Source organism: Mya arenaria, chromosome 17 (genome assembly GCF_026914265.1).
Source record: "Mya arenaria isolate MELC-2E11 chromosome 17, ASM2691426v1".
Classification (NCBI taxonomy): Eukaryota; Metazoa; Mollusca; class Bivalvia; order Myida; family Myidae; genus Mya; species Mya arenaria.
Genome location: NC_069138.1, coordinates 10,529,103 through 10,673,281, shown reverse-complemented (window position 1 = coordinate 10,673,281; position 144,179 = coordinate 10,529,103). Strand labels below are relative to the sequence as shown.

Here is a 144,179-nt window from a genome sequence, read left to right as displayed (position 1 = left end):
CAGTTACTAGAAGGTACAGTAGGTGTTACTAGAAGGCACAGTGGGTGTTACTAGAAGGCTCTGTGAGTGTAACTAGAAAGCACAGTGAGTGTTACTAGAAGGCACAGTGAGTGTTACTAGATGGCACAGTGGGTGTTACTAGAAGGCACAGTGGGAGTTACTAGAAGAAACAGTGGGTGTTACAGTTACTAGAAGGTACAGTAGGTGTTACTAGAAGGCACAGTGGGTGTTACTAGAAGGCACAGTGGGTGTTACTAGAAGGCACAGTGGGTGTTACTAGAAGGCACAGTGAGTGTTACTAGAAGGCACAGTGAGTGTTACTAGAAGGCACAGTTGGTGTTACTAGAAGGCACAGTGGGTGTTACAGTTACTAGAAGGCACAGTGAGTGTTACTAGATGGCACAGTGGGTGTTACTTGAAGGCACAGTGGGTGTTACAAGAAAGCTGAATAAGTTGTTCCAATGTGTGTGATAAGTATCACAGTCTCTGAAGTTTATATGAAACTTTCAGAGTTTTAAAGATTTAAACAATGATCCAGTTTAAAGTGATGTTTACTTGACAATGTTGTGAACAATCGGCTGATTACGAACTTACGGAGACACATGAGTGAGGCATCCTCTGAATGATCACAGTCATTCACGCCAAATGGTTTTCTGTCACACTGTCCAATATTCGTCTCGTTTCCGACACAATCTAGGTCGTCTAGAAGAATGGATCCATTTCCTTTGCCATAGTACGCATTTGGTATCGGCACGGCAATGGCACTGTGAAATTAAAATTATGTAAGAATTTAGAAGTGAAATTTTGTGAACAAAAATTATTTCGTCTTATTCTCTATCATAAAACCTTCTTCACTTATCATATCTAAAAGTCTGTCGACTATTTAAACATATCTTTACTGATGACAATGCCTTGTTTTATATTTGTAAAGGGTCATGCAATGAAGCTACCTGTAAAGTTTTATTTAATTTGGCCTGGTTGTTTCAGAGATTTTTTTAAAGCAAAACAGTAAGTCTGCCATTTTGTTGCTGTTTATCAATCTCAATGCCTTGTTGTATTTTTGTAGAGGGTCATGCAATGAAGCTTCCTGTAAAGTTTCAGTGAATTTGGCCTGGTTGTTTCAGAGGAGATGTTCTTTAAAGCAAAACAGGAAGTTGGCCAGAAGTTTATTTAAAGAGAAATGCCCACTTACGTTCCATATCCAAGCTGTGTGCACGCCACTTTAGCCTCCGGTACGCCAAATCCATCATCACACACCGTACCCCAGGGTCCTGCCGTGCCATTTTTGCTAACCATTAAACGCCCCTTTCTTGGTGTAGGCCCTCCCATGAGACGGAGCCCGATGTTCAACTGGGCACCTAGAGTAAAACAAGGGAAAGTTACAGCCCGGACCCGACAACCTATACTCTATGTCCTTATATGCAGCATTCCATTTTTAATTAACACTAAGTGTGACCTTGACCTTAGAGGTTGGGACACGGGTCTTGCATGTGACACATCGTCTTGTACGTATGTCAAACACATGTGGCAAGTTATTTTAAAATCTGTCCATACAAGAAAAAGCTACAGCCCGGAAACAAGTTATTGAGCCGGACGCACGAACGGACGGACAGTGCGATTTTAATATGCCCTCCTTTGGGGGGCATAAAAAAATTTAATATCATATATTTTTTAGGTTTTCACACACCTATTTAGGCAGTATTTCACAGGCTGAGGTATGGTAGAATAAGACAACTAAAATATTAAATATTTGAATATCTAAATTAAAGCATTAGTAACACTTTGCGCTATACAACTTTATTTTTTGGATGTAAATTTTAATAACTTTAATCTGATATTATGTCACCAGTATTATATCACTGTTTTCCAGATATTTCACCAAAATTGATTCATTCCAAGAAGAAAAAAAAATTGGCAAAATGGTCAACCTGTGAGAGTGCAGCTTTAAGGTTTTCAACCATTATGCAAATTTCCAGATGTAGTAAAGGTCACTCATAAGGGGGACTGAGATAATTAATTAGGTAGCAGTATTAAGAAAGAAACAATTGGTCACATGTCCCATACTGTATTAGCTACATACTTGATGCACAGACAACACCGACATCTTCAGTATGATCACAGTCATTGACGCCAAAATCGCTGTGTCGGCATTGGGGAAGTGTTGTCTCATTTCCAAAACAGTTAACATCATCAAGCCAAATGGGGCCCGTGCCTGGGCCGTATTTGCCTGGTTGACCTAGCAGAGCTTTTACGCTGGAAAATATAAGACGTGAAATTAGACAATATGTTTAATACAATGAGGTAGATCATCTAAAATGCTACAGAGTAAACCCTTACCCTTGTCTTTTGTTTATTAGTCTAATTAGAAGCATTTTATTTAGTTTGTCATTTTTCAGCCTTAAAAGGGGCATTCCCTGACAAGATGTTAAAGTCAGAGTATGCCATATGCCCCTGCCGGGAAAAAATCCCAAGGAATTCTGACCCATCCCCTGGTCTCCTGCCAGGGGGTCCCCATATCCCCTGAAAAAAACTAGCTTGAGGTTGACAGTGGAAAGCATCCTCAATATTATGAGTGTGAAATTCCATGAAGCACCATGATAACTAAGTCCAAAAATCATTGTAACTAGGATTTGTTTCTGTATTTATTCTTACATCATAAATGTAGATATTGAACTATATTTCGCTGCATAAAAATCCCCTAGTGTAATATCAAAATCCCTTGGAATTCAGACCAAAATCCCTTGGGAAGCCTCTCAGAAATATGGCATGTATGTAGCTGAATATGATTGTGTGTATTGTCTTTGACAACATGTATACAATCTTTCATTCGAATATCTTGAAATGTCTTGAGGTATTGCCAAGCTTAAAGCTTTTGAATACCAAGTAAAAAAACATACTAATACCAACAGTACTACATCCTAGCCCAACCCAATTTTCCTTACTTAACAAAAATTCAGCCGCGACTAGATACATGTTTGGTCAAATCGAAATAGTAGCACTAAAAATTAAATCAACCACATGTTTCTTTTTACAATTTCTTACATAGTTGTTACTATTGTAATAAAAAATGCTTTCAGTGCTTTGATTTTGTTGCATGATTTTTCATAAGAGTTCTTCCCCTTTGTAATAATTTGGACATGGATGATGGTTGAATATTTTGAATGAAGTGTTTCTGTAAAACTGATGCTTTTTTACCAATTACCAATCATACTGATGTGAGAATCTAAACTCTATTCTTACTATGTCACTCCAAGCTGATCACAGACAATTTTAGCTGCCTTGTTACTGAAACTGTCGTCACAGACCGTACCCCAGGCGTTGTTATAAAACACTTCCAGTCGTCCTTCGTTATTTCCTGGGCCACCTCGTAGACGATACTGAAGGTTCGTGCTAGGTGCGCCTGAAATTTCAGTATAAAGTTTACTAAAGCTGCACTCTCACAAATTGAACATTTTGAAAACTTGCTTATTTTTTGTCTTGCAATAAACAATTTTTTGTTTTAATATCTGGAAACCAGTGATATACCATTGGTGACAAAATATCAGATCAAAGTTTTTAACATTAACGTTCAAAAATTGAAGTTTATAGTTAGCATTACTAACGCCTTAATGAAAATTTGTTTTTCAGCATAAAACATCAATTTTTGAACATACATGTAAATATGAGGAAACTGCAATCTGATCTTTTTGTCTTATATCACTGGTCTCCAGACATTCACACAAAAACTGGCTCATTCCAAGATAAAAAATAAAAAATTGTCAGCTCTGCAATATTTAAATTTCGTCCTCGGGTACAAAGGTCATTTTTCTTTAAATTGAGGCTAGTTGTACTAAGTTAGTCTTTTACATTTGGCGCTAAATGTGACAAACAACATTAATATGCTTTGGGCATCTTGTGGAGATCAAACCTTGATCCATCGCTATGCAGGGGGACACTCATCCGCAGGAGCAATAGCAGGACAGTTTAAGTGCTGCTACATATCCAATTACCATGCTAAAACTCTATAACGTGGCTAGAAAAGCCAGCTCAATAGCAGGACAGTTTAAGTGCTGCTACATATCCAATTACCATGCTAACACTCTATAACGTGGCTAGAAAAGCCAGCTCAATAGCAGGACAGTTAAAGTGCTGCTACATATCCAATTACCATGCTAACTCCCTACAACGTGGCTAGAAAAGCCAGCTCAATAGCAGGACAGTTAAAGTGCTGCTACATATCCAATTACCATGCTAACACGCTACAACGTGGCTATAAAAGCCAGCTCAATAGCAGGACAGTTTAAGTGCTGCTACATATCCAATCACCATGCTAACACGCTACAACATGGCTATAAAAGCCAGCTCAATAGCAGGACAGTATAAGTGCCGCTACATATCCAATTACCATGCTAACACTCTACAACGTGGCTATAAAAGCCAGCTCAATAGCAGGACAGTATAAGTGCTGCTACATATCCAATTACCATGCTAACACTCTACAACGTGGCTATAAAAGCCAGCTCAATAGCAAGACAGTTTAAGTGCTGCTACATATCCAATTACCATGCTAACACCCTATAACGTGGCTATAAAAGCCAGCTCAATAGCAGGACAGTTTAAGTGCTGCTACATATCCAATTACCATGCTAAAACTCCACAACGTGGCTATAAAAGCCAGCTCAATAGCAGGACAGTCTAAGTGCCGCTACATATCCAATTACCATGCTAACACTCCACAACATGGCTATAAAAGCCAGCTCAATAGCAGGACAGTTTAAGTGCCGCTACATATCCAATTACCATGCTAAAACTCCACAACGTGGCTATAAAAGCCAGCTCAATAGCAGGACAGTTTAAGTGCTGCTACATATCCAATTACCATGCTAAAACTCCACAACGTGGCTATAAAAGCCAGCTCAATAGCAGGACAGTTTAAGTGCTGCTACATATCCAATTACCATGCTAAAACTCCACAACGTGGCTATAAAAGCCAGCTCAATAGCAGGACAGTTTAAGTGCTGCTACATATCCAGTTACCATGCTTAAACTCCACAACGTGGCTATAAAAGCCAGCTCAATAGCAGGACAGTTAAAGTGCTGCTACATATTCAATTACCATTCTAAAACTCCACAATGTGGCTATAAAAGCCAGCTCAATAGCAGGACAGTTTAAGTGCTGCTACATATCCAATTACCATGCTAAAACTCCACAACGTGGCTATAAAAGCCAGCTCAATAGCAGGACAGTATAAGTGCCCCTTCAGATTCAAATTACACAGTTACATGTCAAAAACAATACTCACTATCCCTACAATAAACGCCAACATCTTCCGAATGATCACAGTCATTGTCACCGAGGGCATTCGTGTCACACCCTAACAGCGAACTCTCATTTCCGAAGCAATTGACGTTGTCCAACCAGATTTTTCCAGATCCAGGTCCGAACGCTCCTGCACCAGCAGATAAAGCTGCTTGGCTGTGTAAATGTAATAAAACAAAGGTTAGTGATGAAAATTGGACCAAAAGTGAAATGGGACTAAGATTGTCTGAAATTAGTGCAAAGAAATATTTTCTTTAATCACTTATGACGAAATCATCTAGAAAAGTAGCCCTGTTTTATAAATTTTCAATTATAATCATTTGTTTGAATGAAACAACTATAGATTAGGTTTTTACAATAAATAACAGAGTCATGATAAATACCCCAAATAGCACTCCCTCCAGGATTGTTTGTTTCAATATTTTTTATTTTAGTTTTTGTCTCAGAATCAGCTAATTTCAGTAGCAATGTCTTGAAATCATCCTTTAAGATCTCAATTAATGTGAAAACTGCCGAATATTTCATTTTATCTTACAGCTTTTAGATATAAAACATAAATTTTTCAACGTAAATATGAAAAACTGCAATCTGATCTTTTGTAAGCAGTCTTTATTTTATTCACTGTTGGGAAGAGTACCGGGTCTATGTTTTAGCATCAAGTATGGGGCAGAACCGTGTCCTCAAATGAGTCGGGGACAAAAAAACACTGAATCATATACGTATTTAACAAATACAAACTCATACTATGGTTTGTTGAGTGCCTTGCAGACGACCTTAGCAGCCTTGGCGTTGAAACTGTCATCACAGACTGTGCCCCAAGTCCCAGCTAAATTCACCTCAACACGTCCACTGTTTGTGTCTGTTCCATTAACCAGTCTATATTGTATGGATACTGTAATGAAATAACAATAACCAGTCTATATTGTATGGATACTTAAACCAAAAAACAATAACCAGTCTAAATTGTATGGATACTTTAACCAAAAGACAATAACCAGTCTATATTGTATGGATACTGTAATGAAATACAATAACCAGTCTATGTTATATGGATATTGTAAGGAAATAACAATAACCAGTCTATATTGTATGGACACTGTAAGGAAATGTAAGTATGTATTTTATGTTAATATTCAATATTCATAAGCCCAGAATCCACACCTGAATTACACATGACCCCAGAATCCACACCTGAATTACACATAACCCCAGAATCCACACCTGAATTACACATAACCCCAGAATCCTCACCTGAATTACACATAACCCCGACATCTTCGTTATGTTGACAGTTGTTTGTGTACCAGCCCTTATTGCTACATTGTTGAATGTTGATTTCCGATCCGGTACAGCTGAGGTCGTCAAGAAGTATGGGTCCTGCACCACTGCCAAAGTGGGCACCGGCAATGGGGACGCTACTGGCTCTGTGAAGAATTACAATAAAGATGAAATAGAGAATGATTAGCTTTCGCAAAAATAATAAATGCAATATTGGTAAAATTGGTCATTTTTTCTGTTGCGAATATCATGTTCATCAATGATTGACTCATTTCACATAAAAAAATACATTAAACTTAGGATGATTCATGATATTTAAAGATTTGCTTACAGTCAGACCCCGTTGGCTTGAACTCCCAGGGACTGGCAAAAATACCTGGAGCCTCAGAAAATTTGAGCAAAGAGAGAATGCTTATATTCAGTATAATTAAATCAGTCCTTCAGATTGTGTTTGAGCCAATGAGGACTTTAAGCCAGGTGAGTTTGAGTGAACGGGGTTCGACTATTTGAGTCCCAAAGTCAGACTCAAGGTGTTAGCAAAAACATAAAATAATAGTTTGATTCTGACCCTTGTGATCCCAAGTATGAAAATAACAGGTAGTTTAATTGAAATTCTTCATTAATCTCACTGAAATGTTCTTAACCCTAGTACCAACTTAAGTGATATCATTTTTCCATGAGTCATAGAGAACGAGATTAAATGATCCCTCAGTCCCTTAAAATAAATCACTACATAAAACTATTTAGGTTGCCAAGTTAGCGCAGTGGTTAGCGCACACACTTCTCACTAAGCCATCCAGGTTTGATTCCCTGCCTCGTCTCATGTGAGTTTGGCTTGTGGTCACCAAGCCAAACAATTTGGTTTCCTGCAAGTACTCTAACTTTTCTGACAACATTGCGTAACATCATGCCAATGAGGTTGTAAAAGTTTGTTTCACAAAATTTGTAAGATATGTAAGTGTGAATTAAATGTCAACATAGATTATGCACAAAATCTGCTGAATTGCATAAAAACATACGTCTGAAATCCAAGCATTCTGCAGACAACTTGCGCATCAAGGTTGTTAAATCCATCATCACAGACTGTGCCCCAGGAACCATTGTAAAACACCTCAAGGCGACCATTTGATGTGGAGGAACCGTTAACCAGTCTGGCGGTAACACGTGGTGCTGAAGAGAATACAATGCATTTGAAAATGTGTAAAAGTTAAAGAAATATTAATGTAGCTAAATAATACAGTCAAACCTCGCTATGTCATTGAGACATGAGATAATACTCTGAACAAACATTAATATATTAACTGAAATACAAAAAGTGTTTTAATAGATAAAAAAAAAATGAAAAAAGTTTGACATAACCAGAACATTGAAATAACAAAGTTTGACATAGCAAGTTTCAACTGTAGTTTGATTACAAATATGTTATTTGGTTCAAGTTTAATTCCAACTGGGGCTAGATAAAATCGCAGTGGCAGCAGTTAGCTATTAATAGATAACAGGGCTTTTTCTGCCCATTTTGGGGAAATGAGCCTAGACATTTTGGGAAAATCTGCGTCACAGAATATGCTGAAATTGTGAAATTTTAAGATTGAAAGAACAAGCTTTTCAGTTTCCTGCGAATGAGGATTTTTTTCATTTATTTTTTACTTTTGATTGGGGGGGTTTTCTGAAGATTGGGAAAAATATCATATATTTTGCTTTGGGAATAGGTCCTATAGTCAGACCTGTGGGTACTATTGAAAAAGGCCTGGAGAGTACCAGATCAGAGCCATCTTAACCTACACAAAAACTTAATCCACAGTCTTACATCACTGATTTCCACACATTTACGCGAAAAATAGCTCATTCAAAGACAAAAATGCACTCTTACTCCCATATAAGATGTACCTTTTTTTTTCTTAATTGACTCATGACCATTTAGGGCCAACTTCAATAACAAAACCTCCAAAATTGCACAGCAGGATACTCAAATCAGAGATCTGATAACACAATTAGATTAAGATGAATACACAGAGGTTGTGTACAATACACGGTTTGCGGTGGAGGGGTGGTGGGGGGAATGTGGGGGTCACTCATAGAAGGGTTAAACAAGGCCTTTCAGCAGCATCAACACACAACAAACATACTACACTACATACCCTGAATGCACAGGACACCAACGTCTTCTGAATGGTCACAATTATTTGTTCCCCATTGATTATGCTGGCAGTTGGCGATATTAGTCTCGTTACCCGAGCATTTCACGTTATCGAGCCAAATCGTGCTGTTTCCCTGTCCGTAGTAAGCATTTCCTCGGGGTTGTGCACCATTTCTAAATGATAAAAATATTGAATAGCTAGAAATCATAGAAGAGAAATGATAACTTTTAGGCCATATCATCAACAAAAATACCGTGTTTTTTTTAAACTTAAATGGGAATGGTGGCGCAGCTATATGATAGGGAAAAGTTAGCATTGTTTAGGCCATTTCATCAACAAAAATGCAGACATTGTTTTTTTTTAACTTTTAAGGGAATGGTGGCTTGGCTCTATGATGGAGTAAAATTAGCATTGTTATGGCAAAAAGGGGAGAAATACTAACATAATTCATATAATAGTCAACAAACCTGTCAACATATTTATGAATGACATTTTATAGATACATTTGATAAAGTGATACTTAATGGTCAATGCTCCTAAAAAAAAAATGGTGAATATTTTATATACATACACATCTATCTGATGCTTATTTTGATGGCTATAAGAATGTCCCCCTGTCAAACCCACAATCAATTGCAAGAAAGCAAGACAACCATAAAACAAGACCACTCCCAACCTCGTTGAAATTAAATTTATCATCAAATTACCTAAATTAGATCAATATCACCAATCTGAACAAAAGACATGAGTCTTTCCACAAAGATATTATGATTGATACAGACATTACTAACAGAAAATAATTGCAAACTCCAAATTCAAAAGTGCCCAAATTTTCAAATTAAGATGTTAAGTTAAGCATGTTGCAGACAACAGTCGCTGCCTTTGTGTCAAAATAATCATCGCCACCAGAAAATAGCTGTAAACACTAAATTTAAAACGGACAAAAATCTCAACTTATGATGTTAAGTTAAGCATGCTGCAGACAACAGTCGCTGCCTTTGTGTCAAAATAATCATCACCACCAGAAAATAGCTGCAAACATTAAATTTAAAAGGGCCAAAAATCTCAACCTACGATGTTAAGTTAAGCATGTTGCAGACAACAGTCGCTGCCTTTGTGTCAAAATAATCATCGCCACCAGAAAAAAGCTGCAAAGACTAAATTTAAAAGGGCCAAAAATCTTAACTTACGATGTCAAGTTAAGCATGTTGCAGACAACAGTCGCAGCCTTTGTGTCGAAATAATCATCACAGACTGAGCCCCAGACCCCACTGTGGAGAACCTCGACGCGACCCTCGTTTGATGACGCTCCTCCGACTAGTCGGACAGCGGTCTTTGTTGACAGTGGCGCTAGAAATAGGAAAAACAATTGTCACAGACAAATACTTCACTTCATAGCGGAAAAAACATCTTTGTTTAACAATGCTCCACCTACAAGAGTGACAGTGGTCTCGCCAAAAAAAAAATGGTTTGGTTAGGGTTACATGTTTTTCAAAAACAGGTAAGGTAGGTAGGCTTTTTTTACTTTTTTATTAGGCTTTTTATAAGAACGTTATCCTCATCATTGGAGAATGGTGTTAAAGTAATCTTCCTTATGAATCTTTAAAGGTTTTTTACTACAAATCAAAACACAAATATATTTTTTATGTTGTTATTTTACCAAACAGGCAAGGCATCTCAGATCATACCTATTTCATAGGTTACAGGGTCGGGTGACCCGAACCAAATGTATTTTATTTTTAGTCCTTTTTATCGACACTGATGAACAAAAAAGTCTCTGCCAGTTCATTAAAACCTTAAAACACCAGCTTTGACTTTTATTTACTTGAAAGCATGTTCACAAAATGTGTTTCATTGAAGTCATTTTAAAGAAATGGTTTATAATGCACGACACACCAAGCAAAACTGATGAGTCATCCCAAAATTTGTCCATCTGACTTAAATATTGATAATTGAACTGAGGCTTTAATGTTTCAAAGAAACTGGTTGAAAGCCCTTCAAGATCAGATGTCATATAAAGGTTAATATTCGTGAGAAAGATTTACATGAGAAAATGTCCATTTACAGTGTGTGTATACCACGTGATAAATTACGTCATATATGCTACGTTGGAAGGCAACATAGGCAACATTTTGCTTAAAATAAAGACTTAAATCCAAGATAACTTTTCTTTTACTACACCATTTTAAATAAAACAAAGGGCAGTCTATGCCACTTAAAAAGCCTCACCTTCGTATTATTACTGAAGTTTGATATGGTAATTAGTTTCATCAAGCACTTCGACAAATCTGTTTATAATTTAATGTTTTGACAGTGCTCCGTGAGACGGCCGTATTGAGAAAAGGTTTGCCGAAGTGTTTTAAGAAACTAAACTCCCAATGAAACTCTGGTAAAAGACAGAAGTGGGGCTCCGTAAGGGGGGTAGACAAGTTTTTTTTAAAATGGCAAAGAAATAGTGAAGTTATTTTTGTTTAAAGTCTTCATTCGATGCAAAATATTGCCTTCCGATGTAGCATTTATGACGCAATTTATCATGCGGTATACACAAACTGATTTTAGACAGCAGATGTTCCAAAATCGGCAAATACACTTTTTCCTCAAACAAGCCTAGAATTGCCAATATGAGCTAAAATGAGGCCGATAATACGTATATCAATACAAGAATATTCACACCTACCATTGCACACGACCCCAGCGTCTTCTGTATGGTCACAATTGGTGTTACCCCACCCACGATGACCACACAGGGCAATATCAGTCTCGTTACCAAGGCAATTCAGGTCGTCCAACCAAATACGCCCCGTTCCTGGTCCAAAGGCCCCGCCAGATCGAGCCACAGCTCCAACTCTGAAATAAAAAATATTAAAATTATTCAATATATATTTAAATTAAGTCAAATTACAGTCAAAACTCAATGGCTATTACACATCAAAACAATCAATAAATCTTTGAGCAAACAAAAAATCAACTCAAATAAAAACTATATTTTGAAGGTGAATACTCAGAGCTCATAAATCAAAATATCTAGAGATTTTCTTAAAGCTCTACCATCAGTGGAGTAATTCCTGGACAGGATCAAATCTTGGACAGTCATGTAAACAGCAGAGGTGATGAGTTCTGGCCAAGGTTAATACAACTGAATAAAAATAACAACGCCAAAACCTACTAAAAAAGAAGGCTATTACACACCTTGACTTTTTTCAAACTGATAAGTTTTAAATAAAATTTAAAAGTAAGACACTTACGAGGGTAATCCAAGCATACTACAGATCACTCCGGCATCTTTACTGTCAAAACTGTCGTCACAAAGCGTTCCCCACGAGCCATTGTACTGGAGTTCTACACGTCCCGAACTTGGTGTCGATCCTCGACCAGCCAAGCGTATGCCTGTTTTCACCGTCGCTATAATGATTTTTTTAATATGTTACTTTAAGTTCTTTCGAGTCCAGTGTTGTTATTCAAATCATTTAAGGAACATCAAATTGTGAATTTACCGGAATATTACACACAAAGTAAACCCCCTTCAAGCTCCTCATCATGAACAATGAACAAATCAGCTTTAGATTGCATTTAAAGATGCACTCTTACTCCAAAATAAGATATACCACAATTTATACTATTGTTATACTTTACAGAAAAGGATGAATAAATATAAAAAAACAATGGTTCTTGTGAACACCAACATGAACCTATGGTTTGTGAACACCAAAAGTGAATATTTCACTCAAGGCTAGGGCATTTGTGAAACATCAATTTTGGTGCTCACTCAGTGAAATATATAACGATCTTACACTGAAACAAAATATTTATCCTCTATGTAAACGAAAGTTTTAACCCTTCCACAATACAGTCGAAACTTGATGGCTCAATATTCTAGGGACTGGCCAAGTACTTCGAGCCTCGAGAATATCGAGCCAAGCGGGATTGCTTACAGAATGTTATTTTTTCATTTGTTACATAAAGTCTTATTTACCTCGTTTGTTATTGGCTACGCTATCTCCGCAAGAGAAGGAAGAGTATTTATTGGGCATAGTTAGGCACCCTAAATTTCGTAATATGACTTATTCGATTATTTTTCAAAAATATCATTTTATTTTTTTTATTTATAATAAAAAAACATTTATGCGAAAACAAGCAATTGTAAACAGTGGGTTACACAAACATAGCTTAAAAGTTATTTCAAAATGCATAGTAATTTAGGGATGGATAACAATTAGAGACAGAACTTAAAGTGATGGCATGTTTATTCAAACTGTTAAACCATTTAAATTCGCAATTTTAATCGATTAGCGCCTTGCACTAAATGAAGCCAATCAAACAAACCAAGGTGTGAGATTCTGAACTGAACCCGCGAAAATAACATCGACCCAAGCAAACAAATCAATGTGTGAAATTCTTGTTTGGGACCGCGAAAACATCTTCGAGCGTGGAGAAATATCGACCCTCAAGATATCGAGCCATCCGATCGAAATTTATATAAACAAAGAGTAAATAAAAATCGGTCCATTTAATTTGGTTCGAGCCAACGAGGATATCGAGCCATGAGATATCGAGCCAACAAGTTTTGACTGTAATTGATTTATTTAACTTGAAAATGTCCTATATTAATACTATAATTTATCGGTTGTTTGTATGAAATGCATTGTAAACAAATACTCACTCAAAGACATAAAACTTGGACCACAATTCACAGGCGCTGTCACAAGAATGTGACAAATGCCCCCAAAGGACCTTGATGGGCAGATAGCCAATAGTATTTTGGATTATAAGGATAGATAGCCTTTAGTATCTAACATGTTTTCAGACAATCTTCCCGTTGAATTTTTAGGGTTCAAATGCTTGTCATGACCAACTTTGTTACCAAGTTTGAGGTCCCTGGGCTCGAGCATTCTTCAGTTATTGATTGGAAACAAATTTTCAGCTCAATGTCACCATGACAATGACCTTTAACCCTCTGATCTCAAAATGCAGGTCATGACCAACTTGCCTATCAAGTTTAAGGTACCTGGGCCTTAAGCGTTTGCAATTTATTAATAAAAAACTGTGAGGTTGGATGAACAGACAATCAAATTGCTATATGCCGCCTTTTGGAGGAAAAAAACCTAATTTGATTGGTCGTATTTGGCAAACATTTTCAGTGGTTGGTAGGATTTTTTGTCTCTATTTTACTTCCGAAGCTCTTAATTTAGCGATATAAAACAAACCAACAAAATATGACCAACGGAGAGTCTAAAAAAACAATTATGGATCGTGGGTACATTAAAGTCAGGTAAGGCTAAACAGATTAATTATTAATAATGGCCTTATAAACTCTACATAAACATGTACTTTAAACCTTTCTTTATGATAATTTTTATTCTTACAGTTCTGGCATATAACGGCGGCATCTTCTGAATGGTCACAGTTACTTTGCCCCCAGCCACCGTTCCGGCACTGTGCAATGGACGTTTCTGTTCCGATACATTCCACGTCGTCCAATAAGATCCTTCCTGTGCCTCGACCGTAAGCAGCCATACTAACAGGTGCAGCTCCAGAGCTTTAAAAAGTTTAATAAGGAAACTTATAACATTTTTAATTAACGATTTTCAAGCAGAGATCACCATGACAACCATATTACCTTTCCTGACATATAGATAACAAAATTATACATAAATCATCAAATTGTATCATTCAAACAAACTTTACATTCATAAATTTTAAATGTGGGGCCAATGACTTAATGTGAATAACCCTAAATTTTTCATCATGTTGCCAAAAACATATGTTCAAATATGTTATATTAGAAGTGAAAAAAGTAATATTGGACAGTTTTCATGATGTCTGTGAGACTGTGATAACAAGAGATGTTTGTCAAACATTATGCCCCCCCTGAGCGCCATGTTGTCAGGATTATATGGACAATTGAACAAAATATGCATGGACCGAAATGACAGCTGATTTGTCGCTAACATTGTATGCCGTTGAGGCAGTTATAAGATTATGACCATTCAAAGTTTGAGGAGAGAGTGTGTTATGACCATGACCTTTGACTCTATGACCTCAAAATCCATAGTAGTCATCAGCTGGTCACCAAAAATCTAAATGTTAAGTTTGAGGGCCATGGGTGCAGGCATTGACAAGTTATCACACAGACAAGCATTTTTCGTTCAAGGTCACTGTAACCTTGACCTTTGATCCAATGACCCCTTAAATCATAAGGTTCATCTACAGGTCAGACACAACTCCAAGTCAAGTTTGAGGGCCATGAGTGCAGGCATTGTCCAATAATCACTTGAAACATTTTCGCATTCAAGGTCACTGTGAACCTGACCTTTGACCCAATGACTCCTAAAATCAATAAGGGTCATCTCCTGGTCAGGCCAACTTACATGTCAAGTTTGATGATCATAGATTCAGGCATTGTTGAGATATCACTGGGAGAAGATTTGTTAACTTTTTTGCGTAAAAGGTTACTGTGACCTTGACCTTGGCCTGATGACCCCCAAAGTCAAGAGGGGTCATCTACTGGTCAGGCCCAACCTTCATGTCAAGTTTGATGACCATAGGTCCAGGAATTGTCGAGTTTGCTTTCAAGGTCACTGTGACCTTGACCTCTGACCCCTTAAATCAATAGGGGTCATCTACTGGTCAGGCCCAACCTCCAAGTCAAGTTTGAGGGCCATGGGCACAGGCATTGTTGAGTTATCACTCGGGCAACCTTTTATCGTTCAAAGTCACTGTTACCTTGACCTTTGGCCCAATGACCCCTAAAATCAATAGGGGCCATCTACTGGTCAGGCCCAACCTCCAATTCAAGTTTGATGGCCATGGGTGCAGGCATTGTCGAGTAATGACACGGACAACCTTTTACCATTCAAGGTCACTGTGACCTTGACCTTTGGCCGATGATCCCCAAAAACAATAGGGGTCATCTACTGGTCAGGCCCAATCTCCAAGTCAAGTTTGAGGACCATGGGTGTAGGCATTGTCGAGTTATCACATGGACAAGCTTTTACCATTCAAGGTCACTGTGACCTTGACCTTTTGCCCGATGACCCCCAAAAACAATAGGGTTCATCTACTGGTCAGGCCCAACCTCCAAGTCAATTATGAGGGCCATGGGTGCAGGCATTGTTGAGTTATCACTCGGACAACCTTTTACCATTCAATGTCACTATGACCTTGATCTTTGACCCGATGAGCCCCAAAAACAATAGGGGTCAGCTACTGGTCAGGCCCAACCTCCAAGTCAAGAATGAGGGCCAAGAGTGCAGGCATTGTTGAGTTATCACTCGGACATCCTTTTACCATTCAAGGTCACTGTGACCTTGACCTTTGGCCCGATGACCCCTAAAAACAATAGGGGTCATCTAATGGTCAGGCCCAACTTCCATATCAAGTTTGATGACCACAGGTCTAGGCATTGTTGAGTTATCACTAGGACAAGCTTTAAAATTATTTTACCATTAAAGGTCACTGTGACCTTGACCTTTGACCGATGAGCCCTAAAATCAATAGGGGTCATCTACTGGTCAGGCCCAACCTTCATGTCAAGTCTGATGACAATACGTCCAGGAATTGTCGAGTTATCACTTGGACAAGCTTTGGTCTACCGACGGACCGACCGACCGACCGACATACCAACATGCCTGTGCAAAGCAATATACCCCTCTTCTTCGAAGGGGGGCATAATAAGATACATCAAGGTTGTCATGCTGTAAACCTTTGTTAATGGTAAACAAATCATTAAAAAGCATTGAATATATTAACAATACAGTATCTACATATTATACATACAAAGGCTGTTGAAGCATACGGCAGACTACAGCAGCATCAGATTGCGACCATCGATCATCGCAGACTGTCCCCCATACACCGTTATACAGGACTTCAACGCGACCTTGGTTGGCCTGGTTACTTCCTGCCAGACGGACTTGAACGGTAGGCATATTGTCTGAAAAAAATTATATATTTCAAATGCGGATAACAGAAAAATCATATTATTTTTGTACCCTGACATATTTTTTAGTAGCACATACATCTGAATAAACTGGACACCATTAATGTGGTCACCTTTGTGTACACCATTGTTCGAGACCAAGAACACTGCAAAGCTAAAGCCAAGATGGTCTGTCCCTGTTTTTACACTCTAACAAGGGGCATAATTATGAAAATATTAAAGCCAAAGTTATGGAACTTGTTATGTATGTACTGTCTCTGGAAACATGAGTTACCAAGTTTCATTGGTATATTTTGAAAGTTTTTTGAGTAATGCCAAAAGTTAATGTTTCACAAATTTTCCCAATAAAAATTAATGCCTCCACAAACAACAAAGATAAAAACAATGACTGAAAAATCCTGTCAGAAAATAGACAAGCTTGATTAAAAATGATACTATTTATAGTAACATATGATCTATTTATAGGAACACCAATGTGTAAGACACTGGACAAGCTTGAATAAAAATGATACTATTTATAGTAACATGTCATTCTATTTATAGTAACATCAACCTGTCAGACACTTGACAACTTGAATAAAAATGATACTATTTATAGTAACATTTCATTCTATTTATAGTAACACCAACCTGTGAGACACTGGACAGCAACGTCTTCATCATGACCGCAGTTGTTTTCGCCCCAGGGCTTGTGAACACATTGTGTAAGGGACGTTTCTGTACCGTTACAATTCAGATCGTCTATCCAAATCGGGCCAGAACCTCTACTGAATCCTGTGCCTTTAATTACGCGTCCGCCTCTGTCATTTGGATAAATAAAAATTGTTGTTTAAAAATTTTGGGATTAAGCTGAAGGGTTATGGAAGGGTTTTGTGCCCTGTCCTTTTTTCAGTAGCACCCTTCTGCCTCCATGGAGACCAAGATGGGCACCCTTCTGTCCTCATGGAGACCAAGATGGGCACCCTTCTGCCTTCATGGAGACCAATATGGGCACCCTTCTGTCCTCATGGAGACCAAGATGGGCACCCTTCTGTCCTCATGGAGACCAAGATGGGCACCCTTCTGCCTCCATGGAGACCAAGATGGGCACCCTTCTGTCCTCATGGAGACCAAGATGGGCACCCTCCTGCCCTCATGGAGACCAAGATGGGCACCCTTCTGTCCTCATGGAGACCAAGATGGGCACCCTTCTGCCCTCATGGAGACCAAGATGGGCACCCTTCTGCCCTCATGGAGACCAAGATGGGCACCCTTCTGCCCTCATGAAAACCAAGATGGGCACCCTTCTGCCCTCATGGGGACCAAGATGGGCACCTTTCTGCCCTCATGGAGACCAAGATGGGCACCCTTCTGCCCTCATGGAGACCAAGATGGGCACCCTTCTGCCCTCATGGAGACCAAGATGGGCACCCTTCTGCCCTCATGGAGAACAAGATGGGCACCCTTCGGCCCTCATGAAGACCAAGATGGGCACCCTTCTGCCCTCATGGAGACCAGCATGGGCACCCTTCTGCCCTCATAGAGACCAGCATGGGCACCCTACTGCCTTCATAGAATTTGATGCTCAGGACTGTCAAATATTTCTTTTGTAATATTAAAATTTCATGATAAGATTAAAAATACATACAGACATTAAATATCTGGGAGTTGAAACCTTATATTACTTCAATTAAACACAACTTCTAACATTTTCTGCCAAATTCATACTGTTCAAATTATTCATAGCTTAACTCAATGTGCCCATCAACCAGTGGGGTAAGACTTCCCCATTTGGATTCAAAACTTTGTTTAAGTCACACTTGGGGATGTGACAGGGTCAAGCCATAATTCAGCCATTATAGGGACCGATATAAACTCATAACAACAACAACAAGAATCCACATATTCTTATTGATAGACACCAAACAGCAACTGACAGCAACAGCAAATAAATATAAGTCTAAAATAAATCAATTTTTAAAAGCGTTACTTCAGCAACATTTTATGGGCAATTTTCAACATCTAATAGCAAAAGGGGTGTCATTTGAATTTGTGATGTTTTTTTTTCATTGTTGCAAAAAAATTGTTGAAATTCATTCAATATTAATTTTGTTCACATCTGGCCATAAAAAATGTGATTGAAGCCTTTAAAAAATAGTTGACTCAAATTTAACACAACATTAAAGGAAAAAATGGGTTGATTGTTCACAACTTTGTTAAGGTTAACAACATTGTTAACATCATCATTGTTAACTTTAAAATCCTGCACTTGAAATTTAACGAATACAATTAAGTGCTATCTGTAAAACTTCTAAAAGAAATTGAGACAACAGTATGCTTTACTTGTTTCATGTGAATATATGAAGCACATTGTAAATTATTTCACCTTTTAAAGTTAACAACTATGCGGTTAACAACAGAGTTAACTTTAACAACATTCTGAACTATCATCCATATACCTAGTATGTCCCAGCATTCTACATACAACCGTCGCTTCGCGATCGTCAAAACCATCGTCACATATAGTACCAGTTTTCCCAAACAAGTTGACCTCTACACGACCTTGGTATACGTTGAGACCCCCTGTCAGCTGAACTGTCAAATTGGCTTGATAACCTAAAAGTAAGAAGCATAATAAGAAGCAATACCTTATGATCCCCTAAAAAGAATGTCTTACAGCTGCGCTCTCACAGATAGACCGTTTTGACAACTTTTTTATTTTTTGTCATGGAATAAGGTAATTTTTGCGGAAATGTCTGGAAACTGGCGATATAGGACTGCTGAAAAAAGATAAGAGCGTAGATTTCAATATTTAAGTTCAAAAAATGATGTTTTATGCATTTTTCTTAAACCATTAGTAACAGTTTAAGCCATAAAACATTAATTTTCAAATAAAAATATGAAAATCTGCGATCTGATCTTTTGTCAGCAATCTTATATCATTGGTTTGTAGGTATCTACGCAAAAATTTGCTCTTTCTAAGACAAAAAAATAAAAAAAAGTTGTAAAAATGGTAATCTGTGAGAGTGCAGCTTTATCTATTTTTTTTATGTTTTCTTATGGAATAAGCCAATTTTTGTCTTGAAACTGGTGATAAAAGACTGCTGACAAAAGATCAGATCCCAATTTTTATTGAAAAGTAATGCTTTATGGCTAAAAAGGTTACTAACGCTTTATGAAAAATAAACATTGGCAAAAAGCATCATTTTTTTTAACGTAAATATGAAAACTGCAATCTGATCTTTTGTCAGTAGTCTTTTATAACCATTGTATAGACATTCACCCAAATATTGGTTTATTCCAAGACAAAAAAAATAAAAAAATTGTACTGAAAATAATCATTAGTTTTGCTTAGGTTTAAATTTTACACATTTTTAAATTTTATACCAGCAGCAATTGTGTAAAACTGGATAAGTTATCTTTTGGCTAGTTTGCTCATAAAAGAAATATGATTGGTCAACAGTAATTATGGATAAATTGACCAATCAATGCTGTTTTTGGTTATCTTTAACCACACCAACAAATTATCCAGTTTTATACATTGGCTGCTGGTCACAAATTAACTGCAACGTAAATGTGCCAGATAAAAGATAAATCCCCCGCGACCAACCAGAAAAAATAAAATAGGGTGGTGGGGTGGGGGGATTCAACCTTCTCTCTTGCTTAAAGTAACACATTCAATAGTTGTTTTTTTTGGTTTTATATTGTTGTATTCATGTACAAATGACCCTAAAATTATCAGGGTATTTACAAAATTCCCCTATGCCAGAATGATCTGGCAATGATCAAATATAACATAATTATTTTCAGGGGAAAAACAAAATTTTACTGCATCGACACTAAGAAAAGACTTTTTTCTTCACAAAATAGATGAACTAGACCCTTGTTAAGTAAAAAAAAAACATGTATAACATCATTTTTTCCATTGTACATGTAACAATATAAATTCAAATCATGTAATAAATAAATACAAATATATACATCTTTTTCATTCTTTTGCCATGCCCTTATTTTAAAGAAGACAGAACATAAGAGATAGAAGTTGTTTTCATTGTAATATTTTCCCTGTAGTTTTAATAATGAGTTATAAAACAACAAGCTACACTCACTTGCAGGTAAGCACATGACACCAGCATCTTCCGAATGGTCGCAGTTAGACTGGCCCCAGGGTTTATGCTGACACGCCCCAAGCCCTATTTCCTGTCCACTACATATGACATCGTCTAACCAGATGGTTCCACTTCCTTGTCCATAGAATGCGTTGGTAAGAGGGACAGCTACAGCGCTGTAATGTTAATAATGCTATCTTTATTTTAAGGTGCATATTATATGCCTGTAATTTAAATAATGCTATCTTTATTTTAAGGTGCATATTATATGCCTGTAATTTAAATAATGCTATCTTTATTTTAAGGTGCATATTATATGCCTTCTGACAATTTATAAAGATTTATCAGTGAAATAAAAATTGATATTTCACTGTTTTAAACAGTAAAATAACATTTTGATATTTTTCACTGCTTCAGAACTTAAGCTCATTCTCAATTCCAAGTCAAACATCAGCGCCACAGAGCTGTTGCACAATTTCAACAACTTCATTTACAGAATCACATCACTTTCATATACTAATTGGAGTGCTTTTCTAAAAAAATAATTACATTTTTATATGCATAAAAAGGATATAAAATTAAATTAAATTGTTGTTTTGCTGAAAAGCGTGCCAAATTGTATGCAAATGTTACATCACTTCGGACATTGTTGAATTTGTGTCCCAGCCACTAACGTTTGATTGGGGAATTGAGAGGTGGCATAATTTTCAAAACAGTAAAAATATCAAAATCTTTCACTGTCTGAAACAATGAAATATCAATTTTATATCACTGATTAATCTTCACTAATAACCAGCAAGCATAAAATAATATAATATAAAGGTTTATGCAAATATATAAAAATAAATCATTTATGTTTGTTTTACTTATTTTAGTTTAATGATCAAAACAAAAAAAAGGATACAGTTTGTCTACAGATGAAAAATATTAGCACTTAAATTTTTATTTTTTTTCCTAATTCTTAGCTATGTGGCCACAAAATCCCAAGTTTAAAAAGGGCAGTCATATTTAAAGCTTGCAGACAGGCAGAAAGTTTTAACAAAGTGACCTCCCTTAACAGGAAGTTCTAATAAAGTAACCTCCCTTAACAGGAAGTTAAAACAAAGTCACTTCCCTTTAGGTGCCAGGAATCAACAAGGAAAAAATATGGGATGGAACTCAAGAAAGGGCGGAAAAAGGGGGACAATTCACTTTTGTTTATCTCAAAAGGGGGACCATTCAAATAAGGGTGGCAACTCACTTTGGTTGATCTCAATTAGGGGAACAATTCACATTAGTTTATCATCAAAAGGGGAACAACTCACTTACGTCAATCTAAATAAGGGGGCTAATTCATTTTGGTTTCTCTAAAAGGAGGACAACTCACTTTTGTCTATCTAAATAAGGGGGCTAATTCATTTTGGTTTCCCTAAAAGGAGGACAACTCACTTTTGTCTTGCTAAATAAGGGGGACTAGTGGCTTTGGTTTACCTCAAAAAAGGGGGAGAGGTCACCTTGGCCTATTGAAATAAGGATGGCAACTCACTTTGGTTTATCAAAAAAAAGGGGGACAACTCACTTTGGTCTATTGAAAAAGGGGTGGAAACTCACTTTGGAATAACTAAGAAAGGGAGCCAACTCCATTTGGTACTTCAAATAACTTTGGTCTGTATCAAATGAGAAGACAACCCATTTTTACTTATCAAAAAGGGGGACAACTCACTTTGGTTTTCCAAACCATGTACAGACAACATGAGCCGACTTTTGATTCCATTCATCGTCGCAAATAGTTCCCCAGGTACCGTTGTGTAACACCTCCACTCGTCCATCAAACTGCGACGTCCCGTTGTTTAATCTCAACGTAACATTAGCGTCAAGATCTGAAATAACAGGGAACCAATCAAAAGATGGTAAAAAATAACATTCGTGTTCTTACTTTGAAAAGTGCAGCGAATTACACACGACAGTTGCAGCTTTTTTGTTCCATTCATCATCGCATATCGTCCCCCAAACGCCGTTATGAAGAACTTCAACTCTCCCAACATTTCCTGCGATTCCGTTCACAAGACGTAGGTCAAGATCAGCATCTAGATCTAGTTGATGAATCATGAAACAAGATACACATGAAAAATACACACATGCATGTAAAGGCCCATAACTCTTGGCTTTTATTATTTTTTATTTACGCCCCTTTGCTTACTATATAAGTAACAGATGATGTTTGCTCTGCAGGGCTCCTGTTTTATTTTTAGCTTATTTGCCAAGACAACTTAGTGTTTTAGCTAAAGCGGAATGGAAGGGCGGCCCGCCCTGCCCTTTTTCGACCCCGCCCCGTTGCCCCTTTTTACACGCCCTGTCATATTTTTCCCGCCCCCTTGTGCCCTTCTGGCCATTCAGATCGTTGTTTATCACAAAGTTACTCCCTAAAAGTATTTCATTGGTCAATGTCGCCGTTTCCTAATCTGTCACAGATTAGTGCGTGCTAAGGCACACGACCGTCATCACCGCGGGTCGGATTAACGGTAATTCACGCTTATAATCAGGATGCTAATTGCTGTTCATTATGACACATTATTCCTTGTCTGAGACATCTAAGTTGTACCTCTAGATGTGGATCTTTGATGCCAATGTTGTTACAAATTTAATTAATTTAGCCATTAATAATCGGTAATCTCCTAATCACATAATTGGGTCGTCTATCATCCAATTATCGAAACGTCCCATGTTAACCAATCAGAGAAGACACTGGTCAAATTATATAAGTTTGTTAAATTGCGATAGAAAAAGCGAAGAATTGATGAAAAATGTTGTCAAGCATTAGTAAACAATTGATACTTGCAGTGTAAAAACAAGGCACACTTTTGAGAACATTGTTTCGTTTGAAGCAGACGGTCATTGAAAAACAGACGGTGGCGCTAAGAAAATCAAATACTCAAAACTTCATGACCAATATTTGATAGTCTTTGTGTTGAATGCTCATAATGAAAATTTGTTTTGTAATCTCAAAACTTTTTTTTTTGCTTTATATCGCGTTTACTTACAGAATTTTTCATTTGTACGATGTTTAATAGTAGAAGATTCGGCGAGTCACCGCCATTTTGTCATAACATCTTTCGGAGTTTATTTCTCGATTTTCTAGTTCTATTATTAAGTGTTAGTGAGTTTTTAATGAAGGATAGAGATCTTAAATGTTATTTTGTTTTAAAATGTCAGCATATTGAAATTTATTTAACCAAAGACAAGTAAACAACAGCAAAGCTGAATGTGACATTGGTAACCTATCCTGATCGTACCAAAACAAGATTCGCCCCCCTGCACTTAAATAACAGCTCATATATAAGGCCATTCTGATTGTTTTAAATGTTTTGTTTTTAAATGTCTGTTTTTATTTTAGACGCTTTTTGGAGGTAAACTATACATTGCAAAAAGGAGACTCTAGACAAGTACACTTTTGATAGGCCAAAAAAGAAAACTTTTTTTAACATTCCATCTAGTAAAAGCAATAATAGTTAATGTGAATTTAAAGTTTTTTTGCATGGCACAATATTTATCTCAGGTTTTACGATAAGTATCTCTTCTCCTAAAAGTCTCCCCACTTCTCCCTAATTTGACTGGTGTGAGAAGTGACTTCTCCCAAAAAATTCAGCCTTGTGAGAGCCCTGGTGACATTACAACCCGAGATGTTAAAGAAAGTGAAAATGAACAAGAAAGAAGAATTAAGAGTATTCTGTAGGGATATTACTACAATGTGTGCATGAACATGCATGTACTTTGATAAGGTACATGGTCGTTTTACAACAATACAAAGCTAATATTGTGCGCTTTGTTTTCCCATTTAAGAAAGAACCATGCCCCTATTTTGGCCCACCCTGCCTTTTTTTTGGCCCACCCTGCCCTTTTTAATTCCTGGCTAAAACACTACAACTACAAGTTGATATTTTAAATCATGCTCAAGTCCAATTCTAGAATTGGACTTGAGCATGATTTAAAATATCAACTTGTAGTTGAACTACAAGTTGATATTTTAAATCATGCTCAAGTCCAATTCTAGGGTTAAAATAGAGGCACAGATAATGTTTACTGAAAGTGTTTTGTACGCCAAAATGTAATTTTGTAGAGATAAGTGTACACCTTGTTTTCATACAATAAAGTGTAACAGTAATCATTAAAGTCTACTGGCACATATTCATAAAGCATTCTAAAAGCTAATGGTCTAAACAATACATGCATATTTAGAAGTCAGCAGTCTTTGCCTTAATTTTTTTTAGCACTTGTCCTTTTGGGCAAGTAATTGAAGAAAACCACTTGCCCAAAAACAGTTTTACTTGCCCAAAATAATTTAAAAAATAAATAAATTAAAACAAACAAAAACATGAACGAGAGTAGTATTTAATTAATAAGCGTCCAAGTGTGGGGCAGATGCTTAGACGCTTATAAATTGAATACTACAAATGCTGAGCACGCAGAATATTGCTGTGACGTCACCAATTCATGCATAAATATGCAAGAGCAAATATTTAGATCATTCATTTACGATTTGTGAATTGTTGCTGAAGAAATTAAGAAAACTGAGGGATTTAAATTTCGGAAAAATGCACTTGCCCATTCGGGCAACAACCTGGAAATTTTGACTTGTCCGAAACAGTATTTACTTGTCGCGGGATTCGGACAACCCAGTTACGATGAAAACTGAATACAACCTACATTTTAAGGCAATGAAATTGCAGATATCCAGGGCAAAATATTTACTTGAGTGATTGTTAATAAATAACTTTTGATGCTTTGTGGTTTAAACTAAGTTGAGACTGAGATTGAGATTTGACTAAGGCCTAAAAAAAAAGGTTTGGTTATAGGGTTACATCCTTTTCAAAAATAGGTATGGTAGGTAGGCTTTTTATTTATTTTTTTTATTGGGCTTTATTTAAGAATATCATTTTAATCATTGGAGAATGGTGTAAAAGTTATATTCTGTATAAAGCATTCAAGGTTTTAAACTACATATTGAAAATAAAAAAACTGACTTAGTGACTATAAAAACAGTAGGGTCTGTACCTATTTTATAGGTAGGGTCGGGTAACCGGAACCAAATGTAATTTTTTCTAGGCCTAAAGTGTTTTTTGATAATGGTGCCAGGATTTTTTCTAGTCATTTTGGGGCCAACTTTCAATAAGATTTTAATATGTCAAAAATAAAAAAAATAGCAGTCATCACCACATTAAAGGTGGGTTTATGATGATAATCATCAGTTTCATCATCAGACCAAAATTTCTCGAAACTTCTTGTCCCTATAACAGAATAAAGTTCAGTGCACTATTTTTAATTTTGTATAGATTGTGTAATATTCTCTTTTAAAAGAGTTTTGAGGCTTGTAACGGAATTAATATTTTAGATGAATAAGCTGTTTTATTAAATCATATTTAAATACATAATTTTGCTAAATGAAATAAGATACTTTAGAGAGAGACGCCAAAGAATTTTGGAGAAATTGGGGCTTTAACCTAGGATTAACCAAAGCTCACTTTTTAAAAAAAAAAAAAAATCAAAAATTATGATAACATTTACTTCTTTAACAGTTATTATTTCTTAGATAGGATTTATCTTTATGATAATCACAATAAACCATTATTCATTTATAAACATTCAATTTAAGAAAGTATTTTCGCTAATTCAATAAGCAGAAAAATTAGTAATCGAAATAAGCTACTTAAGTCTGTTAAGAAATTGAGGCCAGAATTTTATGCATGTTATATGATTACACAAGACTGCTACATAAATTTGAATTCTAGCAAACACTGGGCCTGTTCATAACTCTGTTAATATGTGATTTATGATACCGTTGTTAACTTTTAAACGTGAAATATTTATATATTAAACTCTTAAGAACAAAATAATATTATTTGCCATCGTGGGTTACACTCAACCAATACTCACTTGGGTTACAGTCCACTCCAACATCTTCATCGTGACCACAATTATTCACCCCCCAATTGTTTTCTCGACAACTGAAGAGGCTGGTTTCGTTCCCATTACACTGGACGTCATCGAGCCAGATCTGCCCCGTTCCCTGGCCAAAAAAGCCTTGGCCGCGGGCAACAAAAAGATTCCTGAAAATTAAACAACAAATATTTTTAACAGGTGATCTACAACTGACAGAATGGGTTGTTTTTTCAACTTTGATCATGGATTGATTCTCATTATACTGCAGGGGTGGTTCCAGAATTTGATTTAAGAGGAATTGATGTAACTTGGGGGCGTAACCTTTTGACTTGCAACCCTCCCTTGGAACCAAAATTTATTAATTTGGTTTAAAGTGTTTACAGGAAGATTTGGGGGAACTCCGGGAAGAAAATTTTAACAATTTCTAGTCCAAAATGGTGTATTTTGGGTGTATATCATTAACCTTTACCTCCTTATTTGAAATAAAAATTAACTTGGGCGGTTTTAGAGTTCAAAAACAAACTTTTCTATCTTCTGAAAATGAGGAATTTATTAAAATATAAGTTTCTTTTCCCCTTTTAAAAGTATGAAATGGGTGAAATTAAATATCAATCTGTGTGAGTATAAATATCTATTGCAATTATTAATCAATTAATATTTCATACTGATCTCTGAAGGTGATGAGAAACAATTTCTGACATCAATAATCCATAAAACTTTACATCACACAATTCATTAGGATGTTAAATGAACCATTACATGTAAAAAAAACTTCATACAAAAAAATAATCTTTTTTTACACTTTTGTTTCTGCAGATTGGGAAAAATATATATTTTACTAGGGGAATGGGTCTGATAGTCTGACCCATGGGAACTTTAAAAGGCATGACAGACAAATTCAAGTCTAGAAGTATATTACTCCTTAGAAATGGGTTAAAACTTTCAAAATTGATTCTTTGGAAGTACCAAACTTCCATAATTTTGAAGAAAACTTCCAAAGTAGAAAGCATGGAAGTTCAAAATATCAAAACCTTTTGTCAATCTTACTTTTATAGTCACAATATCAATCATTGTTTAACTATAACTGTTTTTAAGTAAAATGAATTATTATTATATAAGTTAAAGTTGCAATTTCTTTTTTTTTTTAATACACTTGTCGAAAAATAGTTGAAAAAGATATTGTATTCGGAAAATTTTAGCTTTCACATTTTAGGGTAAAACTTCCAAAATTGATTGTAAGGGAGTTCATCTTTCCAGTTTCAAATTCTTAATGAAAGCCCTGAAAAAATCTAAAATATAAATAATCAGGCCTTACCCAGTAAATCCCAGCATTCTGCATACCACCGAGGCGGCATTACTGTCAAAACTGTCATCACAAACAGTGCCCCACGTGTTGTTATGGAAAACTTCTACACGACCCTGACTTGACCGTGACCCATTTACCAACCGTATAGTAGCTGAAAATAAGTAATCAATGGATACGGTGTAGTATTGGGAATCGGTCCCAGTTTGACTATTGATATCCTCATACATGCCATAATTATTTTTCAAAGGCTCCCCAGGGGATTTTGTTCAGAATTCCAGGGGATTTGGGTCACATACAAGGGGAATTTCATCATCGCCATGTAGCGATTTGGCGCGCATGCCAATTCACTTTGTTAACCCATTTTTCCAACACTTTATATATGTTTTTATGAGACACTGTCATATTACATAATAAAATACTTCATAGAAAAATATATTTCAGAGAAAATTAAGGGCTTACCAGTTACTTTTCTCTAAAATTGGAAAAAAAAATCTGCTGTCTATCAGAAATGATGACTTTCAGACTAATAGAGAGAATGATATAAATATAAATATATCCCCGGCTGGGGGATGGATTGAAATTCCAGGGGAGACAATTGGTAGACATTATAACAAGAGGAAAGAAGAAAAAACATTTGCCAGTCGATTATGACCTAATACAATCGAACGTCGCCAATTTCAGACCCAAGCAGTCAATTTTCAATTATAATCATTTATCTGAATATAACTAATCAATGTTAAATGTTGCCGAGTTATGTCAGTGTATATAATGAGTTTTTTGAAAATTTTATACTCCATGAATCTAACATAGAAGTCATAATACAGTCAGCAATAAGCCATTTAGGCAGTGATATCACCACTCCATACAAAAGTAAATAAATATCTGTTCAACGGCTTAATTCGATAAAAGAATTACAAAAAATCAATTTTAGACATTGACATTGTTCTAAAAGTGCTCATTTTCCCCAAAAAATTAAGATATTAATTTTACCAATCAAATAAATACAATCCTCTGAGTAAAAAGGAAATGTTTCTCTTCAAAAAATCTTCATAAAACTAGCTCTTGTACAGCGTAAGAAGGTAAAAACATGTTTATCTGCTATTATATTATATAAGGTACAGTACATTTGGCATGATTTTGATTTTTTTCCAGAAGTGAAAAAAATCCCAATCTGGAAGCCCCAAGCAGTTAAAATAATACATAAAAATCACTGGCTGATATCTGGGACCAAAAACAATTCTGCTCACAGCAATGAGTGGTGAGACAAAATATTTTATTTCAGATAAACTTTATGCACCAGTCAAATGTAACAACGTCCCCCACCCCCCCACCGGGGAATAGCGGGGTCTTTGACTTTCGGTTCAGCAAAGTTCGGGTAAAATCTCGGCCCTGCGCGGATGACCTGCTGGTAAACCACCCCCCAATGCTCCCGCACCACAGGGACCCTACAATTACAATTGACTGGTGCATTACCTGAAGTAAAATATCTTGTAAGCTTACTGTAGGACTTTCCGAACAGAATGGAAAATGGCCACGTTTACTGTCGGACATGTATGTATATTCACAGTAATTCACCTTCAGATATTAATTTATCGCATCTCTTTCATAAAAAGGACAAGCTACAAGATATACAATCATATAAAATTCAACTGATAATATTTTAAAATTGACAGCTCGACATTCGCGCGGGAAATAAAACACTACCCAACTATACAAGGCAGGGCTACATACTACTAAGAATAAATATTGTGAACGTTCACAACTCTTTTTTGAAAGAGAAAAGGGGAGGCAAGACAGTGCAACATGAGCAGACTGTATGTCAGTAATATCTTCATGTATTACAGAACTGGTAAATTTAAAGTGAACAAATAATAAATAGTAGTTCAAAACTTATTTTTCAAATAAGTACAATTCATAATGATAATTTGTCTTATTGACAAACCATACCACACTTTATTAGCAACACTCGATTAAAAAGTATTAATCAGTTTCCAAATCTGCTTCATATTTTAAGAAAATAAAAATGAATTAAAAAAATGATTCGAAAAATGAGTATGATGAAATTTATCATCAAAACTTGATAACGTAATCAACGCTCACAAATTTATCTAACGTTTCGAATAAATTTGAAGGCAAAATCAGTTCATGTAACAATGCTCTACTCATGTACATGTACCTATTTTGATAACAAAATGATACCGTGAATATTTTATCTGTTGGTATGTTACCATCAGACGAACGCGATAAGTTTTCACAATCATTTTAAAGAAGTTTTCACTTGTAAATCGAAAGTCTACACACTTAATTACATAAAATAATACGCATATAATTATGAATCAACATGAATCGATTAAGAATTACATATGTTCCGAAAAGGTTTTGGACTGCAATCGTAAAGATGCACTCTTACTCCCAAATAAGATTTACCAGAATTTATACAAATGTTTTAATATACCCAAAAGAATGAATTAATGTAGGCAACAATGGTTCTTATGTGTTAAATTTAAAATAAAGGTGTAGAAAACACGATTTTTCTACCTTACGAGACGATAGTAGATCACAGTAAATATTTTAGCACTCACCAATCATTTAATATTTTGGGGTTTTCTGTCATTAAATACACGGTTACAATCTTGTTATCAGTAATTAATATTTTCCATAAATGCATTATTTAGTAAGTAGTTCAAGATTTACCTCACTCAATTTAAGTTTGTTACACATGTGTATGTATTGATTTTGAATAAGATTGTCTATTAAGGAAACGAAATCGTCAATTTTCTACTGTTCTTAATTGGATATAAGAACGATACTGGTATAGCTAATCGGATTGCTCGATGTAAATAAGTGACCTATACAGTGAATGAAGTCAATGATGTATGAATATTGAGTACCACCCAATGCATCAAAAAAAAAAAAAAATTAAACTAAATGTTGGGTTATCGTCTAAGAACAGTCAGCAACGCAGGAGTTCAATTCACCAATGTTTTGAACATGTTTTTAGAATACAATATACATTTACAGCCAATGAAATTGCAGATAAGCAATCATTTAGTACTAGGCTTAATCATTAAGAAATTCAACTTTCGCGGTTTTTTAAAGCTGCACTCTCACAGACATACAGTTTTGTTTAAGTTTTTTTAAAAATTTGAATTGGAAAGAGCAATTTTTTGCGTACATATCTACAACCCAATGATAACATATTGCTGACAAAAGATCAGATCGCAAATTTTCATATTTCCGTTCGAAAATTAATGTTTTATGGCTTAAACCGTTACTAACGGTTAAAGAAAAATGCATAAAAAAATCATTTTTTGAACTATAATATTAAAATCTGCGATCTAATTTTTTGTCAGCAGTCTTATATAACTCGTTTCCATGCATTTTCGCAAAAATTGGCTCATTCCAAGACAAAAAAAAATAAAAAAATGTAAAAACGGTATGTCTGTGAGAGTGCAGCTTTAAAGGTCCGCCCACTGCCACTCATCCGATAAACTATTATTGCGTTAGATTTGCGTTGGCAATGTGTCAGCCAAGGAGGTTGTATTCTAAGTCAGTTAGATGACCTGAATTAAAATCTTTATGATTAAGAATGGGCGGAGTGAGCGTAGCGAATTAAGATTTCTATTCATGTCATTTAACGATTACAACTAAAATGAACCCTGCCATTTAATACATACGAGATTTACTAAATGTACTCCGTTAATTAATTGCGAACAATGTCTGGGGAATGAATAGTTTGATGAATGACCTCAAATATTTAATATGAAGTTATGTATAATTAATTGTTGTTTCTCTTATAGTGTTTGTTGACCTTGGCGCATTGAAACAGGATATTGGTTAACTTATACGCGGCCACTAAACGCCAGCTCCACCATTTATCGCTGGTGCAAAGAAAATGAGCTGTCGACACGTCCGTGGTGCAGCTGTGCCTTGTGTTTACTTCTACACACGTTAGTATAATTTATATTTTATTTGATAATTTTATTAAACGGACAATATTTCGAAAATCGGAGAATTTGGTACCGTTCAAGAACACTTTTACTGTTTCACTGCAGGTTGGCTAGGATTTCGTGCGAACTGTGGTGCAAGGAGTTTTCATCCCGAATCGGATTTGTGCATATTCGGAGATCTGCTAGCATTTCAAGTACACTTCGTTATTTACACACATCGTAAGAACATTCTTCGAAAAGGAAATATGCACATATTTATAAAAGTAGTGGCTCTGTTGCTCTAGTGATGGCGTTGTCGAGTAGTGGTGGCGCTGTCGAGTATGTTTTGCCCCCGAAGTAACATAGAGATTTAACCCATTTCGAATGAATACAAAATAAAGGTGGCTGTGTTTATCATACATTGATATGCTTGTTATGCATACCACTTGTGGAAACTATACTCTACGCGAATTACCTTAACCAAAGTGAAAACTAATCTAAATCTTAAAACAGCTATGTAGACCGCTCGCCTGTGGAGACAGCTGACACTACAGGGTTATTGAAAAGTATCGAATAATAACATGCAATTTCATTGGAAGAAGAGTTGTCTCCCCTGCCTTATACGTATTCATAAAAACGAGATTTTGTCAGTCAAATTCTCACGTTATTTATCATAAGATATCGACGATGGTTTCGAATATTTTTTTTGAACCTTAGTACTAGACCCTTGTGTCTCCAGACTAGGCCATCGTTATATTTATATCTAACGGAATTGTCCCCGTATTTTCCCCTTTAATAACCTCATAGTCCTTAAGAAAGCTATGTATTTAATTTTTCACCCTAACACTATAAGTCATGACAACAGTTATAAATGATCGACAAAAACTTCATCGAAGCTTTACTAAATGGATACACTCTATAATTTTGCAAAATTAAACGTAACTACATCATATTCGCTTTAACGTAACGCAACCGTAAACAAGAATGTCAATGTTTGTAAAAAGTATGTGTTAAGTATAATAAAATATTAAAATTATTAAACTTAGCTTACCTGTTGACACAGTTGATATTAAAACAGATATGAAACAAAATAGCACAAGTCCTTGCGAGGAAAAACCTCTCTGAAAAACTGTCAAAGTCACCATAGTGATCGAAATGGTGGTCTTTCAATGACCAATGTCTTTGATTCAGATCTCTTCCACGCTAAAGATGACCATCCACCAGAAAATGTTTCCGCCTTTTCTCTGACTGTTTTACACTATATATGTTTTACACTATATATTTACAAAAATAAAATAGAAACACAGCCCCAACTCCACTATAACCGCTTTCTTACGTTTGTTTTGTTTTAATATGACTGTTGTGCAATGGTAGTTGTTTATGTAAACCATGTAGTTAAACGTTACAAAATAACGGAATGTCCGTGTTCGAACCCTTCGTCGTCGTCGACAGATAGGGGGTGTTAGCTGTGACAGGCACGCATATCATGGGTTAGATCGGGCAAGGTCCGAGATTTGATGACATTTTGATATTTTACTATCAAAATCATTATCTGAAGCAGTAATCAGGATTTTAAGTTATTATCTTAGGTGAAAATTTCAAGTTGTTTTAGTGTTCGTATTATTGACATGTGTACTTACTTATGAATTGGCTGACTATGTATTATCATCACTATTATATGAGTTGTTGCTTTATATGAGTCTGACCATTGCTTATGTTGTCCGCATCATGGGTGTGTATTATATACTTGTTAATTGACTGACTATGTATTATCATACACTTGCTGTTTGATATTTGTCTGACCAATGACTATGGTGTCTAAATTACTAGCGAATCCAAGGGGAGGAGGGCGCACTCGCACACCACCCCCTAAAATTGCCCAATTAATTGAATTACTTGTTATTTCAACATAGGAGAAAGGGTTATAAAATACGCCCCAAATGCACCATTTCGGACTAGTCATTGTTAAATTTTTCGTGGGGGAGTACCCTCTTCCAACCCCGGTCAACACTTTAAGCTAAATAAATTTTGGATCTGAGGAAGGGCGCAGGTCAAAAGGTTACCCCTTAAATTTCGCCCCCTCTAACGCCAAGTCCTGGGTCCGCCCCTGTATATATGTTGGCTATTTACCTATACCAAGTATATGTTTTATTGCATGTGTATGTTAAGGAAACCCGTCGAACCCTGTTGGCTCGAACTCGCTTGGCTCGATTTCCTCGTTGGCTCGAATTGGATGTAAAAAGATCGTTATTCTACCCAATCTAAGCATTCACGCTTAGCTCGAATTTCTCGATGCCCGAGGTTTATTCGCCGGTTCCTGTGAGCCTTTTGGGTGTATTTTATAACTTTCCTTCTCCTGTTTTGAAAACGAAACTAGTGTAATGGACGAAATTAGGGGGGGGGGGGGGGCGCCAATATTTAACTAAATATGGTAATTTGGCCTTTAAAAATTAAAAAATAGTCGGTCGTTCATTTTCATTTTAAATAAAAAAAAATAGAGAAAAAAGTACTGCCAAAACATTATCTGTTAAAAATCGGTCAATTATTTCAGGTAATCAGTAATAAACCAGCTTTCAAATGATACCAAAATCAGGCACCAAAACTCATAACGAGTCATAACGATAGAAAATGGCTGAAGAGTTCCGAATGAAAACGGAAGTATTATTTGTACATCAAGTACCTAAAGAGTTCCAGAGTTATGGCCCTGTTTTAAGTTGAAACCAAATATATAGACATTATTGTTTTGTTTTGTTTTATGTGAGTTCATCATGGTCTGCCCGCGCCCATTTGCTGCATTATGGTTGACTCCGCCGTGGCGCCATCACTACTTAATGAAAATGTGTTTTTAAATGCAAAACGTTACATGAGATAGAAGTGACAGCAATTCGCAGTAAAATCCTGACACTGTAAGATTTGAAGAAACAGAGCGAGATACAATAGATCCATGTGCGATACCCTAGCAAGCTCTTTGCGAAGAGGCCTCTTGATTCTTTAACGGACTCGGTGTAAAGCATCAATATACGGGATACAACGTTCCTAGGTTGAACCAGTATTGAGTACACCATTTTCTCAGTACAGCCCTTTAAATGACAAAAGCTAGGCAATGGAGCTACTAACTGGTACCATAATTTTACGTATTTCGGTTCAAAGCGGTCGGGGTATGAACCATCGACCTTCTGCAGCCGAAGCGAGCGCTCTAACATTTAGCTATTCTTGGTTGCTTTCCAACTTCAACGTTTAACACTACACAGGGGGCATGGTGCGTTGTTATGACACACCCCTATGTCAACGACCCGCCCACCCCCACCCCCTCTCCCCTTATCAATAACCAGAAAGGTAAAATTATTTCCAGGAAGAATTGTGATAAATTAGGGGGAGGGGAGAAGATGCCGTTGGGTGTAGCATTACAACGCATCCAAGCCCCTGTCATTCACCACAACTCAAGATTACAAAATTAAGCTAAAACTTTTAAAAAATGGATGAAAATCTATCAATTAATTTATATTGGCCGAATCATTAAGTATAGTTTTAATCATTAAATAAAAGTACAGTATTGCCATGCAACACATGTAATTCTTGGAATTCTAGTGTTAAAATTAACCATGACATGACACAATCAATGAGGCTATATAATAAGCATACAATAAGCATACACATTAATTTTGTTTTTCTGTTGGTTAACACCGGGAGCAGGATTTCTTATTGGTTTACATAATGATTATTCAAGTATTTTGACGAATAGATAAAAGTAGCTTCGTTCCCGGACATAAGGTGATAACAATCGGAAGACCTCGGCCAGTATCTAACAGGAATTTTCGAAGCTTGCCGGATATACCCGAGTTGTTACAATTGTCTATCTCGAAGCTTGCCGGAGATGGGCGAGTTGTTACAATTGTCTATCTCGAAGTTTGCCGGAGATGACCGAGTTGTTACGATAGAAGGAGATAATAGATAAGTTTATCAGCATTTGATAGATTAGTCTTTTCGAAAATCATTATCTTAATGTAAGCCATCATTTTTTTATGTTTCTCCTTATTTTTATAATATTGTATTATAAATAACTCTTGCACATATAAACAGATGAGATTAGCGCATAAAGATACAAAATAAATGTTATCTATAAGTATTGCCGAAAATCGGATTTAAATGATAATTAAATTTGCAAAAGGGTTGGGCCACAGGTTATTAAAAAAAATAAGTAAGTTCCTTAATTTTATCGAGTTTACAATACACTTCATTACATAGGTGGTAGTATCGCAAAGGGATAATTATACAGTCAAACTCGTTGGTTCGACATCGCTTGGCTCGATATCCCCGTTGGATCGAACCGGATAAAAAGGACCGATTTTTTTTTCTATATGTACATATAAAATTCGATCGGATGGCTCAATTTCATGAGGTTTGTTTGTATAGTGATTTTATACGGACTGTACAAATGTCTACGTTCTTCGGCCGGTGGGGATCTATACCCCCCCCCCCCCCCACATACACACACCCCCTGCCCTCTCTCTCTCTCTCTCTCTCTGCTTGACTCGTTATTCGCGAGGCTCAGAGTATTTTGGAAGGTCCCGGGGATGTCGAGCCAACGGGTTTCGACTGTATACATACAAAGCTGAACCGCGGCAGTATAAACAACACCGATAGTAAATATACAACAAAATCATTGTATATTCATTGAAAAAAGCTATCTCAGACTAGAAGATAGATTTTATCTGGAAAAGAGTAATTTCATTAACTATATAGTTGTTTGCTTACAAAACTCCGCATACTCCGAAGTAGTTACAAGAATTATCTTTCATGCCATTACTTTTTGTGAAACATTTCTGTGATTTTTTTTATGATAATTGTGCATCATTGTTATATTTAGTATTTATTCATTCAGCTTAAAAACTATAAGGACAAGTGATTATAAAGCGATGTTCGACTTTGATATTTGAACACTGCAACAGTTAATGTGCCAGTACCGTGACGTAGATTTAATGCAACTTTCATCATCTCAATTAATGTTTTACAGTACAAAATTAATGAACTTTTGTTAAATATAGGTAAATACAAAAATTACAATTTTAGGTTATTCCCGGGAACGCGTATTTCACAAAATTGCAACATTTTTTTTTTAATAACATGTAGATTAGTATCGTGCTTTTGAAAGCCACGGAATCGATTTGTCATTTTTATACTTAATTTCAAAGTTTGTAAAATTATTTTTATATAATGAAGAAAATGGTTCAGATATTTTATATGAAAGTTTCTGTTTAATTCCGTAATAATGTAATAATGTAATTCATTATGCCACTTGGACCAAAGCTATTTTTTGCCTAGCAGTAACACTTCAGCAGAAAGGAGAGTTTGATGCCTGAAACAATTAAAGATCTGATGCCTGGATATTCAGGGGGCAAACATAGCTTAGAACTAATGCAGAAGATTCGTCTATTAGTGTTTAGTCTCAAAGATAGTCACAGTGTTGGTAATTAGTTCGTCGTTACCATAATAGCTGGATTAATCTAATATTTTAGTGTCAGAAAACCGTAGCCGATTTAAACATACTGAAGTTTAAGACAAAAAAATATTTGCTAGTATTCTACATCATTGTTATATAGACAAAATCGTTTTTTAGATATGAATCTAAGAAGATTGTTATGTAACTCCTTAATACAATGTCATTTTGACTTTGCATCGACATCTTGGTACAGTGGTATATCTAAACAATTCAAGAACAGATTACAGGTCACTCAGAACAAAGTTGTAAGATTTATTTATGGCTATGATTGTAGAACTTCCCTGAAAGTCTCGGCTTTCAGTAATATTGGATGGCTTAATATAGAAAATAAGATAAAGCAACTACGACTAAACCAAGTACATAAAATCTTTAATAGCAAATGCCCATCATACTTACATGAACATTTTACTTAAGTCTCATCCACACATTCTTACAACAGTAGACATAGTGCTGGAAATTTTAAAGTGCCACAGGCTGACAGTGTTATATTAAATACTTTCTTTTATCAAGCAATCCAGAACTGGAACAGTCTTCCAATAAAGTTAAAAGAATTGAAAAATAAGAATACTTTTAAAAAAGAAGTGAAACCACATCTTATTGTTGGTATGAAATGTGCAGAAATGGAAGATTTCCTATTTTATTAATTGTTATTCATTTAATCTTGCATATCAGTTCAAAGATTTTTGTCATTTTATGCTAAAGTGTCATATGGTTTTAACAGTCGGTTGCATTATAACTGTAAAAGTTCGATCTCAAACATTTAATCATTCTTTAACTGGTCAAGAGTACATGCATGTATTTTTGTATAAGAAAACCTAATTTAAACAGCTTACAACTGAGATCTTGGCAAATAATAATATTTGTCATAAGGACCCCATTGGAAATAAGTTGAATAACTTTAATGGGTTATACTATGTTATATATTTGTCACATTGAATTAAATCTGTATTAACGCACGTATGTATCCAAAGCATTCTAATGATGTTGTGCTTTAGTATAGATATCATCACTAATACTTTGTTAGATGTAAAAAGAGTTTGCAAAATACGCGTTTAGTATATATAAAATCCCCTAACCTTGGTTGTCAGGTGTTCTGTAGCCTTTGTGCGTTATGCGGTCAAGTATTTTGCCGATCGGGCACCTGTTTTGAAAAAAGTTCATTTTTTCTTAAATAAACCAATAATCCTATCTATATTTCTTAGCAGAAAGAAACACATTATTTTTTAAAATTTTAGTAGAACAACCCATCATCATTTTGAACCCTGTTATTATTTAAATTCGTAATTATTTATAATTCGAACATTCCCCTGCTTTGTTGTTGTGGAGACGTTTACAAAATGGCTGACAAACTTGTTTATTTTTGGTCAGTATACCAAAGTTGATATCTGTTTCGGCTAAATTTGTTTGGAAAATGGGTGGTTTGTTTAATGATCAAGCAAATTTTAAGCCTATACATGCACTTTATATGCAAATTTCAAACATTCTGTAGATTTTTAAAAAAATCCTTTGATGTTTTTGACGAAATAGAAGTGCATGTTTCTTTCTAAATGTAACCAATTAAAGCTCTGGTAAGAAAGATTTTGCAAGAGATATTTAAATAGATTTGCAGAATTTTGTGAGCTCTTTGATAGATAGATGCAACTTCATAACAACACAATAAATTGCCAGTCTATTTAGTATGAACAAATAATACATTTTAATGCATTTTAGTACATTTACATGTAATTAGAAAAAAAAGCTGAAAAATAAAAGAATACAGTTTATCAACACAGGTTTTAGTAATAGCACTATGTAGGAGCTAAATTGACATGATTTCCATGAATGAATGAATCAATTCATTACTGTACCAGTATAAACTCTACAGATAATGAATGTTCAGTAAATTTAGAGATGATATAATTATGATTTTTTTTTGTTTTTGTTTCAGATGATATAAATGTCTCAAGATGTAGCCATTTCATCAAGAACAGTAATTTAAAACATTGAAGCAGATTCAAGCACTTTTAATTGAAAAGGAAAGCCAGTTACATTCAGTAAAATGGCGGAGACAAAGTCAATGAGAGTCCTGCCGAGTGGGAAAATCTACAGGCAGATGTTTGAAGCTCAGGTAATATAAATGAAATCTATTCAAATGAGGGCGGCAAGATAGACATAAGCTCACAGAGCTTTTTTAACCAACTTTTTTCAGGATTATGTACAGTGGTGGAAATTGACACAAGCCCGCTAGCCATGCACTGGTAAAATGTTTCTGGGCTTACTCAAATTCTGAATTTTATATAGCAGGGCATAATTGTTCAAAAATTTGATGCCAAGAAATAGTATAAGAATTTGGGCTTGTTCATCCAAAAGTCTAATTTTGAAGACTGTATGTATAGTAACAACAGTTGTACAACAGCAAGAAAGAGGAATATAAAATTATTTATTTACGACCATGACAACATGGACAATGATGACATGATAACACTAAATGATTGTTTTTACTGTATAAATTAGTTATGTAAATGTTTGTCTCTAAAAAATACATTACAAAGCTTTTATACCTTGTTCATTTACAGGTCCAGTTGAATAGAAGTCTGACAAAGATCCAGAGAGATTCAACATCCGGCACCAGGACAACCCAAACATTGGCAAATATTCCTGTTGTCCATCTTTCCAAAGGTAACTAATGTGAAAATAAAATTCAGAATTTGTCTTTTGAAGAATCTAGGGTTTTCTTTTTTTCCATTAAAATGTTTTTGTAAAGAGATTTGGTGAATTCTTAAAATATAGTTGTCTTTTACCTTTTCTGTATATATTTAAAGCGGTCTTGTTGATATTACGCAAAATATGCACAAATGTTTTGTATATCTTACGCCTAAAGGGTTAGCTAGAGTTTAAGTAACAGAACAGTGGTCTAAATTTTTACAAAAGCTCATCTGTATGCCTGGCACCGGTTAATACTTTTATGGTGTGCTTGCATGCTTACAATTTAACTTTTTAGCTTGTCATAGCAGTGGTGTCATTGCTAGTTTTAGCAGTTTCTTCATCGTCTATGTTCTGAAAATACTTAAACCTTGGCCGTAAGTAATTCAAAACCGCTTGAGATAACTCATAACCAATAACTTTGTCTTGAATTATTGAAAAGTTATTTGCCTGTTTCTAGTCTGAAAAAAAATCATGGAAAAACTTTGAATTGGCCATAACTTATGAACTGTTGCTCACATTTTGCCAGGAACAGTGTGCACATGTGTAGCAAGGCCCATACCTCTGTATGTGATAATTGTAGAGTAATGGCCCCTGTTCACTCAAGCGTGCCTTTGTTTATTACAATTGACCAGGCTTGTTACAATTTTCAAAGCAAATAGTTATTGTAAGGATCTGGGAGAATTGCTTTGAAAAAAAAACTCATTTGCTGTTTCTGACAGTATAAATAAGTATATTAATAATCTTCTGGTACATTCACAGATGAAGTGGAACATGGAATCCTTGGTGAAAGACAGCGAACTTGGGCTGACGGCTTCCCTAATGACCCATACGTTGAAAACCCTGTTGTTTACAAGTTAGTTCATTTGGAACACTTAAGCTCCTCTGTTTTTCATAGAAAAAGTGAAAGAATTGTTATAGCTATATTTTCATCGTCGTCGTCGTCATCGTCGTCGTCGTCGTCATCATCATCATCATCATCATCATCATCATCATCATCATCATCATCATCATCATCATCATCATCATCGTGCAAGAGACCTTATGCTAGAAAAATGTTCAAGAAATCATCATCGTTGTTGTTGTCATCGTCGTCGTCGTTGTTGTCATCGTCATCATCATCATCATCATGCAAGAGAGTCTAATTTTGACCTCAAAAAATGCTCAAGATATTCAGTATTTGTGTACACATGTTGCCACAAATGAACATAACTCCTGCTTCAATAATTGTTGAGTGATGCCCTTTGATAGGCTGAGAAAAGATAATGTATCTGTTTCCATGTTTTTTGTTTTGCCTGCGAAGGTAGGTATAACTTTTCCCAGCAGCAGTGTTTTCGGCAGCATTACAGTTTTGTTTTCATTCAATAACTATTGAATGACTTAGTGTAGAGACTCCAAATTTGGTATGTATTTAAGGGTCAGTAGGTCAGAAGGTCAAAGGTCATGGTGACCTTTACTGGTCACCTTTACTTTACATGTTTGGCCTCTCATCTGATTCGCAGAATTCTCGTGTTTATTAAGTTCGTTTAGAAATATTTAAATGATAAGGACACAAAACCAGGAATTAATGCTGTGGATTTTCAACTGATATGATAAATAATTATACACTACCTTTTGAAAACTTTCAGACAATATGCGGATTATGTTGGAACCAAAATGAAGGAACCAGTCAGTTCGCTGGAAGGGAAGGAGGTCAGAGGTCTGCCTGATGTTGTTGGTAAGAGATTATGTAAAAGTTTAACAGTTATAGACATGTTAGTTTATTAGAAGGGAAGGAGGTCAGAGGTCTGCCTGATGTTGTTGGTAAGAGATTATGTAAAAGTTTAACAGTTATAGACATGTTAGTTTATTAGAAGGGAAGGAGGTCAGAGGTCTGCTTGATGTTGTTGGTAAAAGAGTATGTCATAGTTTAACAGTTAAAGACCTGTTAGTTCATTAGAAGAGAAGGAGGTCAGAGGTCTGCCTGATGTTGCTGGTTAGAGATTATGTAATAGTTTAACAGTTATAGACCTGTTAGATTATTAGAAGGGAAGGAAGTCAATTGTTTACCTGATTTTGTTGGTAAGAGATGATGTAATACACTGTAGTAAAACAGCGATTGCTCGAGGACGCGGGGGACAAGCTAAAATCTCAAGTGATCCGATGTTTTGAATGACACAAATTTCTCTTTTAGTCTGTTCTGAAATGTCTTACAATGTATTTTTAAAGTTCAAAGTTGAATGTTTACTTTGGCACCGATTATGTATTGCTTTGTGGAAATCGGCGCTTATAAACCTGTTAGTTTGATAGAAATTGAAGGAGGTCAGAGGTGTTTTTGATATTGTTGGTAATAGGTTATAGTTACAGTACATGCTTTTAACACTAATAATAAAAAGTGGAAAATTGTATACATTGACGTGGTATTGTATATATATAAATATGTCGGATCAATTCAACAAAATTAAACTAAGTAACAAAATTTTGAATGTTTTGAACTATTGAAAATCTCTTAATGTTTTTTTCACAGTTGCTGCCAAAGAGAAGTCAAACATCATTGAAAGGATAGCTGCCAGCCGTAAAGAGCGACATGAATCCACTGTTGAGGAGATGCATCAGGAACTAGCACTTATTAATGCTGTAAGTGAGATAAAAAAATTGACAAAAGGGCAATCGATAGTATTTTTAAGACCAAAATTTGTTTACAAAAAGTTTTTTTAATTGTTTAATTGTATGAGAATCTTGTGATTTTAAAAGCTTGTCTGCCTATAAATTAATTGCTTGATTTTCATCCTCGCCTGCCCCCTCTTTTTTCTGCCGCTATTCATTGATTCAAATAAAAACATTGAACTAAGGTTTATATTTGCGTATCAGTCTGATACTCTCAGGGAACAGCACATGTAAAAAAGGAGGATTGTTTTGATCATGTTTATGGTTCTTCTAGAAACGCATGTATATGGTTCCTTATAAAAAAGAAAGAGAATGAACGCATATTCAATGGTAAAGCAGTTATCTAAGAAAAATAAAAAAATAAAATATCTTGCCTCCCCAATTTAAATAAAAACATTTGGCTGAAAATCTAGCAATAAGTGTTGTTTTATTTAAAAGTCATTATTTTATTTTTTATTGGACAACTGGAAATTGTGCCTTGTTATCTCAAATTCCTGCTCAGCTCCACGACAAATATTGAAAAAAGTTAGAAATACTCCCTTTTTTGTTATTACATAAAGTCTAATTTTAGAAAACGATCTGCGTTCACCTCCAGCATCTTATTTGTGTATATAGTAAAATACTGTCCTATATGTTGAATTGCTTTGTAATAGCCGCTAACAACTATCTTATCACTTAAATATGTATTGCTGTTTGAATTACATGTTTTGTGTCTTACTGTTGCTTTTATTTAAATTTCACTTAATGCATTGGACCAGATTTAAATTATAAATATGTTTTATCTTGTAACTTTTGATGTATCTCGTAATGAAGCCTATAATCTCATTATAACCTATGTTTTAACATGTGATATTGTATATTTTCAGGTCTTTTGTTTGTCTGTTATTGGATAATCTATTATGTCGGAAAAAAGCTATCAGCTAGTGTTGTTTATGTTTATCATAACCGACTTTAAATAAAGATTATCTTATCTTATCTTAGTAGAATTACTTCCCTTTTCATTTAAAAGACATTAAAAATGCCATTGAATATATTTAATAGGAGATGGAGCCTAGAATATCGGATGCATGCTCTGACCTACTGAAGAGATTGGAAGAAGACGATGCCGAGATTGCAGGGAAACTGGCAAGGATTGAAAAGGAGGAGGTTTGTGTTTGCCTGATTTATGCTTGAGTCTTTAAGGCCTACTAGTTTAAGCATTCTATAAGTGACCCCCCCCCCCCCCACCCCCCACCCCCACACCCCCAAATCTGTATACAGTACACAACTTCTATGTAATAATCTTAATCGACTTGCCTTGATCCCTCTTATCAGATCTCTGGTCTGAGTATCCTGCTGTACAGTTTTGGAGGTTTTATTATAGAATTTGGACCTTAAATGGCCCTGAGACAATAAACAAATAAACAGGAATATGAACAAACACCAAAAAGCAACTGGCAGATAACCATTTTGAACAGAACTTTGTAGATCGAAGACTAAAATAGTTCTTTTTCAAAAGTTTTTTTGACAAAACAGAGCATTTTCCGTGACATTTTTTAATTAGTTATCAATTTATAATAGAGCTCTTATTTAAACTGTTTATGATGATATATCATTAAAAGAAGCATTTTGTTTACATTTCACCCAATGTTTTTCACTCTCTGACCCAATAAAACTTTAACAAGTCCCTTACAACATTTTTTTTAAAGTTGCAGTCTCGCAGATTGATTGTTTTAACAACTTTTTTATTTTTTGTCTTGGAATTAGTCAATTTTTGCCTAAATGACTGGAAACCAGTGATATAGGACTGCTGACAAAAGAGCAAATCGCAGTTTTCATATTTTCGTATGTTTGAAAATTTATGTTTTACCTCTAAAAGCATTACTAACACTTGAAAAAATAAAAAAAAACATTGGCAGTTTAACAAACAATTGAAATCTGTTCTATTGTGTGTTTTATATGACTTAGTTAAAGGCTCTAATACTGAAATTAGCTGATTCTGAGACAAAAAATAAAAATGGTCAAAACTGTCAATTTGTGAGAGTGCAGCTTTAAGAGCTATTTGTCCCTTTCCAGAAAATGATGTTACCCTAGTGTTCTACTTAAGAAATTGAATGTTTTTTACTTTTTGTTCTTAATCGATTTTTTTTTTAATATAGTCATGAATCTTAATCGATTATTGGAAATAATCTGAGTGAAATCGGACAAAAATCTTAATTGATTATTGGAAATAATCTGAGTGAAATCGGACAAAAATCTTAATCAATTATTTGAATAATATCTGAGTGGTTACTTGATCAATAATTAAGTTCATAATTGAAACTGAAGATACTCATTTTAAAGAAGTAATTATTAAAAATGAGTGTAAACTGATATTTATTATATGGAGTATATAAAATAGAATTCAGCTAATGACATGAAAGTCGAATTGCAAATAATGACTTTAAAGTATTCCCAACCTTAGTTTGATATAAAATAATATTATTTTCCAGGATCTTTTGAGCTACTCCCTGGAGAGTCTACATAATCTGTGGGACAACATTCAATCTCACTCTGAAGAAAGACAGTCATGGCTAACCTCCCTTGATGACTCTTTAAAGAAAGTGGAGAAGGATAGAATGGAAATGGTAAGGAGATTGAAGAGTACTTTTGGGTAGATATATTTGAGAGAGAAAAAATGAAAGAGGGTAATTACTGCCCTTGATGATTCTCTTTAGAAAGTAGATGGGGATAGAATGGAAATGGTAAGGAGATTGAAGAGTACTTTTGGGTAGATATATTTGAGAGAAAAATAAATGAAGGTAATTACTGCCCTTGATGACTCTCCAAAGAAAGTGGGGAAGGATAGAATGGAAATGGTAAGGAGATTGAAGAGTACTTAGGGGTTGATATATTTGAGAGAAAAATGAATGAGGGTAATTACTGCCGTTAATGACTCTCTTAAGAAAGTAGAGGAGGAATGAATAGAGATAGGAGGGAGTTTGAAGAGCTTTTAGAGGCAGATATTATGGAAAAAAAAGTTATAAAATGAAGGTAATTACTTCCCTTGATGACCCTCTTAAAAAATGAATAGGTAAGGAAATGGAAGTATACTCAGCGGTACTTACACTTTTTTAACATGATAAAATTGTTAGCTTGGTCGAAAAACATACCCCTTTTATTTCATGATTTCATGGTTCGTTTTCTCTTATTTTAGTCTTTTTCTCTGTAAGAAACAATTAAACACGCACACAGTGTTGGTAAGAAAATCAGCGACCGAATTTCCAGTGAAACATAACTTTTGCCCACCATACATCATAGCAAGTTCTATTTCAGATCCGTAGGGTTTTCAAGGACTATGCCAAGGCCTTAGAGAAGATAGCTCATATTCTTTCATCCGACCTACACAGGTTTATGGACAAAGAGTCACAGGTAGGAATGTGCTTTAGAAGAATACTGTATTCCTATTTGGGATATTTTTTCATTTTTTTAAGGAAAACAAAACCAAATTAATTTCTATGCTAGGGTGTTGTCATTTGCCATGATGATGAAATGAATTAAAGACTGGCACAAATACATCTAATTTATATACATATATTTCTCCTTGTTGTCATCATCATCATCATCATCATCATCATCATCATCATCATCATCATCATCATCATCATCATCATTGCATAGTCCTTCCATATAATAAGCCTCACTAAATGACCTTCAGCCTTTAGACAGATTTTTTCTTTGACAACATATTCACAGATATTATTTTAAGACAACATAAAACCATACGGTGGCGTATTGTCTTGCTGATGTTGACATAAATATGTATTTCAAGTTCCAGTCAATAAACATTGAAAACTATACTTAAGTATTTAGTACTGTATATATTACTGAGATTCATTTCTTAATTTCCAGCTTATCAACCAGACTGTTCTAAGTAACAGGCGAGCATATGGCGACCTCTTTGTCCGTCTTATGTCAACTGATATTGAGCGGGAAAAATCACAGCACACAGCATGGAAGAGACGAGTGGATGACTGGAAAATGCTGAAAACAGAACTGGCGGTCAAGAGATTCAAGTAATATAAGATTTTGTTTTGAAGATTTATCTATTTTCCTAACTTGTCTGTTGTTAGAAGAAAAAAAGCCTTAGTTTTAATGTTTGCACTGGCATCATTATAAAAAACTTTTATCTTTGGCCATAACTTGAATACCATTCAAATGAAACTCTGTATGCATATTGATGGATACAGTACACATGTGTACTGTAATTACAATATTTGATGAATTTAACAAATTATCCAAAATAATAACCCTGCATCAAAAAGACTGCTCAAATCAATTACCGATCGGCATAAGTCGTAAAGACAGTCACTAATCTGGTATCAATAAGCTGTTAAAACAGCACACTGTCATTGACAATTAAGTAATACCCATGTTTGGCACGTGCTAACTGATAAAGACAATACATGCGCCCTGACCTCCAGATCATCACTAAGTGGACCTATTTCTCGCAACTGGGAATGTTTCACATCCAAATTCCAAGCCCCCCGGGTTACTGATCATAACGCAAAACAATTTTCAAATTTACAGATTTTGAAATTCAAGCAGGGCACTTAAATGGCCTGGGGATGGCCCTGGTACAGTTAAGCCCATCTTACACTGGCTTAAATAATTGTCGAGATATGATACTTGTTCAACTGAGAAAAAAAGAAGAAGAGTACTGGCATTTCCGCCTTGGCGCTTTTGTTTTGAAATGATTACTGTTGGCCTGTGTTATGCAGACAATGCAACAAAATATATCTTAAATATATAGTAAAATACCTGTAAGATGTGATGCTTAATGCTCAAGCAAAGGTACTATTAGTATATAGGCCACTTTGTTCTATATTTATCACTTATCTATAAGTCTTTTATGGCAGATGTCAGTGTGGTAACGCCCCCTTGCGTAGAGACACAACTACATTACTCTTTGAAAGAATAGAGGCTGTTTTTACAATATGACATTTTATTCTAAATTTATCACTCATCTGCTGGTCTTTCAATAGAAGACAAGAGAGTGGTATCGCCCCCTGGTTTAGAGAAACACCTACAGTACATGCTGAAAGTATTAGGCCATTATTTGTATTTATGTATCATTTGATACTATATTGATCTCTCATCCGCAGGTCTTTCATGAAAGACAAGAGAGTGGTATCGCCCCCTGGCGTAGAGAAACAAATATAGTACATGTTGAAAGTAAAGAGGCCGTTATGACAATATGTGACTTAATTCTATATTTATCACTCATCTGCAGGTCTTTCATGGAAGATGAGAGAGTGGTATCGCCCCCTGGCGTAGAAAAACAACTACAGTACATGCTGAAAGAACAGGAAGTCCTGAACCAGAAGAGAATGGATCTGGTGAACCAGCTCAGGTTGGAAACAGAATAGTTGATTTGAATGATTTGTATTTAATTTTGATTTTATTTTGTATTTTAATGATGCAATCCTTGGCCAAAATTTTACCGTTTCATTGTGCTACAAAATTCTGTCAAGTTAAAATTTTGGCCAAAGATTGCATTATTAGAATACAAGCAAATCTCAAATATTTCAGTGTAGATAGGGTAAGAAATATTTTTATATCTTTTCTGTCAAAACAGTTATATAAAAATTTATGTCACTTACTTGTTTGTAAACATAGGTTGTCGCCCGTGGTGACCCATGTGGGAACCCCTTTTAGTCATGTGACTCCTCACCCTGATATAACCAGTAGTTGTCTTTTGATAAAACAACATTGCTTTATTTTAAGTAAATAAGCCAATCATTTATTATTTCCAATTTCAGGGACCTGATGCCGCCATCTTCTACCAAGACATCTGTCTATCACTGGAACAAGGGTGTTCAAGACATCTCACAGGAAATAGGTATCCAGGGATTATTTGTTTAAAAGCTGCTCTCTCACAAATAAACCGTTTTGTCATTACTATTTTTTTGGTCTTAGAAAGAGCCAATTTATTGCGTACTGGTAATTGTCTGAGAACGAGTGATAAAAGACAGTCATTGAAATAAGACTTTTGGATGAACAAGCCTAAATTCTTATACTATTGCTTGGCTTTAATTTTTTTAACAAGCCCTGCTATAAAAAATTCAGAGTTTGAGCAAGTCCAGAAGACATTTACCAGTGCAGGACTTGCGGTCTTGTGTTAATTTCGTCCACTGAAAGACTGCTGCCAATCGATCAGAACACAGTTTTTAGCTCCACTGGCCGAAGGCCATGGAGCTTATGTCGTCACAGATTGTCCGTCGTGAGTGCGTGCGTGCGTGCGTGCGTGCGTGCGTAAACTTTTACTTTAAACGACATCTCCTCTGAAACTGATAAGTGGATTTTGACAAAACTTCACAGGAATGTTCCTTTGGTGGTCCTTTACCAAAATTGCTCAAATGGTTCCGGTCCATTGCACAATATGGCCGCCAGAGCTAAAAATAGCAAAATCTTTAAACGACATCTCCTCTGAAACGGTTCGGCAGATTTTGATGAAACTTGACAGTAATGTTCCTTGGGTGGTCCTTTATTAAAATTGCTCAAATGGTTCTGGTCCATTGCACAATATGGCCGCCACAGCTAAAAATAGCAAAATCTTTAAACGACATCTCCTCTGAAACGGATAGGCAGATTTTGATGAAACTTGACAGAATTGTTCCTTGGGTGGTCCTTAACCAAAATTGCTCAAATGGTTCCGGTCCGCTGCACAACATGGCTGCCAGGGCAAAAAAATAGAAAAACCTTTAAAGAACATCTTCTCAGAAACCGATGATCAGATTTTGATGAAACTTAACAGAAATGTTCCTTGGATGGTCCTTTATCAAATTTGCTTCAATGGTTTCGGTCCACTGCACAAGATGGCCCCCAGAGGTAAAAATAGAAAAACCTTTAAACGACTTCTCCTCAGAAACCGATGATCGTATTGCAATGAAACTTGACAGAAATGTTACTTGGGTAGTCCTTAACCAAAATAGCCCAAACAGTTCTGGTCTGCTGCACAACATGGGCACCAGAGCTAAGAATAGAAAAAAACGTTAAACTACATCTTCTCAGAAACCGATTATCAGATTTTGATGAAACTTTACATAAATGTTCATCGGGATGCCCTTTAACCAAAATTGCCCAAATGGTTCCGGTCCGCTGCACAACATGGCTGCGAGAGTTAAAAATAGAAAAACCTTTAAGGACTTCTCGTCCGCAGTCTTCACGAAAAACATTTTAACCTACTAGCCAGTTGGACTAGCATAATGGCATATTTTACTAGTCCGAATGACAATCTAGTAGTCCGACTATTTTGCCACATTATAAAACTGTATGCTTGAGGTAAATACCTATTTCAATTGAGCAGCTTGCAGTTTGAGTAAACATTTCTTTATTATGATGCTCATGCAGTGATAGGGAGTGACATCCTTCTGTTGGGAATAGTGCTCCTTGTTTTTCAGAACCTATGGGTACTATGTAAAAACAAAAGGCATCTTGCTTGAATAGACTGTATTAATATCAACATGGTTAGAAAAGAAATGCCATGCTTTAATAGCTTTGATTACATTTTACTACTGAATTAGCTCCCTTTAATAGAAAAAAAAATAATGTCTTAATTTTTCACGTATAGCATCTTTAAATAATTTTTAAACAATAATAATTTATGAGTAAACATATAAGCATAAAGTTCTCACAAAAAGATCAATTTAAAAACCTTACATTTATACATAGGAAAGTATATATAGACTGAACATTAATTTTCGTTTAAGTGACATTCTGAAAGTTTATGAAACAGCTATTTTTAGTAACTTAAATGGCCGAAAAGTGTAAGTGAAACACCAAGTCGATTCTATCTCGTCAGTTCTTGTTCAGGTTAGATATTTGCTTCATAATCTATTCAGATTAAATGTTAACCGATGATCAGATTTTGATGAAACTTGACAGAAATGTTCCTTGGGTGGTCATTAACCAAAATTTGTTAAATGGTTCCAGTCCACTGCACACCATGGCTGCCAGAGCTAAAAAATAAAAAAAACTTTATACGACTTGTCGTCGAAACCGATGACCTTTTTTCGATAAAACTTGACAGAAATGTTTGTTTGGTGCTCCTTTACTCAAATTGCCCAAATCATTTCGGTCCACTGCACAACATGGCAGCCAGAGCTATTAAAGTAAAAAAAAATATTAAATAACTTCTCCTAAAAAATTGATGATTGTATTTCTATGAAACTTGACGAAAATGTTCGTTAGGTGGTCTTTGCTTGAACCTTTTGGCCAGTGGAGCACAGGCACTGATGTGCCTCTTGTTCATATTTACGTTCAGAAATTGATGTTTTATGCTGAAAAAACTCTAATAGCATTAGTAACACTTTCAGCCACAAAACTTCAATTTTTGAGTGTAAATATTAAAAACTACCATCTGATATTTTGTCACCAATCTTATATCACTGGTTGTCAGATATTTACGCAAAAATTGATTTTTTCCGAGACAAAAAATAAAAAATGACAAAACGGTCAATCTGTGAGAGTGCAGCTTTAAATAGTTATGAATTGTTTGTTATTTCATTTTCTCATTGTCATCTTTTTTTATGTAAGTTTTCGACTTCTCTTTTCATATGGTGCTTTATTTTTATCAAATTTTCCAGATTCGTCCAACCAGGCCCATCTGTCAAGTCTACACAAGGAATATGAAGCTGTATGCCAAAACTGCCTAGAGGAAATAGAAAACATCAAGGTCAGTTCATTATATTTAAAGACAAAGATTGCTTAGGTGTCTATAAATTAATTGCTAGATGTTCATCCCCAGCAACCCTTTTTTTCCCACCACCCCCTTAAATGAACGTTTCAAATGATTTTAAGTTTGGTTGTAATTTGCAAAATAAGATTATTTTTTTTGAAGGCCAAGGTCATGGTGACAGCTTCTACAGAATAGATGTGCACTGCAGATAAGCAACACATACAATTTGTGGAATTCTAGTGTATTTGCAGTGAATGACTTGGCCTAAAAAAAGAGAAATTGGTTCGGGTTACTCGACCCTACCTACGATATGATGCAGACCCTCACGTTTTTACAGTCAATTGATAAAAAAATATTTTTTGAGTGTGTTTTAAAGTGTAGTTTAAAATCTTCAAAGGTTTATACAGAAGATAATTTAAACACTATTTTTCAAAGATGACAATAACGTTCTTACATAAAAAGTAATGAAAAATAAAAAATAAAAAAAGCCTACCTACCCTACCTGTTTGTGAAAAGGTTGTTACCCTAGTCAAACCATTTCTTTCGCCATTTAAGAAGTTTCAAACAGAATTCCTAGATTTGTTAAGTTTTCATTTTTTGTAAACTTTTCAGTTTTGAAATAAAGGTTTTAAACTTGCATTAAATCTCGGTAAATTATTTTCGTTTTGTATTGTATATTTTCAGCTTGAGCTAGTGGACACTGGTGTATGTAATGATAGCCGTGCAAAGACAGTTGTTGAACAGTTTATGATCCCACTAGTTGGAGACAGACAGAGGATCTATGAGCAGAATTTGGAAACAATGGAGGTTTGTGGGCTAAAACAAATATTCTGCAATTGGCTTCAAATAAGGTTTTTTTCCGCAATGAAATGTAATTTTGTTATTGTATAAATTAGCAAGATCCTTAATACAAATTATGGCCCCTGAATTATTTAGGAACTAAACAATGGGGAAGACAAGTGCTTTTTCAAAAAAGTAATCTCTAAGTTTAATACTTCACACAATTATTGACGACCATACTACAATTAGGTTACACAACACCATTTTATCCTAAATACAAATTATGGCCCCTTATTGACTTAGAAACATACGTTTAAATTTTAGAACACACTGTGTCCGGCTTAAGTTTGAGGACAAGTTGGGATTTACATTAATAATTTCTTTACCCTTCTTTCAATTGACTTTATTTTTCATACAATGGAAAAGGGCCATCATTCAATTAGGTAACAAAACTTCATGTTCTCCTAAATGCGAATTATGGCCCTTGATAAACATAAAAAGTTTGGTTAAAGTTTTAGGGCTACTTGGGAGTTGTACTCAAATCTCAAATACTGTTCATTCTATGGACTTCATACTTAACAAAGACATTTACAGCCACTGCGCTATTATCTTACATAACTCCATATTAACCAAAATACAAATTATGGCTCTTGATTGCCCCTTTTTTTACTTTTCATTTCATTTTTTTATTGCTTTTGTCAGGCACAAATTAGAATTTACATTATTTATGCATTCATTTTTAATACAAAGCAGCGTAGAGTCGAGTGTGCTCTTGTTAGTGTTAGACAAAATTTGTTAGAAGTTTAAGATATTTACATGAAACTTGGTATAAATGCTATGATAGTTGCATTTTTACATGTATACTGTGTAAATGCTATACTATACTTGAAGACTACCATAATTTCTAAATTACAATAAAAAGAATGAAACACTATTGTGTTTTCACTATTGAATTATAATCTCCAACAGTAATTTTGACATGTTTAATCATGAGGCCTTTTAAAGTATTAATTTATAGAACACATGTTCAAACACAATTTTGTTACACATATTTCATAACTTTATTGACAACCCTTTCAACCTTTTTTTTCCTTTTTCAGAAATCTCTTGAAGAACAGAACAAACAGACAACAGAAGACCTGAAGTCCTTGTTTAAGTTTGCCCAGGGTGCCGCCCATGTGTGGGATATGCATGAAATAGGGCTTGCAAGACAAGAGAGGGCCCTTCAAGAAAAACTTGAGCAGTGTAGGCAACAACATGACAATCAAAATCAGGTGGGTGGGGAAAATATTTTTAACTTATTTTTTAGGTTATAATTTTATAGGGAATTTGATAGGTAAATGAATGAATGGTAATGTTGTATGTTCAGAAAAAAGTGATTTAAATACAAGATAGGGCCATTTAAGGAAAACTAGAGAAGTGTAGGCAACAACATGAAAGTCAAAGTCAGGTGGGTGGGGAAAATAGTTTTAAGATATTATTTAGGAATTATTATTTCATGGGAAAATTAATAGGTAAATGAATGGTAGTGTGAGATGTGAAACTAATTAAGGTTGTAAAACCAAAGATGTCCCAACAAGGAAAAACTGGAAGACATGGACATGATAATCAAAATCGTATGGTTGGGGAAATTGTTATCTTACACTCTTATGATGTCAATATCTTAAGGTGGTAATTGATAAGTAAACGAATGATAGTGATGAGAGAGATGGGGTGTCATGATATTTGGTTGGCATTACAGGAAAGTGTTGGGAAAATGTTCTTGTCAGTTTAAATAATGTTTAGAGGGCTTGTTTTTGTTAAGATACAGAGAAAGAGAAGAGATCGCAGAAAGTCAGAAAAAAGCCCTTTATATGTTGTATAATTGTTATGATATTTTGTTGTTAGCAGCTGTTTTGTATGACAAGGAAGCTTATCTTGATATTATCACTGAATGTATGACACAAGATGACACAGACAAAGCTGAAAAAATACTTAAATATGCAGGAAAATTTCCACAGTATTTTGTCATTAGCTCTACAAATATAAATTGCTCTCTTGTAAAAGAGAAAGCTCATTTTGATATTTTATGGATCCTATGAGACTAGATACCTCATAGAAACAGTCCAGATGCCACAGAGGAAAGAGTCTGGAAAAATACCTTAACATATTGCATTATTTTCATATAATTTTGTCATTAGCTCTACAAATATAAAATTGCTGTCTTGACGGATGAAGAAGCACAGTTTGACATCATCATGGACTGTATGAGGCAAGATGCCACAAGGAAAGTCAAATATCTTAAAAATGCTGGACAATTTCAACAGTATTTTGTCATTAGCTCTACAAATATAAATTGCTTTCTTGTAGGAAAAGGAAGCTCATATTGATATTATTATGGACAGTATGAGACAAGATGCAACAAAAAAACAGTCTGGAAAAATACTTTTGTTTATTGCATTATTTCTTGTGTAATTGTGTCATTAGCTCTACAAATTGCTTTCTTTAGGATAAGAAAGCTCACATTGATATTATCATGGACTGTATGAGACAAGATGCCACAGAAGAAATAGACTGGAAAAAATACCTGAATATATTGCATGATTTTCATGTAAATTTGTCATTAGCTCTACAAATATAAAATAGCTTTTTGTAGGAAAAGGAAGCTCATCTTCATATTATCATTATGTATAAGACAAGATGCCACAGAGGACAGAGTCTGAAACAATACCTAAATATTTTGCATTATTTTCTTGTAAATTTGTCATTAGCTCTACAAATATAAAATAGCTTTTTGTAGGAAAAGGAAGCTCATCTTCATATTATCATTACGTATAAGACAAGATGCCACAGAGGAAAGAGTCTGAAACAATACCTAAATATTTTGTATTATTTTCTTGTAAATTTGTCATTATCTCTACAAATATAAAATAGCTTTTTGTAGGAAAAGGAAGCTCATCTTCATATTATCATTACGTATAAGACAAGATGCCACAGAGGAAAGAGTCTGAAACAATACCTAAATATTTTGCATTATTTTCTTGTAAATTTGTCATTAGCTCTACAAATATAAAATAGCTTTTTGTAGGAAAAGGAAGCTCATCTTCATATTATCATTACGTATAAGACAAGATGCCACAGAGGAAAGAGTCTGAAACAATACCTAAATATTTTGCATTATTTTCTTGTAAATTTGTCATTAGCTCTACAAATATAAAATAGCTTTTTGTAGGAAAAGGAAGCTCATCTTCATATTATCATTATGTATAAGACAAGATGCCACAGAGGACAGAGTCTGAAACAATACCTAAATATTTTGCATTATTTTCTTGTAAATTTGTCATTAGCTCTACAAATATAAAATAGCTTTTTGCAGGAAAAGGAAGCTCATCTTCATATTATCATTACGTATAAGACAAGATGCCACAGAGGAAAGAGTCTGAAACAATACCTAAATATTTTGCATTATTTTCTTGTAAATTTGTCATTAGCTCTACAAATATAAAATAGCTTTTTGTAGGAAAAGGAAGCTCATCTTCATATTATCATTACGTATAAGACCAGATGCCACAGAGGACAGAGTCTGAAACAATACCTAAATATTTTGCATTATTTTCTTGTAAATTTGTCATTAGCTCTACAAATATAAAATAGCTTTTTGTAGGAAAAGGAAGCTCATCTTCATATTATCATTACGTATAAGACAAGATGCCACAGAGGACAGAGCTTGAAACAATACCTAAATATTTTGCATTATTTTCTTGTAATTTTGTCATTTGCTCTACAAATATAAAATTGCTTTGTTGTAGGATAAGGAAGCTCACCTTGACATTATTATGGATCGTATGAGACAGGATGCTACAGAGAAAGCCCTGAAAGACAGCCTGGCAAAGGCCCTCGATATGCTGGACAAAATCAGACATGCGTAAGTATGATATATAAAAAGGTACCATAAACTACAAATGGATCAAAATGTTTTTTAGGTTAGTGAATCTTAATAAATGATTAACAGGAAAAATTGAATAGCTGTATGGATTTTAGTATCCAGGTTTTAATGCGTGTGTAACAAAGTAAAAATAGAACATATACAAAAAGAAAAGATGGATATAAACTATGGATATATTATTTGTTTGTTTTTGAAATATGGATACATTATTAGAATGTGTGTTTCTGAAATGAGGATAGATTATGAGAATGTCTGAGTCTGAATATGGATATATTATTTGAATGTGTTTTTCTGAAATATGAATATATTATTTGAATGTGTGTTTCTGAAATAAGGATAAATTATTAGAATGTGTGATTCTAAAATATGGCTATATCATTTGAATGTGTGATTCTAAGATATGGATATATCATTTGAATGTGTGATTCTAAGATATGGATATATCATTTGAATGTGTGATTCTAAGATATGGATATATCATTTGAACGTGTGATTCTGAAATATGGATATATGATTTAATTGTTTGATTCTGAAAAATTGATAAACTATAAGAATGTGTGATTCTGAAATATGGATATATTAATTTTGTGTTTCTGGAATATGGTTACATTATTTGAGTGCATTTTAGCTGAAATATGAATAAATTATTTGTAAGTTTCTAAAATATGGATATATTATTTAATTGTGTGCTAATGAAATATGTATTTGTCTGAAACACATTATCATTAAAGTTGTGTTTCTGTAATAGGGATATATTATTTGTCTCATTTTTCTGGAATATGGATAGATCATCTGTGTGTTTCTAGATATGAGGTGTTCCACAAGGACCAGACCGTCATTGTGAAGAAATACCCAGAAATGGTGAAATCCGAACTCAACAATTATGACGAGGCATTGTGCAAACTGTTTGCAGTTGACAGAAACAATCCGGTATGTATTCATTTAGGAATTTATTTATGACTTCAAGATAATATACTCAATGATAGCAATATTTTGTCAAACGTAAAGTTCTTGTATTTAATTTGTCACTATATTGATGCAGTTGAAACATAACGAAATCCTTTTATTCATATTATTTCAAACTTTTGTCAACCATTGTTAGTTAATGACAAATACTTAATAAATAATAATAAATGTTTAAAAGTTTCAATGTTGTTTTTTTACTCATTTAGTGAATGATTTTTGCCTTAAAGATGGTTTATTGACAACCATTGTGCAGTCCATAACAATAAAAAATGAATAATAAAACATTGTTTAACTGAAATTGTTACTCAAATAAGGTACACTCATAAATGTAGAAATAAGCTCATAGAAATTCATGAATTTTAAACATTTATTGTTTACAAACATTTTACTGCTGCAAATGTAGTTGGAAGTTCAAAGGGAGGAAACTCAGGAAAGTATTGAACAGGAAGATTCCATTGAGGAAGAAGGGGTAAGACAGCATTCTTGTGCAGTCATGCATGCTGCCACCCCCACCCACTTGTAATAATGTAGTGAACCATTTTACCATTAAAGCTGAGAGCAAAATTACTGCTGAAATTTCTTTTTACATTTGATAATGAAATTAAATTTGAGGCCTAGCAGTCTTGAATTGTGAAAGTAGATTTGCTCTCAGCTATACTTATATTAACAGTATATCCATAAAAATAGCTTTGGCTCCCTATAACCGAGTTATTTAAATGCTCTAATTGTTCATTCAATTTAGATTTTAGTCAAGCTAGTTAATTAATAAAAAGTTTAACAAGTTGCTAAAAAAATAATGTTGCAATAGTAATGCAGCTCTCTGAAAACTGCATTACTGTGATTCAATAGTCTGTGCTAATGCGCTCACATTTGCATGCCAATAAGCAGACAATATAGCAATGCAGAATAAGCAGACAATAGCAGTGCAGAATAAGCAGACAATAGCAATGCAGATTAAGCAGACAATGGCAGTGCAGAATAAGCAGACAATAGCAATGCAGTTTCAGCAGACAATGGCAGTGCAGAATAAGCAGACAATAGCAATGCAGAATAAGCAGACAATACCAGTGCAGAATAAGCAGACAATAGCAATGCAGGATAAGCAATCCAACAACGACTAAATGATAATGCAGCTTGTTGACAAAGACAATTGAGCAATCCAGCAATGTCAAAGCAGCAAAATGATAATTAAGCAATACAGCAATTACAACTGAGGGCAATCCAGTAATGACAAAGCAGCCAACTGACAATTGCAGTTCACAATGCAGATACTAGACATTGGTAGTTGGGCAATCAAGCATTGACAAAGCAGTCAACTGGCAATGATGACTGAGCAATCTGTCAATGGTAAAGCAGCTAAATTGCAATTGCAACTGAGCAATCCAGCAAAAACAAAGTAGCCAACTGACAATTGAGTTATCTTCTGAGGCTAAATCAGCCAACAGACAGTGGTTATCAAGTTATCCAGCACTGATAACTGACAATGGCAATATGGGCACTCCAGCAATGATAATGAAGCCAAATGGCAATGGCAATGACAATTTTGGCAACCTAGCAATGACCATGCAGCTAACAGGCAATGGCAATTTGGGCAATCCAGCAATGATGATGCAGGCAACTTGCAATGGCAATTTTTGCAATCCAGCAATGATGATGCAGCCAACTGGCAATGGCAATTTGGGCAATCCAGCAATGATGATGCAGGCAACTTGCAATTATGGGAATTTAGGCAATCCAGCATAATGATGCATCTATCAGGCAATAGTAATTTCGGCAATCTAGCAACGATGATGCAACCACCAGGCAATGGCAATTTTGGCAATCCAGCAATGATAATGCAGCCACCAAGCAATGGCAATTTTGGCAATCCAGCAATGATGATGCAGGCAATGGCCATTTTTGGCAATCTCGCAATAGCAATGCAGCTAGCTGATAATGGCATTTTAACAGTTTAACAATAGCTAAACAGCTGGTTTGTAATGATATTAAGCAATTAGTTATAGGAAAGTATTATTTGCTTAAAATAGGTAACTGACTTGACAATGACAGTATTTACAAGCTTTAATTTTTATTTGAGAAACTGTTCAGGTTTTACATCTCTTAACAGGGGCTGATCCAGGATTTGATGTTAGAGGGGGCATATGTTAGGGGCATTAATGGTGCGTTTTGGGCATATTTTATTCCTTTTTTATTCTTAATGAAATACAAAGTTAACTAGGAAAATTTAATTGAAGGGGGCAATATTAAGGGTTCCGGTAACCCCCCCCCCCCTCCCTGGATCCACTAATGTTTTGATAAGAAAAATGGGAGTATTTGTGTATTCAACTGTTATTTTTAACCATTCATTGTAGTTGGTGAAGCAATAGGTCAATAAATTCTGAATAAGTGTTCATGCAACACTAAACTTGCATGAAATCACGCTTTCTTTACAAATTTGAGCAAATAATGAAAGCTGATATTTACAATAAATCTGTAGTGTATGAAAAAAATATATTAGAAGCACATGTTATGAATATGGCATTTTATGTTAGGACAGTAATACCAGCTTGCATAGATATGAAATATTTTACTCTTACAAATTCAACTGTTTTTATGTATTCATTTTGTATATATGTATAATTTCTATTCTACATTTATTTATTTTTAGAATCAGCCCATAGAACATATATTTTACTTTCTTTTTTTTTCGGTATGGCGTATGCATTTTATAGCTGGTTTTTAATTTTCTGTATTACATATAAATGTAGTGTTTTTTTCTATGGAAACAGTCTATTTTATTAATACATCATTGTATTATGTTTTTAATTTTATATCACATGAGTTTAAAGCTAGTTATCTTTTGGCCAGTTTATACATTTAAAGGATCTGATTGGTGGATAGTAAATATTGGATAATTATTGACCAATCAAAAAACAGTTTGACTTAACCATTGTTATACAATTAGTTTCTGATGATAAAAGTTTTTTTTTAATTTGCAAGTAAAACTTTCAATAATGTTTGTCATTTTACTGTTAAATCAAACCAAAAATTCATGGTCTTACTTTATTTTGTCTTATGTTCCTAGAAAATATGGCCATATTATGTATTACTTTTACCAGTTATAGACGAGGATGAGTTTTCATCTGAAATTTTTCTGATAATATTTCTTTTCTGTAGAACATTTTTTGTATGGAGTATTACATTTTCATTGTTTTGAATTTTTTATTTCTAAACTTTCAGAAGGACAGCAAAAAGAGGAAAACTCCTGCGCCAAAACTGCTTCCGTTTCAAAGAAAAGACCCGGTAAGTTATTAGTTTGTCTGTTTTAATGCCCCCAAGGATGGCATATACATGGATTAATCGCACCATCCGTCCGTCTGTCTGTGTTTCCATCCTATGCTGTAACTTACTCATACTTTATTTTATCTAAATTTTGATCAAACTTCACAGGAATGTTCAACAGCATGGGAAAGTGTGTTATGCATAGCATAAATGTTTTTTCCTCATAGGTCAAGGTCACACTCAGAGGTCACCTGGCTATCACTCTGACAAGGCCAAATTGGTAGTATTGTCACATTCTTGTTAAAGCTCTTGTTTGATGAAAATTAGTCAAGATATTGTGATTCTGTAGGCATCATGGACAAGTTGTTGTTCAAAACCGTTTAACTTGGCCATTATGATAATGGCCATACATGCCATATTTCTGAGAGGCTTCCCAGGGGATTTTGGTCTGAATTCCTGGGAATTTTGATATTACACCAGGGGATTTTTACGCAACGAAAATTTGTGCAATATCTGCATTTATGATATAAGAATAAATACAGAAAAACATTCAAATTACAATAATTTTTGGACTTAGTCATCATGGTCCTTCATGGATTTCACACTCATAATATTATTGATGCTTTCCACTGGCTTAAGCAAGTTTTGAAAAAGATTTTTTTTTTTTTTTTTTTTTTTTTAAATTCCAGGGGATATGGATCCCCCGGCGTGGGGAACAAGGGAATGGCTAGAAATTCCGGGGGATTTTTCCCCCCTCCGGCATAATTTATAATCAATTTATCTCAAAACAATTCTATACTAAAACGAAACTTGGTACTCATGTCGCCAGTGACAATATGTTCCTATGAAACAAGGCAAATAACTCTGGTTTATGGGTAATATTTAGTTATGCCCCTTGTGTGCCCATTTTTTTGTGATTCAAAAACTTCAACGCAAAGATGAAATACAAACTGCAAAGGGATATGATATATAACAAATATATGTCTTGGGATTTTTTTCTCCTGAATAGAAGATGTAGGATGCAATATAAGATTACAGATTTTGTTTTTTATTCCGTTTAAGATTTGTATACAAAAATAATTGCATCATAAGATATAGTATTTATTCAAAACATTGTCATGGTTTTGTGCTGATTTATATATTCAAATTCAAAATGTTATTAATAGTATTATGGTAGTATACAAACGACTGTAAGTAATGAAGTATGCTTAGAATTAAATCCCCTTGAATAATCGAACTGAAATTACCTTTTCAATGAATTGAAATCTTACACCAGGAATGTATAAAAGGAATGCAGTTTGAGTACAATTTCATGCTCGAATAATATTATCATTATTAAAGGGGCTGGACACCTGATGATAAAATTGCAAGAAAAAAAGAAAATTTTCAAAAACTTAATAAAATAGACATCATTGTGTATAAAGCATTGAATCTTATTTACTGAAGTTTCACATTGCTTACAAACTTTTTGCACATTTTTCCAATTAGAAATTAACTGAGGTTGTCTACCACATAAATCCCAGTAAGTTTAAAAATAGTGTATATATTTATCTGTACTCAGATATGATTTAAACTTGGAAACCATTATTGGTTATTTGAAATGGGGAAACACAGATGAGACAGCAACATGACTGGTGCGTTTATTATTTTAATCATGTAAAGTGATGTATTATCGACCTCCTTCTAGCTCGCATTGACAATTCTAGGTGTTTTTTTAGGAAATACTGTAATTGCCAATTTTTGCACCATCTGGTGTCTAGTGCCCCTTTAAAAGATCAAAAACAAGTTTACATATTGCATTTCAATCAAACATGCACATCTTTGATCTAAGGTTTATGCATGTGTTTTCTTAACTGCATGTGCATAATTTGTTGTTATTATTCACAATTATGTAAATTTTCTGATTTATTAGAAAATAACAACATTTTTTACATTAAATTATTAATGAAAACTATGATGAAATTGGTAAGATTCAAAAAAACAAAATCACATCTTTGAATATATAAAGGCTTGTGAAACAAATTGTGACAATATATTTTTAATGTTTCTTTGTATATTTGTAAACAAGGTAAGTGAATAATTGTTCCAAAGCAATTTTTGTTGCCCACAAAGTCTTAAAACAAGCGACTCATTGATATTACTTTAAAAACATACATGTACATATCTTTATACAAGTACATTTGAAGTTCATAAGTCACATTTATCATACACAAAAAGTTGCTCTATATTACATCTTGGTAAAATCTCTTATATCGTCAAAATCATGGTGCCCAGACTTTTTCCTCGTTGGAGAGCTCTCTCCATTACCCATATGATTATTTTCACCAACGAACAACGGGTTCATAACTTGCGTGTCAGTTTTTCGAAATTCGGGAGATTCTACGATCCATTTGTCCTTAAGTTCTTGTTGTTCCTTCATTGAATCTTGGGTAACATCCTGTCGACCTCTTGTCCAATGAATATTCACGTCTTTTTCATAATCCGCTGGAATTTCCAACCCCTTAGGATTTGAGCCGATAATTATCGGAACTTCTATTTTTAACTCTTTTCCGCCCATTAATTCAACCCGGAATTGAAAAACGTACGATAAATCGATAATATCACAACACGCCAAAGCAGATTCCGGAATGTACGGGGGGACACCGATTCTCACATGTTGCCATCTACGATCTTCGCCCTCCTCAAGCTCAAAATCATCTCGACGTTTGTTAACGATTTGCTTAAATAACTGTCTTTGTTTCTGCGCGAGGTACGAACTGTTCATTATCAGCGACCCCTGAATGGCAGTCACTCTCAGCGGGCTTCGATTCTTAACCTCTGCTTGCAAACATATATCCTCGCCGGGTACGTATCCCATTTTACTCAACTGCATGTTGATCGTGAGTTTGCCCCATGAACACATAGCGAAAAAAGTCTTTGATTCCTCGAAAGATTGAGGTTGGCTCATGTCGTCTGGAAGAATGAACTTCCTGGCAACAAGGAATGGCTCGGTTGCTATAGAAGGTTGGCTGTTGCGTTCCCCTTGAACAATTGCTTTAAGAATGTATGTGACACTTCCGAATTTCCCGATAAATGACGAGGGTATGTTATCGGGGAGTTGGTACTCAAAGGGAAGGCGATGATACCCAGTATCCAGATAGGAGACATCTTTTGAGGTGTACACAGTCTAAAAAAGTTAAAGACACATTATAGGTTAGCGATGTGTAACTCCTTAAAGCTGCACTCTTACCACAAAACATCAATTTTCGACTGTAAATATGAAAAACTGCGATCTGATTTTTTTGTCAGCAGTCTTATCATTGGGTTCCAGACATTCACGAAAAAAATTATCTCATTCCAAGAAATTGTCAAAACAGTCAATCTGTGAGAGTGCATCTTTAACAAACCATTCAGATTTAAAGCTAGGCAAATCCCATGGTATTTGTTACATCTATCTAGAACACAGTTACTAGAGGAACTTAATTCTCTCTGTTCATTGAACATTGATCTATTAGAAATACTCTGAAATTATCTTATACTGAAAAAATATTTTTTACCTGTGATGCATCAATGTAGTTTTCATTCGACACTTGAGTACCATTATAAATGTCATCCCATGAACACACGCCTTCACCTTTGATGGTCAGTAAGATGGACTGTATCAGTGTGTTCCGCACTAAATGGATCACTGAAGGATAAAAGAAGTGAACATTTGTATTAATGTAGCTTGAGAAAATATGACACTGATGCAAGTTTTTGTCATTGGTTTATCCCAGATTGTTGTCTGATCTGGTTTAGGCCAAATTGTCATCTGATCGGGTTTAGGCCAAATTGTTGTCTGATCTGGTTCAGCCCAAATTGTAGTCTGATCTGGTTTAGGCAAAATTGTAGTCTAATCTGGTTCAGCCCAAATTGTAGTCTGATCTGGTTTAGCCCAAATAGTAGTCTGATCTGGTTTAGGCTAAATTGTAGTCTAATAAGGTTCAGCCCAAATTGTAGTCTGATCTGGTTTAGCCCAAATTATATTTCTAGAGCTTAAAATTCACCTCAACAAACTGTGCCAGTCAAAAAAAAAAAAAGTTAAGGACTAAACTACATTGGAAATAGTGTTGCATAATTATTGAAAATTGGTTTAAATTTAGGGTAGGTTAATGTTCGTTAGACCTTGAAACTTGGTCAGTTCTAAAAATATGTAAAAAAAACATGATTTTTTGTTTTACAATCTACCGTACAATTATGTTTATTATACTATCATACCTATTTTCCCGCGTATAATTTCACCTGGCTGATACTGGTACTGTTCATCAATGTCGTGTTCCAATTCAATGTCCACACTTTCAACGCTCGACATTTTTGGTGTGATTACCAGTTTACTCGTCAGAAGTTATATCATAGCTGAAAAAAATAATTCACATATCAAACCTTGAGGAGCATTATACACCAGGCACTAAAATCGTCCAAGTTTACTTTCTATTACAATATACAAGAAAAAAGTAATATAAAAGCCCAAAATGCACCATTTCGGACTAGAAATTGTTAAAAGATTTCTTTTACCCCTTTGCCAACACTTAAAACCTAATAAATTTGGTTCTGAGGGAGGGGCGCAAGCCAAGTCACAAGGTTAGGCCCCTAGGTAACGCCCCCTCTTAAGTCAAATCCTGGAGCTGCCCCTGCCAGGGGCTTTAAATAAAATAACTTGGTGAAAATTTTCAACTTAGTGTAAAAATACATTTTTTGTAAATCAAATGGAAAAAAAAACACTTAGAAACTAAGAATATGTTAGCTAAAAAGAGATCCAAATAATTAAGTCATATAAAAAATTGATTAAAAATTTAGTGTACTAAAAACATTTTTTGCTAAAAAATAAAAATAAATCGTTAGGTTCAAAAGTTTCATTAAGCTTTTTGAATATGGTCCTTAAAGGGCAGATTAGTCACACAATTATTTCTGTAAATGTTGATATTTCCCAAACCAATACAAAAATCAATTAAATCAATACCACAAACAAAAATGATAATTTAAGCTTACACATCAATAAGTTGTTAACATGTTACTAGAAGATTTTCTATGGACCTTATTCATCAATGCCCATCAATAATTTATTATTTCTTGTCTGGATTCATCGATGTGAAAGAGAAACATTGATTGAAATAGGAGTCGCAATTAATCACAATGTTGATAGTCGCTGCGGAAAATCCTGGTGTCCTGTCTATGACCCCAATTTAATGCTATTTAATCCTTAAATAATAATCACACTTAAATTAGATTCAAATTTATCGAGACTGAAAATTTAATGTCCTTCATTGTAAATTTAGGTAATGGTCTGACAAAACTGACAGTATTTGTGATGCTCCATCAGTTTTACCTTTTTTTCTCCAGATTTATATATCATCGTTAATCCCATGAATTCTCACAATTTTTACTTAAAATATTTAATCCAAGTTTTATTTTTTAAACATATTTACATCAGTGATTTCACTTCTTCTTACTTGTTATTGAAGATTGAATATTAAAGTTGTATAATAATTCTTTCCTTAAGACATGTGACCATTTGATTTTAACTTTGTCTCATTATTATTGAAGATTTAATATTAAAGTTGTATTCTTACCGTAAGACATGTGATCATTCATAAATAGTCCCGTTGTCAAGCCTAGCCGAGGGTGTATTTGAGAATTAATAACTTTTTCATAATAAACCAACGTCTGCACTCAAAACCCACACATATTTTGTTTATTTAACTTAAGTGTAGGTGTTACCTTATATAAACATTAAATAAACATTTAAATGATTCTAAAATTATGCAATATCGTTCTCTATGATGTTAATTAGATTTTTTTAATTCCCTTTTTTTGAATACCGATGTTATAATCCTATTTGCAAACATTATGTATTAATTCATTCAGAATTTTTTTTAATGATATTTAATGCTTTCATTAAACTTTATTAAAAAAAAAAATTCATATGAACATTTTTTGCACTGATCAAAACATCCCCCATAACAAAGAGAAATCAAAATACAACAAAAACAATTGCATTATGGGTAATTGACCTATTAACGCCTGAAAGCTCATTAATGCCAGTCCTGTCATTTGATAGCCCATAACCAAGGTTATGTTGAACTATAAGTTATTATTTTACAATGACTAAGGTAGAATGAGTGATAATAAAAGATATTTATATGCATATATAAGTGTTTGTAAGTGATTATTGGGCTTTGCAAGAAAAAAATTGTTTAAGGTAACTTGAGCCCCACCTGTCTGCTAAAAGCTGCCGATCCTACTTTCATTTCTGTTTTTAAAAGAAAAATTGAAAAATATGAGGAGCCTGACCGGGATTTTAACTGGCGACGACAGTATCATTTTCTCCCAAAAAAGTGACTGAATTTGAACCACAACGTACTCCTCATCGGTCCTCCAATTTCGCAGAGCTTTTCATGTTTATTTGCTACTTAAGGCTTCTGAAGAAACCTGCTAGCTATCATGGTCCGCTGACCTTGACATAAAATATATCCCCCCCGCCCCCTCCAAAAATCCCCACAATAATATGATTCTTACTTACCCTCTTTAGAATTTTGGGAATGCTACCATTAACTAACATTTATTTTGTTAGGCCTTATTGATGTGTGTAAATGTCTATTGACGGTATTTTTTATTGTTTTACTGTAATTATTTGTTTTTCTTGTTTTTGTTCGGAGTAATTTATCATCAAGGTTAATTATGCTTGCTATGTTAATATGATAATGTAGTAAACATACAGGGCCTAAATTTTACCCTTCTTTGCAGTAAAGCTGATACCTCAATACTTTCCCTAAGCGGGCCAGACCCTATGAAAATCTGACAATTCATTAAATGATGTTTCTGAGTGATATTCTTACTGCTTTATTGATATTTAACTCCATTTGTACCCAAATTGTGTCATAAGGTACTATGATTATTTTCCAAACTGAGAAACACATGTTGTTTTTTTCCCACAAAAAGGGCTAGAGTGTCTTTCCCATAAATTGTTAAACCCCCTGACAGAGTTATGATTTAGTAGGCAAATAAACATAGTTCTTTTTTAATAAAATAAATGTGAAAAATAATTATTAAACCAAAATTCCATTATGAACTTTTAGCTGAGAGGCAAATACATCGACAAATATGTTTAAAAGTTCAAGGACAATAGTAAAAAGGTTTCCCAAGGTCATATAACTAAACATTTAACACTGAGGTTCAAGGTCATATTTAATTTAAAATCCTGGTGTGTTTAAATAAGTCACTTAAAGGCATGGATATAAAGAGTTTACATATCTTTAAACACAGGAATAAATAAAACAATAAATGTTAAAGTGAAAATATGAAATCCACAGATTTATTGGTAAATATTTGGCAGGTTACAAAACTAAAAGGTCAAGGTCATTGCTTGTAAAAATCCAGATTGCAACAACAATTTTCATTGATTTTAGTTATATTACTACTGCCTATTAAAACATAAGTATAACCTTGAACTTCTTTATCTTACAATGATAACCTTGAACTTCTTTATCTTACAATGATAACCTTGAACTTCTTTATCCTACAATGATAACCTTGAACTTCTTTATCTTACAATGATAACCTTGAACTTCTTTATCTTACAATTGAATAACCTTGAACTTCTTTATCTTACAATGATTGTTAAACATTAGTTAAAAAACATATCAATCACTCTCTTTGGCACGATGTAACGCAATAATTTTAAGGTCTTGTGTTGTGGGGAAACCAGAGCACCCAGAGGAAAATACAAAACGATAAATTTGTAAAAACAGGATAAAACAACAAAACGCAAATAACATAATACAGATGTGAAAAGAAAACATTGTTTTACCCTAAGGGTTGATTATCAGCAGATAAACAATTTGTTGTTTTTTCTTAATTGCAAACATTAGATTGTTTCAATGTTTCAATTAAGGTGTCTTACTTGAATAAATTTGCTTTTAAAGTAGACTGATGCATATCATGAACCAGGATTTTTGCTTCTCTATGTCTGCTCAAGGTTGCACTCTCACAGATTAACCGTTTTGACATTTTTTTTTATGTTTTAGAGTAAATTTTTGTGTGAATGTCTAAAAACCAGTGATATATAAGACGGTTGACTAAAGATTAGGTTGCAGTTTTTGCATATTGATGGTTGAAAATTGGTATTATATGACTTTAAGCTTTAAGAAAATTGAAGTCTTTGGTCGTTTTTCAAACAAATGAGATCTGTTGTATTGTGAGTTATCTTATACATGTATGACTGAATTGAAGGCATTGATGCAAAAATCTGCTGCGATCTGATCTTTTAACAGCACTCTTATATGACCGGTTTTCAGACATTAAATAAAAAATTTAACGCAAACATCTGTGAGAGTGCAGCTTTAAGAACATGCCACTTCACGGGAATCCAAATACGTTTGTACGCCCGGGCATTATCTTAAGATGAATCAAGTATACTTTTATAAGTGACCAAGTGTATGTCTGGTTCTATTTGACAGCGATATGTAAGATTAGAGATTAGACATATTTTGCATAATCTTACATAAGCTTTAAATCCGTATTTAACTAAAGTGCTGAAGATTTGCACCGTGACTTAAAACTTCAATATCACCTAACCATGTTTAATTTTTAATATAAATAATAGATATTTTATTTTTTTGCTTGATTTTTTTAAGATCTGGTTTGAGATTTTTTTTTGATTCCCGAAATATCGGGGATTTTTAGTCCCCAGGGCTTCTCTTTTTACTAAACAACCAGAAGAGATATTATCATATATGCAATTTCAGGCTCTTAGAAATAAGCTGTTTAAAAGAAATATTTTAGTCATAACATCAATTATCTTTAATCTGGTTGTCCGGTTAGCGCAGTGGTTAGCGCACTCACTTCTCACCAAGGCGACCCGGGTTCCCGATTCCCGGCCTGGGCGCATGTGAGTTTGGTTAGTGGTCACCAAGCCGGACAAGTCGGTTTTCTCCGGGTACTCCGGTTTCCCCCACAACACAAGACCACACTCACACGCAACATCGTGCCAACAAGAGTTATTAATATAAGTTGTTATAGCTTGTTTCACAATCGTTGTAAAATTAAATAAAGTTTAAACTATCTTTAATCTGTATAAACATCACAAATGGCAAAACCTTCATTGTTTTTATTTCCTCAACTAAGTATTCATTTCTAAAACTGCTGAAGTTCGATTCCCCCCAAATATGAAGCAAAATAACGGTAATATGACACTAATTTTATTTCAATTTACGACTAAAAATCGATTAAGGTAATTTATTGTAACTGCTCCCATAAGCTTTAAAGAGCTAACTTTAAGCCCCTTTGACCCCTGGCTTAGATATCAGGGATCTTTGGTTTCAGCAAGCCCCGTCCCTGAAAATTTTAGCTAATTCGTTAAATGTTTCATTTAAAAGTAAGAAAGAAACTATTCATTCAGACATTTGAGTTGAGATTTTCAGATTCAAATCTTTCATATGAGAAACCATTTATCAATAGCTTGACTCAAGATAATCGTCATGTTCAATAAACCTAGTAGAAATCAGTTTCACAGCCTAAATACCAAAGTTCAATAATTTTGAAAGAAGACAATTTGACAACTTAAATTACTTTGCAAGCAATGTTTTTAACTTATATAAGTTTGTCAATTATTATAAACCTGTTATCATTTCAAAATATGATAGCTTCATCAGATCATTAAATGCTTGACTTGAATTGAGGCATTTTTTTCTTAAGATGGCTGATGTACAGTTATGTATATTTTGGATGACTGGTGAACGCATTATGCTATTATTAAAAAGAATTGTAAAAAATTATATGTAAAAAAACTGTATATATTTTTTTAATTACAAACTTTTTTTATATTATGGCCTTTCATCGATTGCAAAAAAAGGTAATTTTACGACTAATTTCAGTTAAACAGTTAAATTAAGATTTTTTTTAATTGCTATAACAATTAAGTGACACTGGTACATAAAATCAATACATACACATGTAAAACAAACATAGATTTTGAGTGATCAACCTTTAACTACTTACTAAATAATGCATTGATTGAAAAAAATTAATAATTAAAAATTAATTACTGATAACAAGATTGTAACTATGTATTTAATAGCTGAAAACGCACAAATATTAAATGACTGGTGGGTCCTAACAGATGTATTAGGTACTGTGATCAACTTATAATTGTCTCATAAGGTAGAAATACCTTGTTTTCTGCACTTTTCTTTCATATTTAACATGGTATCCTTCATAAGAACCATTGTTTTCGATATTTATTCATCCTTTTCTGTACATTAAAACAATTGTATTTATTGTGGTACATCTTATTTGGGAGGATAGAGTGCATCTATAATTGTTTGTACATTCATTTTATATTTTAGTAATCATTATACTGTTTCAGCAAAATCCATTCAAACGCTCCCAAAATCATTAGCATCACAAGCAATGAAAAATTATGAATATGGCCCCAGATACCTTAAGAAGCAGTTATGCATGAAATCATTTTTAAATTTCTGTAAGCTTCCTTCAAACTTGGTAAGATGATTCACTTGTGTTTGTCACTTGAATGAACTTAAGCTGTTAAAGATTTATATGAAATTTTTATCGTAGTTTAAAATCTATGACAATTCAATAACAGCATTTAAGTCTTAAAAATACATTAAACCATTCATTATTCTTAATTCAGTTGAATATGTTTTGTATGCATTTGTTGGAGTAATTGTAAAGATATTTTTATTGCGCCTTAAACTGCTTAAAACGAAATCAATGTATTATGTAATGATTTTTTATTTCTATTAATATATTACTGTAACATTATTATCAAAACGCAGTTAAATACTTAAATACTTACTTTTTCTTAAACAAAAAACTCAGTTTACAATGGAAGGCGTACGGTCTTCTTTGTAAAACTGTTACGTATTGCTGTCTACAAATATGCAAGAATATATCCAACACAATCTATTTCATTCAAACTTTATCATACTAAATCCATTCTTTGAAATCCATAATACAAAATGTGATAAATTTGTGAGGATACACCCTTTATACACAGCTTGTTATTTTGACAACTTCTGTAGAACAAGCTACCTGTATGAATGTTTAAAAGCTAGCCTTATTGGAAAACTGGTTTCATATGATCGACCAAGCGTGATTGCCACCGATTATTTAAGAATAAACGTGTACAATGTAAACTTAGCAAGTAGACATGCTTTAAAGTTCTGACTCGCCTATGTAAATAATTGCTAGTCTTCTGATCCATGATATTTGAATAGAACTTCATTGAATTTTTCAATGATGTGTTTGTCTCTAAGTTTATGATAAATTTCAACATTTTGAACTATTTAAGTTCGGTGAGGCTATTTATCATAATTTAAGGACTTATTTTGAAGAAAATATTTCTAAATCAATGTGTATTATGATTTTGTGAATCTAATGGTAAATTTTCCCTTAAAAGAGCCAAATTTGGTCAGAAATAAATTATTTTCATATATTTTTTTTAAGTTATAAAATTTAAAAATCAAAGCACTGCTAGTGAAGGAAGGAGATCTATGTTTTCATTTTAATTTTTTAGTTGTCATAGATACTTGAATATTTTGATATGGAACTCTGCTTTAATACTTCTGAAATCAGAACTGTATATTTCTTTGCTTGACGCTTTTTTAAAATTCTCAAAAATAATTATATTTGATTTTTCAGGAATTTAATGCAATATTCTTTAGGACATTATACAAGTTGTTTGCAACTTTTTTCCTCAAAACAAGCCTTGAATAATCAATATGAACTAATATGAGGCCAATAATACATCATTTTACATGATAAAAGGAATATTTTGTTTTCACCTGTTTAAAATTAGCGTATGATGGTTTCTAAGTTTCAATGCGTGGTACACAACGATATCAATTTTATGTGAGTTTTTTACAATTTTCTTTTTTTCTTGCATTGGTATCATCTGGTGTCTAGTCCCTTTAAAGATGGCTGACACAGTATCATACCAGTTGTTAAAGGCCTAGTTTAAGCCTTCTATGTGACCCCTCCCCTCAACTCCCACCCCCACATAATTCTGGGTATTGCACCAGATGGGATAGCTGTCTGTTCTCACTTATCAGATGCATATCTTTTTTTCAAAACACAGCTGATGCATGCTAAAGTTACACTTAAAGTGTCTGCCCTAATAGCCACTTTGTTTTTTTGAGTTTATTAAGGTCTGACCATGCCCATTGGCTGCATAATGACTCTGCAGTGACGCCATCACAACTTAAATTGTGTTTAAATGACATAAGTGACATGAGATGGAAGTGACAGCAATTTGCTGTAAAATTCGGCAATGGAAGACTTGAAGAAACAGAGTGAGATACAAGAGAACCGGGTGCGATACCCTAGATCTTTGTGAAGAGAGCCCATGGTTCTTTAAAATGCTCTATGTATAGCACCTATACATGGGATACAACTTTCCTGAGTTGTACCAGAAATAAATATACCATTTTCCCAGTACTATTCTTTAAATGCCAAGCGCAAGGTACTGGAGAGAAAGCTCTGCCACTAAGCTATCAGAGCAGTCATTCTAATAGCCCCTATTAGACATAAGCCAATATATAATACACAGTAAATGGGTCTCCCTGTTGTGAAACATGGGCAATTAATCCCCAGTTTATTGCCCATGTTTCACAGCCGGGAGCCACATTTACTGCTGTGTATGAACATGCTAGACATTCCTTAAACAAGGCCTTATATTAAATGATTAAATTCAAGAGAAAATAAATCAACATCTTTATGTTTCAGGCAAAAGATCTTCCAGGCGCTATCAGTGAAGTTCTGCAGACAAAGAAAGGAACAACGTTTTATGTTGTAACAGTAGCTGGTGAGCACGGGATCCCTGCAGAAACGTCATCTCCAGATAAGAAAGATGACAGCTCTGGCGCGGGTACAGCCTTTATGACAGAGCTTTCGAGTTTATCGGGCGAAAAAGATGGGAGGCCAGACTACATCAGAATGATCGATATTCCTGAGAGTTTCCTGATAGGGATCAAGAAAGTGTAAGTGCTGGGCCTTTCACAAGCTATTTGTCTATGTGGATTATAGAGATTTATCAGTGAAATAAAATTGATATTTCACTGTTTGAAACAATGAAAATATCACATTGATATTTTTTAACTGTTTTGGAATTTTAGCCAGCTCTCTGTTCCAAATTAAATGTCAGCTAGCAAAGGGCTAGGAAATAATTTCAGCTCAGTCTGTTCGAAAAAGATGTTATGCATGCATAACAAATTGGCACGTTTTTTAAATAAGTATTATTTAATGACTTTTATCTCTAATTTTAGGCATATAATCAAAAAATGTTTGTTTCAGTTTAAGATAACAATATATTTCACCTCATGAACACAAAAAGTGAATATTTCTCTTGTGGTTAAGCCACTCGTGAATTATATCTTTTGGTGCTCACTCGGTGAAATAAATTGCGATCTTATACTGAAACAAATAATTACCCTCTATGTGTTATGTCACCTATATAGAGGTTAGCTGTATGTTATTGCTTGCATAAATGTCATAACCAATTGATACTCCCACGTTTTCATATAACTTTGAATTTCTTAATCCAAATTTCTTCTTTTTCTCCAGAATTCCTGACCCTAATGTTGTTTATTTTGCAGATTTCACATTTTCACTGATTTCGTCGACCAAATTCCTTTTTCAAAAATCTGCATGAATTTCCTCAACCGAATTTCTCAACCAGTTTTCATATTTTTCCAGAATTCGCATGAATTTCCTCAACCATCTGGAGGATTGGACAGAACAAGCCTCTGAAAGATCGTCTAGTGTAGTGGTTGCCAAGGTAACAATAACAATAAAATATAACATTTTATTATCAGTAAAAAATCAATTTTTTAAGTATGCTGACTTTTTATCAATCTTGTGTAAAAACACATAGACAATACCATTTACTAAAAATGAAAAAATCCTTGCAAAGGGCCTCCAGTTAGGTGGTTGCCATGGTAACAATAAACCAAATTATATTAGTGAAGTCTCATTTTTTTTTAAAAATATAGACTCAAAAATTAAATAAAAAATAACATCGTATGTTAACAAGCCTCTAAAAGGCTCTTCAGTGCTGTGGGTGCTGAGGTAAAGGAATAAAAATGACATTTCATGAGTTAGATACATATAAATGATCATCATAATGAAGTTTTTCATCTATTTTAGTGAGATACTATATAAAGGTCACAACCTCCATTGTTGGGAAGCATTATTTAATTGATTTCATGTTCACAAAATCCGCTCTGGTTCATTTCATTGTGCTGTCACATTTCAACTAGTGCATGTTATAAGACTGTTCCCCTTTTTACCTCCAGTGTGAAGAGTTAAACAGCGAGCTTGACCTTCGTCTTCATCTCCACAAGCCACGCGCACGCAGGGCGGAGTATGATGTGCACAACGTCCGTGCTGGTATGTTGCACGATTTCTTACATATATTCCTACCTGTGGTACTTTGTGCTGTTAAAATCTGTCTCTAAAATAAATGAGGTATTTTGATAGCTGTGTTGTAGTCAAGTCTATATATATTTTTCTGCTAGTATCCTGCAGAAAAACAATACCTGTAAGTTGAATATTAAAGCTGCACTCTCACAGATTAACCATTTTGACAACTTTTTAAATGTTTGTCTTGGTATGAGCCAAATTTTCATGTAAATGGCTGAAAACCGGTGATATAAGACTGCTGATAAAATATCAGTTGACGGTTTTTGATATTTATGCTGGAAATGTAATGTTTTATGGCTGAAAGCGTTTCTAATGCTTAAAGAAAAATGGAAATTTCAGCAGTTTTCCAAACATTATATTGTGTTATAGGTTCAAGGCCATGACTCAGAAGCTAAATAGGTTGCTAACAAATTTCGTATTGCGTTATAGGTTCAAGGTCATACCTCAGGAGCAAAATAGCTCGCTAACAAATTTGATATTGCGTTATGGGTTCAAGGCCATGACCCAGGAGCTAAATAGCTTGCTAACAAATTTCATATTGCGTTATGGGTTCAAGGCCATGACTCAGGAGCTAAATAGGTTGCTAACAAATTTCATATTGCGTTATGGGTTCAAGGCCATGACCCAGGAGCTAAAAAGCTTGCTGACAAATTTCATATTGCGGTATACGTTCAAGGTCATGACTCATTAGCACATCATGTTTCGTTGCTGAAAGATTAATTTTATATTTCATTGCGATATTTTTCCCCTATTTCAGCTGAACTAGTAATGCATTCTGAGAGAGTAAGTCGTCACTGTAAGGGCATAACCCAGGCGTTGACGGAGGTGCGGGAAAGGTTCATGGCCATGACGCAGGAGCACAATGAGCTCGCGAACAAGTTCCGACAAGAAATCGAGGCCCTGGAGGTGGTCTTCATTAATGCTACAAAGGCCTCTAAGTAAGTATTTTAGTTATATTACAGTAGAAATAATTATCATTTGTGTGGAACCTGAATATAACCTGTTCAGTGCTCCTTTTAGGCCTTAATAGCAGGGGCTAGAGCTTGCGGCCCTTTTCAAACCCCCTGCTGCCTTTTTACTACACCCTGCTGTGCCCCTTTTGTTTGACAGAGCGGCCTTTGATGATCATTGCATACAACCTGGTTCCTCTTACAGTTTTTCTCATATTTTATATTTATTGCACATATTGTTCAGTCAATTTACAAAAAATAAGTTTTAAAATGATAAATATGCATAATTTTGACACTAAGTTAAGACAACAGCTCAGGTATTCATAATAAGCTATTAGAATTGAAAGTGGTTGCACAATATAATTGAACATTAGCGCTTGCAAGAGCCCCATTCAAAGCAAATAATTTTCATCAAAAGTGCCCTTTCTTAACCTAGCAACCTTGCCTTCTGAATCTATGCCACTGAGTGAAATATTTTGCTTTAGATCACTGCTTTATATTGGAAACAAAAAAACTTTGCCTCGTTAAGATTTAGAATTAACATGATGAGAATAAATTGCCATCTTATACAGAAACAAACATTTTTATCTATTTAGTATATGTTTATAAAGGTCATAAATTATGACAGTTAATTCAAGTTTTTCAGAAAAGTGCGCCAAAAAAATGGTATACAAACATAATATCATTTTTTTAAAAACCTCATTGAAAGTGTATTCCAGCCCTGTGCTGAGGTTTGATTCTGAAGTGAGAGTGCGCTAAGAATTCAAAACAGTGAAAAATATCAGATTTATTTCTTCGATAAATCTCTGTAAACCACCAGAAAGCACATAATAAAAAAGAATGTAAATTAAAAACATACTGAAATGTTAACATTTTTCCACAGACTTTACAACTTGAAGAACCAGTTGAATGTTGAACTAGACAAGTTTATGTCGGTGATCCGAGCGTCGCTGCGACAGTTCCGACAACACCTTGATGAGACCCTGCAAATGTTGAGAGAGTCCAATGCCAGGTTCATCAAGTCATTCAAGTAAGTTTTTATACTCATAGACCCCATTATTTCTCACCTGCAGCATAATCATATTTATCTTCCTTTTTTCCAGTGTCTTTAGTGAAGGAGATATTTTCTGTCTTGAGGAGATTGAAGAGTATTGGAAGGGCTTAGAAAATGTAAACAAAGCTTAGGGTGCAATTATGGTAGACCTTAAAAAAGATTCAAATAATTAATTAGTTCAGTGATGGAGATCTGTCCTCAGGAGATTGAAGAGTATTGAAAGAAGCTAATTTTTTTGTTTACCTCCCTTTATTTATTACAGTGTCCTCATTGATGGAGGTGATTTCGGTCCTGAGGAGATTGAAGAGTATCTGTGATAGGCTGTAAAAATTATAATTATCTCCCTTTAAATATTACAGTGTCTTCAATGGTTGAGATAATCTGTCCTGGGGAGATTAAAGAGTATCGAAATAGGCTGAAAAATATAAGTTACCTCCCTTTAATTATAACAGTGTATTTATTGATGGAGGTAATTTCTGTCCTGAGGAGATTGAAGAGTTGTAAAATAATTTGGACAGAAAGACTAGCAATGTTGACACGGCAGAAGGGACACATATGCCAGACCTTGAATTTTTTTTATAATAGTTTGTCTTTATTCATGAGTGAAAAAGTCAAGACTTTTCAGTGATGGAGGTAATTTCTGTCCTAAGGAGATTGAAGAGTATTGAAAGAATAAGACACGATGACTTTAAAATGTTGACAAGGCTGAAGACACAGTTATGTCAGACCTTGAAGATAAATATGATAATTTGCCTTCGTCATTTACAGAGTCTTCAGTGATGGAGGTAATTTCTGTCCTGAGGAGATTGAAGAGTATCGTAAGAGATTGGACAAAATGGCCAACAATGTAGACAAATCTGAGGGAGCCATCATGTCGGACCTTGAAGATATGGAATCCAAGAGGCTGGAGCAGGCTACTAAAGTTGCTATGGAATTTGAGGACAGGTCAGGGCTTTTTTTGGTTTGATAAGAAATATTCTCATTTTGCCTTAGAGTAAGATTTCATTGCTATTTTTTAAAATATATTTTAATAATAGCTTACATGCTGTGAATAGACGTAAGAAACAGTCTATAATTATGTTTGTAGAATTATAATGGTAAAGCTATTGATATCTTGAATCTTGTGGCAACTTAAAATCAATAAGCTTAAGATGTTTCATTAATATGACTCTAAGAAAATCTTTCTGCCATTTATAAGACAAAATGAAGCTAAACTGTTTATAAAACAAGTTGGCATCTTTCATTTCCCTATTGAGATGAGAAATATTTTTTTAGCTTGTCTGTTTAACAAAGAGTGATTCTCATAGCTTTGGTCTTGCTTTCGGCCTTGTGCAAAAGTATGAACCTCAGCCACAACAGCCACAACTCAAAACCAGTTCAAACATTAAACAATTTACGATTGTGAAGAAAGTTATGATAACTTAAATGATGTCACTCTTGTTTGAACGATTTTGCGCGAGAGTGTGGTCTTGTGTTGTGGGGGAAACTGGAGCATCCAGAGAAAACCCACTTGTCCGGCTTGGTGACTCACATATGCATCCAAACATTAATGATATTGAAATGCAACTTGCAAGAGAAGATATGCACATCCACCACACGACTCTGCCTTTGTAATGATTGAGTTATTGCCCTTATTTTACTATTACAACAAAAATATATTGCTCAGCGGCACTCTTGTTTTCTTAAATCTTGCCTTATTTGAAAAATTTGTCACCACTTTTACAATTTTGTCTCTTTTGGCACCGATGATGATAGTCAGCTTGAACTCTGTTATATTTATTCTCATCTTCCAGATTCAAGAGCCACTTGTTTGACCTTATCTTCATGGAGAAGATTGCACGCTGGCTGACAAACACCCAGGTCAAGATTAAGGCCGAGGTTGCCATTAGCAACAGCCAGGCCCAGGCACTTGCACAGCACCTAGCTGACATTGATCGGCGCATAGACGCTTGCGAACGTCCCAATCTTGATAAAGAGGTATGTTAACGTAGCGCAGTGTTTTGTTTTTTTCAGCCCCCTCCTGGAACAGTACATATTTTTCCCCTACCTAGGTAAAATATTCCCTCTCAATTTTTATCCACGCCAAATTGAAGGTTTCAGGAGGCGGATATTGTTTTGACGTTGGCGTTTGTTTCCATCTGTCCGATTTGGGAACACTGGCCCAAATTATTGACATTACTCTTAATGAAGCTGTGATTTTGGTAGGAATGATCCATCTTTTTCAAAATGACCACATTGGTCTAAAACATTGTGCTGTTATAACTGATATCAACAAATTACCTCTGAATGACTTAACAGCTTTCCAATCCTGGAGTGAATATTTTATCTGTTTTAAAAATTCTCAGACTGACTTATATAATAATATAACTTCATTATAATGTTTTGATATGTAATGTATGTTTGTTATCCATGTCGGAAAATAGCTAATTGAGCTGATGGTTTTTGTTTTCATATACCTGACTTTTAATAAAGATTCTTGTTTTTTGTATCTTTATTGTTATTATTGTGTCCAATTTTCAGCAAATCACCTCTGAACAACTGAACAATTCATTGAAGAGTATTTTCGAAGCTTTTCAAATCCGCAGTGAATATCTTGACTGCCTGAAGGACCCAGCTATGAGACCCCCATCTGGAACAATGGCAGGAGCTCCGGCCGTTGGTACGTGGAGGGATTTATGATTTATCAAGTAACATTATTAGTAGGTGTGAGTAGGTGACTCAATATGGGATATATCGCACAAAAGAAACGATATCGGATGAGAGCAAAGCTGGACCTGTTTACGTGTTTAAATGTTTCATTTGTTTATAAATTCATCGGAATTGGAAAATAGACGCCATTTTGGTACATATAATTTGGTGACCTAATATGGAAAAATGTGGAGTCACCGCTTGACCAGTCCGGGATCAATGGTGTTGCTTCATTTAGAGGCGTTATATTCTAGCTTATGAGTGTAATTATCAAGGAAAAGTTGAAATATTGCCATTGCCTAGGTTTTAAATTTCGGTAGCGCACAGCATAAGATTAGAAACATGGATTATCTAGATCAAAAATAATAAAATGCATATAATTGTATGTACTTCAAGACCCAATGATAACTCTTGGTTTAATATTTTCTGTCTTGGAACGAGCCAATTTTATGCTGAAATGCATGAAATTCAGTGATATCAGACAGCTGAAAAGAAAAAAGATCGCACATTTTTATATTTAAGTTTAAAAATTGATGTTTTATGCATTTTTCTTAAACCGTTAGTAAAGCTTTTAGCCATAAATCATTAATTGAACAGAAATATGAAAATCTGCGATCTGATCTTTTGTCAGCAGTCTTTTTATCACTCATTTGCAGATATTTACACAAAAAGTTGCGCATTCCAAGACATTTTTTTTTGTCAAAACGGTAAATCTGTGAGAGTGCAGCATTAAATGGTGTGACTATTCACTGCTTTAAGACACTAAATTATTCAATTTTTGTTTAAAATGTGGTATCACTGTGCTTGGTATGTTTCAGGGGCCAGGGTAGGCTTCGTCCAGGAATCTGGGCCCACTCCCATCAGTAAACCTGGGAAACAGCCATCAGAAGACCCTTCTGTTGGAGTCATTAAGGGAATCATGAAGTGAGAATTTTTCATCTGATATATATTTTCAATTAACAGTAACAACAATTATGATAATTATAGGTACCGTAAATGTCCTTTCAAATATGCATGCACTAATAGACACACTAGGGTCTTATTGTGGGTATATTTTCTGATTCTATGACATGAACAATGACTACCTTAACCCTAAACTCCAAAAAATGTTATTTATTCTGATTAAAAGCATTGTTTTGGCAGCCATTTTAGGGCACCTGCTAATGTTATGCATGTTCAGAAAACCCCATTCCCTATTGTATTCATTTGACACAAGTGCGATAACATTGCTGAAAATTGTGTATTGATATATTGAAGCCACATGTTCAGTGAACCATTTTATTGATTTACACAACAGGGTATGTATACAGCTACGTTGCAAATCGGTATTTCATGTTTTTTGACTCAAATTTAGCAGATTTAAAGTTGCTGAATGTGGAAAAATGGTGCTTTTTTAGCTTCTTAAAAAGACACACACCCCTGCACTTTTAAAGGGGCATGTATGGTAATTTTAATTTTCTGCAATATTTCCATTTAATCAGGTACATACTTTTTTCCAGGGCGAACAAGAGCAAGCTGAGATTCGGACTGGATGCAGAACTAGATGGTGATTTTACCCAAAGTTAGTGTTGTGTTCACTTTAAATCTCACAGTTCTTGCATGTTTTCACGTTGCGAAATCTAACATTATTGTTCCCACCTTCACATTTTTACTACAAGCTGGTTCTGAGAAAGGAGCATGCAATTATAAATCTCTATTAGGTCATGCAGTTTCTACTCTTGTCACATTACACATTAACTTCTGGGAAAAGAAGTTGGTGAAAATTGATGCTGTCTGACCAAATAAATGAATTAAAAATCTGTATATACCAATAATATTTGGCTGTAAAATATCTGAAAATTCAGTAAAAATCAAAAATACTTGGCTGAAAAATATCTGAAAATTCAGTAAAAATCAAAAATACTTGGCTGAAAAATATCTGAAAATTCAGTAAAAATCAAAAATACTTGGCTGAAAAATATCTGAAAATTCAGTAAAAATCAAAAATACTTGGCTGAAAAATATCTGAAAATTCAGGAAAAATCAAAAATACTTGGCTGAAAAATATCTGAAAATTCAGTAAAAATAAAAAATACTTGGCCGAAAATTCAGGAAAAAATTGATCCTGTTCCAAACTGGCTGAAATATGTCTGAAATTATGATTACATTGTAATGATGACATGAAAACCATGTTGCATGTTTATGCCCCCACAAAGTGGCGGCATATAGGGTTGCCCTTGTCCGTACGTACGTCTGTCTGTCTGTACGTACGTACGTCCCGAAGATTGTTTCCGATCTAATTCTTGAAAACCGTTTGTCCAATCCTCACCAAACTTTAAACACATGTTTGTGACCATAATATCTTGATCAAGTTCCTTAGCCATGGAAATCGCTTTTGTCATTTAGGAGTTACGGCCCTTTATTTGCAAAAAAAGACTTGAAAAATACGTCCCGAAGATTGTTTCCGATCTAATTCTTGAAAACTGTTTGTCCAATCCTCACCAAACTTTAAACACATGTTTGTGACCATAATATCTTGATCAAGTTCGATAGTCATGGAAATCGCTTTAGTCATTTAGGAGTTACGGCCCTTTTTTGCCAAAAATACTTCAAAAATCATTATGGCTTATTTTCTGTGACAAAAAACCGAAGTGGGGGCATCCGTGTCCTATGGACACATTTCTAGTTTCTGTTTTTTATCTGTTTCATTTGTTTAAGTGTAATAGATGTATACCGTATATATGGCATCATTTATATAATGTATGTTGATTTAAACCAGATTTCTACATATACAATTTGTTCTGTGACCCAATGCATACAATGCCCAAATCCCAAATGGAATTGTTATCTTCACACATTGTCACTTGTTACACAAGGCTTTGATAATCTCATTTTGTGAGGTTTTATTATTTTGAATAATTGAAATGTTAATATTTTGACAGAACAACCTCACACTTGTCTAATCAAACCTCAACTTCACACTTGTCACATTAAACCTCAACCTCACACTTGTCAACTCAAACCTCAACCTCACACTTGTCTAATCAAACCTCAACTTTGCACTTGTCACATTAAACATCAACCTCACACTTGTCAAGTCGAACCTCAACCTCACACTTGTCACATTAAACCTCAACCTCACACTTGTGACATTAAACCTCAACCTCACACTTGTCAAGTCAAACCTCAACATCAGACTTGTGACATTAAACCTCAACCTCACATTTGTCAAATCAAACCTCAACCTCACACTTGTTATATCAAACCTCAACCTCAGACTTGTGACATTAAACCTCAGCCTTACACTTGTGACATTAAACCTCAACCTCACACTTGTCAAATGAAATCTCAATCTCATGCTTGTCAAGTCAAACCTCAACCTCAGACTTGTGACATTAAACCTCAACCTCACACTTGTCAAATCAAACCTCAACCTCACACTTGTTATATCAAACCTCAACCTCAGACTTGTCACATTAAACCTCAACCTCAAACTTTTGACATTAAACCTCAGCTTCACACTTGTGAAATCAAACCTAAACCTCACACTTGTTATATCAAACCTCAACCTCAGACTTGTCACATTAAACCTCAACCTCACACTTGTCAAATCAAACCTCAACCTCACACTTGTCAAATCAAACCTCAACCTCACACTTGTCAAATCAAACCTCAACCTCACACTTGTCAAGTCAAACCTCAACCTCACACTTGTGAAATCAAACCTAAACCTCACACTTGTTATATCAAAACACAACATCAGACTTGTCACATGAAACCTCAACCTCACACTTGTCAAATCAAACCTCAACCTCACACTTGTCAAGTCAAACCTCAACCTCACACTTGTGACATTAAACCTCAACCTCAGACTTGTGACATTAAACCTCAACCTCACACTTGTCAAATCAAACCTCAACCTCACACTTGTCAAGTCAAACCTCAACCACAGACTTGTGACATTAAACCTCAACCTCACACTTGTCACATTAAACCTCAACCTCAGACTTGTGACATTAAACCTCAACCTCACACTTGTCAAATCAAACCTCAACCTCACACTTGTCAAGTCAAACCTCAACCTCAGACTTGTGACATTAAACCTCAACCTCACACTTGTCAAATCAAACCTCAACCTCACACTTGTTATATCAAACCTCAACCTCAGACTTGTCACATTAAACCTCAACTTCAAACTTGCCACATTAAACCTCAACCTCACACTTGTCATATCAAACCTAAACCTCAGACTTGCCATATCAAACCTCAACCTCACACTTGTCATGTCAAACCTCAACCTCACACTTGTTATATCAAACCTCAACCTCACACTTGTCACATTAAACCTCAACCTCAAACTTGTCACATTAAACCTCAACCTCACACTTGTCATATCAAACCTCAACCTCACACTTGTCATATCAAACCTCAACCTCACACTTGTCATATCAAACCTCAACCTCACACTTGTCAAGTCAAACCTCAACCTCACACTTGTGAAATCAAACCTAAACCTCACACTTGTTATATCAAACCTCAACAGCAGACTTGTCACATTAAACCTCAACCTCACACTTGTTATATCAAACCTCAACCTCACACTTGTCAAGTCAAACCTCAACCTCAGACTTGTCACATTAAACCTCAACCTCACACTTGTCACATGAAAACCACAACCTCACACTTGTCATATTGAACCTCAACCTCACACATGTCAAAGCAAACCAAAATATTGGTCTCAGCTGTCAATTTTGCAATATGAACAGGACAAATGTTCAATTAAAATAATTTTTCTATTTCTCCTTAGCTGGTGATCGAGAGAAGATGAAATCATCCATGTCAACGAACGCATCGTCCGATCGTGGCAAACATATGCAGAGCCGTCATGGTCCATCTCCTGCTTCCGCTTCGGAGAGCAACAATCGGAAAGTACAGTCTGCTGCGTAAGTAATTATTTTTTTGATTTCGATAAAATAAAAGTTTATAACATGATTATTTTTATATGATTTTTTAGGTCATCAGTTTTTTTAAGAAAACATGTAAGGGTATTATGATAGCCTTGATGTAGTTGTCTTCGGGGTCTTAGTGCAAAAACATTAACCGTTGTTGTAACTCAAAAACTGTTCAAGATGTTTGTATGAAACTTGGTCCACATGTTGCCAGAGAGAATATGCACATGCTTAGCAAGTCCCATAACTATTACTTTAACAATTGCTGCATTATAAGTTTAATTAAAATTGATTTGCAATTTGAATAAACAAAACTTTACTATGATAGAAAACAGATTACCGGGGTACAAAAAATTGACAGAGAAGATTAATCAGTCATAGAAAATTATTTCATGACATTGGTTTTTATTTAGACACTCCAAAAGTGCTAACAATGATCAGAAAAAAATGGAGGGAGTGTATGTATTCAAAAAAGTTAATTTAAATTTTGTTTTTGATAAAAAAAATGTTTTAAATTGTTTTGTGTTACCGAAAGGAGTGTGGCTAGATTCAAAGATTGTTGTGTGTTCAAGTTTGAAGGAAGTAGGCATCAGTTACATTTGGGGTTGATCGTTCAGAATTTTGTAAATGGTTAACATCGTTGTTAACATCATCATTGTTAACTTTCAAATCGTTACTGCTCTGGAAGTTTAATGGGTACACTTGTGATTTGCTCTTTGAACAATTATGAAGGGCAACACCCAAGGAACTTCTCTGTGAAGTTTCATCAAACTTGTCCAGGCGGTTTAAGAGATTATGTTTATAAGCAATTGTATTTCTTACAAGACTTGAGACTGTTATAGCTTTACTTGTTTATATATGAATATGTGAGCACTACTGATGTTTAAAAGTTAACAACAATGTTGTTAATCACACTGTTAACTTTAACAAAATTCTGATCAATCAACCCTTTATTAAATATGTTAAAATTAATGATCATTGCAAATCACGTATCTTTCTATTCACTTTCTTTTAAGCTATACCTCTGTGTTCATTTACTTTATTATTATGGCCCAAAAACTTATGGCTGTCTGTCTGACGGGGCCTTTTGGGGCATTTGTCACATTCTTGTTACAGTTCTTGTTTTTAGTTTTTATTTTGTTTGTTAAGAAGAGAGATCAAGATATAGTCCTTTTTCCAGATACAACATTTTACATTGGGTAGTTTTGCCTGGAAAGTTTAGCATTTAATTCAAACATTAAAATCAGGATTCAAACTATCAGAATATTCAAATGAATTTTTGAATACATGCTGCCAGTTGCAATACACATGTACATCAAGGTCCATTACTCTGGCTTTAAAAATCATTGAGAAGTGATAAAAATACAAATCAGCATTTGAGTTTGATTGATGGCTCTCTTGTTGAAAAAAAAGGATTCTGTTTTTTGTAGCCACAACAACACTAGATTGCTTTTCATTTTCAGAAAAGATATGGACATGTTATCAGTACAAAATCAATCAAATAATCTACAACTTCCCCCATCCAAATATGAGTCCATCAATATGACCCTTGACCTCTCAAATTTCAAATTTTTGTCAGAAAATGGGAGAGCATTAATTTCGAGTTTTGATGACTTGACCGACTCTCAAACTAACATGGCTGGTTCGAATAGCAGAAAATCTGTTAAAAAAAATGCAAAAGAAAGCAAGGTCGGTAAAAATAGCGTGAATACATCTCAAGGTCAAAGTATTGGTCAAGGTCAAGGTCACCAAAAGAGTGGCAGGAATTCTAGTTTACAAAAAGGGCAAAAACAGCGTTCTTCTAAAACGTTTTCAAAGGGAAATAAATCAAAGGTGCAAGAGGAATCGGAAGAAAATGTTGATGGTGTAAATCTAGGTCACAGTGAAAGTAGCAGTCAAGGTCACACAAAACGTGGCAAGAACTCTAGTTTACAGACAATGAAAAAACTTCCTTCTGCTAAAACATCATCAAAGGAGAGTAAATCTGAGATGGTGAAAGAGGAATTGGAAGATATCCCAACTGGTATAAATCTAGGTCAAGGTCAAATAAGCAATGAAGGTCATGAAAAAAGTGGCAGGGATACTAGTTCAAAAACAGTGCAAAAACAAAAGCCTATAAAGTCATCTAAAGGGAATAAATCTGCCAGAATTCAAGAAGAATCTGAGGGAAAACCTGGTGTAGTAGATGAAGAGGAGTAAGCGTAAATTTTGTAACCTAAATGTCATTGGAAATGAGTATCACTTCTGTGTCTCACATTATCACTTGTGCATCTTCGAGCATTTTATTTAGATCTTAAGGTCCCATTTGCAATACTATGATGGAATTGTTCTTGAAAAGTGTTCCCAAATAAGATACAGGGTGTCTGTTGATCTTGTTCGTGTGAAATTTTGCCATTGTCTTTTTTTCAATGTTGTTAATTCACTTCATCACTTCATTGTTCTGTTGTTTTATATATTAAAGGGACTAGACACCAGATTATTAAATTGCAAGAAAAAAAACAAATTGTCAAAAACTTACATAAAATTGATATCGTTGTGTATAACACATCGAATCTTACTCACTGATGTATCGCATCACTTACGACACAAGTATTTTTCACAGTTTTTGCGTACTTTTTTCATTTCGAAACTTACCGAGTTTGTTAACCATGTAAATTTAAAAACAGCATTGGTATATGTATCTGTACTAATCACGTGACTTGGGTTACTGGGTAACCTCAGTAAATTGAGACAAAATATTCTTTTAATCATGTAAAATGATGTATTGTGGGCCTCGTATTTAGCTCATTTTGACAATTCTAGGCTTATTTTCTGGATGTATTTACTGGTTTTGGGATTAACTGGTGTCTAGCCCCTTTAATTGTGTAAGTGAATGGATTTGTCATACAATGTTTTCATTATAATTTGAGTCACGTTTTTCGTTTTTCGGCTTAAACAGAAACTTACATAGTTAAGAAAGTTTATGGATTTGACTATATATGAAAATTATAAATCCGAGATGAAAGTTAACTTTGATATAATAATTAATTAATTAATTCGTTGTTTTAAAATAAAAGGGCTTCTTCATCTTCGCGTACTGATACTGGGTAAGTTCCGCACACAGTTCTGTTGAGATCTAACTGCAGATGTTATGCTGTGCTAATTGCAGGGTGGTTAAAATCTAATTGCAGTTGTTCATCATTCTAAATACAAATAACAAACAGACTGGTTTTATGGAATTCCACATTGACTTACTACTAACGGTTTAAAACCTATGAGTGCATTCGAGAATTTTTATACCCCCACAAACGAAGTTTGAGGGGGTATATAGGAGTGAGCTTGTCGGTCGGTCGGTCTGTCTGTCGGTTGGTCTGTCGGTCGGTCTGTCGGTTTTCATGGTTTCCGGACGATAACTCATGAAAGGCTAGACAGATTTGAAATTTTTTTGGTACACAGGTGTAACATCAGAAGATACAGGTCAAGTTCGATATTGGGGCTGGTGGGGCCAAGGTCAAGGTCACTGTTACTAAAAATAGAAAAATGGTTTCCGGACGATAACTCATGAAAGGCTTGACAGATTTGAAAAATTTTGGGTACACAGGTGTGACATCAGAAGATACAGGTCAAGTTCGATATTGGGGCTGGTGGGGCCAAGGTCAAGGTCACTGTTACTAAAAATAGAAAAATGGTTTCCGGACGATAACTCATGAAAGGCTTGACAGATTTGAAAAAATTTTGGTACACTGGTGTAACATCAGAAGATACAGGTCAAGTTCGATATTGGGGCTGGTGGGGCCAAGGTCAAGGTCACTGTTACTAAAAATAGAAAAACGGTTTCTGGACGATAAATCATGAAAGGCTAAACGGATTTGAACAATTTTTGGTACACAGGTGTAACATCAGAAGATACAGATCAAGTACGATATTGGGGCTGGTGGGGTCAAGGTCACTGTTACTAAAAATAGAAAAATGGTTTCCGGATGATAACTCATGAAAGGCTTGACAGATTTGAACATTTTTTGGTACACAGGTGTACATTTCAGAAGATACAGGTTAAGTTCGATATTGGGGCTGGTGGTGCCAAGGTCAAGGTCACTGTTACTAAAATTAGAAAAATGGTTTCTGCTTCATAACTTTAATTGGGCATGAGATATTGTGATGAAACTTGCTGTATAGGCAGCCTCTGTGAAGACAATGCTTGTGATTGAAAATGGGGCCAGTGGAGTAAAGGTTTTTGTGCACTGTTACGAAAATAGAAAAACGGTTTCCGGACAAACAATACATGCATGATAAAAGAAGATGCAGTGTGCAGTAACCTTGGAGTTATGGCCTCTTTTCAAAGGAATGGTTTGCCATTCCTGTGTCCAGGCGGCATTTGGGGGTATTCGTCACTCCTGTGACAGCTCTAGTTTAACTTATTAAGATATATAACTGTATGTACCCTTAATAAGAAAATGTTAGGAATGATTGAGAAATTGTAAAATATTTTCCTAACCGAAGTTTTAGACTTTTACTTACTAGTTACAAGAAAAGTTTGCAGCAATGCACAAAAATGAATGTTGCAGATTCAACTTGTCAGACTTATTTTAAATGGCTGTACAGGTTTTGCAGAAAATGAGATGTTGCAATACCTTAAATGATATTAAATCTTTATTATTAAGGGTGCACACATATACATTTTACATATTTTTTTATGAAGAGCATTTGATGGTGTAAATGATGTTTGTAATAATGTTAATCAGTTTTGGGAATAAATTAGAATGCATGATTTACAAGTTAAACATCAATGTCCTTTCTCAAACTAACCTTTGAACTCTTTGATAATAAAAAGTTTATAAAATTGTGTGATGAATTTTATGACATGAAATTCAACATACTGTAAACAAAATTTTAAGATTCTACATAGACATGTCATAACCATATATAATTAGATGAATTTTGATCATGTCATAACTATATATTATTAAGTGAATTTTGATCATGTCATAACCATATATAATTAGATGAATTTTGATCATGTCATAACTGTTCATTATATTAAGGTGAATTTTGATCATGTCATACCTACTTGTATATAATACTGATATTAGGTGAAATTTAATAATGTCTAATAACTAGGTGAATTTTTATAATGTCATAACTATGTATTATTAGGTGAATTTTGATCATGTCATAACTGAACGTTTCTGACACCAGGTTGCGTCGTACCAGTAAGCCTGCCAAGTACGAGAAGAGAACTGTGATCTTTGGCAATGCAACAGAGGAGGAAGACAACACTTCACATTTCCTGGGGACTGTACGGAAAATCCTCAGAGAAGCTTTAGATGGCCTGTTTGCATCTTCTGAGGTAGGGACAAATTATCAAAGGAATTTGTATAATCTGTATTAGGTCAAATGATGTTTAAAGTAACACATTTTTATCTGATCTGTTTTGTGAAGTAAAAAGTTGAAGCCTTGGGATGCAAAAACTTGGCCATTACTCAAAAACTCATATTTGAATGAAACTTGGTACACAATATGCACAATTACAGCAAGGCCAATTATTAGTGGTGGGCCTGAAAGTCCATGATAAGGGTGCCATTTTGCTGGTATTAATTAATCGAATACAGTTTTTTTATTGTTTTGTTGACAATTTGACAATCTTGTTGTTTGTTGGAAAAGGTTAAAAAGTTACATAAATAAACTACATAAATATTTAACTTCTTTATTTTAATTGATTCTTAACCCATGCAATAAGTGTGATTATATTTACCAGTACCTAACTTACACAAAATGAATTCATTTAAATTTTCTGATTATTATCGATTAATCCGAGTTGGTCTGTCTGTCCGATTAATCAATAATGAAAATTCAGCCAATTGCCAATCTCTATCAATTAAACAGGTTTAAGTACCGATATTTTTAAGTTATCTTAAAATTATATTTCAGCTTAAAAACAAAAGAAAATTGTAGGTATTTGCTCAACGTTCATTTGTTTTTGTTGTATAAATGCTGAATGGATGTCCAATTTGTTATGGGAAAAGCGCTAAATGGCTTAATAATTTTGGTGCATCTGTCGGATCTAGAGAAATTAGAAACTTAAATAATAATTCCAAAACTGCAATACATCAATCAACTATGACATGTCCAAATTAACTGATAAATACCCTACCTTTCATCTTTCCAGATGTACTATCGACAGAAGGGAGCTAGACCAGTAACAAGGCCTCAGGCCCTTCAAGAGACTTTTGAGCTTTGCGCCGATGTGATCATTCAGAAACTGCAGTCCTATTACCAACAAGCTGACGAATATCACAACCAGTGTCTGCAGGGTAGGTCTAGTTCTGAGTTATAGATTCAATACTTTTAATACTTAGGCGTAAAAAGGAATATGTTGTTTGATTCTTTTAAAGTTAATGATGCAGTCTTACGCTTTTAACCCTACCGTTGATACATACTTAAGTGTATAGGTGTTTTTAGCAATATACACATGTACAAGCATACAAGTCAAAACCCATTGGTTAAAATCCAATGGATCGGCTTAATTACTTTGAGCCTAGCAAATATCGAGCCAAGTGGGAATGCTACATAAAGTAAAAAAAAAATGGTCCTTTACACCAAGTTTGAGCCACGAGGAAATTGAGCCAAGCAATAGTGAACCAAAGAGTTTCGAATGTAATTTTTAGTTTTTGGTAATAAAAAATCTCAACCAACCATTTGCCTAAAACAAATGGAATAAAAAATGTATATATTATGACCTACCTACTCTATTTTTGGGGGTATGAAACTGGAAACTAACAGGGGCATAACTCAAAATCTGTTCAAGGTATTCAAATGAAACAAGTGGTTCACATATTGCCTGAGACCAATTTCACATATGTATAGCAAGGTCTCTAACCCTTACTTGAATAATTGTTGAGTTCCACCCCTTTTCCAATTAAAAAGAACAGATGAGCATTTCAATCTTTGGGGTTCTTCATGTTTGTTGTCTTCAACCGAGTTTAGTGCTGTCTGACCTACTGAAGGACCTCATGGCTAGGTTACAGTCCACTAAAACTTAAATGTTGTAAGATTATACTATCACTTTTCAGAGTTGAGATCCCAGCTAAGCACCCTGGAGAAGTCTGTAGCTCACATTCCAAGTTTAGTGGTGTCTGACCTTCTGAAAGACTTCATAGCTAGGTCACAGTCCACTAGAACACAATTTGAGGACAAGTTTAAACAGCAGTTGAGTTCTCTCAGAGAGAAACAGGTAAGTGGCTTCACAATTGAAAAAAATAAATTATACCGGTTTATCTTTGTATTATTATAGAAAAGCAGATGCTTTCCTGCTAAGGCCTAAAAAAAATATGTCTGTTTCGGGTAACCCGACCCTACCTATAAAAATGCGCCGACCCTAACTATTTTTTTCCGTTTCTGAGCAAAAAAATATTCGTTAGCGAATAGAGAGTTACGAAGGGCGGATAAATGTGAATTGGACGATCAGAATTATTTTTATATGATAAAACAAAGTCAGGCAATGACAGTAATGTAGGAAAGACTGCCATGTGCAAGGAAACACTCGGAACTTACGACAGATTTTGAAAAAAAAAAAAAAAAAAATCCCTACCTACCCTACCTAAAAATTTTGGGAAGGTTACCCTAATCAAACAATTATTTTTTTTGACCTAATTAAAATATTTTGACCGTTATTTGCTCACCTGCTTTCTGTTGTTGTTGTTTTTGTGTGGATAAAATGATTTCTTAAATGTTGCTGTATTGTAGAAACTTTAAGTGAAACATCATTTAAGCACTGTGTAAGATATCCACATGAAACTTGGTACATTCATGTAAGCAAATTCCAAGTTTTTTAAAAAAAGAATGTGTTACATGCACATGATTTTTATATAAAACAGACTTAAAATATCTAAAACAAAAGAAGACAAAGAATACTCTCCGTTTGAAGCAAAGATGGGCCACACACATGAGTGTAGCAATTGTTTCAATCTCAGATTAAATTATTTGCATACATATCCCCTGTGAGCAACTGAGAATAAATTACTTAAGTTGGCATTGACATACAATAATGGTACTCTTTGTTTAAATATATTCTTGAATTATTATTTTCAGAAAGAGCATGAGCAAAATCTGAGGCCAAACCTCGGCCACCCTCACCAGGAGGGCAGATTGGCAGAACTTTGTAGGCAGGAGACAGAGAGGCATAACCAGTACCTAGCAGCAGTTGATGAGCAGACTATGGCACTACAGGTAGGCTAATATTTCTACACTTGTAGGTATAGAATGAGCACATTCTGACTGAGAGGCATAACCATTACCTAGCAGCAGTAGCCCAACAGACTCTGGCTCTACAGGTAGGGTTTGTGGATATTTCACCACTTGTATGAGCATATTCTGGGGCCAAACCTTGGCCATCCTCACCAAGAGGGCAGACTGACAGAACTTTGTAGGGAGGAGACATAGAGGCATAACCAGTAACTAGCACAGTACCTAGCAGCTGTAGACGAACAGACTCTGGCTGTACTCAGTGGCGAAAATATACCTCAGCTACCCTTACCAGGAGGGCAAATTGGCAGAACTTTGTTAACAGAAACCTGAGAGTTACAAACTGAGAGTTACAAACAGTACTTAGCAGCTGTGTTCTGCCAAAAGTCTAATTTCGATGACTGTTACACATTAATTCCAATATCAGAAAGATAACAAGTAGAAAGAGCATAAACATTCTATAACTACTGTATGGATAAATCACAACTATATTTACTAAATATGCCACATGTATTTATGGAACATTATCCACTTATGTATAATCTCAGTGTTTTGGGTTGTGGGTGCAAAAAATTCAACTTGATTATCTTGTAACATTACACGGTAAGTTCTAACATATCCTATGTTTCTCTCTTCAGAACAATGCTGTAGACCAGGCCAAGATATTTCTGGAGTCCCTGGCGCGCTTGTCTGAGAACCAACTTCTTCAATATGACAATATGCTTGTAAACGATGACGTTGAGAAAGGACGTAAGTTTTCCATCATTTTGAGCTGATTTTTTATAGTTGAAATTGGTGATGTTATGAATAGCAGTGCCATTGCCCAATTATTTTGGTCATAACTCAAAAAACATTTAAGATTTAAGGTAATTATATCAGAATAAAACAATACCATATGTCTTTTAAAAATCTACTTGTTTTCAAACATGTCTTAATATAATCATTGGAATATTTTCATAACCAAAGACATGGCACATGAAAAAAAATCCTTAAAATACCATTCCTGTGTCAATGCAGCCTCTTCAGATATTCATCACTCCTGTGCAGGGCTTCTAAAACTCACAATTTTCTGGTCTAGAAAGATTTTGACTTTGCCGGACCGATTTCAGTAACAGAAAATGGCTAAAAAATGGGTCCAAAAATTGTTCATTCTTTTATCAATTTAGGCCAAAAACAGCTTAGCCTAAGTCAGTAAAAAAATAGAAATTGTAATGCACAAACAGTGTTTGTCATACCACATCCCAAAATACCAGGAAACATCCTTGACGGCGATAATTTCTGTGTTAATTGACGTCGCTGTTTTTATTACATCAGAGATATGTCGAAATCATCTTGTGATAGCTATAATTTTTTGTTGAATTTAGGCGTGGACCCTACAAAGTACCCTACCACTGAGTTAATCCGACGTAAAAATGCCGGTGAGCCCCTGGAGGATAGTGAGGATAAAGATGCCTTGCCACGTGGCAAAAATACATGGACAGGTATGGTGGGATTGCAGTAGTTTATATAAACATTTTTTTGGTGGAAATAAACACAGTCAAAAAAAGCCTGGCACATTAAAAATTAGCATCAGGCTTGTTTATAATAATATTTTACTTAGTAAACACTTAAGATAAGCCATCCATCATTAGGATGCAAAGATATTAGTAGATTATTAGATATTAACGTTGAGATTATTCATATGTTTAATTTGAATTGGTTAAGCATTATTTTAGTCTTGCATGGATTACATTTTTGAATGACATCATTATGACACTACTATTTTGATATGATATATTAAAGGGAGGTAAGTAAACAAAATTTTACTATGATTTTTTAGCAATTTTAGGAATTTGTTTCATAAATTACTTAATAACCATATCATAAAAATCTCTTGATGAAACGTTAAAAATATTCAAACTTAACATTTTGTAAGTTTAAAATTAAACTTTAGCAATAGCAATTTTTGTATTAATGATGGTTATGTGTATGTCTTTATGGCTGTATGTGTTGCTTGCAAAAACCTAGAGCCATCTTCAAAGTCCTTGCCAAAATGGTTTCATCCCTTCAGTGGCCAGGTCAATTACATCCGTGGACAAAGTAATAATGATTAGAGCTGTGAAAATACATGTATGCTTAATGCTTTCTGCACTTCATAATTTTATCATTGGAAGCATTTTTTACAAAAAAAACATTAGCTATGAATGTTTGATATCCCTAATCATTATTGTAGGTCTGCCAAGCAATGATTTGGTGAGTGGAGACAAGCCAGGAAAAGTTCAGCTCACTGCCTCTGTGACGACAGCTAAGACCACGCTGGGTCACAGCGCCACAATGAAGACCAGAGATGAGGCTTATCAGGTAAGTGCTGTTTTATACATGTGATCTTATGTACAAAACTTGTTGTTGACAAAAAAACGAAATTTAAGCAATTAATATGATTATAAAACAATGTTAAAAATAGATTTTAAAGATTTAAAAGATTTTTTCAAAAATGTATAAAGCAGATGTGACCTGCTTCTGAGGCACAATTACTAACAAATAAATAAAAAAAATGTCACTTTTCTGCAGCAGGAATCAGTTTCACTGACAACATCACAAACAATTATTAAGAAAGTATTAGTCACTTGCAAGATAATATAAATTTCCGACCGAAACTCTTTCAATGATAATATACTGGATTTATATTGCATAAGGAGATTTATTTTTTCAGGACTACAAGAGAGTATTTGAGAATACTCTTCAGGAAATAGATGAAGAAAAACAGCGCCTTCTGGTTGCCGAGCAACGGTGGATGGATAGTTGGAATACGTCTGTGGAGAAAGTAAAAATGCTGTATTAAAAATTAAGTTGAAATATCTCTTCTTACAAGGAAAAAATGCTGTATTAAAAATTAACATTTGGAATACCTCAGCTTAAATGGAAAAAAATGCCGTACTAAAAATGAACATTGGGATTCCACGGCTTAGAAGGATAAAACTCTCTACTAAAAATCAACATCTGGAATACTTCAGCTTAGAAGGATAAAACACTGTACTAAACATTGACATTTGGAATACCTCAGCTTAGAAGGATAAAACACTGTATTAAAAATCAACATTTGGAATACCTCTGTATTAAAAAATTGAAATTTTGAAAATTATGAAACTACATGTAAACATTATAGCATTCATTATTATAACTGAAGGATTATTGTGGACTTATTTTTATTTAATTCTGTGATATGTGTGAAAGAAAATGTGAATGTGTGCTTGACTCCTTTGTTCTAGTTCATTTTTAATTGAGAAAAGAATGAATCTGAATCTTTGATATAATAAGATTTATATTTAGATGTGTATTGCAAATAATTAAGAAACGAAACTGCATTAGAAACAATCTAATTGTTAGATCTATATATATATATATATAAACGTGAATTATTTCGATAGTTTATAATACGCCTCACTGTGTTAAAATTTATTTACTTCAAAGGCTGTTCACTCATTCCGTTTATAAATGTTCAAAAAGTGTAATCATCATTAAAAAACCTTTAATATCATAAAAGGTAGTTCTCAAGCATAAAAAGTCATTTTAGATTGTTATCAATATAATAAAACGTTAAGAAAGGAGGTTTTGAAATTGACTTATAGTCAAAACCCCGTTGGGTCGATTTCCTTGAACTGGATGTTAAGGACCAATTTTGTTTCTACTAAATGTAATCATTCATGCTTGGCTCGAATTTTCCAAGAGTTAAGTTAACTTTTATGAACAAAGACCGAAAAGCACCTTGCAGGAACTCATGTGAACATGATTTTGTAAATCCAGACCTGAAATTGATAAATTTTAAATAACACTTCTAATGACAAAATATAGCATTTTCTGTTGCATTTAAAAGAAGTGATCAACAATGGAGCCCTAATTTGAAATTTTAATGATGTTTATCATTTGTACAAGCATTTTGTTCAGATTTCATTTAGTAATTATTTTGTCTGACCTTGTTAAACTTGAGCAAGTGCCTTTAAAGGCCCACAACTCAATAAAATAAATTTCAACAACTTGATGGACGACCTTATAACATGTGACTGTGTCCCTTTAAACGTTTTAGAAGAATCGTTTGTTGCCTTAATTGTATTTCTATTTTTACTATCTTATACACATGTATGCTTTCAAATAAATTAAACTATTTATAGACTGTGATATAATGTGTAATATGTGCTTCTAATAAATGTTTTGAAGAAAAAAATATGTCTTTTTTTTGCTTTTATAATGGACTTAAAGGTTTGTAAAGTTTGAATGTCAGATGGATAGTCGATTAAGCAGGGGTGGTATTAAATATTCAACTAATTCAAAATCAATACCATGTATAACAAACATCAATTTTGACCAATAAAACTTTAACTACTTAATGATTAATGCATTTATGGAAAATATTAATTACTGATAACAAGATTGTAACTGTGAATTTAATAGCAGAAAGCGCAAAAATATTAAATGATTGGTGAATGCTAAAAGATTTACTGTTATCAACTATAGTCTCACAAGGTAGAAATACCGTGTTTTATGCTCATTTCTTTCAAGTTAATCTTGGTATCCGTCATAAGAACCATTGTTTTCAACATTTATTTATCCTTTTTGGAATATTTAAACAATATTATTAATTGTGGTTTTATTATTTGTGAGTATGAGTGCATCTTTAAGGTAATCTTATGGTCATACATCATTGACTTCATTCACTCCATTGGTCAGTTATTAATAACAAGTTATCCGATTAGCTACATAGTTATTAGATCCAATTAAGGGCAATATTGAATACCAGCCCAGGTCTTGTCTGCAAAGTTACTCTAGGGGCTGTATTCAATATAATTCTCATCCAAGTACATGCCTCAGTGATTTCATCCAGTCCATTGGCCCATTAATTTTACAGTTCAACCAAATCACTTAGATTATACTCTTAGTATTTAGATAAATCTACAGTGGATATTGAGCGGTTTGACCTAGGCTGATGAAACTTTGTGCAAGGTCCCCCTGGACCAGTAGATGCTTTTAGGACAGTTGGTGAAGGTCATGGTCAACAGTCTTATGAACACTGTTTCCACACAATAACATGAGATTGTTTGACCTACGACCATGCAACTTCAGTTGTATGTTGGTCTTGAACAGGACATGACCCTTTTGCTTATAGCTCAGTCAGTGGAGGTCATGGTCAACAGTCTTATTAACACTGTTTCCGCACAATTACATGAGAATGTTTGCCCTAGGACCATGCAACTTCAGTGGTATGTTGGCCTTGACCAGTAGATGACGCTATTGCTTTTAGGTCAGTTGGTCGAAGACAGGGTAAAAAATCTTATGAACACTGTTTCCTCACAATAACATGAAAATGTTTGCCAAAGAACCATGCAACTTCGGTGGTGTGTTGACCTTGACAAGTAGATGACCCTTTTGCTTATACATGTAGTTCAGTAGGTCAATGTAAGATTCAAAAGCCTTATGAACACTGTTTTCTCCCAATAAATCAGAATGTTTGACCTATGACCATGCAACTTCAGTGGTGTGTTGACCTTGACCAGTAGATGCCCCTTTAGCTTACAGGTCAGTAGGTCAAGGTATGGGTCAAAAGTCTTAAAAAATGTTTCCTCACAATAACATGGAATGTTTGACCTATGACCATGCAACTTCAGTGGTGTGTTTACCTTGACCAGTAGATGACCCTTTTGCTTATACATGTAGTTCAATAGATCAATAAAAGATTCAAAATCCTTATGAACACTGTTTTCTCCCAATAAATCAGAATGTTTAACCTATGACCATGCAACTTCAGTGGTGTGTTGACCTTGATCAGTAGATGCCCCTTTAGCTAACAGGTCAGTAGGTCAAGGTATGGGTCAAAAGTCTTAAAAAAATGTTTCCTCACAATAACATGGAATGTTTGACCTATGACCATGCAACTTCAGTGGTGTGTTGACCTTGACAAGTAGATGACCCTTTTGCTTATACATGTAGTTCAGTAGGTCAATGTAAGATTCAAAATCCTTATGAACACTGTTTTCTCCCAATATATCAGAATGTTTGACCTATGACCATGCAACTTCAGTGGTGTGTTGACCTTGACCAGTAGATGACCCTTTTGCTTATACATGTAGTTCAGTAGGTCAATGTAAGATTCAAAATCCTTATGAACACTGTTTTCTCCCAATAAATCAGAATGTTTGACCTTTGACCATGCAACTTCAGTGGTGTGTTGACCTTGGCCAGTAGATGCCCCTTTAGCTTACAGGTCAGTAGGTCAAGGTATGGGTCAAAAGTCTTAAAAAATGTTTCCTCACAATAACATGGAATGTTTGACCTATGGCCATGCAACTTCGGTGGTGTGTTGACCTTGACAAGTAGATGACCCTTTTGCTTATACATGTAGTTCAGTAGGTCAATGTAAGATTCAAAATCCTTCTGAACACTGTTTTCTCCCAATAAATCAGAATGTTTGACCTATGATCATGCAACTTCAGTGGTGTGTTGACCTTGACCAGTAAATGACCCTATTGCTTATACATGTAGTTCAGTAGGTCAATGTAAGATTCAAAATCCTTATGAACACTGTTTTCTCCCAATATATCAGAATATTTGACCTATGACCATGCAACTTCAGTGGTGTGTTGACCTTGACCAGTAGATGCCCTATGGCTTACAGGTCAGTAGGTCAAGGTATGGGTCAAAAGTCTTAAAAATGTTTCCTCACAATAACATGGAATGTTTGACCTATGACCATGCAACTTCAGTATTGTATTGACCTTGACCAGTAGATGACCCTTTAGCTAACAGGTCAGTAGGTCAAGGTATGGGTCAAAAGTCTTAAAAAAATGTTTCCTCACAATAACATGGAATGTTTGACCTATGACCATGCAACTTCAGTGGTGTGTTTACCTTGACCAGTAGATGACCCTTTTGCTTAAACATGTAGTTCAGTAGGTCAATGTAAGATTCAAAATCCTTATGAACACTGTTTTCTCCCAATAAATCAGAATGTTTGACCTATGACCATGCAACCTCAGTGGTGTGTTGACCTTGACCAGTAGATGCCCTATGGCTTACAGGTCAGTAGGTCAAGGTATGGGTCAAAAGTCTTAAAAAAATGTTTCCTCACAATAACATGGAATGTTTGACCTATGACCATGCAACTTCAGTGGTATGTTGGTCTTGACCAATAGATGACCCTATAGCTTACATGTCAGTACATGTAGGTCAAGGTCAGGGTCAAAAGTCTTAAAAAATTGTTTCCTCACAATAACTGTCAAACTAACGCCAGATTTACAGACTAGTAATATCTTCATTAAAAAACAAAATTTTAGTACTAGTATGTGAAATAATAACTGAAGGTTGGAAAACTTCCATACTCAATCAAATCTAAAATGTCGGTCGGTGGAATTACCGAAATCCCGAAATCCTGATAAATACCGAAATCCCTAAAATGTCCATGCACTTAATCAATTTATCAGAGGATTTTCCCTTTAAAATAACTACTAGTATTAGAAATAAAACCATAGCCTCTGAAACCTACAAATGCATAAAACTTACTGAAAATATGAGTATCGTATGAGTAACTTACGGTTAACCTCAATTTTAGTAATATAGTTGTCAGGAGCCGTGTACTTTATCGCAATTTTCAAATCCGAGAAATCAGTTGGTCAAGCTTTTCAAAAAAAATCAGGATTTTAGAGAAAGTTCTATACCACTGCGGAAAATACTTTATATTGCGGGGTTTATGGTCTTTATATGACAAAATTTCTCCCAGTATAAAGACAGTTGTCTTTAAAAACCTTACCGACCTGAATCGATCCCTTTTGTTTACATTTTTGCCGTGCACTTTACCAATAAGTCACGTGGGTTCTTCATCGAAAATCATGCGAGAAAATAGTGTAATGTACAATGCGGGTACTTGATCTGGGCCTATTCTAAAGATCCTACCTTAACCATCCGCAAACCCCAACTTTATTGGTTGAAATAGTCGAATTACAGTCAATGAACTTTATAGCGATCACGTGATACGCTATCGTGCTTATGTTTACTTGAACATTTTACTTGTATATAATTCAAGGGCAGTAATGTCAGGTACGTCCATGTTTCCTGGTTCATTGTTTGGGCTAAAAAACGTCTTCGATTCGGTGAGTATATTCTTTGTTTTCTTTTCTTTAAAACGATAGTTTGTAGAAACTACCTTGTGCACCGAATGAAGAGCAATTGCTAGTTTACGTTGACGCTTGTTTTAGATGAAAAGCATGGCCGTACATGTTCTTACTAGGCTTACCGACTCACACAATGTACATTACTCTTCATAACTACGAATGTATACCGTTCTCTTTCGTGTTTATCCATCCTGGTTAATCAAGGGTATTATTATTGTTTTCCGAGTGCAGATCGCCAGTTTTAGAGATAGATCAGCACATTTAAGAACATGCTTACAGGTTCATTCTGGTTATTTTAAGAACCAGGTTCATCACAAATTTGGTAAATTTATGGCTTACTTTAATAACGATGAAAAGACGTCGATTGTTTTCCTTATCCATGTGTGTGCATTGAAACAAGTGGAAGAAGGGCCCTTCTTTAGAGAAAAGCCGTGATTCACCTATGACAGCGCCTAAGCCGCGATTCACCAAAGATAACGTGGAAGACGTGATTCACCTACGATAACGCTGAAGCCGTGATTCACATATGTTAACGAGGAAGCCGCGATTCATCTATGCTAACGCGGGAGACGTGATTTACCTACGATAACATGAAAGTCATGACTCACCTACGATAGCGCAAAAGCCGTGATTCACATCAGATAACGAGGATGCAGTAACTCAACTCTAATAACGAGGTAGCCGTGATTTACCTAATATAACTAGGAAGCCGTGATTCACCTACTTTGACGAGGAAGCCGTGATTCACCCAAGATAACGCTGAAGACGTGATTCACCTCTGATAGCGTTGAAGCCGTGATTCACCTACGATAACGAGGAAGCCATGATTCACCTGCGATTACGAGGAAGCCGTGCCTCTCCAGGGTTGCCACCGAAGTCTTGCACGGCTAGATCATCACGAAAAGCTTCCGATTCAGGCTCACCGAGCTTGATAACCTTTTGCATGGTAGGATTGTATACAGGAATGGCCGGAGTTTTACACAACTAGTTTAGTGACACTCTTATTCAAGATCAATATAAACACATGTATAACGATCATCAATTTTGACTGATAAAACTTTAACTAATTACTATGAATAATGCATTTATTGATATATTTTTTTACTGATAACACGATTTTAACCGTGTATTTAATAGCAGAAAGCGCAAATATATTAAATTATTGGTGAATGCTAAACGATTTACTGTGGTCTACTGTAGTCTCATAAGGTAGAAATACCGTGATTTATGCTTATTTCTTTCAAATTAAACTCGGTATCCTTCATAAGAACCATTGTTTTCGACATTTATTTATCATTTTTGGAATATTATAAATCGTGGTAAATATTTTTTGGGAGTAACAGTGCATCTTTACCCCTGTTAGATTTGAAAAGAAATAAATTCACAATTTATGCTTGCAATTTCGAATCATAAGGGACTCGGGACTTAGGCTAAGCAAATGTATTGTTTAGTTTCTCGGCCACTATATTTTCGTGTATTTCCTTCATGTTTGTATCAATTTTTTGCCTCAAACGGTCAAAAATAAATGAACGAACATCTTCAAAAGGTGTTTAAGTATTTCAATTGGTGCTTTATGCGGAGCACCGTTACGCGACATAAATGCAGTGATATATCTGCTGCATACTGAATGCGGCGGCGTGGTGCGTCCATATCGCACTGTATACGGCACTGTTTAAGAACTCTTCATATTTCAAGAGTTAATCTATCATTCTCTGCCGATATACAAATTACAGTCATTACTTCATTCATGGCCATAGTTTTCGCACCTTTCATTTTGATAGCTGCAGGCGTTATTGTATAAGTGTGTATATATCATTGTTATTACTACAGTACTCTTATTTATAGAATATTTGATAATACTATAAATAGACTAAATGCAATAAACGGAAGGCTAAACAATAATAATAAATCGCTAAAATAAGGCATTTAACTCATTTTTGAAGAATTGTCATTCCAGAATAGAGCTTTTAAAATATAATATCATAACATGTAGTTTTCTTTTGTACCACTGCATGAATTTATACAAATAACATTTCCACGGAAATGTAATATAAATCTGCCATTTAAACCTTCAAGTTTTGTTTTATGACAACATCCCAGGGTTTCAAATCTTGGATGAATTTGTTGCGAGATCTATCAAATATTGATTACTTTCTTATCTTTGACTCCCTTACCCACACTTTTCTTCCCTTTGCACACCTCTTCTTTTTTCTCTTAAATCCAAAACACACTTTCTTATGTGCTTTCAACCTCTTGACTTCCGCATTTTATCTCCTTTCTCGCTCTTCTTCCACTGTCATTTCACACGTTCGCCTGTATCTCTCCCATACCTCCATCTATTTCTTTACCACAATTTCCTCTCTCTCAGTTCCCTTCCAACTCAAATCTCCCTCCCCTATCTCACTCCTCTTCTTTCTCCCTCCCCATCTTCCCCCTCCCTCTTTCTTCCCCTCTTTATCCCCCATCTTTCTCTCTTCTTTTCTCCCGTCCTCTTTCTCCCCTCTTTTTTTCCTCTCTTTATCCCCCATCTTTCTCTCCTCTCTCTCCTCTCTTTCTTCCCATCTTTATCCCCATCTTTCTCTCCTCTCCCCGCTCTTTCTCTCCTCTCTTTCTTCCCGTCTTTATCCCCATCTTTCTCTCCTCCCCCCTCCTATTTCTTCCCCTCTTTATCCCCATCTTTCTCTCATCCTCTTTCCCTCCCCTCTCTTTCACCACCTCTTTATCCCCTACCTTTCTTCCCTCCGCTTTCTCTCTAATCTTTTCCCCCTCCTCTTTCTCCCCCTTTTCTCTCCATTTTCTTTCTACACCCTCTCCTTCTAATCCCTTTCCCCATATAAATAATTATATATTACAATTCATCTATAATCATATAGATTTAATAGTAAAATCATTTTATTTCATACATATTGTAAAGGTGCACATACACGCATAACCAATGAATTCCGGACGATGTGGTGTAAAAAGACACTTCGAACATGGACAGAATCAAGTATGTCAGATGAAGAATGTTCACAGTCAACAATTGAACGTCTTAAATGTAGCTCGTCACAACTTCAGTAAACACTAGTATTTCAATTAAAGATTAACCGTGTCTCCCTTACTATATAACCGCCAAAATGTAATGGCAATTCTTCTTTTAGCAGGGAGTTTTGAGGTACTTATCAAAATGACCTTTCTTTTATGTGTAATAGTACACATACATGGATTAGGATAAACAATCGACGCATTTTCATTGTTGTTGTTTTTTGTGTGTTATTTGGGATCAACATGGGTTCTAAAAATGTACAGAATGAACCCGTACGCATTTTCTTAAATATGCCGATATATCTCCAAAACTGATGACGTGCGTTCGGAAAACAATAATAATACCCTTCGTTGACCAAAACAAGGTATCGGATGAGACTTACACTAAGAGAAGGGTAAAAAAGTATTGGATAGACAACGAGTGGACGCATCTATGACATATATACCCGAGCGTGCGAGGTATCTATCCGACTTAGACCACGTGAACTAACGCGAGGGGGTTTGGTTCTTGTTCTTCAATCTTAAGACCCATGAACTCCAAATACCATTCAACTTTGCATACCGCAGACAATGCGTATTTTGGTTTGGCTCAATCACTCAATTTTCTATAGTTAGAGAATTAATGTTTACCGTACACATTGCAAGGCAACAATTTTAACCTATTTGCCATCACTGGAATCACTGAAAAACTAAATTGAATATTACTTTCTGCATTTATGTAAATGATATTGAGTTCGACATGAAAAGTATCTGTAATTTTGTCTCTTACATCAAAAAGGTTCATGTTTTGACGTTTTTATCTCAATAACGCTTTCAAAGATTTTCAGATGTTTAAATAAAGCTAACAAAAAAGTGTTTTGGTATGGCTTTACAAAAATCCACTTTTGGGGATAAAGTTTACTTGATATTTATACATCGGAAGATACCCCGCAGTACACATACACCAATGCCCCGACCCCTACCTGGTGAAGGTAAACATTTTGTCGTAAACGGCTTGAGTAATTATGGGTTTAGTTAACTATACTTGTGCCATTATACTTCTCATATTACATTTTAGACGGAATTCACCACGATCAATATAACCAATTTGCAACTGGCCCTGGTTCGTTTTTCATTGTTCTGTATCATATATACCCGCTGTTTATATTATTAAGATTTCATTGAGACGAAACAGATACCTACAACCAAAAAATGCTTTTAAAGTATATTCAATGATTATAATTAAACCATGAAAGACGTTTTAAAAATAGGTGCCTGATAAATTACAGATAATTTTTCTTGGCCTATGAATACAGTTTCATGCTTAACTGTTCATCAAATGTGATCCATTTTGCCTCGAGGAAATCGTGTTTTAGGAGTTGTATATATACTTCTGATATATGAGAAATAGAGCATTGAAATAGCGAATGCCGATTGGTTGGATTAGAGTAAGCGTGGTCTAATCGTAGTTTTGAAGAATAAAGTGCATTGAGTGAGTCGGTAAGCTTAATAAGAACGTGTATTGTTTTCACGAGATATTTTAATACAAACAAGATTTTCATCTAAAACAAGCATCATCGTAGACAAGCAATTGCTCTTCATTCGGTGCACAAGGTCGTTTCAAATATAATCATTTTACCATACTATTATTGAAAACAATGCTTATATTCATCGAATTGAAGATGATTTATACCAGCAACAATAAACCAGGGAACCTGAACGCACCTGACATTACTGCCCTTGAATTTTTAAGCGACTCGCTCAATGATTTCATGTTTTATTCAGCTATTTTACATAACTATTTTTTATAAACAAGCCTAAAATAACTCAATCATAACAACGTTTCTACCGATTTTGGGCAAAATACGGCTTTTCTGACTTTCTTTAATAATTGAGACCTATTTGAAACAAGCATTTTGTTTACATTTCATTCGACAACTTTTTCTTATGTCAGTGTGTGTATACCACGTGATAAATTACGCCATATATATGCTACGTTGGAAGGCAACAGTTTGCTTAAAACAAAGATAACTAATCTTGAACTACACTATTTTAAATGAAACAAAGGACAGTCTATGCCGCTTAAAGAGCCCCGCCTTCATTTTATTACCGGTGTTGGATAAGGTGATTAATTTCATCAAACACTTCGACAAACCTGTTTCTAAACTAATGTTTTGACAGTTGTTGTTGTTGTTGTTGTTGTTGTTGTTGCTGTTGAGTTTATAAAGGTCTGCCCGCGCCCTATAATGGCTGCATTATGGCATGACCCCGTCACATCCCCAAGTGTGACTTAAACAGAATTTTGAATCCAAAGGGGGAGTTTTACCCCCATCGGTTGATGGGATATTCGCCAAAGGAGTAATTTTGTACCCAAAATGCCGCGAAACCTGCGATGAATGACATCTAGAGTGGCCCCACAGCTCTGAATATTGGATATGGTTTCATTTCTCTTGTCTTAACTACAGTTGTAATTTAGATATTGCGTTGTATCTTAAAAAACATTTACGTGTAAGAATGGTATTTTTTTCGAGGATGTGCAAGACTCGCGATCAGTTCATTGACAAGAAAGTGTTGTGAGAACAGGACTTTTCGCCCACTATATGAATTTATATTTCTAATATATATATGAACTGACCACTTTGTTGTCGGTACCCAACTATTGCCACACTATTTAATTATTGAAACTTCTTCAAGACCAGAGAGTGCGTTGACATTACTTGTTTTCCCTACATGTTTTTAAGTGTTCATGTACATATACAGAGAGGGTTACTATGGTTTATCTTTTTTAAACAAACAATTAAAATATTATTAATAATAATAATAATAAGTTGTTGTTTTTTAAATATGTTTTGACAGTGCTCCTTTTAGACCCTTTTGTGAAAATGTTTGTCGAAGTGTTTTATGGAAATAAATTATCAATCAAACTATGGTAAAATACCGAATGCAGGACTCCGAAAACGGCGTAGAGTGCGCTATATTTCATTTAAAATGGTGAAAAAATAGTGAAGTTATATTTGTTAAAAAATGCTAAAAGTCTTCATTCGAAGAACAAATATTGTCTTCCGACTTAGCATCTACGACGCAGTTTATCACGTGGTATACACACACTGAAAACGTGAACGAGTCCCTTAAAATACCCACGACTCGATTAAATCAAATTCAGTTTCAACTTTTAGTTTCAGTACTAAAAGGGGCTAGACACCATGATTTAAAAATCAGCAAAAATAGTATTTGCTCAAAACACGCATAGCATGTCAAAGCGAGCAAGTAGGAGCCCGATAATACATCAATTTACATGGTTAATATAATAAACACAACTATCATGTTGCTTTCTCATCTGTGTTTCCCTGTGTTAATCAGAGACTGCTTGAAAAAGAACAGGTACAAAGGAATACGAACAATGAGACCACAATAAGGCGAAACTATGCGGAGATAGTAAAGCAAACACCAGAAAAGGCGAAAGTTAGTGTAATGTTACCTGATCCAGCTAATAACAAAGAACAAAGAACAACGCCGTTACCACAAAAGGAACTGCCTGTGTATCAAGCAACCCACAAAGAGGTGCAAACTAAAACCCCAGAAACAAGCCTCCAAAACATAGATGTAGAAAGCTCAAAGATTATAGCAGCTAAGAGCACACCACAAACGTCTACGCGCGATAAAACACATAACGAACCTGCGGCAAATATACAAGATATAACGCAACAAACACGTGTTTCAGCAAATAAGCTAGACGACGGTACTCCCCATTCCAAAGATGACCGTTTCGTATCGGCAAGGAAAAGAAACAATGTTGCTTACTATATCGGAAACATTGACAGGGACGTAACGGAATCCGATATATATAGCTACTTTAAAGACAATGACGTTTATGTATCATACATACGTCTGTTTCGCGGAAAACGAGGGTCATCTGCAAAAATCAACATCCCCGACGAGTTGGAACCCATTGTTGATGACGATCATTTTTGGCCGGATGGCATTACTTATAGGAAATGGGTCTCAAAGGAAGAGCATGAGGACGAGATCAGGGATACGAGATTAAAAAGACCACGATATCACAAAAAGGAAACATTTAGGAGATATAACAATATGAGCGGTAATTTCGACGACTTCAGACCGGCCGGGCGAAAATGGGACGGCTTTGCTGATTCATACACTGATCATAGCGCAAGAAACTGGGACGCGAACTATTCACTTGATAGGCAACGGAATTACGGGCACGTACGGCATTATAGGACCGGTCAATGGCCGGACGATGGCTACCATGACAACCGCTACGCGGATGATGCATACGGAACAAGCTACTGGGACACCAGAAAGGACGACAGAGATGATGAGAACGCTTGGGACCCGACGCAAGACGAATGTGATAGTAGGAGGCACACAGTAGCGTGTGACTAGTCTGTGTTAGTTGAATGTTGCCGTTTGGTTGTTTTCTCAGCAATAAAATAATGGATAAAGGTTTAATAATGCGCGTAATCCTTACTATAATTACTATGTTAAGTTTAAACATTCTTTGTTGGAAATGCCGTGGAATCGTGTCCTCGGCATACCCACTGTCACAATTGTTAGATAGCGAATGTGTCGATATCGCGCTTATTAGTGAGCATAAACTGTTACCAAGATCAAGCGGCTTTTGTAAAAGTATTCACCCTAGATACGATTGTATTGTTAATGTTGATTCCAGTGTCGACCAGTATGGTCCCCTACGCTGTGGTAAAGCCGGCACGGCAATTTTGTATAAGAAATCACTTGTTTCTTGTATTTCTGTCATTGATACTTTTGAAAATCATCGTATTTCTGGTATTGAGATAAAATGTATAGATAAAAAGACGCAATATATATTCTGTATTTATATGCCTGCAAATAATGATGTAGAGTATTACAAATCTATGTTAAGTGATTTACAATCTTTGATCTCTGTCTATTCTCAAATGGGGAGCGTTATTGCTGCAGGGGATTTTAACGGCCAATACGTGAAAAACAGAGACCAAAATACATCTGTGAAATCATCATTGTTGACAGACTTTATTAATACGAACAACCTAATATCCGTGCAACACAGTCTTGGTTTAAATGAAGGGACATTCATACCAACAGGAAAAATAATTGACCATATACTAGCTGAACGTGCTTTCATCGGTAGGGTGGCAAATTTTAGATTAGGGTCTACAGACAATGCAATAACCTCGGATCATATGACTCTACATTTCGTCGTATCAGCACCGCCCCAATGTAGGACACCTCCACCCCGACAGAACGGTGTTGCGTGGCACAAATGTACAGCGGACCATATTCATATGAATACGAAAGCAATACACCAGGGCCTTAGTAACATATCAATAAACGATGGAGACCCAGCCCTCCTAAATGACTTAATAACAAATACACTGAAAAATGCAGAATGTCATTTACCGCATAGTAAATTCAATAAATGGGCTAAACCTACTGGGACCGTGATGTTAAAGACGCCCATACAAAAGCCAGATATATGCGCAGACAGTGGATTGCTAAGGGACGCCCAAGAGGAAATAACCATACATCCTTCAATAACTACAAATCCGCAAAACGAGAATTCCGACGAACACAGAGAAACAAACAGAGAGAATTTGAAAATAAGGTGATTGATGATCTAAATTCAGCGGCAGAGTTAGACTACAAATTATTCTGGAAACTGCTACGTAGAAAACATGGAAAAGTCCCAGACATCTGTAATGAACTGAAAGTTAATAATATCACATATACTGATGAAATGGTTATTGATGGCTTTAAAAACTATTTTGTAAAAGTGTTCGAGGCAAATGATGGACTATCGAAAAGTGACAATATGAAATTGGATGAGCTAAAAACTTATCTAAGCAAATGTGATCAAAATACGGAGTGCCTGTCAGTGGATTTCACCGCGAAAGACGTACAGCGAGCGATCAAGCCTTTACAGAAAGGAAAAAGCCCGGGAATAGACAATATTTTGAATGAAAATGTTATATATGGCGACGAGGGCGTAATATCTGCGCTTACCACGCTATTTAATGTTATTCTTAAGAAAGAAGAATACCCAGCTAAATGGAAAAATAGCTTATTGATCCCGCTTTATAAAGGCAAGGGGAAACTCAAATCCGACACAAGCAGCTATAGACCCGTATCCCTGATGCCATGTTTTAGTAAAATTTTCGAAAGAGTGCTACTCAATAGACTTAATGACTACTTAACAGTAAAACAACCACTTTTCCCTTCAAACCAACAACAGGGCTTTCAGAAAAACCTAAGCTGTGCCACTGCCGCTTTTACCTTCCAAGAAATTGTGTACCATCAGATCGAACGTAACAGTAATGTGTATGTTAGCATGCTCGATCAGAAATCTGCATTTGATGCGGTGTGGCACAAAGGGCTTTTTCTCAAGCTAGGACGACAAGGAATTACAGGAAAATTGCTGCGTGTTTTGGTATCTGCTTATATGGGATTAAAATGTGTAGTGAGACTGTACGGGGAGCTTTCCGAAGAAATACCAGTCCTTAAATCAGTGAGACAAGGAGGCGTATTGTCAACTTTATATTACCTCGTGTATATAGATGAACTATTACATAAACTGGAAAATAGTAATCTAGGGTGTTCAGTGTTTTCAACAAAGGGAGGTAATCCCTCATTCGCTGATGATATTTCACTCGTCGCATTATCTCCCTTAAATTTGCAACGCATGCTTGACGTAGTGTATCACTATTGCACGGAATGGAAAATTGACATTAACGTTAAGAAATCGACCGTTTTGATATTCAGCAAGAAGCGAAATGTACCGCCAGTTGGTATTTTATACGGGAATAAATTTCTTGAGCAGTCCAATAACGCAAACCATTTGGGAATTAGACAGGATTCGAATTTAAGATGTAAAGTACGTATTGAGGAACGCTGCCAAAAAGCTAAAAACGCCTTCTTTGCTATGTCTGCACAAGGCTTACATCCTTATGGTTTAAATCCAATCGTGTCTATAAATTTGTACAAGAAAATAATCATGCCTATAGCCTTATATGGCAGTGAACTGTGGAATAATATTAGTAACCATGATATTTTTACTATCAATAAGCTTCAACATTTCATTGTTAAAAAGATGCAAGGATTTCATATAAGGACAAGATCTGATATGTGTGAATCTATGCTTGGTGTGTTCAACCTGTTCTCAAATGTTATTATTAGAAAATTGATATTCCTACATAAACTACTGTCCTTAGACGTTAATTGTACTAGCATGAATCCTACATAAAACGCTACATCCAGTTTACCTTGGACAAAAAATAGTGTTACGTTAGGGTTTATTCCAGACATTTGCAAACTACTATGCACGTTTTGGTTGCAGACTTTCATTAACGATGTTCTTATTAACCCAAATAACCTACCGTCTAAGCACCAGTGGAAATGTCTTGTGAAACGTCTGGTAAACACGAGAGAAACAGAACTGTGGTATAGGAGAACAATTACGGATGATGACTTTCGTTACTTTCGAATGCTGCACCCCACAATAGCACCCGCTGTCATTTACAAAGTGTTCGACAAAAATAAGGACAAGAACATTGAACTTTATGTGGAAAAACTATGGACAAGATTATATCAAGTAGCTTACCAGTGCACTAACTGTTCACAAATTTGCGTGCATGGTGAAGAAGTGCACCTCGTGTTTGATTGCAGTACAACCGAGCGATTCAGGTGGAAGTTCCTTTGTGAAGTAGCCGAACTGGGATTATACATCACAGAAACGCTATTGTTAATGGACACAGAGACGTTTTACCTCACCTTACTTGGTGCTCCTTGTGAACGTATCATGGACAGAAGTTTACACTCGGACTTCATGAAAATATCCCTCCCTTTTGTGAGGAAATGCATAAACAATATCTAACAGAACTTGTTTGGCTATAAATCACTGCACGGCGTGTTGACGAAATGAAGTATATTCCTACATACTACTGATATTAATATATAAATACATTCGACTACTAAAGGGCATTTGAAGCTTGTGTGTACATAAAACATATCGCACATTGTGTGTTCTGTACATATAAATCAATAGTTTAATATCTCTTTCTTTTTAATATCTCTGTACACTGTGAATAATTTGAATGATGTGTAATTGCTAATCCATGTATTTATGTTTGATTATTCCTCATATGTTTTGCATATTTGTATTCATGTTTAATAATCATCAATTATTGGTGGAAATAAAGAATATTGAATTGAATTGAATTGAATTGAATTGGTAGACAACCCTTGTAAATCTCGAGTTGGAAAAAATACGCAACAAGTTCTACGAAAGATACATGTGTCGTAAGCGATGTGACACATCAGTAAGTAAGATTAAATGTCAATTTATGTGAGTATTTTTCTTCTCGCAATTTTATCATTTGATTACTAACCCTTTAAACACTTCAAATATATAATCAATGGACTTTAACAGGTGCTATTTCTATTATCTCACAATACTTGACTGTTATCAGTCACATTCTGTAATTGGAAGAGTACTGAGATATCTACTGTGAAAGATTTAAGTAGAATATTAAATAAGTTACACTTAACCTTAATCATCTTGGGTATATCTTGATATTGCCATATCTATAGCATGGTTTCTACACGTTTATGATAAAGGCTATATATAAGTTCTATTATATATAGTGCAAGACATAGACAGTCAATATTTTGATAATGGACCACTTCACCTAATATATGTAAATGATAGCCAGACTGTTCATAACTTTATCAAAGCTAACAACGTGATCACCGACGTCGATGACAACTTTTAAGATTGAATATTTCATCATGTACTCATTTATGAATGCCTGATAACTTGGTAGTATTCTTTTGGAACCATTTGAACGGGGTTTATGTGAAGACAGAGAACAATAAATATGCAAAACAAGAGTTCTGAAAAACAAGTAATTGTAATCCTTGATAAACACGCCTAGGTTTTTATGTTTTATACAGTATATAAATGCACTGTGTCGTTTGTGGAGTTTTGTGTTGTTGTTCCATGTTTCTTGTTTGTGATATTTTGTTTTGTGTTCTATGTCTTTGGCGTTTACCCTGTGCCATTAAATGGGGTTTATGTTTAAACTATTGGCTACTGAGCTTGTTTCTGTAGCTTTTCATATAAATATTGAAAGACATGCAAAATTGGACACTTTCAAGTCCCTTTCAGTAGAAATAAAAGGTACAACTGATACAACTACCTCTACTGCATTTTTGGTCATTTATTTCAAATATTAGAAATCAGTCAATAATACCCCTTCAAAATAAAATCAAACAACATTATATCGGGCCACCAGGAATCAAATCATTCGGAGCTTCTCGGCCATTTTTCCCGAAAACAACCTCGGATGTATATGGACGGTTTACATAATCAGAAGTCCGCTGCAAGTAGAGCGCGTAGTAATTTAGTTTAGCAGTTAATGACTTAACCTTTGGGAATCTTAATTATGTTTGCAATAATACACTTCACTGGTAATCAATTTAAACTTAGATCAACAAATGCAAGCGAATACACTACATTTAATTAATGACATAATTCGAAGATTTACGAACTACTTCTACTAATGTACCGCCATACATCCGAGGTTTTTTTCCGAAAAAAATGGCCGAGGAGTTCCAACTGGAATCAAAAGTTAACTTTAGCTTATGTGTGGATCTTACACCTCACTTGTTGAACTTGTTGCTCCGTAGGATGCTTCCCTGTCTTTCGTGTCCAAGAGTGGTTTCGATTCAGAAATTTTGGCGCTTTGAACTGTTGTTGGTTGCTTCTGGTCGCTTGAATCATTTGGACTCTTGTGCAGACGTCTTTGTTGCTCAACTTCATACAATTCCTTGTGCTGTTTAAAGAAAGTTTCAAGCTCTGAACGAATCTGTCCCTTAAGTACATTATCATTCATTCCCGTGAACCCTTCATACAAATTGCTGCTAAAAAGAACAAAAATTGCTGACATCATCGCCTGCAAATCGGAGTTATGGTCAATTTGAAATGCTAACTGTATAACTTCAGCTGAGACAAGACTTAAAAAGAGTAATTTTGAAAATAGAACAGAAAAATTCAAATTTTCATATATGTACTGAAAGTCCTTCTTTTTGACACACTGCTTATCTTCGTTACAAAATATCTTTAAAACTTTAACTCCCTTGTTTTCGTCATCATTATCATCATGCGATCGAAGTTTGTTCCTTAATTCGGGGTCTGTATTTGTTGTTTTTAAAGCAAATATTTGACTTAACAATATATTCATATCGCTCTGAAAGCGATTCCAGACAGATAGCATCAGTCTTAGAACAGAAAAAGAAAGTGCGAATACTGGTATAGTACTTGATGGATAATATGTAACGCCTATAATCAAACTATAGAAAAATATTTCAATAAAATATTGAATGTTTTTTAACATATATGAGCTTGCGCCTAAGATGAGAAAACTATAGAGTATTGAAAAGGGTAAAAACGTAATGTCCCTTTTAATTAGAACTTGAACAGGCACCTGCAGAAGTGGAATACTTTGAAAGATACAAAAAATAATATTTAGGACAAGTATTATTGGACTCATACAATATTTAAATATGTTGGTACATTTCGAATCATTGTTTTCATCGTTAAATTCAAATGATATACCAACAACTTTCTTCCAAAAGGAGTATGAACAAAATGAGTTTTCGAACAGTTTAAGCATCCGGTAGTGGAACAGTCCCAATATAAGTGTGTTTTCACTTTTCACGACATCCACTCCTTTAGTATATGGGGCACTAGGTGTCAAAAAGTTCATTTTTCTCCTTTCAGACCACTTGAAAGCCGTAGGAGTCAACGACTCGTGGATTGCAGATTTACCTTGAAAGCGATCTTTAAGCCATGACCTTCCGTGTATGCAAACAATTAGAAACGCACATACGGCATTCCCAGCTATGTTTAAGGTAGAACTCCACAATGAAGATGAATAAATGTGTTCTATTAACGGCCGCTCGAGGGGATCTTTTAGAATTGCTCTATGATAATGTGAAAACAATGAAGGCAATACATTGGTTGTAAACGTTTCTATAGCTAAAAAGGAGAAAAACAGCAATATAAAATACACCGACGAAGCCGAAAAGGTTTCTCTACCACTTTGTGTAGTGATACTTGGTGTAACAACTCCATCCCTTATTGTAGTGGACATTTGTGTATCTTGTCTATCACTTTTTGCAGTTGACATTTGCGCATTCTGTCCATAACTAATTGTACTCGGACTTTGTATATTCTGTCCATCACTTTTTTTAGAGTCGTCTGCTGAATTTGTTCTAAACCGTAGAAAATGAATGATATGCTGCCATATTAGTCTAAAACTGTAAGGCGTGTCATGTTCATAATACATATTCCATTGTAAATGTTCTTCTGCAGTGGTGTCCGGAAATATTGCAACAATCAATGGAAATGTTACTGTTATCAAACCGGCAATTATAAAAATGATTCTAGGCGCAAGGGCTTCTTCAATTCGTGACTCACTGTCAAATAAAAAACTGTAACATACTGTTCCAAATCCGTTCCAAGTTCTATAAGGAAACAGCCAACTCGCATACTTGTCGTAGAATGTCAGAAAATCTTCAGGGATACTGTGATGGCACATGTGAACGTCCGATAATCCAATCTCCGTTGACATTAAATCGAATGCCAATTCTCTTGTCATATTTTTCTTTTCTTCTTCAGAGTATTGCACATAGGAACAATGCTCCGGGGCGAAGTCTAGCCTTACTGGTAGAACTACTTTTCTTGCAGATAGTATTCCAAACGAAACGAAGGATGTCGCATAAATCGGGTATGATAAAATACTTTTGCCTATTCGTTGTCAAGAAATATACAAATGCATTATATGCCTCTATAACATCGTTAATATCACTGGATGCATTTGCATAACTGTCTTCAAATTGAAACTGAATTTCAATTATATCCATAGAGTTATTAAACAACTTCGCTATTTGATTTGCTGTTTTATTTCGGTCCAGAGCAGCATATTCACATCGTTCACCGATCCAGTTTGTGTTGTATCCGCTGGCGAAAGAGCATGCACACAAAAACAATATAAAGATATGACACATTTTCGTCTTTGAAATGAGCCAGTATGCTTTATGTGATTTATTGAAGTGATCTGGAAGTATGCGCGACTCGTATCTTTCAAAGAAATATCTTTAAACGACCATGGCGATAAACTTACAGGTCACATCATCAGGAGATAGTGAGCGCATTGAGGTCGTTTAATCCACCGGGGTTTACTCTAAATCGGGCAAACAACACTACATTACCCGAGTAGTTTAATCTTTGCCTAGCCACAATAATGCGCGTTTAGGGAACTTTTTTAACATTTGGATATTCATTTTGTTCCCTAAAAAATCGTCACCGACTCTGAAGCGGCTGTTTATATGGACTAATCTTAACTGCAAAATACTTTAAAAAATCTTAAAATATCAAAATAGAACTTACACCATCAACAAATATAATAAAACCATGTGTTTCGTACACATGAAAAATAAATATTTAAATCAGTGGCGTAGGGAATTGACGTTGGAGGGGGCGTAACTTAAGGTCGCAACATTTTGACATGTGACCATCCCTCAGATCTGAAATCAATATGGTTTCAAGTTTTGGCATGGGAGTTTTTGGTACTCCCTCAGAATTTTTATTATGGCGCATTTTTAGCGTATTTTATTACCTTTTTTCTCAGATCCGCCAGTGCAGATACATTTTTACACTAAACTCAACCAATACCTGTCTTTATACTTATTCTCGAAGATTTATTTTTATTAAATTATATTTCCCAAATATTGCCTTTTCGCAAACATCGGTGCGCGGGACACCATTCAGGCACAGTTGTGTTTGCCGATGACGTAGACAGTATTTCTTTACCCAGCTTGTGGAGAAATAGTTCTCCAAGATTTGTTTTAAGCGCTAATTATTCAGAAGTGTTTTAGTGAAAACATTTATCAATAATTTCTTATTAATGCATTTATGTTCTAAAAAATCAAAGTCAATAACAAATTAAATTGAAAAGCACATGAATAAATATAATCTAATTACACTGGTCTCTTTTTACTGAATGAAATATTAAGACATTTGAAAGATCGAACGTGTGCACAAAATAAATATGGCATAACTGTTAAACAGTGGATTGAAAACAGTTTTCCAAGTTAAAGGGGCTTCAAAGTATTATGGTGTGCAATTGCTGTCAGAGATCACTCTACTCTGACTTTCTTAACTTTCTTTTAACATGTTAAAACCATTGATATATGTATATATATCCATATGCACTCTCACATTTAACAATTATTGACATGCTATGTGTATATGTTATTGTAATAACGATGAACTGTATATGTTCAAGTTAACAATAAATGTTCTTTTCTGTTCAGTTCGGTTCTGTTCTGACTAAATGTTACGCCTGTATAAGAGCCATTTTCACCTAAAGAGTGAAGACACGCTTTGTTGTTTGCAGTTTTTTTAGTTATAACTTAGATAAGATAAGATAAGGTTTAGTTAAAGTTGGCAAGATAGCAAAATAAAGTAAGTTAATGCATCAGGAAAGAATTGTTTGAATTTTCTAGGAAGTTAAATAAACTTGAATTACAAGACAGTTTGAAACGATTAAAGCTGCACTCTCACAGATATACCATTTTTACAACTTTCTGATTTTTTATCTTGGAAAGATTTTTGCGTAAATATCTGCAAACTAATTATATGAGATAGCTGACAAAAAATCAGATCGTAGATTTTCATATTTCCGTACGGAAATTAATGTTTATGGCTTAAACTAACGGTTTAAAAAAAAGCCAATTTGTTTTTTAACTTAAATATAAAATTCCGCGATCTATTTTTGTCAGCAGTCTCAGATAACTGGTTTTCATGGATTTTCGCAAAAATTGGCTCGTTTCAAGACAAAAAATAAAAAAGTTGGCCAAACGTGAGTGTGAGAGTGCAGCTTTAATATTTGATATAACATTGAATTTATGTTCTAGCATTTGTTTTTGATGATATTGTACTAAGCATATGTTTGAGCATTTGGCTTCAAGAAAACGTTTTCAAAAATAGCATGACCATTTAACTAATAAACGGTAGTTATGTCTATTTCCAACATTAATCTTTATTTAAACATATGCAATATGTTTTATATCAAATTATTATTTTTGACATACTTTGCTGTTTCTGTTAAAGATGCACTTTTACTCCCAAACAGAATTACCAAAATTAATATAATTGTGTTAATATACCAAAACAGATGAATGAATGTCAAAAACAATGGTTTTTTTGAGAGATACCGAGTTTAACTTGAAAGAAAGGTGCAGAAAACACGGTATTTCTACCATATGAAATGATAGTAAATCAGAGTAAATCGTTTAGCATTCACCAATCATTTAATATTTTTGCATGTTCAGCTAGTAAATATATGGTCAAAATCTTGTTATTTGTAATTAACAATTTCCAAAAGTGCATTGTTTAGTAAGTAGTTGAGGGTGTATCACTCAAAATATATGTTTGTTATACATGTGTATGTAATGATTTTAAATAAGAGTGTCACTTTAAATACATTGCTGGTGTCATATTTCACAAATATACACCATCTAAACCACGGTTTTAAGTTAAATACATTGCTGGTGTCATATTTCACAAATATACACCATCTAAACCACGGTTTTAAGTTAAATACATTGCTGGTGTCATATTTCACTAATATACACCATCTAAACCACGGTTTTAAGTTAAATACATTGCTTGTGTCATATTTTACAAGTATACACCATCTAAACCATGTGCTGGCCACCATTGCATGAATACATGGAAATCAAATTTGTAAGTTAACTCAGTACTTCAGGAATTCTATTGTTTTTGTTTTGTTTAACCAGTGTGTGTATACCACGTGATAAATTACGTCATAAATGCTACGTCGGAAGGCAATATTTTAATTTAAATGAAGACTTACATCATTAAATAGTTAGAGTTTTATTGCAAACTTCAAGTTGACAAATAAAATATATTCTGCTAAAATTGTGTAATAATGACGAAGGTATACAAAATTATCCAATGTTAGCGAATAGCACAAACAATAGAAACGAAAAATGGACACGTTATGTGTTGATTAATTAAGAATGGCGCAACTTCGAATAAACACTCTTCATCTAGTAGCTTGAATGTCTTCGCACACGCATACATACTAGGATAGGCTGCTATTTTCATTGCAACAATTAGCTCTAGAAAATTTGTTTGTGTTCTTTTTCTCCATTCTTTGATTCATTGAGTTATTTTATAGTCTAGCCGTCCTCAATCTTTTATGATTTAAACATTAGCATTTTTATTACCATCGCATCTTTCTCTCCACCTTTAACAAATTGCATAAATAGTTTAGACCTATCACAAATTGCATAAATTAAGACATATAATGTTTATATATTTTATTCCATTGTGTTACATATAAAAACAAATAAGATTGTCAATTTGTTTAACAAACATCGGCAGTACAATCCGTTGTCCGGGGAGATAAGTTATGAACCCATTCGGAACTCCTCGGCCATTTTTTTCAAAAACAACCTCGGATGTATTTGGACGGTTTACATACTCAAAAAGTGGTACGTTTAAGTCCGCTGCAAGTAGATCGCGTAGTAATTTTATTTAGCAGTTAAACTTTGTGACATTACTCTTGGGATTCTTAATTATGTTTGCAATAATACAATTTAATGGCAATCAAATTAAACTTATATCAATAAATACAACTCTAAAACACTACATTTAATTAATGATATAATTCAAAATTTTACGAACTACTTCAACTGATGTACCTGCATACATCCGAGGTTGTTTTTGAAAAAAATGGCCGAGGAGTTCCGAATGTTATGAACCGGGAATTATGAGACCGGATTTTACGAGGACAAACTCCGCGCAGTGTTACTTCCCTTGCAGTACAGTAATCACTGCCTTCACAAATATCACGTGATGATAGAAACGGCACGTGATTGCAATTTACAAAATGGACGGAACACCTTTAAAAGAAATTCCAGCAACATGTTTCATTTGTTTAGAAAATAAACGATTTTATTCCATAAAAAGGAAAAAATGCAAAACGTTCGATACATGTCTGAATAGCTAACAACACATCCATGTTGATATTGTAATTTGTAAATCCTACTTTCAATTTGAAAAAAAGACCGAACATTTCCGAATGTTTTTTTTAATTGTTATTTTTTATAAAACATATTATGCCTATCAACTGGCGTAAAGTAATTATTTAAGAAAGGATATAAGAATAAATATATATGATTAAAAAAAATGCCATTAAAAGTTTTCATCCAATTTTGGATGAAAATCTTGTGGTGGCAGTGTTACTGTACTGTTTACAAAGGGAAGTAACCCTGCGCGGAGTTTGTTACGAGGAGAGACCGGGAAATAGTACCGCATCTTTTGCAAGTTTCACAAGAATTTTTTTTTCAACGCTGGAAATAAATTTACTTCCATTTTTTATCGTTTTTTTAACTCGATTTGCTGCAGTATTTCTTTGAAACTCCAAGTGTTGAATACGCCCGCCGTGTAAATAATAGCATTATACAATCTACTGCATAGTGATTATTTTGACTGCGTCCATATTCTGTTTAACAAATGTTCTTTTCAATGTTTGGTCGGACTGTCAGAAATTTCGGACAAATAATTTAAAATATACCGTATATTTAGGATACAATGTAACCAGTGTTTTCGAACAGAATATTTTATTTAAAGCCGAGCTTATTCATTATTGCGTTCCATGTAATGATTTGTAATAATGCTGTATGTGTAGATGTTCTAAAGAACTTTTTAGGAAGTCCTTGATCTTCGGGTGTTTTATGTAAATGTCAATTGTTACTGCCAGAGCCTAGCTGCTGTGCTAAACATTGCCGTATTTAGATCCAAGCTCAATATATAGAAGCAGAACACTCTTTGATATAGTTCACAGAGTGGTTCAGGAAATCAAAACAATGTCAAATTGATGAATAATTAAGTTTCCCTGAACACCCATTATTGTGGCTTTCTGCTAAAACATTGTTTTTTTAAAGGCCTTTGCTTAAAATAAAGTGCATCTAGACTGTCAAACAAAATATTAATTAAAAAGTTTTAATCATGATTGCTGCTTTTTGGGTATCTTGTCTGTTCTTTAATGATTAAGTTAATGTATGGCAGTAGCTTTGGAGTTGTCGTCTTCGAATAATTTTACCTTGCCTTAACTCAATACCTGTATTGCAGTCTTGTTTAGATGTCAATTTTCAAGCAGCTGCATGTACTGTGCTTTTAATATTGTATGTTTTATCTTCAAACAATTGCTAAGTATTGGCAAACATGAAATGTATGAGTGGTTATCATTTTGTTTGGTAACTTTTTCATTATATTTCAGGTTTCATTCTATTTAGTCCACTTGCTGTGATATATTCCCCTGCAAAGACACTAAAGGTGTGTTTGATTAAAAATGGAAATGATTTACATATCATATTCATTTTTATATATGACACTTTTAGAAATATTGATTTAGTTTGAAGGTTCATTCTGTCATTTTGAAAAGTATGTTTTATAATGTAATTGAAAATCAAATAATTCCTTTGAAATCAATTTACAAGTATATGGCCAGTTATACATAAACTGTTTAAACATCATTTCAGACTTATTTCTGCTTTTTCATTATATGTTGTTAACTTAATTGGGGTTTGTAAATTGCAGAAAACTAAGACAGAATGAACTTGTTTTTCATGTTAAGTTTTAATCTTATTGAAATCATACTGATAACTCTTATTTGTCTTGAGAAGTTAAATTTAAAACTATTGAATTTCTACTTGCATGGTTCTGCTAAACTAAAATTAAAGTAGAAATATTGACTTTGAAACAATCGTACAAAATATCTGCTTTAGTAATATAGTAATTAGTATTATAAATGTATACTATTCACTGTTACTATTGAAGATGTATAATACTAATTGATTGTTCTATTTCCTAGGTAAGGAAGACTTCCGATTCTTCAAATTTCTCAGAGACTGACCTTGCGTGTCGGATAGGTTTAGAATGGCCTGATTCAAATGAATGATTTCTTCATATTCCTTCTATTCTTGTATACTCGGCTGTAATGTTTATAAATAATCACTATTGACATGTGAATTGCAAAAAAAGAATTGTGTCCAATGCTGATAACTAGAAGAAGAGGAACTTGTTAACATGTTTCAGTGTTTTTTTTAGGCCTGATTTGGGGTTGAAATTCGGCCCCATTCCCCTCTCCAAAAAGTATATATTTTTCCCCTATTTCAGTAAAAAAATTCCCCTCCCGACGATGTCAAAATCGTCCTCTAAAATAACTTTGCCGATCGTAATTACGGCACTTTTCAATACGGTAAACGCAGTTTGGCGCCGCATTTTACTCGTAGTGATCATACGTGCTAGTCTCCCTTGATTGATCGGTATCGTTCAAGCGCTCGGAAAATTAATTATATTAATTCACTTTCACTTTGATCTTGTTATGTATATGCATATGATCAATTTATTAAAGAGGAAGGCAAAGCTTTAATGATTTTTGCATTTATACATTTTCCCCTTTTTGCCCTTTTACGACGCGATTTTCCCCTCCTGACGGGCCCTGGCCCCATTCCCCTAAAAGTGAAAAAAAAACACTGTGTTTCCAAAGATTACTATAGTAGCTGCACTCTCACAGATTGCAAATTTTGACGATTGCTTGTTTTGATAACTTTTTTTTATTTTTTGCCTTTGAATGAGCCAATTTTTATGTAGATGTCTGGAAACCAGTGCTATAAGAAGGCTGACTAAGATTAGATTACAGTTCTTCATATTCATGGTTAAAATGATGTATTGCTGCTAAAAGTGTTACTTACATTTTAAGAATATTGAAGTTTACTCTGTTTTTTCGAAAAATTTAGATTGTGAGTTTTCTTGTATTCTGAATTGAGGCAATAATGCCAACATCAGCTGATTCTGAGATATAAACTTAAAAAATGTCAATCTGTGGGAGTGCAGCTTTATGCATACCTATTTGTAGTAAGACCCACAACTCTTGCTGACTTAGCTTTAGTTGGATGGAGGTTGATGCTCTTGTTTTGTGGGGGCAGGGGGTTGTGGTGATCTTAAATGATGGTTTGGAAGTGAAATTAAACATGTTTAATACAGCCGAGTATACAGTTGAGGGTCCAGTGTTGACATTCTTTGTATTGGTCATACTACCGGTCCGACAGCAAGGTCCCGAGAGCGAAGACGTCAGCCCTAGCTGAACAAGAGACAGGTACAAGCTGCCAGTAACTCACTTGAGCCAACTTGGTGACGAAGAATATCTCTCCTTCAATTTTGGTGAAAATGATCTCATTTTTCACTCGACACCAAGGAGGAACAATGTTACTGCGCAGTGGATCGCTGTGTTTAATAGTGTGATCATGGTTTACTTTTCTACTGCTTAATATTAATGGGTTTGTGTGGTCTAGTGGTATTGGTTTCCGCCTCTGATCAAAGTGGTTGTGGGTTTGATCCCCACCAGTCCTCAGAGATACTTAATCAAGACTTCTAACTGAAAAATGCTGAAAAAAGTGGATACCATTATTGGTTTATTCCCAAGAAACAAAGTTTAATAGTTTTCAAAGGAGCATAGGTGGCTATAATTGAAGCATATACTTTCTGAATCCTTTTACCAAAGGGTTTGTGGGTAACATCAGTCAGAGGGATACTTTTTCATGACTACTTTGAAGTAGCATCCATTGAAATATTGACCAAGGTTCCTACATATACAGATAAAAATTGGTAGCTTTTAACTTTTAACAGTGTCAAAAACTTAGTCTTACTGAAATTTAGCTTGAAAAGGAAGTGTAATTTGCTTCATAGACTATTTACATGTATGCAGAATTGTTTTTTCTGTTGATATAACCTTTAGTATTTTTTTATCATAGGGTTACTTGTATTTAGTATGAAAGTTGTGATAGAAATCATGTTCATTGTAATTTGAGATTGATTGTGGTATGAGATCGATTGACTTATGAGATTGATATGGATGTGAGATTAATTGAGATATGAGATCGATTCAGATATGAGATTGATATGGATGTGAGATTAATTGAGATATGAGATCGATTCAGATATGAGATTTATATGGATGTGAGATCAATTGAGATATGAGATCGATTCAGATATGAGATCACATGAGATTGGTTGAGATATGAGATAGATTGAGATATGAGATCGATTGAGATATGAGATCAATTGGGATCAATTGAGATATTATGTCGATTGGGATTTAAGATCAATTGAGATTTGAGAACGATTTAGATCAATTGAGATATGATGTTGATTTGGGTCGATTGAGATCAATTGAGATATGATGTCGATAGGGATATGAGATCTTTTGAGATTTGAGATGGCCTAAGACATGAGATCGATTGACTGAAATGCATTCTACCAACTACTTGTTGTTTTACCAGTATCTTGGAGAAGGAGTCTATGATTGCAGAATTGAGTTTCATGTATTAAATATATGAATATAATAATGATGCTGCAATATTTGACGAGCGAACAATACAAGGTATGTTATTCATTAGCTCTTGTTTTGTCAATTGAATTAAAGATTTCTGTACTGTACATGAATAAAGTTTTGTTTAATTGCAATGCTTATAAAAACAGTTTTAATATACAGTTGAAGTGATCTTTTTTGGTGCAATTTACTGCCTTCTAAAGGCTGTTTCCCATAGCAAAAAGTGATCATTTTCCCCCAAAATTCATGATATTTTCCCAATATATTGAATACAGGTCCTGTGAATGAATAAAAAAGCAATGAATTTTTTTTAAATTTAACAAAATATTGATAATACTAGCTTTTTTAGAGCATAAAGTAAGCATAAAAAAGGTAAAAACATGCATTTTTGCTAGAATATAATTATGCTATTTTAGCATGATTTTTTATTTTTCCCAAAGTCGAAAATTTTCCCAATTTGGAAGGAACAGGCGTTGAAAACAATTCCAAAAAAGTCACTGACAATATTAAATATATATATGGACTGAAAAGTTAGTTTTGCAGTGTTTGCAATATTATCAAAGACTGTGATTACTTAATGAATTAATATTTTTTTCCTGCCATATACAGAGCCTTTCAGCCAAATGTATAAAACATCCATTAGTTGTCCACAGTTTGGCTTTTGGCTTGTTTGCCAATTTAAATGATTTGATTGGTCGATAGCAATTATTGGATAGATATTGACCAATCAATAAACTTTTCGTCTAAATTAAACCAAATCAAGGAATTAACCACTTTTATTCAATTGGCTGCCATTCTCAAGCATAAAGGTAATACATATTGGATTTGAATTTTGACAACTACTGAAACTTTGGCTAAGAGCATTTTTGTTATTCACCAGGGTGCAAATGTCAGGTTTTCCCCAACCCATGAAGAGGCCTTACCCAGGAGACTGGGGTGCACCGCCAAGGCCCCCAAAGGACCCCAGGGCTCCAGATTCAGGCTACCCCCCAGCTTATCCCCCACAAGCAGGAGCATGGGGCAGCGCAGCTGGTGGTTATGGAGGAGGTGGTTACCCAGGATCGTATGGAGGGTATGATTATGGCCAGAAAGAGTATAGTCAGAATTGGTCAGGTTATGCGAAACAAGAGCCACCGCAGCCTGCCCCTGTTGCTGGCCCCCCTAGAGATGAGTCGTTTGACTTTACTGATGACTATGCTGCCTTTTACGGTAAAGGCACTGGTAAGTGAAAGAATTGCAGATTCTTATACATTTTTAGAGTCATTACTGTAGGGTTTTGTCAATTTATCCATTTTGTTTAAAAGAAAAGAGTGTTGCAGAAAAGGGATGGGCACTAGCAGATGGGAGTGGGGTGGGAATTAAAGTAATGAAATATGCCCCAAATGCACCATTTCGGACCCCCTTGCCAACATTTTAAACCAAATATTTTTTTGTTCCCAAGCAGGGGCACAAGTCAAAAGGTTACGCCCCTAAGTTACACCCCCTCTTATGCTAAATCTTGGATCCGCCCCTGATGGATTCGAATAGAGAAAAGGTCACATGTGTCATGTAATTCTGTGAATAATTTGAATTTCATAGAAAATGTTTGGAATTGTGCTTCATTGAAGTAATATTAGGTTTCAAATGCCAGATATGTTCGTACGAATTCAATATCTTATTTTAAAATTTAGTCAAAATAAAACAAATATTTGAGTATCTTAAGCACTCATTTCTACAAAAGCAAGAGGGTGAAAATGCTGGTCTCCATGAGGGCAGAAGGGTGCTGCACATAGCACCCTTCCTTAACTCTTTAGCTAAAAACCCTACATTAGTCGAAGAAAAATTGTAATTGTACATAGACCACAGTTGTTTATATTTTTTTTTCATTTTTCCCATGTCAGGTGATAGAGGTCGCGGAGGCGGGAGGGGTCGAGGGCGAGGCAGGGGGCAGAGAGGAGGGCCCCGAGGAGGGGGCTCAACCAATAACACGGTGATACAGACCATATCCGCAACAGGTCAGTATAGAAAATTGTTTCCATTGAGGTTTTATATCTGCTCATATTTTATAGACCATCCATTTGTCGAAGACTAAAAGTTTGACAGCATTGGACACTGTTGATGGCCACCATATTGTTGTCATCGTGCAACCAATTAACAAAGGCAGTAAATCAAAATCTTTTCAAGTTATTAAGGGTACAAGATTGTATTTCTAATTTTGTATGAATGTTTTCTTATGGCTGACTTGCCATCTCCTTGTACATATTTTGATCTTTAAAAATGATAACATAAAAAAACAACATGTTAGCGATCAATATTTTAACTTCATGCAAACGTAGGGAGGGTCGTTATGACAATATGTTCTATACTAAACACTATCTGTCCATATAGGCCTTAATACTTACGGCTATCTTTCCAACGAGGCCTTTCGGGGGAATTTGTCATGTCCCTGTTACGGCTCTTGTTTTACTTCCTATTTTCTATCATAGTAATTATTTAGTGTAATTCAGGGTAGGAGTTGACCATGATTGTTCTCGGGTCTTTATGAGTAATATAGAGCTATTAGAGGATAATTGTTTGTTTCAGTGTAAGATTGTAATATATTTCACTGAGTGAGCACCAAAAGATATTTTTCATGAGTGGCTCAGCCACAAGTGATATATTTACTTTTTACCAATAAATTTCTATAAATCACAGTAAAGCATACAATAAAATATTACATTCTCTTGGCCTAACTTAAGTATACATGTATATCACTTCATTCAGCTCATGGATCCAACCGGGGGACAGGCGGTGCCATGCAGCGGGGTGGGGCACAGTCAAGGGGCGGGCCCCAGGGAAGAGGACGTGGGCGAGGCCAGGATCAGCGTGGTCGTGGAGGCAACAATCGGGGACGAGGGGCACAGAGAGGTAATCTAGTAATTGTTTTTCAAGAATATTTATCATTTGATAGTTGATTAATAAGTCCTTTCTGCAAATGCTGTAAAATATATAAAGCAGTGTGTGTGTGTGTTATCTACTCACCTAATGCGTTCATGAATCGTATCAACAAATATGCAACAAGATGTTGTAAAATCAACAATTTCGGTTTGATTTCATGCAAGAATTTATTGCAAAATTATATAGTTACCGGTATTTCTCAGTGATACTAATTTAAAAAAGTATGTTTATTTTGTGGATTCGCGTATTTCCAGGGACACCACCTCCCCATCCCCCCCCCCAAAAAAAGTTAAACAATTAAGGAGAGCACTCAATAGAGCTTCTAAAAAAAGTTATTGGTATGGTGCTTCACCCCATTGAAGGTCTGAAGCTGCCCCTAAACCCCTTGCTTGAATGGTTTCAGCCCTTCAGCTGCCAGATCAATCACATCCCCGGTATAACACGATCATTGATAACAGGGTCCCTGTGTATGTGTGTGTGGGTGTGTCTTTTCTGATAAGTGTTATTCAAAAACATGAACCATTTGCTGTGACTCAACAACCATTTGCTTCTGTTTTTCCAGGCATGCCCCCAAACCACTTTGGGCGGGGTAGGGGAGGTAACCAGCGTGGCGGGTTCCTGCCCCCGGTTCACTCACTTGCCAAGGCCCAGCCCAACCTGCCTGACCTATCCAGCATGTCAATGGCGGAAAAGGTAATGTACAATCATTTGTATATTTTAAAAGGTTGATTGTTAAGATAGCTATAAGCAAATATGACTTTAAATCAGACAGTGTTTTATAATGCTTAGCACATGTCATTGGCCATTCAAAGAGGTGATATTTCATTTTGGCCATGTTCCCAGTGCCAAAAAAAATGGGTATTTTCCCCAAAATGTTGAATAAGAATTCCCAATCAGAATTTATTTATTTATTTATTTATTTATTTATTTATTTTTGGACGTTTTGTTTGAATAGCTATAGTTTATTGTTGTTATAGTTAATAAAGCTCATAAATGAAGTGTTAAAAAGTGTATTTAATTATATTCACCTTACAGAAGAATTAACAAAAATTCCCATTATGTGAAAATCTATGCAAAATTCCAAATTCCAGAGGTATAGTTATTTCCCCCATGGCCATTACATTACCCTGCATGCTTTTTGTTTAAAATTGAAATTTGCTTTCAAAAAATAAATACACCTTCCAAACTTTATATATTCTAGACTTAAGTTAACATCGTAAATGAAACTCATTTAAATTAACATCAGACAGTGTTGAGTAAAGTTTAAAAATGCATCCGATTTTGAATTTGAAATCTCACCTTCAAAAAAATACCACTACTTCTTGAAGGATCTCTCAATAAATATGTAGACCCCCATCACATCGCATGTATTAAATAATTAATGATAAAGTTTTGCTCCTGCACACATGAAACTTAATAGGAATGTTGGTCAGAATGGGAAATTGTACATCTGCAATATGTATGAATTTTGACCAGGTCATAGAGTTATGGCCCTTAACTTAAAAAAATAAACTGAAAAATTGTCAGACTTACCTAACTATGGCAGAATATTGGTGATTATAAATATATAATGCACTTGCTCATATTATTATTAAGGTAACCCATCCACCGTTTATACCGAAAAATGGCTACTGATAAAGTTTCATGTCAATAGTACAAAATATTTATGTTTGAACAAGTTTTTACCGAGAGCTTTTTTTTTATTTATATAGGTATGATGTTATTGATAAAAACAAAATATTTTAAGAAGTAAATTAATGAAATTACTTTATAATTATAGTTACATTTTTTTGTATTACCTCCTTTTAATATATATATATATATATTATTTGTATAACAGTTATATGAAGTTGCTTGCTTGTTGAATGTTACAGTTGCACCGGTTTTGCCTTTTCCTGCGTAATGATGACTCGATCAAGCAGAACGCCATCCAGACCATAATGAATGGCATTACCAGTTCCAAACTTGGGCTTAGGGTAAGATGGGATCACGTTTTATATAAAGGTTACTTTTAAGGTATTTATTTACGATATCTGAAGGTCGAACAAATTTTATCAAGAGATTAATTTTCCATTGGTTTTTCCAACTAGTGAAATACTTTATATCATACAAATAAGTATCTGCCTAGATTGATAAATGTTGGTCAAAATATGGCATTGGTCAAGGGAAATAATTAACAAATGGTACTTATTGTATGAGCAGGCTGACTACCAGGCAGAAGAATTGACACGTGTGGCAGGAAAGGCAATGTACACTGGCGTGCTTCGCCTCAACGACATCTTCCTGGCCCGGGCCATCAGACCAAACAAGAAGGAGCTGAAACAAGAGGTCTTCCAGAAAGGCCTCAATGTGATGTTGTCCATGACCGTGGCAGAGATATACAACATGGTCGACCCAGGGGCTGATGCTATAAGGTAAGAGGTCTTCCAGAAAGGCCTCAATGTGATGTTGTCCATGACCGTGGCAGAGATATACAACATGGTCGACCCAGGGGCTGATGCTATAAGGTAAGAGGTCTTCCAGAAAGGCCTCAATGTCATGTTGTCCATGACCGTGGCAGAGATATACAACATGGTCGACCCAGGGGCTGATGCTATAAGGTAAGAGGTCTTCCAGAAAGGCCTAAATGTGATGTTGTCCATGACCGTGGCAGAGATATACAACATGGTCGACCCAGGGGCTGATGCTATAAGGTAAGAGGTCTTCCAGAACTCAATGTCATGTTGTCCATGACCGTGGCAGAGATATACAACATGGTCGACCCAGGGGCTGATGCTATAAGGTAAGAGGTCTTCCAGAAAGGCCTAAATGTGATGTTGTCCATGACCGTGGCAGAGATATACAAAATGGTCGACCTGTAGGCTGATGCATTTAGGTTATTTCCTGTTAGACTTTCTGTTCTTTGTTGGAAAAGAAAGTGAAGTTAGTGTCATAGCCTTGCAGCAATGGTTAAACCTTAATCATGTTAATGTTTATGTGAAATTTTGTTAACACATCTCAAACCTTCATCATGTTAATGTTTATGATATTTTGTTAACACATCTCAAACCTTCATCATGTTAATGTTTATGATATTGTGTTAACATATTTCAAACCTTAATCATGTTAATGTTTATGTGTCATTTTGTTAACATATTTCAAACCTTCATCATGTTAATGTGTATGTGTCATTTTGTTAACATATTTTTAACATTCATCATGTTAATGTGTATGTGTCATTTTGTTAACATATTTTTAACATTCATCATGTTAATGTGTATGTGTCATTTTGTTAACATATTTTTAACATTCATCATGTTAATGTGTATGTGTCATTTTGTTAACATATTTTTAACATTCATCATGTTAATGTGTATGTGTCATTTTGTTAACATATTTTTAACATTCATCATGTTAATGTGTATGCGTCATTTTGTTAACATATTTTTAACATTCATCATGTTAATGTGTCATTACAGGGACGAGTTGGATCGACAAATTAAGGAAGACGAGAAAAATCCAAACAACGCGGCGGCAAAGTCGCTGATTGGTGTAGACGTGACCTCGACCCTCTCAAGCCTTATTCAAGCCATACATGTGAGTGATTTGGACTACTTTTTAATGAAACAACAATACAACAGTAGGAACTTAAATGGGCCATAAAATATGAATACAATGTTTTTGATGAAGTTGAAAACATATATAAAAAAATAGGTATTATATTGTTATAACGGGAGTGAACAAGTTAATAATGTTGATGATGAATTAAACTGTTGGTCTGGCAATCCTCTTTTATCAACTTTTAACATGTTTGATTTATACTTTTCTGGGATGATCAAATTCAGGGGTGATATTGAAATCAGGATTAAATGATGGAGAGAGATTGCAACGCCTGAGTATTATACATTTGTTAAATTTCGTTATTTCCCAGACAATTGCATTGAAAATATTATAAAGATTTGACCAATGTAGAAAGGCCACAAATTAAGAATGAAGTGTTTTGTTCCTTATGCCAATGCATGAAAAAAAAGACTCAGTCCCTTAAATCTCATTTTCCTTTTTTTAGTTCATGTTTTTACATATGCATGACACAGGTCTTTCTTGCGAATCTCCGCCTACAGAGGTCATGAAAGGTCGACCGGTTCATGCAAATTTTATGCAAACAATAACTTCCAGAAAGTCAAGTGCGAATCTAATTGTTTGTTTTTATGTTTCAGAACATGAAGAATATCCCAGACAACCCCATATCCTACATAGAACAGGCCGCCACCCAGGCCCACTGCCTTATCAAGCACCAATATTCCAGTGAAATGATCAAACTACAGAACGGCCGCACTTACTACAAGGGGGCCCTAAACTTTGGCAACATTGTTATAGGTAAGCCTAGCTCCCTAAAAATATCTTTTGAACGACTTGTTGTAGAGTCTCCAACTTGGTATGCACATTGGTCATGATAAGTTAATGGCCCTTATTTATTCCGGGTCATTAGTCAAAGATTAAAGCCTTGGTGATTTTTAGAAGAGAAATGATTCGCACCTGAAATGTTAGGGGTCCTTAAACATAATTTGGACTTTTCTTATAACTTCAAAACTGGTATTGCGATTTATTTATTTAAAATTACACAAAACAAATTTCTATCTAGAACAGATATGCAAAATGATTTTAATAGACGATGTTCATGATTAAAATTCACATAAAATAACATTGACTTCCTGCTTTTATACCATTTTCTAACACATTTACTATTTAATGTCATTGCATACTTAACCACAGGTAGAGGCACAGGACTCACAAAGAAGGCGTGTAAACACGACACGTATGAGCAGACACTGGAACGCCTGAAAACCAAGACGATGGCACAGCTGTCAGAGTCGGCACCGGAAATCAAAATCGAGGAGGATGAGGCGATGTTCCCTGCAGTTGGGTCGGGGAAGGATAAACTGACAAACATGTCACTGGAACAACGTTTCCATAACCTCCTTACTGCATTGCTGGGTATGGCCAATTTTTACACTAGCAGAATGAAGTAAATGAGTATGAGAATACACTAATGTTTAAGAGTTTTTAAGTCTGCCAGTGCTTATTAACTGCATTTTAACTTGATTCTACCATGTGGTCGAGGGATTCTAAAAATCAATAATTTGCAGACTGGACCAATTTTGACCACACTGGTTTCAGTAACAGCATAAGACAAAACATTGTTTTTTATAATTCCTGTCCAAAATGGCTAAGTCAGTAATGAAAAATGTAGAAATTGTCATACACAAACAAGTTTATCATTTACACATCACATGTAAATCCGCTATGATTGTACTTAAATACCACTTACAAATTGCTACGTCATGAAAAATATTGACAAAAGTTGACAGGCTCTTGCCGATAGAGATTTCAATTTTTTTTTAAAAGCCCTAGTGTGGACTTTAAGTCTATTTAAATGAAAAAAAGGATTTCTGGCATAAAAACACCAATATTTGAAAATTCTCACCCTAATTCATGTGTATGAACATTTGTTTTAGGGAGTTCTGGTTTCCGAGGGCCAACCAACAACGTACAGAGCACGATCGACGTCCAGGCCCTGCAGAATGGGCTCGTACCAATGTTGATCTTCAGGCATGAGGACGAAAACAACAAGGACACTAACAGAAACACCATTATAGAGCTGTACATTGAGAAAATACTCATATCATCTAGTAAGTTACTGTTTTAAAAGTAATTGATATTATCACACATTCTTAACAGAAAGCTACGTTACCATTAATCTGTGCCTGAATTTTGGCTGTTTGAATGAATGAATGTGTATGTGTGTGTGTTTGAGATTGTTTCAGTAAATGTTTGTATTTTGAGACTTTTTCCATGAATCCATGTATTTCAGTCTGTTTCACTGAATTTATGTTTGTGAAAGGCTGTTTCAGTAAACCATGTGTTTCCATGCTATTTCAATGAATATCTCCGTTTTCAGGCTGTTTCAATGGATATCTTGGTGTTCAGGCTGTTTCAGTGAATATCTGTGTTTTCAGGCTGTTTCAAATTCAGTGAATATCTGTGTTTTAAGGCTGTTTAAGTGGATCTGTGTGTTTTATTTTTAAAGGCTGTTTCAATGAATCTGCATTTTAGGCTGTTTCAATGAATCTGCGTTTTAGGCTGTTTCAATGAATCTGTGCGTTTTCAGGCTGTTTCAGTGAATATCATTTTGTGTTTTCAGGCTGTTTTAGCGAATCTGAGACCCAAAAGAAGAAAGAGTGCTTGACTCAGCTGTACACAATGGCCCACGAGGTACTTACTACCGTTCCTGCGGAGCAGATTCTCACCCAGCACCGTCGCATCCCGGACTCAGAGATTAAGACTGGGCACTTCATCGACATCATCATCAAGGGATCAGGTAAATCAGCTGTATATAAAGCAGATCTGGTATTCATGAAACATATTAAAGCTGCACTCTCACAGATTTCCCGTTTTGACATTTTTTTATTATTTTTTGTCTTGGAATGTCAGAGCCAATTTTTGCGTAAATTTCAGAAAACCAGTGATATAAGACTACTGACAAAAGATCAGATCATTGTTTTTCATATTTACGTTTGAAAAATTATAATTTATTGCTAAAAGCGTTACTATTTCTTTAAGAAAAATGCATAAGACATTAATTTTGATAATAAATATGAAAACCTGCGATCTGGTTTTTTGTCAGCAGTCTAATATCATTGGTTTCCATAAAAATTGGCTTGTTTTAAGACAAAAAATTAAAAAGTTGTGAAAATGTTCAATCTGTGTGAGTGCAGCTTTTACATGTTCCCAAAGACAATATGCACAGTCATGTGTAGCATGACCCATAAATCTAGCCTTATTTATGTTCCCATGAATGACTGAATTAAAGATCAGATCTTCATGTGAGTTCTGGTTCCAATATATTTTTGTGTCGCTTGCAAAGCATAGAAGAAACAAAAGGAGATTACTTTGTTAGGCAATGTGGTCCGGAAAGTCCTCATCTGCGGCATTGGCATTGGCTGATTAACATAGATTCTTTTAACTATGGATTAATATGGTCATGATCAATTGACGACCCCTATAGATTTTGCAGTTTCTAGGTCAAGGTCATTGTGGATGTAGAAGCATTTGATTTGCAGTAGTTTTGTTTAACAACTTTGTAGATTGATATATTTTTGACCAAAAGAAAAAAAAATCATAATGGTTATATTTAACTAGAAATAGGCTGATCATGTTATAAAGTTGATTGTATGCTTCATCTCAGGTAGAACAGTGGAATCAAACGGGCAGGCGTTGAAGCGGTTTGGATTTGCCCCAGAGGAGTTGGAGGGGCGTAGCCTAGACGAACTGGTCATCATCGAGCACAGCGATTGGTCGCGGGACCGTGTCCGAAACGCTTTCTCCATCCTTCAGCTTTCCTGCACGCAGAATGGTCTTCTCATGCAGTGGGAGTGTGATTGTGTGAAGAATTACTTCAGGTAAATTCATGAAAGATGTACAGACACAATCAAAGTTTCACAGCCTTTCTATGTATTAATTATTGAAATTTAACAGCTTAAAGTCTAACTTGACTCTTCCATTAATACTGAAAATTATGATGAATTATTTTATTATTATTATTATTATTATTATTATTATATTTATGTACTTTCCTGGAATTTGATAAGCTTTGGCCGAGACATAATTTTGAATAATTTCTTTTTTGTTCTACCTTAAATTATTATTTTAGTGAAATAAACAAACTGGGCATGTAAAATTATACTGGCTGTTAAATTTCTACAGAGGACTTGAATGAAAAACCAAAAAAAAATGTATGATTTGAGTATAAAATAACAGCTAATATTTTTTTACTAAACACAAATCTTAGTGTTTTTTTTTCTAGTTTTTTTTCTTTTCTTTATATTTTTACAGTGAAATAGTTAAACAATGATGCATTAAAAAGAAGAAAGAAAAAAAGGTTGTTTTTTTCATCAGCCTTTATTGTGTGCCTTTTAATTCAGTTGTGAACATGGCTGTGATCGTGCTGTTTATACATCCCAGGTGTGTGATCAGCATCCAGAAGCGGGTGGTCGGGGAGAGTTACGGCTCTAACAAGAATCATGCGCGCAATCTTGCTGCCACGGATGCCCTCTTCAAGCTTTATGAAACACAGGAAGTGGTTAATGTAAGTCATGTTACAGGGTTCCCACAGGAATATTAGTATACTTCTTACTAGTTACCAAGTTATGGCCCGGATACGGAATTGCTAACGCCCCCCCAGTGAAATTAGCCTTTGAGGTACGGACCTGGAAAGCATGCTTGACCAATCCTTTTAATGTAGAGATGATTTGTATAAAGTAGGGATGGAAACCGGATACCAAATCGGTATCCGGATATTCGTATCAAGTATTCGAATACTATCCGGATACTCGTATCAAATTGTTTTCATAATAAGTAAATTTCCTATTATATGTCACCCACCTTCTGTTATTTGACATAATTGTCCACTTAATTTATAATTCGTCATATGGCAATTTCACTTTTTCATTCATTCTTTTTCAGTCTTAATAACTTATAATGTTATAATCAAAGCTAAACAACTCATTTTACGTTATAAAACTCATGATGAATACCACATAAACACCTCGCGAATTTGATAGTCACTTAGGCCGAGGTGGTTGCTTGGTTACTGCCACGTGCTTTCGAGTTTGTTATTTATCAGCAGGTTTCATGTTAAATGACGCTTTGATTATTTGATAGTCGATTGTAATTTTATTTCATTACATTGTTTGATTTAATGCAATACCTACAATTTCTGCGGTGTTTTGTAATGAAGGATATAATTGCGGAAAAGATAAGAAGACAAAAAGACGATCTGATTTTTCTTTATTTACATGCGTGTACGTTTTTATTTATCAATAAACTAAACATGTTTACATATCGTATGAAAATAAATTACAAGATGCAAAATGATGGAAATTTGATTGAAAAGTGAAAAGATAAACAAATTTGTTTTTGTATTTATTGTTCAGATAGCAATAATTTCTTCATGCATATTCATCAAAAATACGATTGGTCATTAATAGCTTTGATTGCACGACCCTTATCTTGTGATTGGACGTTCAATTCCTACGGATTAATGATCGATCCGTTTAATATCAACTAGTGCCAATGAGTGTCAATTAAGCACATCTGAGATCGTAAAACAACACTTGTCATTGTAAACAAGGTCATAGAACTTTACAGGGTGCTGCACAAGGACACAATATCACGCCTTGTGCAAACACCCAATTAGCAGACGATTTGTGACACATACCCGCTTCGCGACAGACACTGTTGATCACCTGAAATATTTCATCTGAAAAGTTTTATAACAATTGCTATGTCTCTGCTAAGCTATTTCATTGAAATTTTAATTCTTTACGAATATTCGAATACCCATTTTGGTATCCGAATACTTGCGTGATATCCGGATACTCGGGTATTCGCTTCCATCCCTAGTATAAAGTTATTTGAAAATTGCTTTGTTAGTTACCAAGTTATGGCCCGGACACTGAATTGCTAACAAACTGACAGACAGACGGACAGACGATGGAGGCCATAACATAATACGACCCTTCGGGCGTATAAAAAGTCTGGGATTTCTTAGGTCAAGGTCTGGGAAGTCTGGGAAAATGGGCAAAAGTCAGGGAAATTTGGAACCTGGGATTGAGAGCCATGGAAACAGTCTTTAAAATAGCAGTTTATAGTCGGAGCTTTTCCAGTAAAACATATACTAGTAACCCACAGGTTTGGGGGAAGGCAATTATTTTCGGTGTATATGGTATATGGATGAGTTTCTTTTTTCGCTAATTTGGATCCCATAAGGATAAATTTGATTTTGTAGGGGGGTAGTATAATTTATAAGTAGTTTCATCGGGGAAAAAAATTGAGATTTGGTCAAAGGGAAAAGTCAGGGAATTTTATTTTCTATGATTTGTGGGAACACTGAATTAGCTTTGGGTAACTTAACAGTTTTTTTTAGTTGTGTACTTTTTACAAGGATGATGTCATAAACTGTATTTGAATTAACTAATTCAGGCCTGCAGCCTCACAGCCATCAGCACCCTCTTAAATTGAAATGCACCAGATGCAGATGATAAAGTTAGGCTCTTGGATCTTACATAACAATTAGGGCAAAACTAATATGCTTAAAATATCAGTTTGTTAATACAACCCTATTTGTTTCCTCTCTTTCCAGCCGTACATTTTTTTTTTTGTTGTAGTGTGGAAGTATTTTGTTGTAGTGTGGAAGTATTTTGTTGTAGTGTGGAAGTATTTTGTTGTAGTGTGGAAGTATTTTGTTGTAGTGTGGAAGTTTTTTGTTGTAGTGTGGAAGTATTTTGTTGTAGTGTGGAAGTATTTTGTAGTAGTGTGGAAGTATTTTGTAGTAGTGTGGAAGTATTTTGTTGTAGTGTGGAAGTATTTTGTAGTAGTGTGGAAGTATTTTGTTGTAGTGTGGAAGTATTTTGAAGTATTTTGTAGTGATGTGGAAGTATTTTGTAGTTGTGTGGAAGAATTTTCTGTAATATCTTAAAAAAGAATCATTTATGAGTGAGCATGTTAAAATAAATATTTTTATTGAAATATTTCTAACATACGATGTATGCTGATAAAGGTTGGTTTGGTACAGAATTTTGGTTCTATTTTGCTTTATATATTATAGTGGAAACAAAGATTTTTTTTGGTGCCTTAAAGCATTATCTTATTTTTAGTGATATTGTCTGATATCTAAAGGTGTTTTTGGTACAGAATCCCAGTAAGGCATATCAACCTTATTTTTTGAGACGTTAATGGAAAAAAATAACTTGTTTTTGGCTGGATAGCATTATTTAATTATATGAGCTTGCAGGGTAACAAAATCATAAATAGATTCTCTTAGCTTTTGCGTTTACCTGTCAGATGGCGTCTCGCCTAGAAGACCACAAAAAGTGGATCACGTGGAAAGAGATTCAAGAGGAGGCGGAAAAACTACGGACAGCGGGTATCGGTGACGAGCCGATCATGAAAAACGACGAGCAGGGCAATCCACTACCTGACGCCTTTGTCATGAAGGTATAATGTAATATTCAATAACATCTTATGTTCTGAGTTTTGAAACGAAAGACACAAACTGCATACTTGTCCTGACTTGTTGGAGGAGAGGTCTCAGCAGTCTTCCCGAAATGTGCTGGTCCGCCAGACATGTCCGGCAAATTTTGTACGGGTCAGGCAGGTGTTCCGAGAATGACAGTCCGGTTGACGGGCATATTTTTGAGATGACTAAATAGCGAAAAGGTACCTTATGGCGAAATGTTTTTAAAAACTTTCGCTGATTATTTGCCTTTGCGGTAGTTACTGATATTGATGTCACATAGCATCTGTGAGGTCTGTCAAGCACATTAAACAGAGAAATCAATGATTGAAACTAGAGAAATCAATGATTAGCTACTTGGGTACTTGTGTGTTTTATGTAGAAGTTGAAGGGTAGGTACTTGGCATTTTCTCAACTCATTTCTCGATCTCAACTCATTTTACAGCCTTGATTTAAAGTTTATATATTTTACTATTTGCACATTTTCTCATATATAATGTTGATAAAAATGTTTTTTTTAGTCAATATTTTACAGAAAGATAATCCTAGGGCAAAACTTGTTGGTGAGCCCAACTCATTTTCTTATATGCATTCCTGTGGTTTATAGAGGTTTATCAGTGAAATTTAATTATTCACTGTTTCAATCAGCAAAAATTTGATATTTTTCAGCTTTGAAATTTTAGCCTGCTCTCAGTTCCAAATCAAACATCAGCGTGCACAGGGTCAGGGCACAATTTCAACAACATCAGTTCTGAAATTACGTTAACTGCGCATACAAAGTGGCGCATTTTTCTTTAAAAAGCTTTTAAAAATGGCTTTTAATTCCAATTTACATAGTACAATAAAAAGAACTAGAAGCGCCGCAATGTGACAAAACCAGGTTTTTGTTATGGGCAATCAGAAATTATAGCCAATTAATTTGTTGTATGACTTTATCTTTACTTTTATCAAAGAGACGTAACTGAAACTTACTGTTGGCGGAAACCATTTTTCTATTTTTAGTAATAGTGACCTTGACCGTAGCCCCTCCCCACTCAAAAGCAATTCCAAGCTAGCTCTTCACATAAGCTACCTACACACTAAGTTTCATCAATATCTATCAATGCTAACTTATGTTATTGGGCAGAAATCACTTTTCTATTTTTAGTAACAGGCGACCTTGACCTTAGCCCCACCCCCCTCAAAAGCAATCCCAAGCTAGCTCTGTACATAAGCTACCTACTTACCAAGTTTCATAAATATCGGTCAATGCTAACTAAAGTTATTGGGCAGAAACCATTTTTCTATTTTAAGTAACAGTGACCATGACCATTTTTCTATTTAAAGTAATAGTGACCTTGATCCCTCCCCACTCAAAAGCAATCCCAAGCTAGCTCTTCACATAAGCAACTTACACACCAAGTTTCATCAATATTAGTCAATGCTAACTAAAGTTATTGGGCAGAAACCATTTTTCTATTTTAAGTAACAGTGACCTTGACCTTAGCCCCTCCCCCCTCAATAGCAATCCCAAGCTAGCTCTTCACATAAGCTACCTACACACCAACTTTCGTCAATATCTGTCAATGCTAACTAAAGTTATTGGGCAGAAACCATTTTTCTATTTTAAGTAACAGTGACCTTGACCATTTTTCTATTTTAAGTAATAGTGACCTTGATCCCTCCCCACTTCACATAAGCTACCTAAACACCAACTTTTGCCAATATCTATCAATCCTAACTAAAGTTATTGGGCAGAAACCATTTTTCTTTTTTTAGTAACAGGCGACCTTGACCCCACCCCCCTCAAAAGCAATCCCAAGCTAGCTCTTCACATAAGCTACCTACACACCAAGTTTTATCAATATCTGTCAATGCTAACTACAGTTATTGGGCAGAAACCATTTTTCTATTTTAAGAAACAGTGACCTTGACCATTTTTCTATTTTAAGTAATAGTGACCTTGACCTTAGTCCCTCCCCACTCAAAAGCAATCCCAAGCTAGCTCTTCACATAAGCAACTTACACACCAAGTTTTGTCAATATCTATCAATGCTAACCAAAGTGATTGGGCAGAAACCATTTTTCTATATTAAGTAACAGTGACCTTGACCTTAGCCCCACCCCCCTCAAAAGCAATCCCAAGCTAGCTCTTCCCATAAGCTACCTACACACCAAGTTTCATCAATATCTATCAATGCTAACTAAAGTTATTGAACAGAAACCAATGTTTGACGACCGCCCACCCACCCTTCCGCCCAACGACAACCTCATTCTAATAACCCGGTTTTCGTTGAAAACCTGGTTAAAAACTGTTTGTTTCAGTGTAAGAAGCAATATTTTTCCCATCTTGAACACAAAAAGTGAATATTTCACTGGTGGCTATGCCACTCGTAAAATATAAATTTTGGTGCTCACTCTGTGAAATATATTGTTACACTGAAATAAACAATTATCCTAGGTATATACTCACATACTTATTTTGCTCTAGAAATTACTTTCTTTACAATGAGCAATAATGTTCGTCGACATCGTGAACATGGAAATGTGCTTCCAAAAATTAGTAATTTTGAATTATGCCATGCTGTAATATGGAATAATGAGTTTAGGTCGAGATTGAGAAATGACTTGATATGACAAGTGATATAAATTATAAACTATAATTTATATGTGTATTGTGTAGGTTCTGAAGGACCATTTATCTCGGCTGACTGGAGGAGAGGTCCGTGAGGTGCTGTTCGGGCCAGGCATAGGTGTCACAGAGACAAGGGAAATAAGGTAAAACTTAAAGGGACTGTGCACCAGATTGGCACCAAAAATTATCTTTTTTCTGTAACGAATCTCAGATAATTATTTAATAAAATGTTTTACTCTTTGATATCATAATTGTAAAAATACATATCAAAATGTAAAAAAAATTGAGTCGGCGACTGGGTTCGAACCGGTGTCGCCAAAATTGCAGCCCAATGTTGTATCCACTGTGCTACGAAGGCTTACTCTAAACAGTTGGAATATTTAAGCTATATACCTAACATGGTCATATCACGTGATAACATCGACTAGGCAATCAAGCATAAGGAATGAATTCTACTAGGTAGACATACCTAGTAATATTTTTCAATGGAAAAACTGCGAAAAATAAATTAATTGTAAACTATGTGGTACTTCAGGTAGTAAGTTCCAATGCAGTTTTCGACAATTTTCTTTCTTTTTTTTTCGCTGTTTCATCAAACAGAGTACAGTCCCTTTAAGACTACCTCCTGTGTGTTCTGACTTGTCCATTGCATATTATTTTTTTTATTTAATATTTACGTAGCCACAAAATCACCAAAATACTGTATATTTTTTCCCGGTCCCTTAATCATAGGCATTTTTTGTTAAATGAGTTAAACACAATAATGCATCAAACTGTGGTGTGGTCAAAATTAGCAGAAGACGGCAAGCCTTTCACTGTTTAAATGCTTTCTTGGCTTTCACAAATTTGGGATTTTTAAGAGAGGGCTTTTTAAAAGATTTTGATGCCTAGCCTCAAGTGTAAGAATTCGAGCTTGTTCATCCAAAAGTCTAATTTTGATGACTGATGTAGCAACTTCAATAGTTATGCAGAATGCTTTGACCTGTTATGTATTAATTAAAATGATTACCCAATATAAATTCTTCAGCAGGGGATATAAAAAAAAAAATTTGCTTGTCTGGTTTTTAAGATTTGGCAATACCCTTGTTGCCATCAGCGTCAATGTGCAAAATCTTTACTTTTTTGAACTTAACTCAAAAAGTATTGGAGATGTTCACACGAAACTTAGAACAAATGTTACTAGCGACAGAAATTTCATGCGTTGAAAGTCCTATAACTCTGGCTTCTATAGTTTTTGAGTTGTGCCCCTTGCATTGGCATCTGCTATTGTTTAAACTTGTGTTTTTTCATCTTGAATAGCCTTAAAGCTAAAAGGGAGTTCTCAGCCTTTGAAGCAAATTTATATCTCATGTTTTTATTCCTGAACAGTATTATGATTCATGTCAAGAAGGATAATATCAGTGATTCTTAGAGTCATAATTGCCAGTTGTATTATATGTTTGTAGTTTAAGGTGTTAGAAATAAATTCTGTAGTCAAGGGTATTGATTTTCATAATTGCCCGTTATTTCAGGTATTTTGCACGGATGCAGAAGCTGAAGTCCGATGTTCGCCAGTACCAAGGTGAGCCCTATCTCCTCTTCTACGAGAAGCTGGAGTGGCCACGCACCGTCGAAATTCTCAAGTCTGAAGAGGGTCCGTATGGAAAGTTTGTGCTGGTCGACAGGTCAACGTTGCCTAACCATGCTACCATTGAGAAAAACCTCGTTAAGGAAATTCCGCATATTGGCGAAGAGTTGCTAGACGCTGCAATCGAAAAGGCTGAACAAACACCAAAAGTTGAGCAGGCTCCAAAGGTCGAGCCTACTACTCCAACGAAAGCCTAAAATGTACAATGAACCAAGTTTTATATAGTGTTAAACTTTTAGTTTTTCTGTAGCAGAAAGGCTGAGCCCTAACCAGCTCAACAAACAATAGAGCATGCATTATCATATGTTATGGTCTCAATTTTTTCCATAATTTTTCCGAAATGACCTCGACAACTTTGTTTCCTTTTTGTTGAAGATACATCACGTGTTTTTACAAGGACATCTGTTGGGTTTTTTTAACTACTAGTTTACCAGAATCGGCTGCCAGCTAAATGAATGTTTTGAATGGCAATTAGGCCGATTCAGATTTGAAAAAAAAAAAGTGAATATTAAGTAGAATAAGTAGGAGCTGGTCAGTTACTTAACTATTTGAGACGGTTCAACTGAAATTTATTGAGAACCCTGCTAGTCAAGGTCATTACCCTGACTTCATGTGACTATCAGTGAATGTTCAGATAAACAATTATGTATTTTTGTGATTTATGGGCCTGCGTCGTATTTCAAACATAAACCTTTCGGTAATGATTTTATAAGCTAGAGTAAAATAATGATTTTACAAGTGTTTTCAGGTGCATAACTGGGGAAACTAATTTATGGACCTTAAAATATGTTGCCCAAGGATATAATCAGATGTCATATTTGCTGCTTATGTCAGATTAACTAGAAGATCTACTGGTAATTCCATTCATGTGAACGTGTCGAATGCATGACATCTGGATAAATGGATTTTTATCAAATTAATTAGTGTTGTGAGAAAAACTTGTGTTTTTATGTAAAATGAAGAATGAATTAGTTTGCAAAGTTCATTAGAGCTGAAAAATTACAGAAGTTTTATGTTTTAGATGATTAAGTTTTTGTTTTTGGGAGGCTCTTTTCTCACTGTATCATGTAATAAATGAAGTAGTATAAATAAAGTAAAACCAGGATTTTGTTGAAGTCATTTGTACCATTTTTCATTTATTGATGTTCACCAATTTTCTTTTTTGAATAAAGTGATAGAAACTATTACTATTTATTTTCCATCAAGATCGGGACCGCCATTCACTTACAGCTTAGTCCCAGTTTCTCCGTCAGTCTTCATTCAATAAATTTAGATTGATTTAAGACCCAGGGACCTCAAACTTAGCAGGTAGGTCATGACAAGCCGATTTCCTTATCGGTTTTAAGGTCAAAGGTCAAGGTTGTGGTGAGCGCGAGCTGAAAAACTGTTTCACAGGCAATTATAGGCATTAGGTTGTTAATATGGTAAAACATTGACCGTAACCAATACAGTTCATAAAATAAGAACCAATGTTCCGTGTATTTCAAGCAGAAACAAGTTTCATGGATATTTAGTGGAAATTCTAGCCTAAAGAGATTTTTAAAACATTTGACCTAGTGACCCATATTTTGACCAGATTTGACCCAGAATGTACTTGAAAGACTAACCTAGAAAAGTTACATGGTTATTGGCTTGTAAAATCTATTCTGCGTGTGTGAACAAATACTAAATTGAACCAA

General features: G+C 34.9%; 5 protein-coding genes across 6 annotated transcripts in view; 2 read left to right on the top strand and 3 right to left on the bottom strand.

Annotated features, from left to right (window-relative positions):
* LOC128223784 (deleted in malignant brain tumors 1 protein-like) overlaps positions 1-29,545 on the bottom strand; it is a 60,170-nt gene extending 30,625 nt beyond the window's left edge. The window contains exons 1-21 of the mRNA XM_052933160.1: positions 29,465-29,545; positions 27,974-28,115; positions 26,653-26,825; positions 22,445-22,601; positions 20,743-20,918; positions 19,093-19,249; positions 17,285-17,454; positions 16,492-16,648; positions 14,079-14,251; positions 11,961-12,117; positions 11,393-11,562; positions 9,906-10,065; positions 8,716-8,888; positions 7,597-7,747; positions 6,551-6,723; positions 6,044-6,191; positions 5,283-5,455; positions 3,241-3,400; positions 2,081-2,253; positions 1,193-1,358; positions 595-764 (exon numbers count right to left, since the gene is read on the bottom strand). Coding sequence (XP_052789120.1) covers positions 595-764; positions 1,193-1,358; positions 2,081-2,253; positions 3,241-3,400; positions 5,283-5,455; positions 6,044-6,191; positions 6,551-6,723; positions 7,597-7,747; positions 8,716-8,888; positions 9,906-10,065; positions 11,393-11,562; positions 11,961-12,117; positions 14,079-14,251; positions 16,492-16,648; positions 17,285-17,454; positions 19,093-19,249; positions 20,743-20,918; positions 22,445-22,601; positions 26,653-26,825; positions 27,974-27,990 — 3,154 coding nt within the window. The 5' untranslated portion in view covers positions 27,991-28,115; positions 29,465-29,545. The remainder of the gene's footprint in view (positions 1-594; positions 765-1,192; positions 1,359-2,080; positions 2,254-3,240; positions 3,401-5,282; positions 5,456-6,043; positions 6,192-6,550; positions 6,724-7,596; positions 7,748-8,715; positions 8,889-9,905; positions 10,066-11,392; positions 11,563-11,960; positions 12,118-14,078; positions 14,252-16,491; positions 16,649-17,284; positions 17,455-19,092; positions 19,250-20,742; positions 20,919-22,444; positions 22,602-26,652; positions 26,826-27,973; positions 28,116-29,464) is intronic.
* An 8,988-nt stretch (positions 29,546-38,533) lies between these two features.
* LOC128224144 (coiled-coil domain-containing protein 180-like) lies at positions 38,534-96,840 on the top strand. The gene is made up of 39 exons (XM_052933852.1): positions 38,534-38,756; positions 39,321-39,500; positions 39,949-40,051; positions 40,838-40,931; positions 41,704-41,792; positions 42,582-42,691; positions 43,763-43,867; positions 45,193-45,327; positions 46,016-46,111; positions 46,592-46,755; positions 47,973-48,092; positions 48,502-48,581; positions 51,328-51,416; positions 52,104-52,226; positions 53,300-53,473; positions 55,988-56,103; positions 56,931-57,054; positions 57,494-57,559; positions 60,310-60,372; positions 73,111-73,364; positions 74,080-74,161; positions 74,679-74,772; positions 75,563-75,743; positions 76,639-76,785; positions 77,578-77,754; positions 78,603-78,786; positions 79,330-79,468; positions 80,316-80,421; positions 80,997-81,058; positions 84,284-84,419; positions 87,482-87,511; positions 89,601-89,751; positions 90,571-90,715; positions 91,475-91,635; positions 92,493-92,630; positions 93,284-93,395; positions 94,010-94,126; positions 94,858-94,985; positions 95,338-96,840. Exons 2-39 carry the CDS (start codon positions 39,432-39,434, stop codon positions 95,464-95,466), a joined length of 4,593 nt encoding a protein of 1,530 aa, XP_052789812.1. The 5' UTR covers positions 38,534-38,756; positions 39,321-39,431; the 3' UTR covers positions 95,467-96,840.
* LOC128224143 (arrestin domain-containing protein 4-like) lies at positions 61,379-71,430 on the bottom strand. Of its 2 annotated transcripts, none has more exons than XM_052933850.1 (4): positions 71,183-71,430; positions 64,588-64,725; positions 63,888-64,018; positions 61,379-63,517 (listed from the first exon to the last, which is right to left on the bottom strand). In XM_052933850.1, exons 2-4 carry the CDS (start codon positions 64,679-64,681, stop codon positions 62,579-62,581), a joined length of 1,164 nt encoding a protein of 387 aa, XP_052789810.1. In that variant the 5' UTR covers positions 64,682-64,725; positions 71,183-71,430; the 3' UTR covers positions 61,379-62,578. The 2 variants fall into 2 exon arrangements, with proteins under 2 accessions (XP_052789810.1, XP_052789811.1); XM_052933851.1 differs by lacking the exon at positions 71,183-71,430 and adding an exon at positions 65,940-65,958.
* A 6,460-nt stretch (positions 96,841-103,300) lies between the features above and the next one.
* On the bottom strand, positions 103,301-104,840 carry LOC128223184 (octapeptide-repeat protein T2-like). Its single transcript, XM_052932477.1, has 2 exons — positions 104,832-104,840; positions 103,301-103,606 (listed from the first exon to the last, which is right to left on the bottom strand). Exons 1-2 carry the CDS (start codon positions 104,838-104,840, stop codon positions 103,301-103,303), a joined length of 315 nt encoding a protein of 104 aa, XP_052788437.1.
* A 15,401-nt stretch (positions 104,841-120,241) lies between these two features.
* Positions 120,242-143,684, top strand: LOC128223183 (uncharacterized). Its single transcript, XM_052932476.1, has 19 exons — positions 120,242-121,232; positions 121,771-124,341; positions 125,171-125,511; positions 126,171-126,284; positions 127,033-127,176; positions 127,769-127,899; positions 129,081-129,182; positions 129,409-129,621; positions 129,814-129,899; positions 130,665-130,782; positions 131,403-131,562; positions 131,959-132,180; positions 132,702-132,875; positions 133,388-133,564; positions 134,432-134,645; positions 135,208-135,331; positions 138,088-138,240; positions 140,922-141,016; positions 142,385-143,684. The coding sequence occupies exons 3-19, from the start codon at positions 125,178-125,180 to the stop codon at positions 142,695-142,697; spliced, it is 2,874 nt and encodes a 957-aa protein (XP_052788436.1). The 5' UTR covers positions 120,242-121,232; positions 121,771-124,341; positions 125,171-125,177; the 3' UTR covers positions 142,698-143,684.
* The last annotated feature ends 495 nt before the right edge of the window (positions 143,685-144,179 follow it).

Bases quoted from the DNA above. Each gene is read 5' to 3' on its own strand.
- LOC128224143 (XM_052933850.1), bottom strand. From the start codon at position 64,681: ATGTCGAGCGTTGAAAGTGTGGACATTGAATTGGAACACGACATTGAT. The intron at 64,019-64,587 runs GTATGATAGTAT...TTTATCCTTCAG, and splicing joins AATTATACGCGGGAAAATAG to TGATCCATTTAGTGCGGAAC. The intron at 63,518-63,887 runs GTAAAAAATATT...TAACTTTTTTAG, and splicing joins ACTACATTGATGCATCACAG to ACTGTGTACACCTCAAAAGA.
- LOC128223183 (XM_052932476.1), top strand. From the start codon at position 125,178: ATGTCAGGTTTTCCCCAACCCATGAAGAGGCCTTACCCAGGAGACTGG. The intron at 127,177-127,768 runs GTAATCTAGTAA...CTGTTTTTCCAG, and splicing joins GGGACGAGGGGCACAGAGAG to GCATGCCCCCAAACCACTTT. The intron at 132,876-133,387 runs GTAAGTTACTGT...TTGTGTTTTCAG, and splicing joins GAAAATACTCATATCATCTA to GCTGTTTTAGCGAATCTGAG.
- LOC128224144 (XM_052933852.1), top strand. From the start codon at position 39,432: ATGGCGGAGACAAAGTCAATGAGAGTCCTGCCGAGTGGGAAAATCTAC. The intron at 79,469-80,315 runs GTACGTGGAGGG...GGTATGTTTCAG, and splicing joins GGCAGGAGCTCCGGCCGTTG to GGGCCAGGGTAGGCTTCGTC. The intron at 94,127-94,857 runs GTATGGTGGGAT...TCATTATTGTAG, and splicing joins TGGCAAAAATACATGGACAG to GTCTGCCAAGCAATGATTTG.